The 127,070-nt window shown below is 41.4% G+C and overlaps 5 protein-coding genes and 1 long non-coding RNA gene across 11 annotated transcripts; 3 read left to right on the top strand and 3 right to left on the bottom strand.

The window, feature by feature from the left end:
* The first annotated feature begins 36,713 nt into the window (after positions 1 to 36,713).
* On the top strand, positions 36,714 to 40,470 carry LOC115574454 (uncharacterized). The gene is made up of 2 exons (XR_003982491.1): positions 36,714 to 36,863; positions 40,307 to 40,470. It is a non-coding gene; the product is annotated as an uncharacterized LOC115574454 (long non-coding RNA).
* Positions 40,471 to 43,782: 3,312 nt separating this feature from the next.
* Positions 43,783 to 45,882, bottom strand: insm1a (insulinoma-associated 1a). Its single transcript, XM_030404929.1, is given in 3 exon segments — positions 43,783 to 44,959; positions 44,962 to 45,061; positions 45,063 to 45,882. Coding segments are annotated over 3 exon segments (1,347 nt in total). The 5' UTR covers positions 45,476 to 45,882; the 3' UTR covers positions 43,783 to 44,125.
* A 4,504-nt stretch (positions 45,883 to 50,386) lies between these two features.
* On the bottom strand, positions 50,387 to 86,146 carry cfap61 (cilia and flagella associated protein 61). Its single transcript, XM_030404922.1, has 25 exons — positions 85,960 to 86,146; positions 85,673 to 85,821; positions 84,889 to 85,039; positions 84,556 to 84,632; positions 84,226 to 84,293; positions 84,007 to 84,127; positions 83,662 to 83,803; positions 82,791 to 82,955; positions 82,457 to 82,551; positions 81,381 to 81,420; positions 80,907 to 81,043; positions 80,575 to 80,701; positions 79,096 to 79,173; positions 77,390 to 77,596; positions 75,682 to 75,810; positions 69,940 to 70,067; positions 64,799 to 64,891; positions 62,812 to 62,980; positions 62,524 to 62,701; positions 58,636 to 58,931; positions 56,733 to 57,060; positions 54,697 to 54,779; positions 54,238 to 54,449; positions 50,914 to 51,001; positions 50,387 to 50,660 (listed from the first exon to the last, which is right to left on the bottom strand). The coding sequence occupies exons 2-25, from the start codon at positions 85,813 to 85,815 to the stop codon at positions 50,508 to 50,510; spliced, it is 3,408 nt and encodes a 1,135-aa protein (XP_030260782.1). The 5' UTR covers positions 85,816 to 85,821; positions 85,960 to 86,146; the 3' UTR covers positions 50,387 to 50,507.
* Positions 86,081 to 94,075, top strand: crnkl1 (crooked neck pre-mRNA splicing factor 1). Of its 5 annotated transcripts, none has more exons than XM_030404926.1 (15): positions 86,081 to 86,345; positions 87,353 to 87,505; positions 87,795 to 87,886; positions 88,136 to 88,294; positions 88,486 to 88,652; positions 89,041 to 89,219; positions 89,366 to 89,536; positions 89,625 to 89,816; positions 90,035 to 90,094; positions 90,236 to 90,316; positions 90,581 to 90,820; positions 91,005 to 91,106; positions 91,195 to 91,443; positions 92,562 to 92,904; positions 93,091 to 94,075. In XM_030404926.1, the coding sequence occupies exons 1-15, from the start codon at positions 86,298 to 86,300 to the stop codon at positions 93,258 to 93,260; spliced, it is 2,406 nt and encodes an 801-aa protein (XP_030260786.1). In that variant the 5' UTR covers positions 86,081 to 86,297; the 3' UTR covers positions 93,261 to 94,075. The 5 variants fall into 5 exon arrangements, with proteins under 5 accessions (XP_030260786.1, XP_030260785.1, XP_030260784.1 ...); XM_030404925.1 differs by having other exon boundaries at positions 92,562 to 92,946; XM_030404924.1 differs by having other exon boundaries at positions 92,562 to 92,946; positions 92,983 to 94,075.
* Positions 93,368 to 98,200, bottom strand: naa20 (N-alpha-acetyltransferase 20, NatB catalytic subunit). The gene is made up of 6 exons (XM_030404930.1): positions 98,065 to 98,200; positions 97,520 to 97,544; positions 97,177 to 97,267; positions 96,280 to 96,415; positions 95,802 to 95,947; positions 93,368 to 93,705 (listed from the first exon to the last, which is right to left on the bottom strand). The coding sequence occupies exons 1-6, from the start codon at positions 98,115 to 98,117 to the stop codon at positions 93,620 to 93,622; spliced, it is 537 nt and encodes a 178-aa protein (XP_030260790.1). The 5' UTR covers positions 98,118 to 98,200; the 3' UTR covers positions 93,368 to 93,619.
* A 490-nt stretch (positions 98,201 to 98,690) lies between these two features.
* cd109 (CD109 molecule) lies at positions 98,691 to 124,483 on the top strand. 2 transcript variants are annotated; one of them, XM_030404480.1, is made up of 33 exons: positions 98,691 to 98,772; positions 98,919 to 99,085; positions 99,180 to 99,208; positions 100,629 to 100,865; positions 101,412 to 101,537; positions 102,099 to 102,138; positions 102,725 to 102,806; positions 102,897 to 102,990; positions 103,221 to 103,362; positions 103,477 to 103,586; positions 104,012 to 104,290; positions 106,052 to 106,153; positions 106,308 to 106,370; positions 106,746 to 106,919; positions 107,554 to 107,706; positions 108,395 to 108,484; positions 109,116 to 109,185; positions 109,288 to 109,402; positions 109,981 to 110,098; positions 110,275 to 110,388; positions 111,205 to 111,423; positions 111,699 to 111,834; positions 113,632 to 113,808; positions 115,249 to 115,330; positions 115,408 to 115,636; positions 116,058 to 116,229; positions 117,363 to 117,553; positions 118,349 to 118,504; positions 118,952 to 119,017; positions 120,374 to 120,510; positions 121,666 to 121,822; positions 121,916 to 122,018; positions 122,154 to 124,483. In XM_030404480.1, exons 1-33 carry the CDS (start codon positions 98,696 to 98,698, stop codon positions 122,342 to 122,344), a joined length of 4,398 nt encoding a protein of 1,465 aa, XP_030260340.1. In that variant the 5' UTR covers positions 98,691 to 98,695; the 3' UTR covers positions 122,345 to 124,483. The 2 variants fall into 2 exon arrangements, with proteins under 2 accessions (XP_030260340.1, XP_030260339.1); XM_030404479.1 differs by having other exon boundaries at positions 109,285 to 109,402.
* Positions 124,484 to 127,070: the final 2,587 nt, after the last annotated feature.

Here is a 127,070-nt window from a genome sequence, read left to right as displayed (position 1 = left end):
TCAGTCGTTAACTTTTTATCATGATGTGGATTAAATCTAAACTGATCTAATTAAAAGAAACTTCATTCACTTCAAGGTCAGCAACACATCGTCAAACGCTGCTCTGCTGTTGGAGAGGTCGCCGTCTCAGATGTGACGATACTAAATGTGTGAAGACATGAGATCATATCCGAGAATTTCTTATTTCATCTTCTGCTGAGGTCAAACATCAAGATGGAAACCTTACAACTTTAAAAACTGATTTCAGTGTGTCCTGTTGAAGGTCGTTGAGCTGAGATGTTTCCACATGCTTGAGTGTGTGTGTGCTTGTGTGTGTGTAAGCGCGTGTGTGTATGTGTATGTTTTGTCTGAGATGCCACTCGGCAGCATACTGGAATGACATGTATGAACATGTCAGAGCTACAGGCAGCTGCATGTGTCAGGTGCCTTATGGGAATTGTGTGTGTGTGTGTGTTACTGTGTGTAAACTAATTAGGAGCGTACAGCAGTGTGTGTATGAATGTTTGCAAGTTGGTGTTATATATCACCTTAAAAGGTCATTCAGGTTGGAAACATGTTTCATATTTTCATTAGCGGCAGGTTAGCTCCTCCAACTTATTCTACATTCCTGTTTTATGAACCATGTTTTTTTTTTTTTTTTATCGCTGCAACACATGCAGAAATACTGTCATCATCACTGGAGAAGAAAGTGGGTGTTTTGGATTCAGAGTGACGGACTTTGAGACCATCACGGCCCACAGTGTCGTTTGACCGTCCAACCTGACTGTTTGGACCGCCCCAGGGAGGAAGACAGTTGGAAAAAGAGCCATGCTAATCCATCTTGGTTTAAGGCTGCTCCTGGCTAATGTGCGGTCACGGGAAAAGGAAATGGAAGAAATGGGATCGTTGTGTCCACAGAGACCTGTCGCCACCATAACATCTCGGCCTGTGTTATGGAGCCGACAGAGCGCAGGACTACAGCTTTTGGAGACGAGGTGGACTCTGTGTTTACAGCATCGATGCTTGGTGCTTACTCACAGTCAAAGTTGATGGACAGTGATTCCAAGATGTCGAACTGTTGATGTGAAGATGGCGACAACATTATCACCGCCATCGTGTTCCTGCTGCTTACATTCACCCTGACGCAGAATCAAAAGTTGCACTCCATGTTTATGTATATTTGTATGTTAATAACTGTATTCATGTCCTGTAATTTGTGTAGCATGAAGGAATTTATGAACTTTCACTCTTATGAGGACTGACTCAATTTCAATTTCCATTTGAGGCTGTACAACACCGCCCCCCACTGGAATAAACTTATAAGCGACTGTACTTTTATTAGCCTCTATGAAACAATCACATCCACTTCCATCCTCTAATGCCTAGCTGTATATCTGCTGTTACTTTGGTGAAAGTAACGCAGATGTGAGCAAACAAAGTGCCAAGGGGCTGGTCTTTCTATCTTCCCAGTCTGACCTGTAAACCTCAGAATTAAGTTGTGAAAACATGCCCTTTTTTACTGAAAAAAAAAGGAAAAATGCACATACAAAAGAACAGGGGAAAAAATGCACCTTTTGCCATCTTAAAAGTAGCTTCCCTCTGCTTGAACAGCCTGGGTTTAAACTTTTAAATGAAGTATTTTTGTGACTAGCAACAGAAATAATGGATGAATGGGCCAATTAGCCCACTAACAATGATAAAAGGGCCGGAATGAGGTTGTTTAACGGGCTGTGAGTTGGACATGTCTGTCATAAAAGAAATTATTTTCAAATGGAAGTACCTGATGATGATTTAATTTTTTCGTGTCATGCACACAGAGCGCCTGGCCATCATGGGTTTACAAGACAAAAGAGAACAAGTCACAGCGGTCAAACAGTTCATCACATTTCATTTTATTACAAAATTACAAATGATTTTCCGCTGTTTCCCTTCTTGAAGCGCAGTTCAAGTGTTTTTCATAGTCCTCCAACCATAAGAATCAGCATTAATCAGAATCAGAATCAGAATTCCTTTATTTGTCCTGCAAACGGGGAAATTGGTTTGCTTCAGCAGCCAAAGGACAGTAATATTACAATAAACAAAAATAATAGTAAAAAAAATAAACAATAAAAAGGCGAGATATAGAAATAGACTCGTATATACATAATATAAACATAATATTGTACCATATGAACATGTAACATATGTATAATAAACAGTGTGGCAGTGTATTGTTATTTACAAATAATGAATATGGGTATTGAAGAATTATCCAGATAGTGCAAACCAAAAATGAGCAGTGCTGGTTGTGCAGTCTGACAGCAGCTGAAAGGAAGGACCTGCGATACCTCTCCTTCACACACTTTTGTCTATCAGTCTAGTGAAGGAGCCCAGTGCCGTGATAGTGAACGCAGGTGAATGGAGGACATTTTAGTAAAAAGACAGGACAACAAAACAAGAAATGTACCTCATTCTCAGCTTCACCTCGCTCACACAACTAACACATCTGTCCTCCTCTGGAGTGGCACCAAACCCGCCGGCCTCTGAGGCTGACGGTGATGTTTTTGAACGTAACTGTGCACGTAGGTACCTTTTGTTTCAATCATAATTCACACAAGGTTCTTCAGTAGAATGGCCCTTTATGAGACGGAAGGCTTGTGAGTTTTTCTCAGACTCTATATCAAGAGACATTTTTTCTTTATACATGAGAACATCTTGCTCCTAATTTCCTGAATGTCACAATCATGATCTGTTCTGAAAAAATGAATGACAAGCTGTTCAAATAGAATCAGGATTTTGAACTCCTTTGCCCAGTGATGACCGCATGAGATGTCCCAATTAAACATCATCTCGGTGAGTCTGTGATCAGACATCTTCACAAGTCTATTCCAGAGCTGAAGCATCTGCCATTTTGTCTGATGATATGAGGTCCCCTCCTTATATCTCCAATACTATTTAACACATTACATTTTGGAAGCATCTTGCCCAGCACTGTTTGCAGGTACATGTGTTGGTCTGTGTTTGCATGAGGACGATTTTTAGAAACTGGAAACTGACTTTTGAATATGATGACAGTCTGAGAAAGGATGGCGTGTTGTAAGCGGGGACATTTCTTGAAAGTGAAGACATCAAGGAGAGTGAGGACCATTTCAGGGAAATAGGGGATTTTTTTTTCTTAAATTGAAAGTAGAAGTGAGAAAAATTGCAGGTGAGGACATTAAAAGGGAGCATTGAAATGAAGGCTTACTGTAAAGAGAAGGGAGAGCTTTGATTGAAAAGAAACATTTTTTGGTACGCAGGGACGTTTTATTCTCCACCAAGAGGATGTGTTTGTTGCTTGGTTGGCTTACACCAAGCAACAAACACAAAAACTACTGACAGATTTTCACCAAACTTTCTTAAAAAATTGCGAGATTTTCATTAATTTCTCTGGAAATAATGCATTAGGCACATTTAGGTGACTGGTATCTATGACGGAGTTAAAGGAGGCTGGTTTTTGCTCTACTGAGTGCCATTTTGGAGACACTCTGATTGGTCACTTTATCGATTAGTTGATCAAAACATTATTGTCAATTGTCTGAGATTGTCACTGTTTTGTAAGAATAGAATGTTTCAGTTTTTTTTCAAGCAAGTGTGAGACATTTTCTGCCTCCAGCTTCTTAAATGACAATATGCTGACAAAAGAAGGCGTTACCGTTTCCGAAATATAAATGTGGCGCGTTATAAACTGAAGCTACTCATTGAAGCTGTTGTGATCCGACTCGGCTCTCAGCCACCGGAGCTGCTGTTTTTTTTTTCTTTGGTGAGGGAGGAGGGAGGGGCGAGACAACTGCATAAGTGATGATGTGTTCAGTTTACACACAAACCACACACGCACGCAGCAGCCTCTCACACACAAGCTAGCAGAGGCAGCAATGGCAAGTCTGGAGGGAAAGTTGACGTTTTCAAAGTGGAAGTACAGACACTACTTTAATCTCCTTAACATAAAAGGCAACAACGTACATGTCAAGTGTGTCCCAGAGAAGTGTTTGTCCACGTCCGTTGTAAGCAACTCTAATCTAATAAAGTGTCTCTCAGCGGCACACGCTTCTACAAAACTAGTGGCCAAAAACACCGTTGTTGACACTGTTGATGATGACAGCAGGCCAGGTGTGGCTAACGTGAGCTCCGCTAACAAAGAAGGACATGGAGCTGTCCGAGCAGCTACAGCTGGACTTTTCTGCTCCGGCTTCACAAAAACTTGACACAGACTGAACTGAATGCAATGATAGGCAGGTATGTTGTTGAGAACATGCTCCTGTTATCAACAGCTGACCCAGACTCCTTCAGAGCACTCATTGGTAAAATACAGAGGAGAGCAGGTGCCGGTCCCCCATGCAGAAAGACATTTTCTAAATCAATAGATGCCGAGTACGCTAAAATGAATGCCGAGCTCAAAAGGGGGAAGAAAAGAAAATAACGCAATAGTTACTTTCCCTGGTAACTAGTTACTTTTATAGTGGAGTAATTCAGTTACTCACACAGTTACTTTTTGGGAGAAGTAACTAGTAACTATAACTAATTACTTTTTAAAAGTAACGTGCCCAACACTGTTGAACACATTGGTGGTGAGTGAGTGGGGTTAGGGTAAGGAGTTTTTGGAGGGTCTGGACGTCAATTCAAGATGATGTGTTTTTGAGAGCGAGAACAATTTTGGAAAGCGATGGCATTTTGGAAGCACGACGAACAAAAAGCAGCTTTCAGACTTTTCTCAAGCTTTTAATCCACATTGAAAGCTTGAAAAAGTAAATTTTCACTTGTTGAGAAACAGTTTTCTGTCCTCTCTGCCACATTATATCAACACCTGTTTTTTTTAAGAGTGCAGCTATTTCTCCAACATCCCCTGTCAGATTTTTGTGAATTAATCGCTCCCACACCTCTGAAACTTCCCTTGTTTCGCCATTTCCGCTGTCTTCGGCTCCTTTCGAGGAGGACCGGAGGCCTGCAGGACGGATCTCTGCTCTGATTAAAGACCAGGATTAAGGAGCGCTGACCTTTTGTTATCATGGATTCATCCTCCACACCGTCTGAAATCAATAGGCAGCTCTGTAGGCTTTCACACATCCATCTACTCTCACAGATCAATCCCCCTACAATCCTCTCCAGCCCTCTGCGGGAGCGCCGGGGGCTTTTAGGGTGAAATTATGTGGTAGTGCTTCTGGAGCTCTGCCGCTGGTGGTTTAGAGGATGTAATATGTCGACTTCAGGGCTTTCTCATCACACCAAAATTGCTGTTCGTATTGATGCCACTATTAGCGCTCCCCTCGGCAAAGACTTCAGCCATTAAAGCCTGCGGTCTGCACAGCTCAAGATGAGGCTGCGAGCAAGTGAGATTGGCTGTCATAATAGGGCTGCTGTGAGCCTATTAGAGCTCAGTGTGGTTCAACCGCCTCCACTGCAGGTGAGCTGAGGGGCGGGGAGCCCGCACTGCAAAAAATATCTGAGAAAAGTTCATGTAGGCTTCAGCTGACAAGATTTATGTTTTTGGAACATTTTATGCATTTGTTAGACAGCTGAGAGATGACAGGAAACAGGAAGTGAGAGACGCAAGAGTTTGTGGTTCATGGTGAGTTCCTTAGAGGAGCAGTTCAAGCCTTAAATTACAATCCAGTCATTATCTACTCATCTCCATGTCGATAGTCCACAAAACATTCATGGAGCTTCACAGCAAAACAACGTTGTTGCACTGCCACCGATCCTTGAACCTTTATGGTCGCCTGAATTATACTTTGGGCAAGAACAGAATTGAAATTCTTTGGATTTTTTTTTTTTTAAACTGTGAGCCTCTGTGAAGTTCTCAGAAAAGAAATTCTCTGTATTATAGTTTAACCATGATCGTATCTCAAACGCTGCCATGCTGGGTCGATGTGTTACGTATAGTAAAAATGGGACGACCCAAGGTCAAGACACACAAAAAGTGAGCTTTAATAAAATAAAGCCGTGAAGTACAATAAATACAAAATACGAAATTCCAAGCACAAAAGCTGGCAACTAAAGGCAATAAACTGGAGGAGCAGTCGGGGGAAAACGAGAAAAAAGTGCAAACCAAGGAAGTGCTGGGATAACAGGCAGGAACACAAGGAACATGAGGAACACCAGCGTAACCTCAGCGGCTACGGTGAAGATTTCAGCTTTAAAACATTTTTTTAGGTTTAAATACAAGTCCCCAGCTACTTCAGTTGTTTATTGGAATGCTGCAATGCAGAAAGGAAAGAAAATTGCTCCCTAACATGTCAAAACTTTTTCTATGCCATGATGTTGGATGAATAGCTTGAAAAAACGTCTAAAAGCTGCTTTTTCTTCCGACATGTTTGTACAAAAACCTATCAATGAAAAAAGACTGACTTTCACCTTCCAAAAAATGTCCACCCTCTCCAAAAATGCTATTTTTTTTTTTTTAAGACGACCTCCTTCGTTGAATCTGATCGAAGCGTGACTGATTCCTTCACTCACCCACTAAACACGAAGAGAACCTGATGACATACCTGCAGTGTACAGTTATGGGTTTTGGGGTTGAGGGGAAGCGGGCGCTGTGTGTATTGTGGCGATGGCCCCCCCTCTTCCTCCTCCTCCCTCCTCCCCCTCCTCCTCCTCCCTCCCTCTGCCCACTCATCCTCTGCCTCCCTCCCCCTCCTCCCCGCTCTTGCTTTCCCTGCTGCCTGGCTTAAGCTAATCCCATTATCAGTGAGGCGGCCTGACGCTGATGTGGCCTGCTAACTGACCAGCTGCTCCGAGTCTGGCCACCACACACACACTGCAAAAAGAGTCGGTCCGGGGAAGAAAGCTAAAATCACGTCTTCAGGAACAGAAGAAGCGAAGCGCCGATCGAATCAGATCAGAACAGTTGATTTATCAGAGAAGCAAACAAATACAAATGTTTTGTGTGTCTTGTGATGAATGTTTCTTAAGTTTGATCGTGATGATGACACAACAGTTTGGCGGTTTATGCAATCTGTGAATCAGCAGGTAACTATGGCAACGGCTTTATTGCTTCAGGTGACATTATGAGCTCATTTTCACTGATTAAACTCACCTGACCTTGCTTTAACTCCGTTATGTGTTGCCGATGCACCCCGAGGTGTGCACACACACCCAATAATGGGTCTGGCGAATGATAAAAATAAAGCAAATCTGTTCTGTATTATTTGTGATTTGTCGTCATATTGAATCATTCAGTGCGAGAGAACAAGCTGTATAAACTGTCCTCATGTGATCAGGAAGTTCTCTCCTTCATAATCACACTGTCATTATAAAAAGACTCCTCGCAGCAGACATGTCGTCTTCTTCCAGCAGGAAAAGGTCAGACGATCCACAGATGGAAACATTTGAATGCAACACAAGAACGTAAAAACCTGATAAAGTCATCACAATAACATTTGAGAACGGCAGAGCTCTGAAGAATTCTCAGTTCAAAACGGGAGGACGCGATGCAGGTATGTCTCTCACTTGAACTCTTTTTCTGTTCAGTCCCCTCACATAGAAAAAAAAGCCCAAACACTGGTGGAAATCTAGAAGAGGCTATTCGGATACAAAATAATTGAATTGAATTCTGATTAAATGATGAGTGAAAAGTGACGAAACGTAAAAGGGGTCATCAGCAAAATCTACAATCTTCACATAACTGTTCAACCAAGACAGGAAGAGGCATTGTTTTCCCTGGCCACTATCCCCAGGTAAAGGTGGAACAACTGGAGAATGTGTGGAAACGCTACACCGCAAAACATAATGATGGAGCAGGCAAAGAAGGTGAAGAGGGACCCCTAAATTCCACCAAAGCCGTGTTTGGTCCAGCTCGGCTCTGTCACGGCAGCAGTTGGGGTTTGCTGGACGACGGAGTCCAGTGGAATTCCGGAGGGAGAGTGAAAGAGACCAAGTAAAACAAGATAAAAAAGATGGGCATTCACTGGATGGAGAGTGTTGGAGTGTTGTGTCAAAGTCTGTTCCCTCGTTGATGTGTGTCTTACCACCGGGACTTGAGACGCTTCAAAACCAGTATTCTTTCTACGAGATCAAGTGACAAAACCAGCCTACTTATTAAAACAGTCAGCTGTTTTACGCTGCCTTTTCACAACACTGAGCTCAGGGTTTCTGCATCAAACTGGGATTCCTACATTTTTCTTTTGTTTTGGACAGTAGCCAGGCTGCTAGTGGTAGCCATGTTGCTAACAACAGTTATGCCACAGGGTCACACTAGGAGGGAGGAAAATTGAAAAGGTCTCTATTTCTGCTTTTAATCTTTAAATCTTACAAGCTTGAACACACATCAAGGCTGTAATTAACATCTTTTCAAATCAATTTGAAACCTTACGAAGATGCAGCCCTTTTAGAATATGTTGATGAAGGTTCTCAGTCAATGAGGTCATGGTGATTCTAAGTGGTGTATCGTAGGCAGCTGGACTTGTTCCAGTTTCTTGAAGGCATTTCACCTCTCATCCAAGAGGCTTCTTCAGTCCTATCTTACTGGAGGGGAGTTTGCAGGCTTTTAAACTCTGTGTGGGAGTGTCCTTACAGAGTCGTTCAGGACACGTGCAAGCTCGAAGTTGTGAAGGCAGGTTGGGTCAACGACCCACAAGTGGCCTTAACCCTGCAATACAAGAACATGGCATCTGCATACATGTTCTGCAAAATGTGTTTGGTAAAACGATTTAGTTTTATGTTAACATAATTTTGAGTGGACCTGGACACCACAGGATGAGACTTTCCCCCTGAGATGACAGTGATGCATTATTAAAAACACAGACGTTCAGGCCCTCTGGATAAAAAATATTCATGTTGAAAATCCATTTACATTTCAATGTACATAGCCTCTGATCTGAGCTCTGTGTATCACAACTCCACATATTTGCTTCTTTCTCACTTCATCTAATAAAAAGCGGATCCTGAGACCTTCTCAGCAGGTCATTTTTTGCAGCGTGCCCTGGCTCGGAGGGCCAGCAGCCTGCCAGCCTATCAGCCACGACACTGGCTCTCCTGCTTGCTAGCTAGCGCGCTAGCCCGGACAGCATGTGGCGTGGATCCCCGAGGAAAGGCGGCGTTGGAGTTCCACTACGCAACACAATAATGCCGAGTCACTCTGAGCGTCGCTAATCCAGCTTCCCAAACAATGTGAGAGGCCCCGCCGAGTCCAAAGGCAGGTAGAAGAAGATTAGAGCGACCTGGAGACATTTGTGGCAAACGAGCTGAGAAGGCATTGCATCTTAATTGCACTCTGAGGAGTGTGAGGAGCTGACAGTTCCATGTGGAGAGTTTTCATTTGAAGATTTGCTTAAACGTTCTTCTCTCTTTTAATCTTCTGACATGCTACAAATGAACACTGTAATGAAAGTTATTTTTTCATTTTATAAATGCACACATTGTTTAACATAAAGTAGGCTGTATTTGTACAATTTACACATTCCAATGATTTTTTTGTTGCACTGTTTGTTCGTGCCAGAATTTGAGGGTTGGGAATCATTCAGGGTTGGGAGACGGCTTTTAAAAAATATTTTTGTTGATGTACTCAGAACAATCTCTCAAGACAGTGTCTGTCCATGTCTGCTGGAAAGATAAGAAAGCAAAGCTACACAAGCAACAGCTAATACTTTGGGGATGTCTGGCTACCCTGACCTGCCGTAAGTTTTGACAGGAAACTCATATTCAGTTGCTTATTTATACATCCAGCAGACAAGCCTTATGAGTGTAACCCTGCGTTCACATGTTCCTCGGTTGTTCCTGTTTCCCAAGCTGGGTAGTCATTCTTCCGTCTTTGGTCTGTTCATGAGCTTTTAAGTCACAGTGTGGAAACAACACTCGCACTCCAAGAAAGGCATCGGAAAGTCCAAAAAGCAAAGCAGTCAATACTCACAAATTCATCAAGTGAAAAACTGGTAAACCAGGGAGACATGAGGAGCGCAGGACCAGGGGACAGGTGAGACAAGCAGAATGTGATTCACTTATCAAACAAAGCTGAGGGGCAAAAAGATCAGGAAAACAGACAAACGGGGGAAAGAAAGAAATACCATTACCATAATTAAACAGGAAATCAACAAACCAAAAAACCCAAACCATGAGATATAGCTGTTTGTTTAAGGGCCCATATAAACCCACTACAATGTTACTTTACCTGACTTATTATGCAAATAAGTAACTTTTCTTACTAATCTCCACAAAACTATACAGGGACAGTTACAACTTACCCTCATATTACATTTATGTCAGCAAACATCGATATGCACTACATGAATTAATAAAAGGTTTCCAACCATCAACCAAAAATGTATTATTTATCTGCATACTATATGACCATAAGTCTAATATTTTATCTCTTTTTGCTCTGTTTTTGGTCACCACCACCTCCTGAAAAAGAAAATGACTATAGCTCCTTTAAGTTTTGATATAAAGATAAGGATGTGAAATAAAAGTATTCCTCTAAAAAGACAACAAACGAGATAATCAGTCATAGATGTAAGGATAGTTCTCTTGGAATTCTGGGGACTTTATCGTTTTTTTAAACCACTGATATGTTTAAATGTGTACATTTCATATGTACCATGTCATGGCCATCTCACCAAAAACTACTGTTCAAAGCTGCGTTTCAAGAAATTGTAGTGTGATAACACCAGATATTTTAAACGTTGGGAATTTTTACAGCTGGGTTTGTATTGACTGAACAAGGTGTTCTAGGCTTTCTAAAAAATACTATTTTCCTCACACTTACCAAATGGTTTTTGTGCCTACACCTTAAGCACAGTGTTGTCACAAAATTAAATTGATAGTTGAACTCCAAGAAATGTAAAGCAACATACAATAATTGAAAGTTTTAACAAATATGTGGTTTGAATTGTCAATGTTTATCCTCACAGTTATGGGTTGGTTTGATTTTATAACGAAATTAACATTTTCCTTTTAATGCAACTAAATGTCTTCAAACACAGAAAATGTCAGTTATAGTGTCTTTCTTTGGAAACTCCTCAATATGTGTTCCACCAACCTCTGACACAAAACCTAAAAAATGCCACTTAACTCCAGCGAAGAAATGGAAGTAGCACTGAATCATATTACTTTTGACAAAACCGTCATTTGACATATTTTACTATAAGTGGTATTTAAGATTCCAACCATTTACAGGAATAGTGAATGTTTCTGTTGCACAAAAACCATATGGGATGGTAATTCCTGTTCCAGCTATCATTTCACTAAATCCTGTTTTAAAGGATGCAATCCTTTTTCTCCTATTCTCAGTATGTGTTGCTCAGCTCCACATCAGGGGAAAATATTTTCATTTCTTTGACGGTTTTCTTGTGCAGTGGTGATGTCAGCCATCCTCTGGGTTCAGCTCTAAACCAACACTGATTAATAATTTATGGATCATCCCATTATGCCACTTTACACAGTTCAAAGGCTGCGCATTTGCATCCCAATTTGTTCACTCTGGTATAAAGACACGCTCAGCCTTTTTGCATCAGTATTTCTCTCATAAATGGAATTTGGGACGGTCTGTCCTCACATCAGCGGATAAAGAAGATTAAAGTGCGGGCATCCTGCATTCCCTCCCTCCTCCTCCCCTCTCCTCCTCCTCCTCCGCCTCCTCCTCCTCCTTCCATCTCCAGCTCGGCCTCGGGGCTTTGATGTGTCTCGTGATAATTCTGAGGAAGGCAGACATGAAATACAGTGGAGTTACATCCAGAGAAAGGATTCGACACGTAGAATCGGGGTTTTGTAAAGAGGGTTTTTTTACTCTGCTGATGAAAAAGAAACAAACAAAAGAGATGATGCAGAACCACGGGAGACGTTAACAGATGGTTTTACTCATCTTTTTTTAACCATAACCTGGGTGAATACTTGATTGCAATTGGCCACAGAGTTTCAATTAACTTCCGACAAACGACATCTCTATTGTCTGTTCACAGTTCTAAATGAATGCCCTGCGTCTAAAATGAGTGGCTCTGACTCATTGGCGAGGTCATCAGAAGCGAGTGTAAATAGCTGATGTCCCGAGTCCAAAATACAAAAAAAAAAAAATCTTATGTCTTATTAACAGTGGTGTCCTTCAGTGCATCATCCACTAAATACCACAGGATGACAGCTGTATCACACAAGCTTCAGGAAGTAGCCTGAACCAAGCGATCATCTGACATAACATTCATACACATGGACAGTAATTGGATCGTGAAAAAGTTCAGTTCAGGACAGTGCTACGGCTCGTAAGCTAGCTAGTCCTGCCTACCACACTGTACACAATGTTAACGACTTTGAATCTGGCTAGCGTGACGTTAGCTTCCTGGCTAATATACAAGCCAAAGGGTTGAATGAGCTGAGTGAATGTTGTTAAGTCTTATCTGAGGTTCGTCTTGTTTACTAGTATAGTAGTGAACAGTCTCTTCATTGTTAGAACCTCATCAGAAGTAAGTCGAACTCTTAGGTATTGCCGGAGAAACAAGAGTTTTTTGCTGATGAAAAACGTTGTACGTTGATTAATCGCAATTTGACTATGGACAATCATGCAATTAATCGCGGTTAAAACTTTTAATCTATTGATAGCATTCGTTCAAACTGAATGTTTCTTTATATTTGTTTAGGCTGAATTTTCTGTTTTTCTCTTGTCACAATGGCGTGCTTATGCTCTGGTTAGGTTTAGGCACAAAACCGCTTGGTTAGCGTTAGTAAAACACAGACACAAGCTGGAAAGGTCACCAGGGGTCATTAAAATATCCAGTGGTGTGATTTGAACTGCAGTCTGCCATTTGGCTGCCTTGTTGGCTGTGATAACAACATCTCTCTCCCCCCCACCTGCTGATGTGAAAGTCAGCTAATAATCATATGATGTTAACGTGATATGCCAAGTTTAGAACAACCGTCAACCTTGGACGTATTTGTGGTTTGCAGAAACATTATATCCTGGTGACTGGGCTGCCGAGTTATACGTGGGATAAATCCCTTTGAGGCATCTATTATCAGGAATTAATGGACTCTGCATCATCCATTGATTCCTGATAATGGACACCCTTTTAGGAATTGCTCGGCTAATGTAGGAATTTAAACAAGCATCAGGTTTTTGGCACTTGTGGACATGAGCAGACCATTTATGTCATGCAGAATGTGCGAGTCAAGAACACAACCTCAGTATTACCTCATGACTATCAGGGTCCTGATTGGTTGAAACCAGGGACCTTCTGTCTGTGAAGCTTCAGGGCTCAGCTTTGAGCTATCAAGCCTTCTCACTTGTTTATTTCTTAGCTCAGACGCCAGGATACACTGTTCCCAGTTATTGACATTTGTACAAAACATGTCATATAACGTTCACATTACATACATTTTTGAGATATAGGAGAATTTATGACTCTGAACCACAGATAATGTTATAGTTTAAACAAAAGGAGAACCAAATGCAAGACACAGAAAGACAGGAAGTCGGAAACAAAAAGTGAGCTTCAATAATATGCTAGCCCAAACTCAAACCATAAAAATCCAAAATGCAAGATATTTTTCTGATATCACAAAAATCTCCTCATTTTGGGTGTTGCTCAGAAAAACAGTGATTATTGTTCAGTGCAGAGCCAATAAATTTTTAAAAGATTTCCTCCTTTCTTCACTTGGAACTGCTGCATGCACTGGAATTATTTTATTTCCATGGGTATGCTAATGCAGATTTGGATCCAGATGTAGATTGAAACAGTTTCATCACAAACTCATTATGGATTTATTATTAATAAAACCATTCAGACGACTGTGCAGCGTTGGCAGAGAGTCACATCCCCTTTTTCTGGTTGAAGGGGTGCAGAGAATTACTTTTGCTCTCTCGTGGCTGAGACCTGGACCTGTGTTACTTCAGGGCTTCAGCAGTCGGATTGCCTGAAGGAAAATCTTCTGCTCTATCCAGCAGCTTTCAAGCCTTGTTGTCATCCAGGAGCAGATAGAGACGCATCCAAGGCCCCGGACACGGTGGCTGTACACCTCAGATAGCCTCCTCGAGCCAAAATAAAAACAGCACTCCTGGCCTCCTTTCATCCCCTCCTCCCAGAGTCCCTTCGCTTTTTCTTTCATTACGACTGAAGGAGTGTGTGTCTGTCGTTCTTTCTGTGTGTTGCAGTCAGGGGGGGGGTTAAGGGGGGGGGGGGGGGTGCATAGTGAAAGAAAATGGACTTCTGTGTGCTAGCTAGCAGCAACAGCTTTTTTTAATCCTAGCCCCAAGCCATACTGTGCACTGAAGCAAGCTATTACATGGCAACAATTAAGAGGCTGGAGCGCAGCACCTGGTCCTCCCCATTCGCTGGCCTTCAGTGGCAGCTGACTATACAGTTCCCCACGCCAGGTGGTTCCACTTCAATCACATTAGCTAGTCACTGTAGGGTTAATAAAGAGCCCACTCACCCTCCCTCCGCCCTCGCTGCTTCTTTTCTGCAGTGAATCTGAAGACAGAGCATTTTAAAACTCGTTAAAATTAAGATCCCTCCGCCGGCGCTGGATAATTAAAGCAGTGCAGGACGAGCTCCTTGGAATCTAATGTTTCGGGGAGGGGGTGTCGGCGAGGAGGGGGGTGGTGCGGGGGTCCCTATCCGCTTAGTAGTCCATTTGTACAAAGAGCAGAGGATCATAATAGACCTTTTCATGGATAGACAAAACAGATGGAGGCCAATTGAAATGAGACAGGCAGGGAGACTGTACATATCTGCCTGGATACTGGCGATGTGGAGGGATTCACAAAAACAAGTGGCGAGCCAGCAGCCGCAGCGAGCGGCGGCGGCCCCGCTCGGCTTTTGTTCGCCGGAGCGTTATCGCACTAAAAACAGCTTGAAAACCAAAACCTGTAAATAAAGGAGTTGGGGCCGAGTGTGTCAGGCTCACAATCAATAGTCATTTGTAAGCACAGAAAGCAGATGTATGCAGTGACATTTAATGCAGCGGCCTCCTTTCAGTGGGATGTTAATGGTGCGTTTCTCAATTCTTACCTCCTGTTGCTTTGTGTTTGTTGTCGATTTTCTTACTTTTGGGGGAAAGTTTTATCCTTTTAACCTTTAGTCTTCACTTACTCGAGGAAGATGCTTTTGTTTGTTCACAAATAATGGATTAATGACGGTATAAGAAAAAGAAAACATTTTTGTTTTAGTTGCTTTATTTGTTTGATTTGAAAACCAGAAAAATAAGGTTTGTGTAGAAGTTTGTTAAAGGGAAATCAATGGTGAAGACTCAAAAAGAAACTTGAGTTTTGGGTTTTTTTGACCTTTCAACATTCCATTTTTTTTCTTTTTAATGCCCTTTAAGAACCACAGTCAGGGTTGGGTAGGAATGGATCAGTAATGGAGTAAAGCAATTAGATTACAAAAATTAAGTGACTACAATCAACCCATTTGAAAATGTGTGTGATTAGATTCTAATCACATTGTCAATGATTATGTTATAATACTTTTGATCATGTCTTTACAAGACGGCTCTTTTAAAATGATGAAACAGGTTGTCCTTGGTGACTAATGCTGCAAGTTCATCTGAATTTTTATTTCTTTTGATTTACGCTGAAAACTTAAAGTGAACATGTTGATTCAGTCCTCCGTGTGGCTTTTGAGTAAAAAGAACCGCAGCAACATAAACAAAGAAACAAAGGTTGCATCCAACATGTTGTAGAATAAACAAAACATGGACCCAAATGCAGAGACAGGTGGAACGAGAACAAGCGAACTTTAATACCGAGCTGAGTCAAAAACAAAAAGGAGGCAACAGAAAGGCTATAAACACAAAAAGAAAGTAATCAAAATTCAAAATCATGAGTGAAAAAAAATCAACCAATCACGGAGACACAAGGAACGGGTGTGACACACCGGACAAATCCACCAAGAGTGAGGGTAAAACACATGTTAATTACACAGGGAGTGATCAAGTATTAGACCAGAAGACACAGATGAGCAGAAAAAAGGGCGGGAAAACAGAAAAAGAGACGAAGTTGAAAGTAAAGCAGGACACATGAGGATGTAATCTAAAAAATAAAAAAGGTTTTTACCAACCAAAGACCCAAACTGCTTCCATATTTAACAATGGCCAATGAACAATTAGAGCCAAGACCAAAAATTTGGTCTAATCTTGCAGATCTTCTTCATTTTTTAGTCTTAGTCCGGTTTACATCTTAGTCTTAGTCCGGTTTACATCTTAGTCTTAGTATTTTTCAGCAGCAGTAGATTTCTTTTGCTTCAGTATAAAGTGCTTTGTGTTCAGACAGACTGTAGCTGTAACATAATCTCCCTGAGTGTGACTGAGGCCACAGATGGAGCTGATGCAGTGAGGAGGATCAGTGGGTGGAGGAGGCTGAGTGCTGCTGCGTTCGGGGACCTTCGGCCTCTCCGCTGCACCGGCTGCCAGGTAACCCGTCCACAGGGCCAGGGCCGCCTGATCTCCTGCGGGACCCGGTGCCGGGAGGAGCCGGGGTGGGACCGAGGGAGCAGCGGCGGGATTATTCTACTTATAGACAAGAGAACACAGTGGAGGATCAGGAGGGAGGATTACCTTTATACTGTAAGAGAACAGAGTAATGATGCCTGAATCAGAGTCGTATTTACAAGTTACAGGGAAAATAAGGAAAGTAAGTCTTTTGAAATGTTTTTATTATAAATGAGCAGGCTTTTTAAAATTGCTTTCACTCAGTTGAGTCCAGAGTGGAGCTAGTAGTTCAGTAGTCCAACCCACTTGAAATCATCAAATGAAATCTTCATTTTTATTTTGACAATAAGAGTTTTAAGGGACTTTAATTCTATTTCAAAATGCCCTTTTCCCCTGTAACACTTTTACTATTTTATTATTTCATGCCACATTTTATTTCACATGCCAGGTATGATTTTCAAATTCTTTTTACAAATCTGTTTTTTTCTTTTAATATATTGTTTTTGTGAGTGAGAACTTGGCTGAAACATTTAGTATCATATGAGTAAAATGTGTCAATTTCGGTACTCGTGTGGAAGGAAAATCCTCATTGCGCCATTCAAATTTATAAAAACTTGTTGTATGGTTTTTCTTCTGTTACCCATAAACAGTGACCTGCTCAGTTCTGAAGCTGTGAAAAGTTTTCTCATGTCAATTTAAATGATCAACTTCTGGTTGGATACATCCATTCCAAGAAGGGATATGGAGAGCCGAAGTCACGCCGCAAATGTTTTTTGATCCTGTATCAGTTGTGCCATGAATCACAATCACATGATGTTTTTCAACTTAAAAGATATTTTTTCAAGTCCATAAAGTCACAGTTTGTCATAAATCAAGGTCAAATATCATCTAGTTTTGTGTCTTGCTCAACAAACGTATCCAACACCAACCTGGATGCTAACTTGGCACAGAAAAGGTACTAAATCTGCTCATATTGACAACTGCAGTCATGTGAAAGGAGAGAGTTGGTCAGTCCTGTAGCACCAAATACAAACTTGATGGAAATGTCGTTATGTGTCAGTAAAAAAATACAATTTTCGAATTTGATTATGGAGAGAAAAGTAGAGGAAAATACACCAAAGTGCTAAAATTCATCCTTAGGGGAACTTGGATCTGTGAATCAAATTTAAAACAATCCACTCAGAACCCCAAATGTCATTGCCGTGGGTGGCAAAAGAGGAGAACTCAGAGAATCATCAAAGTCATTCAGATTCATCATCTTGGGACCATGAATGTAGGTACGAAATATCACAGCGGTCCACCTGATACCTGTTGACATCTTCAGTGTGGACTAGGGCTGGGTATCACCAGGTACCTCGCGATACGATACTATCACGATATTTTGCCCACGATAACGATAATATCACGATACAGCGATTCTGCGATAATCGATATATTGCAAGGAATTTCATCCACGATACATCACGATATCTGTGTCACTGAAGAAATTCAGAATTTATTGACTGCACTGAATCCATTTCACAGGAATTACAAAACATTGTCAATCAATTTCACATGAATGACAGCCAAGTAAACAAAGAGTATATTGCACAGTGTCTCTTCTTAACACACACTGACTACAACTATCATTAAATATCTATATGTGTGGGTTTCAGAGCTACTTAAGCCATTTTTTTTTATTTTATTTGGTTGTATACCTATTTTTGAATAAAGATAAAGCTGTCCTCCGAAGAGGGGTGGTGGTGGTGGGCCAAAAAAAAATAAAAAATAAAATTTTTTACATTTTTAATATCGATATTTGGCACCAGTGTATCGATAACGTACCTCAAGGCGAAATATCGCGATATATCGTAGTATCGATATTTTGGCACACCCCTAGTGTGGACCCAGTGGTGGAAAGAGCAGCCAGTTGAGCCGGAGTACGAGTTTGTACGAGCCATTTGGAATTTATACAATACAAGTCATATCATATTCATATCACATGTCTGTGAGCTGACTTTCATGTCAGGAGGAGATGATGGAGGAGGTGGCGTCATTGTCAGGATTGTCTGTCAAGTTTTGTAAGCTTGAAAGTTACTTAACATGACCTCAGGACAATTTCCAGCCACGCTTGTGGTGACAGAACCATGTATTTCGAGCTAAAGCATGATCATTTCCTGATCCTAAACAAATGCTTTTGCGCCAAAACCTAACCGGATTATAAACGAAGCGTCGAATATTGAAGAATGAACTTGAAGAAATCTAAAGTTTCACGTACATTGCCAACATTTATTCTGCCGATCGGGTTGCTGATTTCATCTCCCACTTATGTAAACATCTAAATATGAAGGGATATATTGTTAAATAACACATTTAAGCATAAAACATGTCTGGTAAAGTTTGATGGAGCATCAAAGTCTCGACCTGAAGGCATCTCTTGGAGCTACATTTCTCAGAAACGCTGTTTGAAATTTACTAATATACAAATATTTCAGAGTTTCTCTTTTTATATGAAGCACTTGCAGAGGGATATTTTAAGTGCTCTCCAAAAGCACTCCGCTCATGTTTTGCAATATGTAATAAGAGATTCATCTCCTCGCCTGGTATGCAACACATGAAAGAATTTAATCAGAGAGTGCAGGGAAATAAAGAAATAACAAACAAAGGAACGATGAGCAAGAATGAAATTGAACTTCAGATCCTCTCACACAACCTCGGAGCTGTCTGTCAGTCCCATCCGTCCATGTTTACAAATGGATGAATGGAATACTTGCAGCTTTAATACTCTGAGCCCGCTTCATCCTGCCGGTGCTCAGCTGCCTTTGAGGGGAATGTATCTATAAAATGTCTCAGGGAGCCGTCTCTCCATTTGACAGCCCTTCGGGAGAACAAAGGCTCAGCACTAATGCAGCACGGATCAACCGCCTGCTTTTCTCCTGAGCAAGGTGCCAAGATGCACTCGCTTTTAAAGCTGGAGCGCCCCCGACGCCGGCCACCGGGGACCGGCTTCAAAGCCTAATGCAAAGTGAGTCATCCGCCGCCCGTCTCATATTAAGTCCCCCTTTAATTCAGCCCCCTTTGGTTAATTATTTGCTATTGTGTTTGACCCATCTGAGCCCGTGTCGACATTAAAAAAATTAGTTGGAAAAGGGGCGGTTTAGTGAGCGAGGACGACCTAAAAGCACAGCAGCCCGGAAAAATGTGGGCCGGCGCGGGGGTTGTGCAGCCATCTGTGACCCCGCTGCTCCTCGCCAAACGCTGACAACCAGCAGGTCCCATGTGGCCGACCGGGTTCTGCCGGGTGTCACCCTCTTGTTGCTATTTTGTTGTTGTTATTTATTTACAGAAGCAGTCAGATGAGACGATGAGGGCGAGCTTTGCCTCGGGTGCCAGGAGCAGTCGGGAGTCGTTGGGGAGAGGAGGTTTTTTTTTGTGGCGATCTGGCAGCGGCGTGGCGTCCAGCGGAGAGCCGGTCCAGCCAGAGGACAGAGGGAGAGCGGGGCCGGGCCATCTGTGGGACAGACATGGTAGACGAGTGTCAAATGGTGCCAGGAGCTGATGGCACCGAGGCTGATCTGATCTCCAGCAGTTCCGCGTTTAGTCACAGCGTTCTGATCAGAGGTGGAGGGATCAACTCTTGTTACTGTACGAAAACATTTTGTTTACTTTTTGGAGTGCTTTTAGAAATCAGTCATCCTTGAGTATTTCTTTACCCTAAGTGTTCTACCTCTAGCCCAACTGACGCATAGGTCGTCCGTGCAGGCAGTTTATTACGACCTGTTTTTACGTTTAACGTTGAGCAGCACCCCCTCGTGGTCATAGGAATCATGATGGGGGCAAAAGAGGAAGAAAGGTGAAGTAGGAGAGTGAGAAAGTCCACATGGGGAGGAGGACTGGGAGGAAGACTTTCACCTAGGAGACTAAAAGGAAACTTTTATAGCTAAACCTAACTTAGAAGTTTTGTCCTCTAAACCCACCTGTTAGTAAATGCTGTATTATTTTCGTTGAATACTGGGTTTTATGATTCTAATTTTGGTCGGGCACTCTTTTGGACAGCCAAGGGTCCTAAGGTCAGCAGGTAACGGAGTCAGGCTGCATCCGAATGTTTGCAAGTCTTGAGGTCTGTCCAAATTCCCATTTCATCCAGTCCACAGGGGCTCTCAAGTGGACTTTCTGCAGACATCTAGAGAGAGTGGACATCATCGGACTTGGTACCGGGTGGGTGGTGTGCAGTGCGAGTAGTGGAACCAAAGCTGAAACAAAAGCAAAGAGCTGAAAAACAACAAAGCGCACTGTAGAGCTGAGAGGAACTGCACCGTCGGGAAATACTACTCTGTGGGTTCATCAGGATGAGCGATTGTTGGGATCAATACTTCTGTAGAGTGAAATTACAATCTGGGATGTGGAGCAAATGTCATTTAGTTGCTGCTTTCTCTTGTTTTTCTTAAGCGTAGTGCAGAGTGTGAACGTGTTAGTGGATTGGATCTTCTGAGTTTCGTTTTTGTGCTGCACTTGGAACATTGTACATTAAAACTTATCACAAAAGCATGATTGCAGACTTCTCTGCTGTTTTCACCTGTGTTTGTTTTCTTGATCATCTTCTCTGTGTGGATTTATTTTATTATGCTTCTTAGCCACCTTTCACCTCAGGAGGTGGATGGTGGGGGTGTTATTACAGCCACCAAGGCTGCCAAATCAGAGGATATTTTTAAAGACACCTGGAGACATTTCAAGCGCTTTTGTGGTGACCATAACCAAATATTTTTTACAGGGAGTTAGACCTAGATCTCCATCAGTGATCGTGGTGACCAAAACAGTTATTTTAAGCCAACCCATGATGTTTTCCTGACCCTCACCACGTGTTTTTTGTGCTTAAACTTAACCAGAGCATAAAAAACACAACAAATATAAACTTCCAACGTAATGTAACAAAGAAATTCAGTCTTATCTGGGGTTTTGTAGAAATGTACTTCGCTAACATTTATTCTTATGATTGGGCTGAGACTCATGTCACCTGGCCTGAAAACACGTCAACAAAATGGAGACGATCCCCTCCCAAAACAACACAGGCCTTTGTCCCCGCACATGAAACACGCCCTGAGCAGCAGCGGTAACTTCAGGAGAGCAGAATGCTGATGTAGAGTGAGAGAATGTCCCCGAGGTTCAATTACCGAGCCGCCACAGGTCCTCTCAGCCTTCATTAGCTGCCTGCTGGAGCAGACACTCCTTCCACACACCCGGTGTGGTTGTTGTATTGTGCCGAACCTTCGGGGAGATGCCTTTCCCTCCTCTCCTCTCGCTAATGATCACACAGAAAGCTTTCTCAGAACTCGGAGGAGCTGCTGTGTGCTGTTATGTGGTTTGTTAATACAGCGGGGAGGGGCCAGTCAGCCACCTCTGCGTCTTCCTGCCGCCTCGGCACGAACCGTTCCTGCTGCTCCCACCAGATCGGTTAACTAGACGCACGGGTGTTGGCATGCCCAGACAGGGTGGAGGCTGATCAGCGCTCGGCAGGAGGGAGCCGGTCACACTGACTCCAGCTCCGAGCCTCACGTAGGTAAAAGTCTTAGCTCTACAAGTGAATACACCAAGATTCATATGACTGGAGGTCATCTTGAAACTAACACCATTACTACATCGAGATGACGCACAAATCAGTCGACTTTTACATCATTTCCAGTCCGTTCGGCCCCTGTGGACGTCCTTTTTAATTGTCCTTTAAATCGACAACAAAGTGAAGAATGCGCAACAGTCAACTTCAGAATAACATGAGCAAAAGGACAGATATCACCAGGGAAAATCATCATTACGCGTGATGATCTTACTTAAATGTAATAAAATAACACTTCTGCCACCTGAAAATTGAATCTTATTATCTCATCTACATCTCTCATTGATTATTTTCAACCCATCTCAGTTTTCCCCCAGTATATTTTATAACGAAGCACTCTGCAGGAAAAAAAAATCCTTATTTTCACCGTCACTGAATATCGCCGATGACAAACGCAGCGCTGACAATCACATTTAGCAGCAATCAAGCCTCATCTCTGTTACAGCAGCGTCTTAATTTCCTAAACCCTAGATGCAGATGAAAATTTAATCTGCTCACTTATTTGGCTAATGGAGATGGAAATTAGATTATGGCGCGGCTCAGTTCCGAGCCATCTGGGACGAGACTGATGCTCGTAACTTTCAGCGGCGTACAGTCTTCGGGAGAAAGTGCGAATGAAAGAGCTGGTGTGAAACAGGTTTTCATTGGAATTCTTTTTGCCTTGATGTTGTCTGTGAGGGGGGATTTAATTTCACCCGACCATATGACCTACTGGCTTTTACTGGCCTTGGCGGTACAGAACTTCAACTTGAACTGATAGTTGAACCACTTTTCCACGCTGATTGTATGCTTCACACAACACTGTCTTTTCCAGTTAAATCTAGTTTTCGGGTGCAAAAGGGTGGATGGAGTTCGGCTTGATCGAGGCTATGCTTTGCTGATACATACTAACATGACTTACCAGGTAGTCTGACTTCCTCGCTCACTTTCCTCCACGTCAGCTCCTCTTTTCTGTCCTGTCTCGGTGCAAGTAAATGTATTATCGTACAGCTCTGGGTGCCCGCAAACAGCCATGATTACCCTTTGATTCCACTGGGCACGTCTGTGTTACCTGGTGTGTGCAACGCTGGTCATATCCCACAGAGAGCGCTTCAGAAGCAGAGCATCATGCCCGCCTGATGTTGTTGACTTGCTCAGACTGTGTTTATTTCATCATTTCTCCTTTATTTTTGTCGCTTCTACTGTGGCAGAGTAGGCTAGAAGCGGTTATTTGTCTGTTTTAATTGGGTTTGTTGTTAATATTTCTGACTTTGGCAAGCAGTGTTTTTTATTTAGAAAGCTGATCGGATTCACAATGGCTGCGGTCCACTTGCGTCGAAAATAGACGTGGTGCATATTCTCCCTGGAGAAGAGTGGAGGGCTGCATGGCGTGGCTCAGCCGGCGGAAACACTGTCTAGAATGGACTCTATAGACGGCTGCTGGAGCAGATCCGTCGACCATATTGCGGTCGGAACGCGGTGGAATCTGGGAGTTAGTGTTTTATATCCTCTTCTCCATTGCTGCTCATGAATGCCTTGACACCAGCTACACTAACATGAAATGACATCAGTGTGAATGCCAACGCTAATGGATTTGTGAGACTCAGCGTCATGCAAAATCGTCGCTCGAGCTCAATATTTTCACCTCCTGAGAATTTGGTGTATTTGCATCATTCACTCGGCCCGTCTTTTCATTGAAGTTGTATGTAATCTAGAGGCTTTTGTGTTTGGTCTGAGTGCCCAATTAGCCAGTGCTGCCTGATAACCTTAATGAGCATATTGAAGTTGATCATGACAAAAAACTTCGATTGTTTCCTTATTCCCTTATGATACAACATGTTTAAAAAATCAGTTCTGGAGATGTTGGTCATCATATTTTTTTTAACTGGATAGATCCAAACGAGAGGTTTTCCCCTGAATACAATCTTGAAGCTAAGCTATAGGCTAACGTTTCCTGATTCTAGCTCCGTACCTAATGAGACTAATATCGATCTTCTCTCCTCACTAATAGTAGGACAGCATAAAGGCATTTTTAACATATGTGACTATATTACATGAGTGTTTTTCGGTGATCATTGACATCAGGGTGTATTGACTGCGGCAGGATGTGACATGTGCTGTTCCTGTGTGAGGCCGCGTGCCTCCATAGTTGCACCACACTGAGCCCCCTGTGAACGGCTTCATATTTACAGCCAATTATCTCTCTGAGGGAGGGTCGGCGTGACCGCGGGCCTCTCCAGCATGTTACATGAAGGTCAGCATCATCGATGGGGGCTAATTAAGCAACTGTCGCTCAAGAGGCAGTGGAGTGTGAGTCACCCAGTACTTTACCCATCAGAGGAATTTCTTCAATTCAAGGACAGATCTGCCTCTCAAAGCGGAGACGGTGTCCTCGAGCGTGCTTGACCGGTTAAGCAAACACTTAAACATGCCCTTGGTGGAATCTTCTCTGTTGGGATCCCTTTTTTTTTTTAAACTCACGTTTACAGTTAAAAGTAGAAAAAGTTAATTCAAGGTTAAAGGAGACAGAAGCATCGCCCCTCCATCCAGTAATTGTCTCAACAGCTGAAGGATAATGACCTGTCAGAGGCCAGAAGACTCTGTGTCCTTACATCATCTTTGAGGTGAGAGACTTCTCGTCATGGTCTGCCATTGCAATAATCCCCTTGCCTGCAGCTCCATTAGGCAATGAAACAAGTTGTCCAACTGTGTGGATGGAGGGGGTTAATCCTCCAGCAGCTCCTCAGTAAAAGGCCTCAGCTGCCACCGTCCTCAAACCTTTTGAAACCTCTGTCAGTTTATGGGGACTTCAGACGAACCTTCCTCCCTGACCCTTATTGATTCAGGTCTGCACCGCACCCTTTTCAACGCTACACACACACACACACACACACACACACGCTGTCTCCAAAGAGCTCAGGCCCTCGAGCTACAGCACTGGGGTGCCGTAATGTTTCAATTACTGATGCCTGTCATTGTTCGGGCGTGACAGGAAAAATCCATTCGAACAGTCGGGCTTCACAAGTCTACATTTTAGAAATATATTTGAACAAAGAGCGTTCAAAAATGTTTTGTCATCAATATACCGTATTTCTGTTGATAACATTGAATCATTTTACATCACATTTTATGCTGCTATGTGCTTTCATCAACTTTCTTTCCAACATCAGGTAACTTTTTTAAGCCAACAAGCTCTGAAAAACCTGTTTTTAACTATCGGCTTGACAGATTCAATACTGACACTGACCGACTGACTGCAAACCTCGGATATGTTGAAACAGTGCTGTGCTAAGGCTCAGGCATAAAAAAAAAAACCACTTGGTTAGAGTCAGGAAACCATCATATTTTAGCTTAAAATACCTGATTCTGTCACCACAAACAAAAGTCAGCTCATGTACATGTAATCTGAATGTGAGGCTAACTGGTGAAAAAAAGTGGAACATTTAGCAGCTGAAGGGACGGATATCTTTCTCCGGAACTGGTGGAGACCAAAACAAAGCTGAAATGAGAGTGAATTGTGATGACTGTGTTTCTTCACATCTGCTGGATGTCTAAACCGGCAGATGTTTGCTAACATGTGAGTCCTACAGCTTATTATAAGAGGTTCATGTTTCCAGCTCTTTTTTGACCAAAAGATTATTAATGGAGCTTCAACATCTCTAAGAAAGACGATTTGGTCTGTTATCAAAGTGTGAACCAAAGATGTTAAGGTACAGTGTGTAATATGTAGTGGCACCTAGCAGAACAGACTTGACAGAAACTGTTTTAATTAGTGTATAATCACCTGAAAATAAAAATAGTTTGTTTTCATTACCTTAGAATGAGTCGATTATATCCACATAGGGAATGTTGCACCGCCATGTTTCAACAGTAGCCCAGAACAGACAAACCTAGCACAAGTGAAGGCCGTTTTTTTTTTATTTAGTGGGTGCTTTAGTGGGCTGCTTGAAATGCACTGGTTAGAAGGTGAAAAAGACGAAAAGCCAGTGGCAGCTTTGTATTGTTAGGAGTTTGAAACCACAAACTTATAGAGGATGAGGCGAAATCATGCTTATTTTGTCCAAGAAAAATCACAGGAGGGTGAAGAAATGAAAACTCTAAGATGCTGCTAAAAAAACAACTGCATAAAAGGACAGGAAGGATAATTATTTCAGCTGCCTTTCACAGATGGAAATGTCTGATGACAGAAATTTCTATTTCAGACGACATAATATATATATATATATATATATATATATATATATATATATATATATATATATATATATATATGTATATGTATATATATATGTATATATATATATGTATATATGTATACATATGTATATATATGTAATATATACTTCCCCCTGATGCTGATGGTCCAAAACCTACATAATGTACTATGTTTATTAGCAGTACATTAGTCTCACTGAAAAGAAATGCTGGCAAGCATAACGTTAAATATTAGCACACTGTAGCTACAGATGCTGCTAAATATATTACACACTGGACCTGAATCCAAATCCTGAATCCTGGATTTGAACTGTACTAACTCGGCCAAACAGGAAAGGATTCCTAAAGTCTAACATCTATAATTGCTGTAAGCTAATGTGATGTTGAGACAAAAACTATCTACATGATGATTAACTTCATTGTTTTCTCAATCGATCGTTTAGCATGTCAAGTGTAGGAAAACAGACAAAATCCGCCAACCAAACTTCCCTCAAGCCCAAAGAGACTCAGTTGGATTTCCTGTTTGCGTTTTAAACCAATAATGAATAAAAATAAAACACAGAAAAACTGCATTATAATTAACATTTAATTGACATTTTTGCATAAACTTTTAGGTCATTCGACTCTTTGATTTGTTGTATTAGAAACTTGTCCTTTTTAGATTTGTTCCACATGGGAAACTGAACTTCTCATGCACATACTTTATTCACTCATGACAGCTTGCCATGTTTGTATGTGAGAACCAACATGTTTCAAGAGAGCATGAGCTTAAAAAGTGGCATGAAAGTTCCCATGTGACTCTTACATGAATCTGCTGCACTGCCCGTCCATCTGAGACAAACACACGTCCCCTCATTTCTGCACAGGTCATGGACCACCATCTGAGCAGGAGGAGGCTCAGCAGCTTGCTCAAGGACACTACATCGTGGCCAAACAGAGTCTCAGATGTGTCCATTAATATATTAAGTTAGCTAGTTTGACCATTCCTTCAAGCTCTCTTCCAACAACAAGACTCCCAAGCAGATGTGCGTGACTCGAGCTCCTCTGTCTCGGATCAATACTGGCTCGAGGGAGCACGGCATGTCTCCCTGCTCCTCCTGAGTCCATGAAACTCACCTGCTGCTCGTCCATCGGTGACTCATCTCTGTGAAACCAAACCTGAACAGCTCCGTTCTTATGGAGATCAAGGACCCGGGTTCATACTAAATCAATCTGCAGTTCTATGAAGGCATGCAGGCAAATTATTTCTCTAAAGGGAGTTTATCTGTTGTTATTTATTTATTTTTTTAAATGGCTCCATACTGAATATGAGCATTTATTAACACAGCTCCGAGGATGACTCAGAACATAAAAGCAATCCCATAATGCATTTCAGTCTAATGCCAGTAATCATTTTGTTTGGAGTGGGTGTCAATTTTCTGAAAATGGCAGCTTGTGAAGTCTCATTTAGGCTTTTTATATAATTGTGATAAAATGTTCTGATACAGTGAGATGAAAAAATGTGTGATTTTGTGATGAGGTTTGGTTGCTATAGCAGCTGAACTGCTAAATGACCCGCAATTTATCCTGAAGCATCCAATACAATAAAACAGACAGCTGCTGAACAGACAGTGCTGAGTGTTCAACATCACATGAGATATTTATGATGCGGGCGCTGCTTGAACGCCAGGGAAAGTGTCTGTAAATGTAAAGACACGCAAAAGATTAATTTGTGGCAGGTGTAAATCTTTTAGGCGCAGTCAGGTGACATGTTGAAATGGAGCGCTTTTTGCGTTTCTGAGGAGTGTTTGGTTACATCGGTCCCTGCATATTTAGCAGAGGTGGAAGAAGAACTCAGATCTGGTATTTCTGTAGTGGAAAATAAGCATTTAAACTGGTTACTAAAGTTAAAAAATGTATAAATTGAAGGAAAAAAGTGCTATACTTGTTTATAGATTATTGTAAAGAATAATAATAAATCGCCAAACATTAGAAATACTTAAGTAAAGTACAAGTACCTCACAATTGTACTTAAGTACAATGCTTGCATGAATATACTTTACACCACTGGTACTGTCCACATCATGAATGCAGAGCTATGACTGTTCCGAACTCAAAAGAATAAGTTCACACTGCAGGATAGGCTTGGATTTATTGCATCAGATCAACATTTTAGTGTTGTTCTTCTTATTTCTTTTTTTCCCTTTTTTAAAAAAAAAAAAAAAATGTAGCCAATATCACGATTATGAGAACGAGGACACTACTGCACTTCCTAAATAATTAAATAACATTTTAGTTTCTTTGGACTCAAACTCTACCTCAGTGATTCTGTTACTGGACCTCAGTGCTGCATTGATACCATAGATCATGGCATACTGTCGGAAAGACTTGCAAGTCAATTTGCCATCTCTTGGCTATTGCTTGGCTAAAGTCTTACCCAAAGGAAAGAACCCAGTGTGTTCCTTAAAAAAATACTACCTCAATATTTACTGATGTGAAGTGTGGAGTTCTCCAGGGCTCTGTTATTGGCCCTTTCCTCTTCTGTATATATTTCACCTCATTTTATTAGCAAAATTATAGTGAGTAATGGAATGGAGTAATGGAATACATTTCCCCCGCTATGCAGTCGATATTCAGCTGTATGTGCCCATAAAGGCATAAAGCTGATGATGAATCTCAAATCACACAATTAGAGACCTGCTTGTATGCGGTGAAGAAATGGATGTCAGAAAACTTCCTGCTCCTGATTTTGGACACAACTGAGATGCTGGTCATTGGCACCGCTCAGCAGAGACAATACTTTGATCATGTGACGGTAACTCTTGACAACTGTGTTATTTCTTAAAGTTCAACCATCATCTTGGTGTTAGATTTGAATCTCCCCTCTTTTTCAATCAGCACGTCAGGGAAATTACCAAGATCGCTTTTTACCACCTGCACAAGCTAAAATTAGGTCCTTCTTGTCTACGGCAGATGCAGAGATCCTGACTCAGTTGGATCATTGCTCTACTTTGTTTTACTATCTCCTCACATCTGTATTCTTTTAAAATTTTATGCCTCTTTTCTCTGATGTTTTCTGTTTTACTGCTAATTATCTTGTGTGGCCTCCCTTCTTGCAGGTCACCACGGTGGAGAGGAGGTCGTATGGCTCGGGCACCACTTGGCGATGCCTCGGCCAAGCGTTCCAGTCTTTTTCCTGGATCCACACACTTTACATATATTATAATTTGTATCAGACATTCTGTCAGTGCAACTTTTAAACTGTGATTTTGTCGTTCTGTTCTGTGCATGCGACATCTATTGCCCGTCTGTCCATCCGGAGTGGCTGCTCCCTTTAGTTGAGAGAAAAATGTGATTCTGATTCAGATGCCTTCTGGACACATCTCACTGCGGAGGTATTCAAGGCACATATAACTGGTAGGAGACCCCAGAACACGCTGGAGGGATTACAGATCCCATCTGGCCTGGGAACGTATCGGGATTCCCTGAAAGTGCTGGAGGACGTAACTGTATGAGGTCAGGAGGAGAGACATCTGGACTACCTGCTTAGCCTGCTGTCACTGTGTTCTGCACCAGAATGAGTGGTGGGAAATAGATGGATGTAATCACCAAAGTAGATGGCAACAAGTCCAATGCGGACAAGAGGCACGGTGAGTCAGCAACATACAGATGAGTCATATGTGATTGGAAAAGAAAAATAGGGCAAACAGAAACTTCTCGTTGAAAATAAGCGCGAGTTAACAGATAATAAGTGCTTTATGATGCTGATTTACATCCATCAGACTATATAAGTGTTACTTATAACATAATAAACATGTATTCTTCAATTAAAGACATTTATAAGCACTTAAAGGAAACTTGTTCACAGTCAACAGACCACTTAAGAATGTTTGTTATCACCACAACTACAAGGATCTTAACATACAGTGATGCTGTTGACGTGTCTCCAGATCTCAGCTGCCCAAAACCAGAAAAACAAAATCCTGAAAAACCTAATTAATCTTTTAAAGGGATCATTTAAGGCCCTCCTTTCTGCCTTTTGTCCATCTTGCTGTCATCAGTATGTCCCGGCGTCTGTGCCACCAGACCGTTGGACCCCTCCTTCCAGCCCTGACCCCTCCCTCAGCTCGGTGGCTCAGGTGTTCGTCTGCGCGGCCTCGCAGAGCTTCCTTTCAGTGATTCGTCATGCCTCGGCCGGGCTGCTGCGCCGGCACGTGCCAGCTCGCCGAGGAGGGCCCGGCCTGCTCGCCAGACGGACGCTAGGCCCGACAGCCTGCCGCTGTCAGCCAGGGGCCCGGGAGTCACCATCGGGCCTGGCAACCGGTCCCCCCGGCCCCGCCCCCATCCAGGGACAAGAATAGGCAGCGAACCCCTTCCCCACCACCACCGCCACCACCGCCGCCGCCTCCTTCCTCTCTGCAGGCTTTTCATTAGCTACAGTCATCAGGAGGTTAGGACTGAATGAGACAAGTGGACACACACACCATACACACACACACACACACACACCCACACACACACACACACACACACACACTCAGCCGTGTCACAGCGTGTGTTTGACTGCATTGACCAGTGATTAAAGTGAAGATGTGTTGTGAAGGTCATCGACAGGGACACAGATCCACAAATACTCGCTGTTTGACTTCAGACTGGATTCTTATGTCATAATTTCGTCTCTGTTATGTTTTTAATTACGCCATTATTGCATATGGTCTTTATAGTTAATCAACATGTATCTCTACTGTTTGCAGTTGCAAGATTTGACTGAGCTGCATCCGTAAAGACTAATTCGACTTATTCTAAATGTACCTTTACTATATAAGATGTTAGGAAAGTGGTTAAAAATGACAGAATGACGCTTGAAATGCCTTCCAAACAAACCAAATCATTCCTCGAGCATGTATGACATTCCACATTTAATCAGTTTTATGACCAGAGACATTTTTGTAGACCGGCCGGCGCATACCCAAGAGAAAAAGGCGCCCACACACAAAACTGATGCTCAAAAAAAGACATCATAATCGTTCTTGATGTTTTGTTTGGGAGCATTAACTCAGTATGTACTCACCTCATTTTTTCCCTAATTGCCGATGAACTAAATATTTTGTTGGGCTGCAAATACACAATTTTATGAAACACTCTTCTCTCCTTTTAAATCTTCTTACATTTTAGTTTAATTTAAAGCTTCAAAACGTACAAAACCGGGATCATAAAATAGCTGGAGACAAAACATATTATAACATTACTTGTATTATTCTTAACTGTAAGAGAAAGTGTGTGTGTGTGTGTGTGTGTGTGTGTGTGCAGCAGCATCAGGCTCATTAACATAGTGATGCTCCTGCTTCCTGCAGTGATGAGGGGAGGAGCTGCTGTGACCTCTGATGACCTTTTTCTTCAGCTGCTCCGGGACTCAAACACCTTCACAGCCAAAATCAACCGGAGCGCCAACACTGTCCCCAGACACACAGAACACAAGAACACCTGCTGCTTCGTTTCCTGTGAATCTCATGCGTATATCCCCCAACACCGACTACGAAAACTGCTATAGAGAGAAGAAATTATAGAAAGCATTCTGTCAGATCAATTGGACTTGATTTAAGGAATACAGTCCCAGAGCGTCTGTTTTTGTCTAGATGGGAATGAGACTCAAAAATCTGCTTTTCTTACAAATAGCACCTTTGAGTTGAGCTCAGTGACTGTACACATAATACCATGGGCGTTCGTGAAATTATCACTTATTATAATCTACATTTGTGTACATGGGCACACATTTGAAATTGATACGGTTGTGCCGAAAGTCACAAAAACAATCAGTGTCATGTGTCACAGCTCATCAAAAATGCTTGAGCCACGGTGAGCTGTTAGATTACGCAGGCCTCACCTTAAAGTTCCCAGCAAGCTAAAGACACTTAGAGCTCTCCTACTGTTGTGGGAGAACTGTGCCGCATGAAACCAGAATGCTGTTGCTCGCGTCGCGATGAAAAAGGCCAGTCAAAAAAGGCAGTCATCGACCGACTTCTTTATTAGAACAAAGATCATTTGTTTGGCTGCACTGGAAACAGATACACCGCCTGTTCCCGATGCTAAACAATGATGGAATGTTACTCAAGTACATTGTTTGGAGTACTTGTACTTGCACAAGTGTTTCCATCTTCTGCCGGTTACTTTGCAGATTGCATGTTGCATCATAGCCATTGTTTTTTCATTAAAGTGATTTATTTCATCGGCAATTGGATAAAAGAAAAACCATACATATTCTGATGATCTGAAAAATGCTGAATATTTGATTTAATCGGTCAACCAATAGTATACAGTATAGTATGGTATACAGTATATATATATATATATATATATATATATATATATATATATATATATATATATATATATATATACATATGTAAATAAGTAGATTTATTTACATTACATTACTTGACATTTGATTTTACTCAAGGGTGACTTTTGGGTACAACACTGACACTACCATGGTAGCCATAGCTGCTGCCAAATCAACCGAGACTATGATTCAATAAACAATTCTAAATTTGAAGATTTAAAATAAATGATTTAACAACATTTTGCACTCCTACAGAAATTCTCTTTGTTCGGAGGATCAACCAAACGCTTAAAGCTGTTCATGTTTGTCGCTGGGATTCCTTCGTAGGCAGGTAGTCCTCCCGTGTGCGTCCTGCTGCTCTGTTGTTTATCCAGCGCTATTGAAGAACTCATCTCTGCATCAATGCTAAACAGGCCGATTGTTATATGATGGCGTTCTGTGAAGCGGGGTTTCTGCCGAAGCAGAATCAGGTTTCCAGTGGAGAGACAGGCTTCAGTTTGCTCATTAGAAATTCATTCTGAACAGCTTGTTATTATCTTTGGCCTCTGGATGTGTGAATAGATTTACAAGCATTAGGGCCGGGGCATTGTGTGGGGCATGTGTGGAGGAGGTCCTGGCCCCTTTGTGTTCGTCAGGGTCCTCAAATCAGCTGCACCCCCCCTTCTCTCCTAACACACACACACACACTCAGATTTCCCCCACCCCAACTTGCCTGCCCCACCCATTACCTCAGCCCTCTGAACAAAAGCTTACAGAACACTGATGTTTTGCAGGATTTTAGGAATTACAGAACAGACGTGTGCTTTGGACCCCGGCAGATGCAAAAAGCCGTTCCCCAATTTACGCCACAAGCTTGTCTACACAGTGCACACATCTCCAGTATTTGAAACATGTCAATACAGATCCAGTATTGACCCAATAATAAAAGATACAGTCAACTAAATCTGAGCCAAAGGTTTGCAGAGACGACCATGCTTCAGACAATTCAATAAGGAGCTGAGTTAGTTCGGCCTGTACTCTGCCATGCAGCCTGCAGCGTACACAGCACTCAGTGTTCTTCTCTCTTGGCATCAAGCTCTTAAAATACAGTCGTCATTTCCGTCTGATTCTTGCCTCAGTCATTTAGTCCTCGACCCAGCCCAATGTCCTGGATATGTTGGCATTTAACGTCTCTGCAAACCACAGATACGTCCAATGCTGACAGGTTCAGGAAATTGTGTTCACAATAAATGCTTATTGGTTGACTGGCTCAACAGAAGTTGAAGGGAACGGAGGTAGTATTATTACAGCCAACAGGACTGACTGACCGCAGCTTGAGTCACACCACTGGATACAGGAAACATGCATACGCAGTCTTTTCATCAGATTTATAAAACCCCACATACGTCTGTTCCCACATGTATTCATCCTTAGATTTTACGTTCGAGCACGAGACGTTTGACCATTCCCACAATTTATTATAACTGGCTCTAAACACACCCCCAATGACCTGGTTTGAATAAAAAGGGCCAGAATTCAGTTTGGTGTTGAGGAGAAATGTCAGATGCAAAGAAGCGGTCGAGGAACAGGAAGCGTAATTTTTACGTACCGGGAACTTGAAGTAATGAATGATCAAACTGACAGATAAAAAATGGGTATTATTTGGAGGCTTCAGTTCTGGCTCCAGCAACAAAAATGACACAAGTGAAATGGCAAAAAAAAAGTGACAAAAGCGTAGAACGCCGCGAGCTCAGAACCTAGGACTTTGGAGGAAAAAATAAAAAGGTCTGTGTGAGTGCGAGCCACTGTAGGAGGAGAGGGGATCCCCGCGCTCTCTCCGCCTGATGAGTGGTCATCATCACGGGCCAGAACATCAGTGTGGTCCTTGAAAACTCGCTCTAGCCTAAGCAATGTGCATTGGCGATGTCCTCTAGCAACGTCAAAGCAGCTATTGTGTCATGTGGCACAGCCATTACACACGCCTACAGCCCTTATATAGTGCCGGTTAAACCTGGAGGTATTCTTACCCCCAATAATACAGGAAAGTTATCTGCATTTATTTATTTATTTGTTTTTATTTATCATAAGGATCATTATCATCACAATTATCATAATGCATACCAGTACGCACAATCTCACTGCCCACAGATTTTTATCCATTTGGAAATCTGTGTGGACATTTCTGGGGAGCTTTCCCTCCATTTTTGTGGCATCAAACAGAGAACCTTTAACTGAAAGCAAAGAAGGAAATGTTATCAGCACGATATAAGTCAGAGAAGGAATCAATTTGTCCTCAACTTTCGTGCCTCCAGTAATATTTTACACAAAGTCTTGCATTTTAATCCAGTACATTTATACAGCTCTACCACTGAAACTCGTCTGTGTCTCTGAGCTGCTGGGGAGAGTTAATTAGCTTTCCCACTTTGAGAGCCTTTCAAGTCAACAAGGCGATTAAGGTTTTACTTGAGCCCTGCTAATCAGAGGGGAGATGGGTATCACAGCCAGCTGTATCCTGCTCTGTAAAGCTGATCATCTGCAGATCCTGACCTTGGAAATGATGTAACAGATCCTAAGAGGCTGGATTTACATGACACAGTCCACCGTCTTTATTGATAAATGTTCTTGAGCTTTGGTTTGGAAAAAACAGGTGATGGTAGGAGGAGAGAAAGAAGTCTGTCCTGCTTGATTACTGAGCTGCGGAGAAAACCAAACCACCCGTGTTTCCATAAGGAGCACAAAGAATCATTCTACAGTCTCTGCCAATGAAATTAACATACACACATCTTGTAGCAGCTGTTTGAGAAGGCCAACGTGAAGGTGATGTCTAACTTTAAACTCATGTTCAACACACTCTGTTAAAGCTGAATTAGCTAGTATACATAATGGAAATGAGATACATGTCACATCTGTGCATGCAGGGAAACAGGCATACAAGAGATTGGAAATAAATACAGTTATTGGCGTGTGCAAGAGGCTTACGAAGCAGGCAAGAGTCAAAAGACCAAAAGACCAAAAAAGCAAGATTCAGAAAAAACAAAACACCGATCTAAAATCACAGTGGGGAGAAGCTGGGATGCTAGACACAAATTTCAAAGACAAGCTGTTGAAGTCAGAGGGGAACACACGCTACATTCATGGAGGGGGCTAACGAGGGACGGGTGAAACTAATCAGGGCGGGGCAGACAATCAGAGAGGCGGGAAAATCAAAGGCAGGAAGTAATCTGCAATCAAAAGAGAGGTAAGTGACTGAACAAAGCTGTCAACACTGAGTGAATGAGTGAAACGAGAAAACACAACAAGTGAGGGAGCAGAGCAGAACACGGCGATTAGGAAAAGCAGACCGTAAAATGCGACAACGGTAAACCAGCCACTTAGATGAACAGAGACCTCCTTGTAATAACCCTGCTGACAGACTGGATTCATGTTGGCTAATCAGAGGGGACAGAGTTTCAAGATTTGCTTAAAAAAAAACAAAAAACTGTCAGACGCTTTAATGGATCTGACTGCAGCTCGCTCAAAAAGCACAGGCTCAAAAACATTGACCGTACCCACTTTGCATAAAATGATGTATTATGCATCCAAAAGCTGATACTTTCAGCTTGTTTTTTGAGCATGCAGTACCTTTTAGGTTGTTCTGGAGAATATTCTGGACTGTATTTGTCACTGTCTTGGATTGTTGCAATAATAATAAACATACATTTGCATAAAGCAAGCGTATTTGTCCACTCCCATGAGTATTAAAAACCTGAAAAATATACCTTTAATGCACATTAGGAACAGAAAAGAAAAGTGCAATTATTTCAGTTTGCAACCTGAAAATGAGCGTAACATGGGATTCTTAAGTGACTGAAACTTCGTCAATGATGGCTGAACTTGATCAACATCGTAGTCACAGGCTGGAGGAAGTATAATAACCAGAATGCATCCAAGTGCGCTAAATGAAATTCGTCAAAGTCCTACCTACTCTGTTGTGACTGAGAGGAGGCCTGTTGGCTATGCAGTGCAGAAACACTGCAGAGGGTTTAACAAAAGACGAACACGAGTATTTACCACTTTAGCTTTAGCACCCACATGTCGAGTGAGCAGAAGTCCGTGCAGGCAGCAAACACTCCACAAGTAGCAACAACTAAAGCTCAACATGCACTTAAAACACAGTGTTCCTGTGTTTGTGTCCGCCCCTCACTGCTTGTTCTTCCCCACTTGTTGACTCGATGCCACGCTTGCCTGCCCCTGACACCAACACCTGCCGGCCTGGAAAATGCCCCCGAGGTTTGTTTGACTTACTCCGGCCTACGCAGAGAGGCGGCGAGGGCCGTGTTTACTCTGTCTGCTCCTGCCTTTTTTCTTTCTGGTTTTTTGTCCCTTTGTTTGAGTGTGTTGGAGATAAGAGGAGGCGCGTGCAGGGCGGCAGCAGCTGAGAGAGGGAAGCCATGATGGAGGGTAGGGACGGGGACGGGGGGGGGGGAAGAGGTGAAAAGATGCAAGCTGACGTGAAAGAAGACTGGAAAATCTGAGCGAGCCGATTTGATGTAACTCAGCACCTGCTCGTCAGGAATTTATAGCCTACAAACAAAAACTGGCAATAGAAAAGAAGTGTTTAGTACAACCAGCAGAAGAAAAAACAATGTCAATGTCTTTCTGTGGCCCTCCAGTTCTATTTACCTAAATGTTTGGATAATCAGCCTGTAAGACAATTTTATCATCACAACTGGACAGATTTCAGCTTGAATCATTTGTCTAACTTTTAGGTGTTTTTGTAATTTGGATGGTGCTCCATGAAATGGAATAAAAATAAAAAGGGGAGGATTAAGGAATGGATTGACAGATGGTTAGTTTGTCTTGTTGGATGTGTAGATTATACCATAGATGGATAGATTATCAAATTGTTTGGTTGGTTGGTTGGTTATTTGATTTGTTAGTTGGTTGGAAGGACTAATGAATGGTTGGTTAGTTGGTTGGAAGAGTGGATTAATGGATGGCTGGTTGGTTGGATGAGTGGACTAATAGTATATTGGTTGGTTGGAGTAAAGAAGGGCTGGTTGGTTGATTGGTTGGTTGGAGTAATGAATGATTGGTTTGTTGGTTGGAAGAGTGGATTAATGGATGGCTGGTTGGTTGGATTAGTGGACTAATAGTATATTGGTTGGTTGGAGTAAAGAAGGGCTGGTTGGTTGATTGGTTGGTTGGAGTAATGAATGATTGGTTTGTTGGTTGGAAGAGTGGATTAATGGATGGCTGGTTGGTTGGATTAGTGGACTAATAGTATATTGGTTGGTTGGAGCAAAGAAGTGCTGGTTGGTTGTTTGGTTGGTTGGTTGGTTGGAGTAATGAATGGTTGGTATCTTGGAGTAAAGAATGATCGGTTGGTTGAAGTAATGAATGGTTGGTTTGTTGGTTGGAAGAGTGGATTAATGGATGGCTGGTTGGTTGGATGAGTGGACTAATAGTATATTGGTTGGTTGGAGTAAAGAAGGGCTGGTTGGTTGGTTGATTGGTTGGTTGGTTGGTTGGAGTAATGAATGGTTGGTTTGTTGGTTGGAAGAGTGAATTATTGGATGGCTGGTTGGTTAGATGTAGGACTCGGTATGTGTTTTGGTTGGATTGGTTGGGTGGATGTATAAACAAATGGAAAGGTGGTTGGTTGGTTGGTTAGTTGGTTGATGGAGGATTGGATGGCTGAATGGAAGAAATGGTGGACAGATGGATGGATGGATGGATGGATGGATGGATGGATGGATGGATGCGTTAATGGATTGGTGGACATATTGTGGTGATGGATTGATAGGCTGATGATTGGTTGGACGTTGACTGTATGGATGGATTTGTAACATGTGGAACCAAAGTGGGTTATTGGGAAATGTAGTCTTAATGCTGAGAAACATGAACACTTAAACTGCATGTGTAATGGCTCCTTTTCACCGCAATATCAATACAATACAAAAATAGAAGCTTTAATGGCTACAAATGATGTTGTTTATCATTTATATGTTCATCCACACAGCTGAGGTAACAAAAACACATTCATACACACACAGACACACACGGTGTGTTGTAACATTACTCCCTGTCCTGGGTTAACATCATTAGAGAGCAGTAGATGTCTGATTAAACCAGACAAATTGAATCACATCGTGTCACTTTCATGTCTGATAACAAGTCGTCTGACGTGAAGAAAACACACAGCAGCAGCAGAAAGAAACAAAACCGCCAACAGCAGATCTGACGATGGCACATTAACACTGACTGACCACAAAGCAGCTGTGATGTGAGGAGACACTGACACAAACAGTTAGAGGAGCAATCTGTAACAGTTTTGCATAAAATAAATGTGTCTCTCTTCTCTCTATCCCAGCATTGAACCAACCTATTATATCATTTTTGGAGTCCTATCACAAGCTTTACGGCCTGTTTTGACAGGCTACGAAGGGTTTTCCATAAGAGAAGCTGAGGCTGAACCTGCACCTATTCCACAAATGAGAAACCGGTCCCCTAAAGCTGCTGTGAAAGAACTTAACTGGCTGTCACAGAAACCTGACATCAACCCCATCAACACCTTTGGGGATGAACTGGATCCCTGACTGTGTGTCAGACCTGATCACGCAATATCCTAGTTGGACCTGCTGAAAAAGAAGCAAGTCCCTGCAGCAGGTTCAACATAGGATGAAAAGACTGGGGAGTTGATTGAGTTTGTGTATGTTTTCACTGAGGAAGTGTTGCAAAAATGTTTGATTTCGTTGGTTAATTGGTTAATTGGTTGATTGGTTGGATTAATGGATAGTTGCTTGGATTAATGGTCACTTGGATTAATGGATGGATGGATGGATGGATGGATGGACCCAGTGTGGAAAAAACTTTAAAGATTGAGTCAAAATGAGAGTCCACAGCCATGCCAGCTGCTCCATCTGAGTTTAGCGTGTTAGGATGCTAACATTTGCTAATGCACAAAACATGGTTTTCATTACAAATGTAAATATTGGACAAAAAAAAAAAAAAAAACTGAGCGAATGATAGAGCTACATGAAAAGTTAAGGAATCTTTGGAGTTGTTGAAGTTCCTCACTGAAAAACAGAAATATAAACCTTATTAAGATGCAAGAGGAAAAGTCAGAAGATCCCAAGTCATTAGGATTCACCCTCTGTGGACTGTAAATGGTGATAAAGACAAAAGAAACCTGTATTCTTGTATTCTTGAATGAAAAAACAACACTTTGAAGCTTTGGGTTAGCTGTGAAACACGGTCAGATGTACAGTTTGAGTCCTGCAGCTCTGACAGCTGCTGTTTCAGACTCTCTTTATTTCTGTGGAAATGCTACTCTGGTCCATTATAGAGTGTATGTGTGTGTGTGTGTGTGTGTGTGTGTGTGTGTGCGCGTGTGTGTGTGTGTGTGTGTGTGTTGTGCATGCATGTGTGTGTGTGTGTGTGTGTGTGTGTGTGCGTGTGTTAATATGTGTGTGTGTTATCTGTAGCTCTTATCTGCAGTCTGCTCCCCAGCTGGCTTACACCTGTCAGAGCCACACAAGGAGGGAGACACAGACTGATGGCCTGCCTCTGGGTGTGTGTGGACTGAAAGTGTGTGTATTTGTTGTGAAAGTGTGTGTGTGTGTGTGTGTGTGTGTGTGTGTGTGTGTGTGTTCGCTTGTGGTAAAAGCTGTAGACAGGGAGAAAGTGCCAGGGTGTGATGGAGGGGTTAATGCTGAGGTCGGACAAAAGGTTTCCATCCAGATGCAGTGAAAATGTGTTTGTCTTTGTCACCGTTTTTTCTGTCCGTACCTCCCTCAGTACGTCCTGGAAAATTCCTGAATTCAATAACTTTGACTGGTCTTTTCTTTAACTGGTAAAAGAGACACTGAAGAGATACAGTAATGTTGACTTCTTCTCCGCAGAAGAACAAGATGGCAGCCACGTGTCAGTGTTTTAGAGAGGCTGAAAGAGAGGATGGAGAATCAGAGAAGAACTGCAGGAATGTCTTTCAGATGCGGAAATGTTTTGTATAGTCGACCTGCAGCTGACCCCTGACCTCTGACCTCTGACCTCCGCTGAACACATGGTACACAAAGCTCTCTGTTACAGTGTGCCGTAACTGTTCTCTCTGCATTTTCATCCTGTTACACACACACACACACATAAATAGAAGAGGAAAAAAAAGGAACCAGTTCAATGAGACTTAATTGAAATAAAAAATTTCAAGTCAGTTATTTACACTATATATATTTTAAGTATTAAACTGTAAAGATGTGATGTTACTGTCTTTACTTCAGTAATAGATATAAATACGACCATCACTTTGTACAGCACATGTTCTTAACTCAGTGTAATCTCCAAATTCAGTAATCACTGATAAGTGACGGCCCAGATTTGGAAAAATGCGATTAACAGATATGAAATTTAAAGAAATCAAACGACAGCTGGTTGCATTTTCTGGTTTTCCTTGTCATTGTAACATAATGTTCTTTGTCTTTTCCTGTAATTAAATATGCCATCGTATACAAACAGGTTTTATCATGTCTTCATCATTGTTTACAAAAAAACACATTTGCTGCAGACGGCAAAATATGTAAGACATTCTAGTTGTTATTTTGTAAAATGTGACATTTTGTTTCTTGTGTTTCCTCTTGTTTTTTTACACTGATTCCTCAGAAAAAAAATAGAACTTGCTGGTGTCATCACCATAAACACCTTCACGTGGGGCTGCGTTCAGGGTTGCCGTGCTGTTCAGGGAACCAAGGACGCGTCTTCAGTGATGCTTCTGGGAATCTGGTGGTTTAATAACACTGAGCTCTCACGCAGCACACAGTGGTGGAGGAGGTATTGAGAACACACTCCACTACATGTTGAAGTCCTGCATTGAAAATTTACATGAGCATTACATCAGCCAAAACTGATTACTTTTGCACCATGGGAGAGCTAATCTAATTATTTTTTACATACTTCCAGGCAGTTTGATTAAATAATTCAAATTCATCAAATGTTTTATATGTACTATGTATAACTATCTATATCAACTATTATTTGCTTAAAACGTTGACTTTAAAGGTGCAAAAACCTCTGAATTTGGTTAGAAAATAAAAAACATTAAAAATGAACCAAAATTATAAACCAGCCCTGTGCCGGCAGTGTAAATACCAACACTCCTGCACAGCTAAATGAGCTAACTAGCTAATGTCAGCTATAGTTAGCAGCTGTTACTCTGGTCATCTGCTTACCCCTACTTTTTTTAAAGTATTTTTTTCTGGCCTTTTGGCTTTATTGATAGACCAGCTGAAGACTTGGACAGGAAACAGGGTGAGAGAGAGAGAGGGGTGGTGAGACGCAGCAAAAGGCCTCAGGCTGGGACTCTAACCCAGGTCCGCTGCAGCGAGGACAAAGCCTCTGTACATGGGACGCCTGCTCTACCAGCTGAGCTAAACGACGCCCGACCCCTACTAATTTTTGAAGATTGAATTCAACAAGTGGGAAAACCCTACACATTGCACCTTTAAGTTCTTTAATTACATGTAATTAATTATTCGAATGAGTGTTGAAAGTACAATATTTGCCTCTTACTGAAGTAGATAAAGAGGTATAAAATGGAGAATACTCTGATACCTTGAATTTGTACTGAAGTGCAGTACTTGAGTAAATCTACTTAGTTGCATTTAGGGTTGGGAGGGTTACTTTAACAAGGTATTCCGATACATTTACAAACGACCTGTTAAAAGAATGTTGTCAGTAAAGTATCACAATATTATGGTAATGTTACTTGATTACTTTCCGTGACATTTGGATTACCTCAAAACCAAACGTGTGCAAATAAAGCTGAGAGAAAAGACTGTGCGTGGTTACAGACTCGTATGCCACTCTTTGTTTTAAAATTATAATCCTGCTAGTAATCCCCTTCTTGCTGAATGTGTCTGTAATCAGATTACATCTTCTCTTCTGTCATTTTTACCAGAATAGTTACCCTTTTTTTGTATCCTAATTGTGTAATCCCATTACATGTATTCCATTACTCCCCAAGCCTGGTTACATTCCACCACTTGCTACACGTACTGCACATGTTGGTATTTTAAGGCTCATTCTGATATTTTTAGACAAATTATCTCCAAATTGTGACTGTTTTTAGCTGATAAATACGTTAATAAAGATACAATTAAAGAATGTGTTATTGTGATTTATGTATAGAGATGAAATATGTATGATTTTAAACAGTTTTTATGGTGATTCTGGGTTTAAATCCAGATGATAAACCACATCTGGAAATATATTTTCATGTCAAAACCTTCCAGAAGACACAGGAGACAGAACAGAAACTGTTTCTCAGTTTGGTTTTTATTATTTTTGGACATTTAGCAAAATACTGCAGAAACATCCAAAAGCAGTATAAGAGCTAACGGTTACAAAGAAACCTGAACAAAAAAAAATCAAAATAAAATACAAATAAAGAAATAAAATCATGATTGCATTATTCAGTTTTTATTCAAGAGCGCGAGGCCGATGAAAACCCATCGATTGCTATAATGTCACTCGAACACACCGTGCTCACTTTCTGATATAAGTTAAAGAAAGATAAATTTGGCTACGTCATGATAAAAACACAGCAACAGATCACATCAGAGAGCACACAGAGCAATAATTTACACAAATAATTTAATAAATACATAAATAAATAGAAGAGAAAGAAAAGAGTCAGATATACTGTATAGTGGTAATACAGAAGGCTTTGTAAAAAACAATAATCATATTTCACCCAGCCAGTGATAAATAAGTGATCAGAAAAAAAAACAAAAAAACAAAAACAAAACAATCAGATCAGTTCAGTTTAAGGCAGTTTTACAGCAGGAGTTTCTAATCCAAAGGCAGTACCGGCTACACTAGTTTTTTACTCTTTTTGTTTTCAGGCGACAGCTACTGATCCACGGATCCACAAGCTATGTTAAAGCTAATCAGAGTGATGAGATAAGGTTCCTTATAGGCCTGTGATTTCGGCTTTTTTATTGGCTACAGGTCGTCCCCTCTCTTAGGTCTAGAAGCTAATAGCACTTGTGCAGAGATGCTAGAAAAATAAATTAACAGTCTAACGCTTTAAGTGTTTGGAGTATGACGTCAGAGATCCTTTAAGAAGGGGGGAGAGGAGGAGGAGGGGAGGAGGAGGGGGAGGAGGGGGGAGTGGGCTGTAGGCCGGGGGTTCAAACACACACCCAGAACCTGCTGAAGTGTCCTTGAGCAAGGCACTGAATCCCTGCCAGCTGCAGGTGAGCGGCTGACCTCTGACCTCTACAAACTAGTTAAGGTGTGAGTCAGATTCTGTTACGCTGCAAAAACATCCTTAAATTACATTTTCCCTCCGGATTTGTCTAGAACAGACGATGATTCCTCTTCATTCTTTAATGATTTGTGCATTTATCATAAATTAACATGTAAAATTAAGACACATTTCAGTAGTTCAGGGTCTCGAAATTCTTAAGATGAGAGAAAATTTCAATATTTGGCGATTTCTTATCCAAATAACTGAAACAAGAGCAAAACTAAATCACTCTTATCAACCCAGAGTTACAGCTTGTCACCAAAGTGCCGTATATTTTTCACTTGATTTGAAGAAGTAAGATTTTAGGAAGCCAAACTTTAAAAAAAATCTAAATATGTTGGATATTTTTGCAGTCCCTAAATTCCTCCCAGAAACAAAGCTGGACTGTGTGATCAGTGTGAAAGCCTGAAGTCCCGGATCAGCAGGCGGGGCGCAGGGGCATCTGTAGCAGGATCACCTGCCGGTTCTCGGACGGGTGGCATTTGTTGATGTGTCTGGTGAGTCCCGGGGAGCTGTAAAAGATGGCGGGGCAGTACTTGCACGGGTACACCTGTGAGGAGTGCAGCAGGCGGATGTGCCGCTCCTGGCTGCCTCTGTTGGAAAAGTTCTCCCCGCAGACTGGACACGGGTTGCAGGTGGAGGAGCTCAGGTTCAGCGGCGCCGCGCTCTGCTCGCACGCCGGCGCGTCCTCGTCCTCCGCCGGTTTCGGGGAGCCGTGCTGGGACGCCAGGTGCTTCCGCAGGTACGCCTGGCGTTTAAACTTTTTCCCACAGTGATTACAATCATACAGCCCCTCCTCTGAGCCGGACTCGGACGGCCCTGGGCTGGGTGTGTCCCTGTCACTAGAGTCCTTCGCTTCTTCCGGAGCAGTCTTCCCGGACGCGGTCGCCTTGTCGCTCTCCAAGTTTTGCGCACCGGCAGCTGCGCTCTGAGGCTTCGGCTTGTGCCACCGCCGGTGAGAGGCGAGGTTAGCCGGGCAGCTGAACACCTTGTCACACTCGGGACACCTGTACTCGACCCGGACTATCCTGGAGCACTTGTGCTGCGCCAGAGCGAACGGGTCTGCGTACGCCTCCCGGCACAGCTGGCACACGAACTCGCCCAGCGGGTTGTTGTCCCCTCCGGACGAATGCGGTCTTGGAGGCTTCTGGTCCACCGGCGCCTCTTTAATCTTGAGCCCGAGGACCGGAGATGTGGTGACATCATCCTCAAAGTGCAGTTTCCGGATAGCTTTGGTTTTCTTGGAGGGCGGTTTGCTCTTGCGCTCCGTGTCGCTGGAGGGTCGCTTGGTCCCGGCGGCGGTGGGGAGCGTCGCGGTGGATGGGGCGCTGGTCTCGTTGCGGTTGCTCTTGCTGGAGCCGATTTTCAGGTCCACCGGGGCGAATAGATGGTCCAAAGCTGTGAGTGCTGCTGGTGTGGGGAAGGACTCCGCGGACACCGGGGAGCCGAGGTTGAAGCGTCTCTCGAAGTAGGAGCGGTCGTGATCCTGGCTGACAGGGCGGGTGGGGCTGTAGAGCGCCTGGTACACCGCCTCCGGGTTTCCAAATTGCACCGGTTTGGCTTCATGCTCCGGGGCCGTGGCCGCCGCCCCGCAGGTGGGCGTCGGCGTCTGTGCGCGCACCGGGATGGAGGCGAGAGGCGCAGAGGAGCACGGCGGCAGCGGCGGCGCATCAGCCGCTGCTTGCTCCGCTTCCTCCTCGTCGGAGCGGACCCGGTAGGAGACCGGGTTGGGTTTCTTGTTCCTTTTCACCAAAAATCCTCTCGGCATGTTCGCGCTGGACGGAGAGCTGAAGGCACTTTGGGCGCTGCTGAAGAAAGAAGAAGAAATCCACTTTCAGCCGCTCGCTGACAGAAACATCTGATGCGTCTTTTTGTTGTTGTTTCCTCCTGCTACTGATCCTCTGTTCTCCTCCCGAGGTGCTTTCACCACAACATAGCTGCACTCTTTTTAAGGCGACATGATGACATTGTTCCCGTCCCCCCTTGTTGCCTCATCCCCGACCAATCAGAAGGAGCCGAGGTCCCCCGTGGATTTGGAGAGTGGGTGTGGGAGGATGGAGAGGCTGGTGGAGGGGAGGAGGGGGGTGATGGAGGGAGGATTTGCAGATTGCAAAGCAGATGTACCTGAGGGTTTTATTGTATTTGGCCCCTCCGCCAACCCCCCCTCTACACACACACTCCACACACACACACTCTCTCTCCTCCGCCTCCTCCTCCTCGTCTCGACCCGGGCACACGCCAGGAGCCTCCTGCTTTTACGGTCTGATGAGTTTGTATAGAAATCTACACGTGCCTCGGCTTTATGTGTCTCTTTTGGGTGGTGGGGGCTCTGATTTGTCCAAAAGGGAGACATCCGTCCACATAACAGTGTCAAGAAGAAGTGAGTGGACAAAATAACAACAAAGAAAAAAAATTGAAAATGCACAAGTACAAGCTGGAGAATTAAAATCCAGAGAGGAGAAGCGGAGCAGAACTTGGGAGGAAATTTACGCCCAATTTCGGAAATTGAATAAAAGTGAGAGACAGACAGACAGCGCTAAAACAGCCCCAAGCCTGAGTTCTGATACCCGACTGAACTGTTTTCAGGAACTTGGTTTCATATTTTTTTAATCTAAGACACTGAAAAACTTTCCAAGACAACTACAGACCCTAGAAACGCGTTTAAAACGCGCTTTTACGCACCGAACGATTGAGCTAAATTCAGCTTCCCACATGAGACAAATAACCAAACAGCAAACAAAAAAACAAACATTTCAAACCCCAGTGGCCCTGCAGCATGTGCGCTGGCGTGACAGTTAACTCCGGCCATATGAATCCGTCATTTTACGCATACATAATTAATAGCGAGAGGAGGGTTTCCTGCTTTGCATCACAATGGCTGCGCTTGTGCAAGCTGTAGACCCGTCGTGATTGAAAAGGAAATTGCACAGTTGAAAAAAAAAAAAAGAAAAAAAAAAGGAGAAGAAGAAGTGGGGGCCCCCAAAAAAGCAATCTGGCCCCCAGATACTGTCGGCGCGTGCTGTGCGTAATCAGTGCGCTTTTTTCTGTGCCTCCAAATGGGGCAAACCGAGATTATCAGCGAGTTAAAAACACAGCAAACCCAATTCCTGCAGGTCAGATCTGACCCGGTCAGCCGGATATGAGTCTGTCCTGCACCGTGAGGGATGACGGGATGTCACAGAGATCTCTGCCATTATTGTGTGGATGTTAAAGGTGTTTGGAGAGCAGCAGGTTTCAGTTTGTATCTCAGGATCAGGCAGATGATTGATTCGGTCTGTTGGTGTTTGCAAACAGTTACCATTCAAATACTAATTCAAGTCATTTCCTCGTTATAACTGCTTAGAATTAAAATTGTCCTTAACTTTATAAATATAATGGTTGTTTAAAAAATACAGTTTAATCTGAAGTAATGTCAGTTTGTACATTTTTTTTTATAATCCGAAAAAAATCACAGAAATACGTGTAATTCTTTCTTGATTTACAGCAGCAGCCTGAACCTTCTGTCTTGTTTTTCAAGACCAAAACACAAGTACACAGAATACTCCTGAAAAAGTTTAATTTGAACAGAAACTGACTGAAATGATCTCACCACGCTGGCAAAACCAAACTTTTAGGACTCAAAATCGACCAAATGTTTTCAAAAAGTGTGAGTTCTTTTTTTCCTGAACTGGATGAGTTTTGCTTTTACATTTCGTGTAGTTTGTGATAACGGATTCCAACAAAACATACAACTATATATATAATCCTAAATCTTTAACTTATTTTAGAAAACAACAAATCCACCTGCAGAAAAATCACACATTTCACAGCTATAAATGCAAACACACAAAAGAAAACTATAACCTAAAAGGAAACTAAATCAAAGTAATAACTTTTTTTTCTTGATTTATCTCAGCAGCCTGCCTCATTCTGCCTTATTCCTTGAAACACGGACCCATATTTATACAAAATCCCTGAAACAAGTTGATCAACCTGTTTGGAGAAATTCTGTCACCCAGCTGGCTTTTATTTTGACTTTTAAGACTTAAAACGGACCAAAATTACTTTAAAAGCAAAGTCTTTTTTTCTTGAAGGTGATGAGTTTGTTTAATATGAAATACATGTAATGATATGCAGCATATTATGTTTCGTATTCTATAGTTGTTATTGAAATGCAAGAACTCCACATATATATTAAAGAAAACCATCTGGTGACGAATTATACTATTCTAAAAACATAGTTAATTAGCATAAAAAAACACTATAATGGTCTTTTTGACTCACCAGAAGAAAATATGGACATTATAGCAAAGTTATCGAAGACAAGAACATCAGTTAGTGAAGTAAAGTAACCGTTAAAGTTACTTTATATATTACTGAGTACAACAAGAACCCTGCACACCCTTGGTAAGTATCATAGAAATATCAAACTTCATCAAGACAATCAAGAAATGTGTGTCTTAAATATCTTAACATTGTATTAAAAAGTCTCTCTGTCACCAGAACTCAGGATAATCTCATGATTTGTGTCATTGTATCGTAACATTTTAACCCTTGCTGATCATATATAAGTCCTGTAATATCTGACCTGATACACCAGCAGTGTTTGGGGCTTGCGGGTTTGTTTGTAGGTGTGGACATATGTTGTGGTGTGTGCGGTTATTTTCCCGACAGGCTTCAGCTCAGCCTCATTATCATACAGCTGTAGAGTGACACCCTCCTCCTCCTCCTCCTCCTCCACCTCCTCCTCCCCCCCAAAGGCTTTCATCTCCAGCCGCTATACGGGCCGTGTGATTGGTCACGCTGGCTGCAGAGTCACTGAGGGCAGAGTTCATACTCACAGTTACAGTTGGCACATTGTGGAGGAGATAGGCAGAAACCTCTTCAATCCTAAATCTTACAATTTACTAATTGTTGAACTGTCTACTGACCGTCGTGTTCACGTTGGAGTGAGTCAGGAGTTTCTACGCTCAGATAAACATCAGATCACAGACATAAAGTGACAATTAATAAGATGTTTACATGAGATAAAAGTGTTGTTGGAAAGAAAGAGGGGCTCAAATTTTGGAACAAAATCAAAATGATGTAAAATTTAAAAGAACCTTTCAGTGACTTTATTCATTAAAAAGTACCTTCATTTGAAGTTACTATAACATAAAGGAATAGAAAATCCCTCATTTCTAATGTGAAGAACTGACATTCATTTGTAATGTTTACTGACCTAATGTTGCTCATATTTACATCTCTACAGTTAGTGAAAATTCCCTTAAATGTATTACTTATTGGATCAAGTTAAGGGACTTTTCTGCAGACAAATTAAAGCGACTTTCTTTTTTCAAGAAATAACTCAACACTCTTGGAAAGTTTGCTTGTTTGCTTTCACTTGAGTTTGACAAAAAAAAAACGGTTATCAGATGTCTGCACTGAAAAAGTAGTCCACTGTTTTAACCTTGCAGTTCTATAACGATACAGCAGACTCATGATGGACAGTTTTTCATAAACACCATCTTCTCATCTCAGACAACTTGCCAAAATTAAATGTTGACATTTTACATTTCTGCAAACCACAGATAAATTAAATGCGTAGGTTCCATATGTACCAAACCAGCATTTCTATAACACTTGTCATGTTCTGTTCACCATTACATGTATATGAGCTGACTCTCATGTCATGGTAGTGGAGTCAGAGCTAGGCGAGAGGTAAAAAAGTTAATTAATTTGATGTTTACATGAGAAAAATGTAGATAAGACAGATAAACCAGAGACTGTTGGAGACGAATTTTCAACGTTTGTAAGCGCAAATAAACTGGATATTTTTAAAGAGACATCGGAACATTTTCCAGCTGTGTTTGTGGTGACAAAAGCAGGTATTGTAAGCCATAACCTACAGTCTCCCAACCTCAATTAAGTGGTGAGCCATTCGAGTTATCTGGTGAAAGTTCCTTTAGTTTTTTATTCACAGAAGTCCCAAAATATATCAGTGTGAGTTTGTTACAAGTGCTGTGCAGCCCAGGTGAGAGCACATTTGGAAAAAATTGGAATCAATGTAGCCAAATAATTCTTAAACTAATTAAAAAAGACTCTGCTCACTACATTACCCACAATGCAACTCGACTACAGACAGTTCAGTCGGAGGTTCAAGCGTTTTATGCCTGTCGCAGCTAATGTGTCCAGCAGCAGGGATAAGGAGCAACTACAGACGACTGGTCAACTCACTTCTTTCTACCTCCACAACAACAGATTTGTTTCAGTTTCAAACTTGTCGTCTCTAACCGACGCTGACTCAAGTGACATCACTCAAGGACATTTATCAGACTTCAGACACTAAGGGCTTGGTACTAATTTCTCTCCCCATTCCCCGCCATCTGGAAACACACTCTGCTGTTTCTTTTTAATTGTTTGTCTTTCTCTTTAAAAGTGCCCTCCAAATGATATGACCACTAGCTGTGCGACTGAGCAATGTTTTTAAGCGTCATTTTTGGCTTTTATTACGCAGTCACGAGCATGCTGGTGAGAAGCCACTGGTTTCTTGACATTCAGATGGACAGGAGTTGTTGCTAATATGCAAAGAAAAGAAGCAATGTGCCAACAAAGGCAAGAGAGAAGAAGACGAGACAAGCAAGTCCATATGGGTGTCATCAATGCAAGATTGAAACCATCCAAAGAAGTGGCCGTCAGACGTACATCATTTAAACAGAAACAGTGAACGTCATAACTTTATGAATAAAGTGCATTTGTTCAGTTTAACAGTTTATTCTGTAGCTTAAAGGCATTTGTCAGGCTTAAAAGACATCGACAACATGGTGATGTCACTGATGATGTCACAGCTGTCCTGGGTATGCGAACATGGGCAGCAGGTTACGGTTGTAGCTCAGATATTTCACAGCGCTGCTCCTCAGAGCCGCTCGACTCTCCGGAGTGAGGACGCTTGAGTTGTCAGCGTCCTCCGTCAGCTGCTGCCACGACTCGTCGTCCTGCAGATACAAAAAGATAGTCTGCTGCAATCCACTGTTTCAGTGTTACTGGTGCATATTTCTGTGGGTTAAACATAGTCAACTTGCAGACCTGTTTCTACCTTCTAAGACTGCGAAGTTGGCCGTGGCACTTTACATTTGTTACTTGTTATATTACACAATAATTATTTTTCTGTTCTTTTTCAGCCATTCACCGTTGCAAACAAAAAAACAAACAAAAGGTAAGTTTTAAGATAAAATTAAAGGCACTAACTGTCGTTGAGGTGATCTGTTGAAGCTCCTGCTCAAAGTCGGCGAATCTGTCGTGACAAACGGCCAAACACCAGCTTTGTCTGAAGAAACTGCAGGAGATACACACAATTATTATTGTTTGAATCCCAACAATCCCTGCTGTTGACAACCTGTATGCCTTCAGTGGTTCAGGACATCACATCCGTATAACAAGCTCCTTCCCAGAAAATGACTGCCGACAGCAATTTAGTTTTTACCCTGTTGGGTTTCCATCCAATGATTAAAAAAAGAATCAAAAAACACACTCTACACACCGACCTGTTTAGCTGATGAACACTTAAAGTAAGGCATTGTCTCTGCCCCACGTCACAGCTGTGGACTGTGAACCTAAGAATGAACTTCGCCTCCCAGATTGTTTAATCTTAATGGTTTGTTGAGGCCTGAAGAGGTAAAAACGACTATTATGTAATGAACAAAATGGAGCATCCAGATATGTCTTTCAGGAGTTGGTGGAGACGAAAAACAGAGCTTAAAGAGAGTGAATACTGAACTATCATTCATCAGGTGTCACAACTGAGATTCCAAAGCACTTTTGGAAAGAACCTAAACTGGCACTGGACACGTTTTCTGCTTCAACATGTCATTGTAGTATAGACGTAGCACGTTTGGCCAAACAGTCTTCTCAGTACGGGCCGCAAATTACTGGAACTGCCTTCCTATTGAACTTAGAGAAAGCACCAGCTATCTATCATGTAAAACAAAACTTAAGAGATGGATTAAAAACAACCAAAACTGCAATCATCAATAGCTGACCTACTTCATCTTAAGTGCTGCACTTCTTTGTACTGCACTTGTCTCTTTTCTCTCTCTCTCTCTCTCTCTTTTTCTTTTTTGCTTTCTATCCTTCTTAAACATTTTTTTTTTCTTTTCTTTCCCACTAATGTAATGTGATGATGTGTTGACCTGCCAAGGGACTACAGACGAAAATGAGCTTTTTTGCTAACTCTGGCATATTTACATTTTGAGTGTTAACTGAAAATGTCAATTGATGTGCATTGTCCCTTTTAAATAAACAAACAAATAAATAAAATGAAGTAAATGTTGACTGCACAATGTAATAAAACCATTAGCGTTTTACATTGGCTCCCTCTAAACCTCGCCATCACTACACAATTATGTCTGCCAGAGCGCCGACGGCCACCCAGACAAAAGTGAAGGCATCTTGTGATCCATTTGTATAATAGACTAAATGACTGCATAAAAAGATGTTTTGTCCTCAGTTTTTGTTATTTGCAACTTGGAGTAAAACAGAAACAATCCAGTTGTCTTTGCAACAGCGGCGCCAACAATACCACTCGGAAACACTTCGGGGGAAAAGCTGCTGTTGCAAAATATTGAGCTTTTTACGTCAATACATTTGTTTTTACAGCTCCAATTACTAGTTACTTTTCAGGTTAGGATTACAATTTTGCTTAATATGCATTGTTAAAGGTAATATACAAACGTTTTAGCACATGACTCCCTTACAGAACAACATTCCCCTCTAAACTTCTTAAATAACTGTTTTTAGGCCCTTTGTCTCCTTTCCTCTCCCATTTATCACATCACGACCCTGCAGATTTATCTGGTGAACCTTCGGATGGATCTGACTCCTTCGTTGGGAATCTCTGGACTAAACTCGATAACTGTATGTAAAGAAATTCAAATCTATGAAATAGTATTTGCAGTCGACGCCCACTCGTCTTTTAGTACGTCTGCTGACTTTCAGGAAGATTTTAAGTGCATTACTTTTCCTTGTAGAGTATTTTTGTGGTATTGGCACTTTTGCTTGAGTAAAAGGGCTGAGCACTTCTTCCACGGCTGGCTGTCTGCATAGCTAGACACGAGACATAAGTGTGTGACTGTCTTTCTTCGGAATTTGGGTGAACTGACCCTCAGCGAACCCTTGAAGAATCAAAACACACACACACACACACACACACGAGCGGCTACACTGAGTGTGTTGACTGAATAACCTCCAGCCGCCACACGGTCAATCAATTATTTTAACGGCTCCCGATGCTCCGTCAGCCTCCACAATGACTTTACGAGTCAGCTGAGTGAGCGGCGTGACGGCGACTGAGCCCTTGCAGCGGGGAGGCTCCGGCTTTGTCTCGTCCTGAACGGGCCACAAAGACAGATTGGGGGGCTGCATAAACAGATTAGGAGGCGGGGGACAATAGACGTCCATATCTGAGGGTCATTTGTGTTGAAACCTCAGAAGCAGGTCACCCGCTGTTTGACAAACACATACACACACGCGCGCACACACACACACACACACTGCAAAGTCATAGCAGCAAACACACAGACAGCGCAAGGACAAAAGACAGTGAAGGCCCAAATCTCTCTCTCGCCTGTTCACACCACTTATGTGTTATTCTGACGTGTGAGGTCATCAGTCAGCAGATGAATGATGGGAAATCTGACAAACTGCAACTTTTCTGAAAAAAAAAAAAATCCTCTGTCAGTCTCACAGACAGTCAGAGCGTCTTGTTTTGATACAGAACTTGGCTATGAAAACAGCTATTTTTAACACCGCATGCCATCCGCTATATTTAGTACCAAGATCCACAACTGAAAATAGCAACATGTACTGTATTCTGGTACGATGACTGGAAGTGTTTAAATCGAATCAAACACGGCTTGAAAATGTCCTGAGGTGTTCTGAAGGACATTCCTAGCGGCCATTTATGTGCAAAACTAACTGAAGCTCACGTCGTATTAATATAATTCAAAGGCTATTAAACCCAGCTGTTCCACTAACACGCCTTCTCTCCCCATTCCAGTCTCCCTCTCTGTCTGTTTCCGTCTTCTTGCGTCTTTCTTCTCACTACGCCTGCCGTGTGTGATGTGCACTGATAGGTTGAAATCAGTGTTGTGATGTCGGGAAGGCGGCGTGCAATGACGCAAAACTAAAAATAATCCATAATTGCCCTCAAATGCATCACGCTAAAGTAACGAGCCTGTTTTGAAAATGTGAGGGGGAGAAAGTTCAGGTATTTGTCTTCACGTGTCGGGAAGTCAAAAGTTGACATAGAAATAAATACTCAAGTACAGATACCTGAAAAATGTACCATAGTACAGTATTTGCACTTAACAAATCTAAGACTGGTCTACAACCACAGGTCAGTCTGCCATATCAATCTTTAATAAACCAGAACGATCTTTTTTAAGTCTTACTAGCTGGATATTTGTTGACTGAATCTGAAACCCTGGCTGGATCCTTTTCATTCTACAAATACTAAAATATACATGTAGGTATTCTTCCCTCAAAACGAACACTAACAGCCCTTCTGTCTCCTACCTGTACAGGTCGTGGATCAGGCCCTGGTTGTAGCGTGTTAGCAGCTGGCCCAGCAGCTGCTGGTGTTTCCCGTACAGACTCAGGTAATTGTAGACGGGGAGGGGCTTCAGGGACAGACAGGTGAGCGTCTCCACCAGCTCGTAACAGTCGAGGTGTAAACAGAAGTAGTTTCCTGTCTCCACTCGTCCGGTGACAATGCGTCTGTCCTGTAACTGTACATGGATGAACACACCAGTTGGCGAGAGAACTTGTTCTGACTTGTACACCTGATCGCAGATGGATTAAAGTTGCTCTGAGCCCAAAGCCCACTGGTTCTCACTGAAGACATAAATCTTTAAAAATGTGTCACAATTGAGGAAATAGTAACATTTGTCGGGGACTATGTTAATCAATCCTCACTCAAGGATGAGTAACCAAGTGAAGAACTACCACTGACACATTCGAGGAAAAAAACCTTACATGTCTGGCAGGAGGTTCTGTCAGGTTGGCCGCACGCGGTTTGGAAACATGTAGGTAGTTGAAACCTCCGGGCAGCTTCCCCCCTGAGGAGAGGAAACACATGATGAAGGTGAAGGAGTAATGTGGTCCATATCATTCATGTTGTAACAGAATACAAAAATCAATCAATGAATGAATGAGAAGGATGGGACGAAAGGCAGTTCCTCCAAGAAACTGCTCACCGCAAAGTCTGTGGATTCTCGTGAGTAACCGGGTCATGATTTCTGGAAAGTGACATTGCTGATGAGTTTAGAAACTTATGTTTATGTAGCTCTTTGAGCACCACAAGCCAAATGCCACCTAGTTCCATTACACTGGAGAGAAGGCAGACCGCTCTAAAGCCAATTCTTCCCAAACTTGGCAAATCTCACTAAAACAATCTAGATGGGTACATTGCAACACAGGTAAGAGGAAAAGCAAAGGATTTTGATTGTGGGGTGAACTGTGTCTTAATAATGTTAAAAATACAGGGAAAGCAGCATCTATTTTGCTGTTTTGTGTTAGACAACTGAAAACAACTGGTTGAAAAATGTGAAAAACGATTTAATGAATTATGTAAGGAATGTCAAAGATTCTCTGGTTCCAGCTTCTGAAATGTAAGAGTTTGCTGCTTTTCATGGAGGCGAATATCTTAGGATAGGAAGTGTTTGACAAGAATCTGAAGATGCCAATTGTTATACTATATATACTGAGACTTGATTGTGATCGATATCTTTAACCATCGAAGACCCAGGCAGATGGTGGGGCTTAAAAATAGCTATGGTTCTAAAATGGTAAACTCATGTAAAGTCCAGTTTCTCTGCTTTTTAGTGGTATCATCTTCGGTGGTATGTCTTGTTGGGCGCTCAGGTACTCCGTCATGAACGCATTACATCATCACGCTCTGCAGCATTGATTTGTCAAGGAAACCCAGGTAGTGTGTTTCTCTGGGTTAACAAGGAATGTTTGTAGCCGAGCTACCTTATTTGTTCCAGTTCAATGGATTTTATATTTCTTAAGAAAAACAACTCATTTTTGCTTCAGTGTCCTTAATAACCTCTTTATTTTCTCTCTGAACTTTTTTGGACACAACTATAGTAAATAAAATAAACAATTACACCTGTTTCTCACTGAAAAATGTCCGGAGTACATCCATTAAAATAATAACACTAAACTTCCTCACGTCCTGACGTTTGTAAAAATATCATGATGTTGATGTTGAGAGAAAGGAGCTTTTATCAGAAGAAGAATATTCAAATATTTTTCCTGTTCCAGAGCTGAACCAAGAATTGTGGCAACAACAGATCATAATTTGCATTTCACTGTTAGCGTCCACCCACAGAGGAGTAGAGATGTGAAGCAATGAACTCAGATTGCAGGCGGTGATGTGGCATCCGCGCTCTCCCTGAACACTGAAAAGTTCATGTGTGTTTCATCCCCGCGAGATGGGCGAAGCAGAGTGGCTGTTGTGTTTATGTAACCTGTGGAGTGGCCTTGGTTACTGCGCGAATGCGCAGCAGCACAAAGCGCCATTGTTACGCTCCGCTATGGTTTGAGTGTCCGCCACAATAACATCGGCTGTGGGTGGGTGGGTGAAAGATTGGAAAATGTTCCACAAAAACATAATGAGAAAATATTGGCAGTGCAAATTCTCTCAGATAAAAGCAGGGGAGAACCACGGAGGGAAGGGAAGAGGAGAGCGTCGAGGCAAGCTGACAGACTCCGGGAGCATGGAAACCTCTGCTGACACCTGCTGATGAACGTGGAGGAATTCTGTAATTGTGATAAGACTTCTCAACATTTAAAGTTAAATAATGAAGTAGGATGAGCTGGTTTGGGTCCAGGGCTCGAGAGGTAGCATTTTTCCTCATAAATATTCTGGATGAATCATCCTAACAAACAAACAAACAACAAAGTGTGTTCACTTCCTTCGGTCTAACGCACATTGAAATAGGGACGAACTGAAGATATCTGCTCAAACTCTCTGATGAATTTCTACTGATGATAACAGTTCAGACCTTGAATCTTGGCTTGTTTGTACAGTGGCACGAGACGATCCGCTCCAGGTGGAGGCTCGTCCGCAGGCTCCTGCGTCGGGTCGAAGAGGGGCAGCAACATGGCCGCCAGCTCCTGACCCACTTCCTTTGAGTTGAAGTTGGCCTGCGACCACTCGTCTGTGTAGTAGCTGCGGGAGTATTTGGTGAGCGGGCCGGCACCGCAAATGGCTTCATCGCTGGTGTGGAAAGATGCGTTTATGACGAGTCTGCTGTCGAAGACAAGGAAGGAGTTGTTGATGCTCTTGAAGGCGTCGTAGTCGACTCCTTTATTGGAGAGGTTAAAGAACACCTGAGAGGAGGGAATGAAAGAAAGGGAATGCTTTCTCGTGATTACAGGATCAAAGTCTTAACATCGCTGTTTTTCATCACACCAAAGGGTGTGTTTATGTTAAAGCAATTGTTAAATAGCACTTATTAATGCACTGAATCGTCAATTAATCTTATATGAGAAAATTGATACAGACTAATTTTCTGTCTGTTGAATATTCATCAATTAGTGACTTCTTGACATCTCACTTCATCACCATGTCAAACATTTGCATAATTTATGTCTATTTTCGCAGTAGAAGTGAAGCTAACTGGAAGCTGAAAACACAACAGAGCAGACCAGTGACATGTTGAGCAGTGCTGGCTCAGGCATGTGTGAGCTGACCAATCAGTATTCTGGAGGGGCGCCTTAAAGAGACAGGAGCTAGTCAGAGCGTTTCGGACACAGGGGCACTGGACAGTATAAGAAAACTGATGTGTAGTAACCTACATATTCTAGCAGTAACCCAAAATAAAATTATGAACCTGAAAATGAGCGTAATACATCTCCCTTAAATCCTTGATTATCTAATCTGTACAAAAACGAAAACATAAAAATCATAATCATTAAGAAATGGCTGATAATGGATTTTTTTGTGTAAAAAAAATCTGTTACCGATATATATGTTTTTTATATATCCAGTACATAATATATATACATAAACACACGTTTTTTTTGTTGCAATTAACCCTCATATATAGTTATCAGACACTTTTGACAGTGATGTAGATGATATGGAAAAAATATATTTAACAATTACGGACTAGACTCGTTATTGTCCATAATGAGTGCACTCAAACAATATACTTTCCTGCAAATTTTTCACATCAGGACATATTAGACAACATACACACCAATAAAAATATATCTGTAATTACAGCCAATGATAGTGGCTCAGAGATATGTTGGTTGGGCTCTTGGTTTTGTTATGTGAAATGAGTTATGTGCTCTACAATTGCTTGTCAGACTTCCTGAGTTTCTGCTGGTTGTCCGCGAGCCTTATCGTGACGATGACTATTCCTGGCCAAGAAAAATATTTCAGCCATGGATGCATTAAAAAATCTGGATACAACGCCACCACTCAGCCTTGCTCCCCACACGCAGGAATTCTCAGCAGAACACATTGTGTGAAACCTTGGACTTATTTCTCCTCTTCAGAAGATATTTGCTCAGCCAACATTTTGAATGTTTTGCAACCTGCATGGTATGATAGTACATACATGCAGATTATACAGAGCTTCTGTTCTAATCTAAAATACAGAATAAAAAAAAATCTGTAGGATCCTGACTTACCATCTGAAACAATGAAAACGGGAAGCACACCAAAATCATTTTGTGTTTGACAAACAGTCTGCTTCCAGGAGGGAAATTAACATCAAACCAACAGCCTCAAGCTGCTGAATTCAGCCGGTTGTTTGTGAGCTTTTCAGCTCCACCAGACCCGCTGGCCACTCACCCACCATTGTTTGGAGCATATTTCCTTTTGTTGAAACTAATAACTGACTTGGTAAGCAGTGAAATCATCCAGTGGATTTTAAAAAAGGAACTTTGACTCACTCCACACTGCAGATGAAGAGGCTCTGCGTCGTTGCTGAATGACACAGATGTGAGAGGATCGGGGTGTTTCTCTCCGTGGTTCATCTGGGCCAGCGTGCAGTTACGGTGAACCTGGACCTCGGCCTTCGACATGGCTGTCACCACAGCCTTCTCGACATCGGGGTCGCTAAGGCAGGAGGCAGCGGGCTCAGGAGGTGTTAGGACCAGGTGGATACGATGTCCCTGGACACCGAGGCTGAGCAACGTCTCCACGGTGGTGAAGACATCGATGCTGTTTCCGTAGACAACGGCGTTATCTGGAGAGACACAAGGAAGAGACATTTAGGGGAGTGTTTTAATCGTATTTCTAAACTAAGTGAGTGCAGGCAAAGACACTAATGTCAAGCAAATATGTATATAGTGAAATTTATTTTTCCATAGAATAAAACAATCAATCTACTACTGTTCACTCTTCCAGAACTTTTCTGGACCAAAGTGGTAGATATCGTTCTCAAATTAGAACTGCAACAATTCAATTATTATTATTTTGCTAATCAATTAATTGGTTTGAGTAATTTTTTCGGGGATAAAAAGTCTCTGATTCCAGCAAGTTTCTGGTTTATTTCCTCCTCCATGACAGTGAACTGAATATCTTTTGGTTGTGGACCATACAAGACATTTCAGGACGTCATCTTGGGCTTTGATCAACATTTTTTCTGACATTTATTAGACCAAATAATTGAGAAAATGATCAACTGGTTAATCAACGATGAAAACAGTCGTTAGTGGCAGCCGACCCTGAATCAAACAACCCTGAGTGATACATCATGCTTTTAACAGGACTTCCTTATGCACTAAAAGATACATTGTATATATATTTATTTACAGTGCTCTTGTGGTTTTTTCAATCGCTAGAATGGATGTTGCCAATGTACATTTCTGCATGTTCTGGCTAGATTTAGGCACAAAAACCACTTGGTTAGGAAAAACATCCCGTCTTTTGTCTGAGAGTACGTGCCCCTCATCTCTCACTGATTATATTTCAGCTAAAACACAATGCCTGGAGCTGCAGGGTCATCATGCCAGTCATGTCAACATGAACTGAGATTTCATACATGCATCCATTTTTTGCACGAGTACTTCTACATGTTTTTGTTCATGCTTGAGGTCATATACTGGTTGTAAAGCAGATCATTTAACCAATAGAAACACATAACATCAAGATGTTATCATTGTTTAATATAGATGTTTTCCATTTAGCTCAGAATGTGGGTGGTATTTTTTCAGCTTTTCAGATGGGCTGACTTAAGAAACCTTCTCCAGTATATGAAAACATTGTGGAATGGGTGGAACTCAAACAGCAGAGATTTATTGGCGATTAGGTTGTCAGTCCTGTGCAGAGGTTGACAGCGAAGCAAAGGGTGAGGAGATTGCGTTCATTTCCTTTCGTTCCCCTGTACATTGTTATCTAAAGATAGAATATATCAGATTTCTGCGTGAAAATGTCTGGAAACAACCCTGAACTTTGTTGAGTGGTGTACTTTCATTATTCCAAAAGGTTTACAACAATGTTCACAATCATATAAACACAAGCAAAATGGCAATCACAAACGTTTGTGCTAACTGTGTTATCTTGGCTCGGGGGGTTGTGGGTTTTTTTTTTTTTCTGACATCTCACAACTCCAACTTGAAATTTCTTCAATCCAAGACGGAGTGATAACAGCAGCCTTGAACTCGTTTGGCAGTGGTGCTCCATGTCATGTTTCTGAGTTTCTAGCAGTTCCACCTGACTGAGACATTTCCCCTTCAAGTCCCACATATATTACCAAATATATCAATAAAAGAGGGAGAGATGAGAGAGAAGTCTAAAAAATAAATAGAAACTGTGCAGCTACCATCACTCCTGGTGCTATTTAGCTGAACACTCTTCTGTGCTTTAAATGAAGAATGTTGAATGCAGGATTTGTATCTTTATGTTACTGTATGTTTAGGAGTGGATGTAACAGAGTAGACCAGAATTGGTGTTAGCTTGAACTGGCTGCTGTTGGGAGTCTCTGTCCATGGTGCTGAAGGAGAGGAGCGCTGCTGCTCCTGAGCATCAAGGCCAGCAGAAAACAACTTCTCATCTAAAGATCTATATTTCGCTGCTCACTTCATCTGCTTCCTCCTTCTACCACTGCTAGAATGATCCAAGGAGACATTGTTTTTATGATTACAAAAACAACGATCAATGAATTCCCCAGAAAGTGAAGGCACATCGCTATGTTAAGGCACAAGGGTTAAAACGCCTCAGGTTTCTGAGATGCAGTAAATATGAGCTAGTCTTCTTTCTAATCAAGTAGCGGCTGTAATAAAAGCCTTGTAATGAAGGAGTGAGCCTTGATAATTTCTGGAATTTGCTCCCTGTTTCTGGGGACATTGACTGCCTACTTGTGCTTGTACTTGATATCGCCGTCAGGTCCAAGAAGCTTCCTTCCTCCTGTTTCTGTTTTTCGATGCATGTTCAGATTGCACTAAATCTAAAAAAAACACAATCTAAAATGTGTCTACAAAGTGTGTATCACAGCCTTATTTATCTTCTTCTTCTGATCCATACAGCTCCATTGTTGTCCAAAAACTATTAAAGGGTAACTCTACCAATTTTGCACATTAACGTGTGTTTACAGGTCTGGGGGAGTATTAGCATTAGAAAGTAGCATAAAAGCTTTTGTGGCTCCAGAGTAAGCTGCATGTCATTTGATAAATTGACTCAAGTGATCACTCAGTTGCATAGTGGGTAATGTAGGCTTTCCTATAACACCTTCAGACTCATTTTGGACAGTTAAAAAACATATGATCAATATGGATCCAGCATACCCAGAGATTCCACACAGTTTCTTCAAAACTTCCCACCTACCCACAATGCAATTTAGCCACTGAGTGACATCACTTTAGTTAATTTTCAGATTACATGCAGCTCCCTCTGGAGCCATAAACGGCTTAAACAACTTAAACAAAAGCAAAAGCGAAGACGGAATACACAACAGAATAATAGAAATATAGAAATTAAATACCACTTTAAATAAAAACAAAAATTAAGACTTATACATATTATACATATTCACTTTTCACACACGAATGTGACCAAGGTGGACAATCGCACTTGATCCCATATGCATCATCCTGCTGCCACAGACCAAATATGGACTAATCCACCGCTAAAAATAGGCCCCAACAAATGTGCTATTTCTTTCTGTTTGTACGATAAAGGCTACTGTGAGTAGCTGTTTTAGGAAATTACTGAACCCTTTTAGAAGAAAAAGAAACTAAACAGAACACTGAAGATTTGTTTATAAAGATTAACATATTCAGTAGGAGTCAGTGTGCATGGATCCACAGACAGGAAGTTGGTAGGATCAAGAGATGACACATTGCTAGGTTTTATATTTTTAAGGGTTTTGTTGTCAAAAAGAAAAATGTCCTCAAAAGAGCGTGTTGAGACAGAACAGAAGTGACTGCACTCAAAATATGGTAATAAACAAGGTATCAGCGGGAGTCAATTTGCATTTATTAATGGTTTTCCTTTATGACTGGGATCAACTAATTAGTATGTATAAAAGCCTCATTCTAGATCACTGCACAATTCCTTCAGAGAGCAGATTAATTTTGCTTAATGGCACTGTGTATTTTCTCCAGCTTTGAGCAGCCCGGCTCTCAGAAAGTGATATGATAATGGAAAATGGATGGAAGAGGCCGACCTGATTCACAGAGATGAAAGATTTCTCTGCAGCTAATTAGCTGCTAATTATACCAGGACACTTCAGCGCTGACTGGCTGAGTAATGACACACTACTACAGATTAATTTCAGGCTCTCTGTGTGTGTGTGTGTGTGTGTGTGCGTGTGCGTGTGTGTGTATGTGATCACTTACCCTCCTGCTCCACAAAGTTGGCACACAGCCAGCGGTGAGCAGCCATGCAGTCGTGGAGGTCGTTGAGGGTGAAGAGGTTGGACGGGACGGGCCCAGTGTATCTGCGATGGGTGGACTGAGCCGGCAGCTGGCTGTTTGTGACGGGCTGGCTCACATCAACACCAGTAGGACACGGAACCTACAGCATCACGAGACACAGATATAATTCAGAATGAACATTTCAGACTACAATGTCACCAAAAGTGCTTTATGAACAGTTCAAAAACTCTGATGGTCTCATGCGCTCACTTGGTACTGCAGGCCAGTACAGAGGATGAGGTGATCGTAGGGCACCTTCTCACCACCAGACACACGGACATATTTGGACATCCTGTTGATGCCCACCATCTTCCCAGTCATCACACTGACGTAGGAATGCAGAGGTAGCTGGGCCAAGTCTCTGCTGCTGTATGCATGACTGCAGGAAGTGAAGAAGACCGAATAGACTGAGACAGTTCTGATGACAATGTTCATCATAAAGCTATTGTTGAGTAAAACTACTGTTGTAATGCTTTTATCACTGCTGACCATGGACATTTTTTTGCTAGCTGTGCTTGGATGTAGCTAGCTACCATTTATTTACTTATTAGCTCACAGCTCAGCTAGCCATGGAGCCAGTGGCCCTAGAGTGTGGCTGGACTGATATTGTAGATCGCGGGGGGAGTCATCATGGGCAACAGGGCTCAGGTCCACCAGGTTTAGCAGTGTAGGAGACAGAACTGGGGCTGAACATGGCTTCTGAGACAGTGTCAGTTTGAAGACAAGGAATACAGTACGGAGGGGATTATCTGAGGAGTTAATGATGCATCTAACCTTGTTTTAGTTCACTAAAAGGGCATAACTTGAATTTAGATGGTGTGGGGTTGTATTTTTGTGTTTGATGAAGACAAACTTTGACATTTTGTGAGTTTATTTTTTACTTTTATCGAATTAAAGGCTAATAGAGCTTCTGAAATGAAGCAAAATTGCTGCTGGTATTTATCTCCCAGCTGAAATTATGGGGGTTATCAGACTATCGCCTCTTGAGGTACAGAGTGGTAATACAGGAAAGGGCAGACCGGGGCTAGCTGGTTAGCATGCTAACTTCAGTCGATATCTCTGCAACATAGTGCACAGACATCTTTGTCAACCTTGTTGTTTCTTCACCTTCTGTACAAAATGTGAGTTCACTTTTTGAATATTATAAATGCTCACATGCTGCTTGTATGGCTAAAGGTTTCCGGAAAATGACTCCTACTTTGTTAATTCCCTTGACTTTTCCTTTAGTGCCACCAACAGGCTGCCATTTTTAGTTGTCCAGTGACATATCTCAGCAACATGTCAACAATATCTACAATAAAACAATATCTGCTACATTGACTGACACAATTTCTTTCACAGACATTTGCGGTTTCCAGATGACGAATACTGCTACGACTTTGGAGATCTTTGGACAAGATTCGAATTAGGTTCAGATTGAACTGTAAACATTCTTCATGTATGACAGTCATTTTTCCTGCTGTTATGGCTTATGATTAATTTCCTTTAGATCTCAGCTGTACTTTTTGTTTCTTATTAAGAAATGTTAGCAAACTTACATGCTTAAAAGTCCTATATGTAAGAAAAGTTGATTCCTGACTCCTCAAATAATAATGACGCTTTTGGATTGAAGGTCGGGTCAGTCGTTGCCCTAAAGCATCAGTATTTGACAAGTAAGGAATGAGACTCAAAAATCAACTTTTCTTACAAAAAAGACCTTTAACTGAAATGGAGAACATGGTAAACATTACACCTGCCAAACATCAAGTTAGCGTTGCCATTGGGAGCATGTTACCATACTGGTGTTAGCATTTAGCTCACAAATGAGGCGCTAGCATGGTTGCAGACTTACTGTACTGTACTATAATACAAACAATTCTATGAATTTGTGTTTTCCTTTCATTTTCACATTTTTCAGTAAATGCAGGAGAAACACTGACATTGTCCTGTAGTGTTTCTTTCATCACAATCTGGAAACCATTCCGGCTAAACAGATATCAAATTGTATATCATACTTTTGCACTTGGGGATTCAAAACAATTACCAGACAACTTGTTAAACCCTGAAGTAAATTAATGTAGGTGTGATTAACGACTGGATTCTAAGAACACATGAAATAGTCACACAGGTTTAACATTCTCATATCTGAATTATTTAACGTGAGATGGCAGAATATAATTTTCAATTCCCCCGTCTGCTGTTACCCTCGCTCGCTCACCTTGTGGACAGAAACCCGACGTCCTCGTGGTTACAGTCGCTGGGGAAACCGTGTGTTGAGATGAGGGTCAGGTTGTTGAACCTCAGGTGAGGGCTGCGAGGGAACAAACAAGCATGAGTGCTTTTCTGCAGATCCACTGAATGCATGCTGGAAACGGTGTGAGAGGAATGTTCTCTGCGGAAGGACAAGTATAATTTGTGCAACAACTACAGCCCCTTCGTCATCCAGTGCAACAGCATTCAGAAAGTCTGAGTAATGTCAGCCATGTCAAGAGGAAAATAAAGACTATGAAATAAAACTCCCAGCGTCGCTTTATGCAACAGGAAGGTCTGAACGAGACAGGGGCGCAGTGATGCGTCTGCAGGGATGCTCGGCCCTTAGCTGCCGCTGCTTATATTATAAGTGCTTGTATAAACATTTTAAATGATGAGTTATAAGATCAAGGATGGGGTCACAAGAAAGTTTGTCTCTCCATAGAATCAGAGAAAGGATTAGCTCAAATAGTGTTAGTAGTCTGGGTGAGGTGAATGACAAAACTTTCCCTGCACACCTACAAGTGATTTCACTTCTCCTAGCTGCCTAGAGCTCTTCTCAGTTCTGTGTCGGTGTGAATAGACTGTCTGATCAACATCCTCCCCAGTGTCCTTGTTGCACCTGTTATGATGGAACAAATCACATCTAATTCTTTCAAGGAGCTTGTTTAAGGAATCTAGTATAGCATACTTTTTCTTATCTTCAGGACTCCGTCAAACATGCATGAATGCAGACGAGTGACCGTCTACTGGTGGTGAACTGAGTTTACTGGTTTGTAGTCAGGTATGGGAATCAACCACACACGTCTGTGCTATTGGTTGTGGCTGCAACATCGTCCGGCAAAGTTCACTAATGTTGAACTGCATTCAAAGGCAAGATGTAAATTTGCTTCACCGCTGGACGCAAAAGTTTTACTTGATGTGGCAGAAATGTTCACAGACGAGGTAATGTTTCAAATGTTTATTCTGGTCGTGTTTAGTCACGTTCCCTGACTTCCCTCCTCGTTCTCTGACATTTTATCTGGCTTTTACCTGGAAGTTACAGTGACAGGCGACCAATTGAAATGCACTGTTGCCTCGAATAAAATACCGGATTTTTCTGATCATTAACCTGCAACAGCTTTTGATAATACATCTAACCTGGTCATTTTTAGCCTTTTTTTAGCTGAAATATGACATGTGTGTCAGTTCATTTCCTGACCTAGCGACCAGTAATTGGACAGAAATTCTTTTGAGTTCCATCAGTGGATGGAGGACTGTGAGGTTCAACTGAAAGAAAATCTGCTTCAGTAGATATCGAAAACAGGTGATCTGTTTGAGAGTGTCCCTGCTAACAGAACATTTAAAAATCGTGAGCAACATGAGAAATAGCTGGTTGAAATCTTCCAGCCCAGTGTTTCATTTGTGCTTCCTGTGCATGAAGAATCCTGAACTGTCCTCCCTCCTGTTGTGTGTTTACTGCCCACAATATACAACATCCCTTGTGATGCTAATCACCTCCTTTGTGATGGCCCACAGGACATTACACAGCTGATAACAGCAGCTCCAGCTCCTCCGTCCAGTGAATAGCAGACTGTGTACCTCGCAGTGTTCGGCCTTATCACCTTGACGCCTCTGATCGCCTCCTGTGCTGTTCTTATCTCTGCTTCCTGCTAAATTAACGCCCACCGGCAACAGATCTACAGCACCAGACACTGCAACGCTGGTAAACTGACTGGTTATTATAGGCTGACTGTTATGTTGTATCACTAGCAGTATGACTGGACAATATGGGGATAAACACTGATAAACACTGTAAGTTTCTCAACATTTAAACCATTGTGGACAATTTCACGAATTGAGGATGGAAGGAGATAGACCGTGTCCTGAGAAGTCGTTGCAGATCCTGACCTTCTGGAGGAATAAACACGCCGAGTCACATCAGATTCTGCTCTGATCTGGAGCCGTGATGCAGCAGTGATCGACGGATGTTGCCAAAGTTTGGCATAGCTGCTCCTGTGCTAATTTCTGGATGCCCTCTCACCATCCATTCCCACCTAATCAGCCAACTCAACCCAGCAAATCTCCTGTCTGATTCTGCCTGCCACATCTGCGGATCCATCGGAGACTTTGTTGGAAGACATTCCTGGAATTTTGTTCACCTTGCCAGTCATGTCATTAAATCCCCAATCAACTATTCCAGGTTTCCTGTGCACTGCATTTGGGTCTTAACTCTGCACTTTGCAGAGGTGACCTTCATTGTCATGTGTTTGTGCTCTGTAATGTTGACTGCTGACTGGAGCTGGAGGTGGAAATATATTTTACTTCATTTAAGTACCGTTACAGAGAGGAGAGGGGAAAAAGAATATAGAACCAGAGTCTCTGCTGAGTGCTGAGTTCAGTCAGAGGTTGACCTGAATTCAAACAAACAGACGCAAACACCCATGGTCTCTGCCATCACTTGATATTTTATATTGTCAAGTGATGGCATATTTATAATTAAAATCATTTGACGTGACTCAGGTACTAATATTCACGGATGAGGTGAAGTTTTTAAGTTTTATTCAGGTTGCGTTTAGTTCTGTTTGCCGACCTTTCTCACTCTCTGACTCTCTCAAGGAAGTTAAAGCAAAAACATACATTTAATGAAGCCAAGTTGTTTTCAGACATTTTAGTGCAGAAATGTTGCATTATATGTTAATCATATATATAATGTGTTATTTTTGTATTCGTTCTTTTACTGATTCAGTAACCTTTTAGTCATTAAAATGTCGGAAATAGTGAAAAATGCCTATCTGCCAAAGCCAGATACTAAAGTGTCGTTCTCAAAATCGTCGAGCATCAAAGTCTTATATTTGAAATCTGTTAAATAACTTCATCAGAATTGTTTATCTGTAGATTGACTAATGGATTATTTGGCTAATTGTTTCCTTATAAATTATATCACATTGCTAAAGAGAGCAAAAATACAAATGTTGAGGATCTGTATCCAGCAAAATTCCCAGATTTAATGATTGAACAAGAATTTGCAGAAGGATCAAGTAAAGAATCCTCAACTGCCATTATAAAGCTTTGTGTAGTCAGGGGTTTGATCTCTGATTTTGACGTCAACATGCAAATAACAATGATCAGCGATCAGACAAAGACTGCCGTCAAACTTTCCTTGTTAATCTGTGCCAGAAGGTGGATTTATGCCGCAGCACTGAGGCATTAAGGCCCATTATTGGTGTCTGGAAGTGACTGAATCAGAAGCTGTGGATTTGCTCTGTTATCAGCCAGTGACAGACGGCCGTGGTGACCCTGCAGCCTGACCGCGGCGAGCGGAGGGCCTCGCCGCCGCAGAGCTCTTTATCTGTCTGACCCCGTCCCAGCCAGTAATGGAGTTGGGGGGGTGGTGCTGGTGCTGCTGGGCTTGATTCAATGAGCGCATAGAAAGCTGTGTCGGGGGGGGGGGGGGCGATAGACGTTTGGGCAGGGCTGATAAGGGGGGGCCCCAGCAGGCCGAAACTGACCCATCATTCACCCTCTCAATGCATCGCCGCCTCACCATTAGTTCAGCGGACACTAACTGCCTCATTAGTCAACTCATTAGTGACAGCAAACACAGATCGCTGCAGCAGATCCCTGACGGGGGGAAACAGTGGAGTGGCTAATTAAGGGGGCCAGCGCTGGCCCTGCTGAATGCCAGGCCTCAGACAGCTGCGTGCGCCCGCCCCGGCAGCCACGTCGTGCCAGCCTCACCAGCTCTGAGAGCTGCGAGATCTCATTCGCACAAAACAGTGAGCCCAGTTGCCTGGCAGCTATCGCCTGGTTCTGAATCAGCAGCCCTGCGCTCCTTATTATCTGCCGGAGCAGTTAATCTCACAAAGGCAGGACGAAGGCAAACATGTAAGACGTCCGACCCGGAGTCAAGTGACATTTCCAGAGATTGGATTCCTGGAATAAAAGACGATAAAGAAATAAAGAAGCTTTATTGTCGAGGCTCTCTTGGGTTTGGGTTCACAGTATTTCTCTCAGACGCATCAGAATCTCTTACAAACAGGATCATGAGAATAGTTTTCATTTTAACAGCTGTCTGTTATACCTACACTGTCTCTGTGTACTCCACTACTCATCTGGGTTTACCGGCACGTAGAGATAAAATTGATTGTCTTCCTGTGTGTCTGCTTAAGACATACAGACACTAACTGAAAGACTCAAACTCAGACTCTTTCATCTGCTTGCTGAAGTCCTGCCTGAGCACGGTATGTAGTCTGTTTCCACAATGGGTCAAAATGGTGACAACAAAAGGCGTAGTTTGATGAAGATGTGTAGTAGTGTGGGATCATGGGAGTTGTTTCTTCATTGTTAAATGGACAACACCGCTGATAAGATCACTGTTTACCTTCAGTGATCTTACAGATTTCTCTGGGCCTGACATTTCTCTGACAACAGCTTGTTTATTCACTTGTGAAAATGAGAAATATTTGTTTGTATTATTACTTCACCAATATTGTAAATATCAAAATTCTGAGTTTGAATTTCGTGTCCAAAACATAGTGCATAATGTACTGTTATTGTCCACGGTTCTCATGGAAAGACCTGGACCAACAATGTGTCTTACAATGCTTCCCAACGGTTCCTACTAAAGATGTACAGTAAATCTTCAAATAAAGATCACAGGTTTACAGTTTAATTTCAAATGACAGCTCAGTAATTCCCCCAAACAGTTGCTCACTGTAGTTTTTGACCAAATGCTCCTCAAACAGAAAGAAACAGCACATTTGATGGGGACTATTTTCAGTGGCGGATTAAGATTTGGTGGTATGTCTAGCAGCAGACTGTTATTCACTGTTCTTGATGGCAACTCTGTGTTGACCGGGTGCAAAAACAATACACAGATGGTGAGAGGTGTGTGTGTGTGTGGGGGGGGGGGGGGCGGGTTTAATCAGGCCTGACAATAAATGTTTGCCCCAGGGCCCCTTAAGTTGTGAATCCGGTGATGGTGGTGGTTACGGTGGAAGAACTATGAACTACGAAGAACTTATTTGTCACAGCTGCTACTAAACCAGAAAAGACCAGTACAGACACACTTTCCTGCACATCTCTGAAAACAATCAAAACACAGAGTTTGTTCTGAGGTTGACTCACCAGAAACAAAGCACCTCAAGGAAAGATAAACCTGTGTCCGATGCGCCCACCACCACAATCCTGGCATTAACGCTGACCTTGGGCTCCATGGTTAACTTCCTGCTGATGAGGCTGACAGCAAACGGTGCCTGAGAGAAACACAGAGAGAAGATAGTCGGACAGATTCACTGGCTTTACTCGAGTGAAGAAATCCGGAGGGGATTCGTCACTCTCTAAATGACTGGTGCCATTTCCTGAAAATTAAATAATCCATCAAATGCGTGTGGCCTTAATTATTAATACGCTAAAAGCATTAAAAAATGATGTGCCCAATTTTCTTCCATTTGAGCATCACAGGATGAAACAGGAACGAGCCTTCATTAAAGCACTTAATCTGCCTGCTGAAGAGACAGTCCAGCTTTCAGGAAAAAAGACCTTTAAAGTCTCTAAAGTTAGAGCAACGTTTGTGTGTTTGAAATCTTTGCCGAGTGATGCACCTTCTTTTTACAGGTGGTTGGCTAATTCAGATTTTCTAAAGACCAATGGACATTAGAGAAGCTAAAGCAGGTAGACGTAGAGGCTGAGATATTCCACAACAGACTCCGGGTATATTTTATAAGCTGAAGCACTCAGATGGCTCAAGAGAAATGTTCTGTATCTTCAAACCCAAACCTAAAAAATTTTCTTTTTCTTGAAAATGCCATTTGGCACCTTATCCACCAAGACAAATTCCTTGTTGGTGTAGAATCCTTCTTGGTTATAAATCTGTTTCTTGTTCTGGTTCTGGTTATTTGTATACCCGGAAAAATTGTGTCCTTTTTTTCTTTTCTTTTTCTATATTGTGGGAAATTTAGAGAGATGTAGAGTGATGACAGGAAATGAAGTGAAAGAAAAGGGATTGACATCCCACAAAGGTCCCCAGACAGACATAAAACCGGGATGTTGTGGTTCACAGTCAACACATAAACACAGGCCATAAGGAAGAGCCAGAAGATGGTTTTCTGCCCAAATCGAACTGTATATTTTTAATGCAACAGGAATGAACTTCAGGTTGAGCTGATCATTTTCTTCTGTGCACAGCTCTGCTTCCAATTCAGCAACAAACTTATTTGGTAAAACCAATAAAACTCTGTGTTGGTGACAATTATTCCATAAAATGTGTGACTTGTAAACGCGTCCTCATAGAGTTGATAGAGTATCTCAACAACAAACTGAAGAACTGTGCTTTACTTCCCTAAGTGGACAATTCCAAGTCTATTTTACCTGCTGCAAGTGGTCAGAAATGTGCTTTCTTTCTTACACTGAAGAGACTCTTACACTTGTGACCACACCCAACTGTGATGTCACGGGGCCAGGAGTACACTTGCACATCATAGCAACAGCTGGTCGGGTTTTACCACTGGAGGTCAGCAAGAACAAGATTTTCAGGAGTGTTAGTTACTATCTAAATATCTTAACTTAATAACTGTATAACTCTCCAAGGTCCAGTGTGTAGAATTTAAGAGGACCTATTGGAAGAAATTAAATATAATATTCATAATTTTCATTTCATTATTGTATACTCACCAGGGGTTCCCAAACCTTTTTCCACACCACCCTAAACCCCTCAGTGGTGTTCAGTTGTGTGCAATCTATAACCTCACCGCTGGATGAAACTAAACTTTTATGAACAACTTTTAAGATACAGTATGTCATAATGTTAATTCCACCCAGTAACACTGTGTTAAAATATTCAACTGCCAATCAAAACCTCCAACTTTCGGACAGCCATTCAGATCCAAGACCATATATATTTGTTTTTTCAACAGAAAATAGCCATATACATGAGAAGAACTGTCTTCTAGAAATTATGCTTTCATTCATCTAATTAGCAACACTAAATTAGTTTTAAATAACCCTTACACCACCTGAATTAGTTTTTTTAATTAGCATTATGAGGAGGGGAATGTGTAGCAAAACCCTGTTTGTCTGTTCTCCAGTGTCCTTGGCGCTTTGTTTTGGGAAGCAACAAAAACTTCATTCACCGGGAATCATTTTGCTGACCTGGAATAACCTCCTAGTCCTACTCGGAGGTCGAGGCAGGTGATGCAGAGCCTTAGACTAAAGAGGCTCAGGTGAACGCTAATTGTCACTGTCATCACTGTCATCTGTAGACCCTTCACACTGGGATAATCCTTTTGAAATGCTCCTTTTGTCATCTTTCATTTTTTGTATTGTTTTTTTCCCCATTTTATGCTCGGTGTACCGTCATCCCGCTTTCTTCCCCTATTTGTGTGTTAATCGAGTGTTTTTGCTTTTTATTTGTACATTCAAAACTCAATAAACACAGTCAGGAAAATGAGGATTTCATTCAGTGCAGCCTTGGATTCTAATGAGATGGAAACACAGGGATCAAATGTGCGACCTTACAGTTAAGGAACACTTTTCCAGAATAATTACAAAAGAGTCCCGCAGGAATTAGCTGAATGCTGCGCTCTTATTTTCCAATTCCTCCACCGCCAAGCGTCTCTGGTCCTCGCCCTGCGATCTGAGGCAGCTAATGGCTCCTTCATCATCTATAATTAGGCAGATTGGCCCCACAATGCACCTTGTTGGATGAAAACAGCATTGAGTGAAAAGAGGGAAACCCGAGGGTGAAATTAACCTTTGTGTAATATTCAAATAATTTCCGTGAGGGCCTGTGTGCCCGACATCTGTCACATACTGAAAGACGGTGTGGCTCTGGGTTTGATTAGCAGGGAGATAAAAGAGCATGTGGTTGATAAACGTATGTGTGCATCAGCAAAGCAAAAATGATCTGATAAATGTTTTCAATTGTAGCAACGAAACAAAAGCAGCCTATTCCTGAGCAACTCAACTGACAGGATATACCATATGTTGGTGCCATATGTTTCTAAAAAACCACAGATATGTTGAAACATTGGTGTTCAATTTCATGTTGTGACAACGCTGTGTTTACTTGGTTAGGGCTTCGGAAAAGATCATGTTTTGGATATAAATTCCTGATTTTGTCAGATCATATTCATGTAATTTGAACATGATATTAAAAACATTGTGGGAATGTTGAAATGCTAAGGATCGATGTGCTGACTCGCTTAAAACAGTGGGGAGACAAAAAATGTAGCTGATGCTTGATGACATCCTCTCGTTAGGGAACTGTGCGGGGTCATTTTGGGTAGTTATCGCTAAAACAACCTGAGGCTGCAGGGAAGGGTTCAGTATTTCTGCTGGTACCAAAAGCAAAAAATGTCACAAAAGAAAACAAAACATGTCGCCAATGCAACCCTAATATGTGGCCAACACATTACCACCTTCTATCATAATATTTAAAGTGGGAGGACAAAAAGTCACATTGTCCCTCAATTCAGGTGCCAGAGATTCATATAAAACTTACAGATATAGTGTAACCGTGGTTTGCAGAAATGAAACAGCCCAGCAACGCAACTGGGTTGTCCACTTTAAATTGAAAAGTGCAAAAACAACAAATGTCTTTTAAAAACTTTTGAACAAATCTTTTTTAAATCGTTATCAGGAAGAGTGCCTTACAAGTCAATAGGAGAGTTTCAGATGATGCATATTTCAGCTTGATTAGCTTGATTAGAGTTGCAACATTGGAGATGTTTGGGAGCAGGGTGACTGATGTATTTGTCTCACTCACATTGTGACCAGTGAACTCTTCTGGTTGATTAATGAGTATTAAAAAAATACAAATGCAAAATTCAGTATTTTTGATAAAAGGTTGAATAAAAAAAACAAAAAGAAAAAAAGTGAACTGAAAAGCATTTTGGCACAAAACATCAAGACCTTTCACAGACCATTCTGTTTTCTATGCAACATGTGAAGTTAAAAGATTAAACCTCACAGTAAGCTTAAAAAAGTCAGCAGTGGTGCGCAGGTGGTCGAGTGGTTAGAGCGCATGCCATAAAACGCAGCCGACCCCGGATCGATTCCGGCCGGAGGTCCTTTGCTGCATGTCACCTCTTTCTCCCATGTTTCCTCTCTGTCTACTGCTAATAAAGGTGCCTATGCCACAAAAAATCTTTAAAAAAAAAAAGTCAGCAGTTAAGATTTTCAATCAGTCAATTTTTCGATGAACTGAACAACTGGGGCTTGTTTTTCACTCCAAAATGCAACAATGAAGCAATCTGAATTTGCTTGTGGAGTAAAAAGGATGGACTGGAGATTTACTTTAACATGTTAATAAAACGTTGCTGTTGTTATCATTTTCCATAAAAGTCATCCATTAAAGACACAATATTTAAAAACTGTACCAGATAAACAATGATTTCTAAGTGTGTCTCATGCAGACGCTGTAGTGACATTTATTGAAACTGAGTATTACTTTATATGTAAAAACTCAGCATTTGTTACTACGTGTAGTCAAATTAAATGCCTACATGCATCCATCTGAATACTGCAGGAATTAACCAGATGAGGTATTCATATGAACAAAGCTCGTGTCTCATCTGCATGTGCGGTGGAGCAGGTGCAGCAGCTCTTATCACGCTGGAGACGCCTCACCTTCCCTGAACACAATGGCCGCGCCTCTGTGTAATACGATCCAGTATTGACAGAGAGGGAACAGGTGCTTTAAATTTGATTAATCATCCCGAGGCCGACATCAGGAGGCAGGGGCGAAGCTCGGAGACGAAGCTCTTATCTGCACGGAAGCCTAGAAATCATGACTGCTGTGTTATAGAGGTGAAGGGGGGGGGGGGGGGGGGCGCGGGTTTGATGGAGTGAAATGAGCTTGTGTGTGTACACAGAGCGCTGCTGCACATGTGGTAAATATTTGAAGTGCGGGGTGTTTAAAGAAATCACAGCCACGTTAAAATCAGCCAGGCTCGAAGGATTTACGACCAGAAAACAAGACTCAGGGTAGAATTTAAACAAAAGAGAGCGGAGATCATCATTATTCACTACTCATCAGTCACGGATATTCTTTTACCGGTTTAAAAAAGAATGAGGTAATCAAGTTGCTCTTAAAGGGAAAGTTCACCCAAAAAAATCAAAAATCTTCTTTCATCCTTTCTTCTTAGGCTTTAGCATATTTGAATGTTTATATTTTCACCTTTTTTACATTCCACTTCTCTCTGTGCTTGAATTTTATTTCTCACTTCAACCTCTTTCACTGTTTTAACTTCATATTCTACCCCCATATGAAGAGGATTTCTATGGCTCAGAAGATTTAGCTTTAAGTTGAGTAAGTTCAAAATGTTTCCACTGCAGTTTCCCCCAAAATTAGTTCTAATTTCCTTTTCAACTCACAAATCCTTGCAAAGATGAGGTTTGTTAAAAACACCACAACATTATTTCAAATTCTAGCTGAAAGTTTCACAGATATGAAATATAAATGAGGTTGAACTCTCAGGTGTTTCTGAATTCTGATCTGTTGTATAAAAAGATATGTCACATTAAAGGAAATATAGATGTATTTTAAGATTAAATGAGCCAACTAAATAATTTCTACGATTTTATGTCTGTTTGTTTGCAATCGTTTAGTTCATATGTTTCAAATGTCTGTTTTTAAATGCTGTATTAGAAAATAAAATGTCAGCGCTCATTCCATCATACTGTGGTGTCTGTACTGGAGTTTGCCCTCCATACCTGTGTGTGAATCACATTCTGTATCACTTTTCCCTTTTGAAACAGCGCCGTCTAGTGGCCACATGACCTCCCTGCCGTTCCCTCTGTCTGCAGCCTTCAGCTAATCTACATTCCCTGGCAGACTGCTTGCTGTCAGCCAGCTGCTGCTGTGCCCACCTGGTCCTCGGTGATCCGCCTGGAAGGGGCGTTGATGCCAAGCTCCTCCAGCGGGTAGATGATCTGGCGTCGCGGGCGGACGGGGACTGCACAGTTGAGGACAAAATCCAGATGGTGGACGCAGGAATTCTGGGTGCAGAAGAAGAGGGCACGATGTCAGTGAGCTCAGAAAAAAAATCCCCTCAGAGGTTAAACAGCATCAGTGTGAGGGCTCAGGAGGCAACTGGGAGGCGACAGAGAGATAATGAGCCCCACTGAAGGGGTTAGATGATGCAAGGTTTGCGCTACAGATATGAGCTGCCTGGAAAACATCACCCCATGCTTCATCCACGGCCTGATCAGAGCTAATTCTCTGGTTATCTTCTGTCATTATTCTATTTGCACATCATCAACTCCCAATCTGCTGCTTGTTTGTGGAAGGTAATTAGCAGAGGAAGTGGAGGCCTCTACACGTTGAGGAAATGTCTTATTATGGTGTGGAGAGGTGAAGCTGGCAGCACTGTCAGCACCTGCTGCCCCGACCCCGGGGACGGCAGCCTGCTGAGGGCCACACGCTGCACAAAATGACCTGTTTGAAGCTACAACATTTTTACATGAACGAACGCATCCAACAGCCACAGGAGACAGCTTTCATCATTTATTACTATTATCTGACATGCTGCAGGTTTTTTTTCTCTTAAATAAATAGGAAAAGGAAAGGGGAGCAAATTCAACAGGAACAGTTAACCCAAAAATTCTGACTTCACTCCTCCCCCAATGCCGATGAAAAAAATCAGGTGAAGTTTCGTAGTCCACAAAACATTTCTGGAGCTTCACAGCTAAACAGCACTGCAGCATTCTCCTAAACAATTAGAGCAGATGGAAACATAACTCCATACCGCTCATCCAGCGTTAAACTAGTCTCTGGAAGCCTTGAGATCCCAAACTGATCTAAAACTAACATTACTTACATGCTTTTTAAGCCGAAAGTTTGGCTTTCAAACATTTGATTTAAATCAAACAGGCTGTATGGAGCCAATTCATGTTTGTTTTTTGTGCGTTTTTATATTTTAATACAAGTCCCCAGCTACTTCAGTTGTTTAAGAGAACGCTGCAACACTGTTTTGCTGTGAAGGGGGGGGGGTAATGACTAAATTTACATTTTTGGGCGAACTGTTCCTTTCAACATCAAGGCTTAATGCCGTGGTTTGGCAGAACTAAACTTTTTTTTTCCAATATGTCTTTACAATTTCACCAAGAGTAGAAGTATGGTTTCAGTCAGGTTTATTGACTATGTTGTACAACTTCTTGTTTTCTGTATTTTTAGCTAAGAGAGAAAAACGGTGTGGTTTGCGATTTTCAAACGTATACGATAGGCACACTAATTGTCAGACTGTGCTTCTCCTGCAGCACAGAAAATGCAGTTTATAATTAATGTAGACTGTAACAGGCCGACAAAAACAACAACCCCTGAATGAGTTTCTGTTATGTAGGACTCGCCTGCCTGTTTTTTTTTAATCAACTGCAATCTGTGTTAAGAAATTCGCCGACTAGAAAATTGCCACCACTTCGTTTGAATGACTTGTCCTGAAGGATATTTTTTGCAGTGTATGAACTGAGGATCATTACACTAATGACAATGTGTATCTGAGCAGACATGCACAGAGGCTGGAAGGGGCCCAGTGATGATGAGGGGCCAGTGAGGGCCTGAAGGTCCCTGTGCACCCACCTCCTGGCTGCAGTCGGGGGGGTACATTCGGTGGTACAGGCAGGATTTGTGAGCCAGACGGAGCACTTCCTTAAACAAGTGTTTGCTGAAGTGCTGGAAGGACGGGTTGAGGACAAAGTGGCGTATCTGAGCGTGCTCCTCGTAGCGGTGATGGCTGAAGTAGATGAAGTTCTCGATGTTGTAGTGGGCTCGAATGTACTCGACGTCCTGACAAAGACAGATTAGATATTCAAGTCTGTAGATAAACTCCGAGACAGAGAAACATTTCCTTTGGTTTAACAAAGCGAATCAATTTCTGTTCCATGAAAATAATAACAAAGAAAAGCTGCTGCTTCTTGTTGCATTGAAACATTTTAATTATATGAACCTGTTCAAGTTTTTTGCAACATCATTTCTTTATTGAAAAATCATTAAAAGAAGAAAGTAGAAGGAATTTACTTCCCTTGTCAGCAGACTTCTCTTCAGTCTTGTGTTGAGCAGACAAACATGTCAAAACATTTATTTCATTTCATTTCATTCTCCTTATTTCCAGCTCTAGTCAAGATCGTTTTCAAATGTCCTAAATATTCCAGGCTGAATTACAGGAAAGGGGTTTTCTAATTGACGTCTTTTATTCTTGTTGTGAAAATAGGGTTTGAACTAATAAATAGTTTATTATTTATATAGATTTTTCGTAAAATCTATATTCTATCTATAAAATGTCAAAAATCTTAATCTTAAAATTGCTTATTTTGCCTAAAAAAATCAAAACTCAAATATATATGACTTATCATGTAAAACAGAGAAAATCTGAAATGATCATATTGTTTGGTATGTCAAGTTGATAACAGACTTAACAAATTATGAACATTTGTTGTTGAAGATTTCAATACATTTCAACAACCATACAACTATTCTGGATGGAATGTAAGAATGTGGAGCTGCACAAGTAATCAGAATGTTATTAAAATTGCGAGGATAATAATGTCATGATAATGAGGATACAAAAAATAAATCACTACTATTTTTTTTGCTTTACCATATTGTGCGGCCCTTTTAATTATTTTTGATTGGCTTGAGTGAAAAATCACAATCCTTATGTTGCCTGTTTTATCTGTTCAACAGTCCAAAATATACAAAATTTACAAATCGTATAAGAGAAAATCTAGGAAACTACATGATGTTTGGCATTAATGATAAATTATGATTGATGATTGATAATTTCAATATATTCAAACAACCAGAAGGATGTTCTGAATGGAATTCATTGTTGCAGTGTTTCATAAAAAGAATTTTCATAAAAATCTTTTCATCACTATCTGTATATATATTTTAAATTGTCAGACATTTCAGTCCTCAAGTAAGGACTCATCATATGTGATATACTATGTCATGTCAAACAATGTTTATTATATATCTTTTAAACTACTTCAAGGACTTTTTAATTACCCCTGTTATTTAGTGCTGCACCTCCATAAAGATTGGGGGAATGGGGAGGCAGATAGTTTTTAATCAATTCAGCAGAATCAGGGGGATACTTGAAAAAGCTGTGGATCCTGCAATTCCCCTAATTCAACCCATATTCATGATAATGTCTGTAATTGTGCTGTGAAGAAATGTTTTGAAAGTAAAACATTTTCAATGAAGCACTTATTGATACAGGACCGAAAGCATCCACCAACCCCGTCAGGTTCATCGGAGGAAGACGAGGTGTAAACTGCCCCTACCTGCTCGTCTCTCATGATCAGAATCCCCACAACCTGACCGTCCACCTGGGCCACGAAGGCCTGCAGCGGCACCCCGTCCTGAGAAACAACACAACAGCACAAAATCCATGTGAATTAACATGTGTGTACTGAACTGAATATTGAACCTCCTCATATCAGTCCGGTGCCATGAATACTCATGAAGTGGCTGCATTCTCATTTGAGAAGTAATTATCAGTTTTGGAGCTGCAGCAGTGACAGCTGGGGTGTCAGTCAGAGAGGAAAATCCGTTCAGCTGAATTCTCACCAATCTGTTCCCTGGCATACGTGCGATATTCCTCGTTATTCCAAGACAATCATCGTCACCGGCCCTAGTTATACTTGACTGTCCAAAACAATCATTGTTTCGTTTTACAAGTTAACGGGGGCACAGTTAGAATTTCAAACTTGATATTTTGTCTACTTACTGTTTATACTAATTAAAATGACTTCCAGTTGTGTATTTGTGAGGACCCCCCTTTAATTGTGCCCTCAGGCAGCTCGTCTTCCTGGGGTCCACAAACATGGACCGTATTACAGGCTGGAGAAAATTGGTAGTAGTTTGGTTGTAGTGGCACAGTGCAATGCCATAAATAAAGAATAAAGATGGGCAAAAAAGTAAACAACATGAGAAGGTGAATACATGGTGTAGTCAAAGACGGGACGGGAGGGAATAATGTTGGAACACGGTGTAGGTTTGGTTTCAGAGGTGGAGGGCCCAGGGAAGTCTCAGGTGCTTCAACCAAAGAGAAAATTAAGGAAGATGGGAAAGAAACTATGTGAACGTTACTTCCTGCATTAAGATACATTTATATGAATCTAACATATTACACATTATGGTGAAATTGGTTACTGAGTTTAATATTTAAATATTACTGTATTATAAAGGCAGTAATCCTACTTTAAATAAAATTATTCTTTATAATAACATTGTATTTACATCTTTACTACAAAGAGCTCTGTCCTCTTTATCTTAGTGTTCTACTTTAGTGTCTATTTAGAAGATTATGTAATTCAAAATATAAGCATGTGGAATAAATATTTGTTACTTCGGGAGTATTTTAGCCCTGAGCAGAGTCTACAGTGTTCAATAGGACAGCCTGTAGCCTGAGAGGCACAACCTAAGGGAAAATTAACAAACAGCACTGGCTGCTATTTATTAACCGAATTGCTGTGAGCTCAGACTGTTGATTGTAACAACATTTTAATCAACTCAGTGTTTCTCTCTTCTGAGTTTTGGTATCTATCTAACAGTGGCACGGACAAATATAGGATTAAGAAAGTTACAAAGCCGGAGGGAAAGTGTCTTTGTGTTGGATACATGGTTACAATTGATCACTGTGGAAAAGCAGGCTTGCATCAGCATCGTTACTGCAGCCTGCAGTCTGAGGGAAACACAAGAATGAAATCAACAGTGCTTGAGTAACTGAAGGTGGTGTGTTGGTGTCTGTGCTGACTGACCAGGTCGCTGCATGTCTCATAGAAGCAGTCCAGGTCCTGCAGCAGGGACTCCTCCAGACTCAGACCCAACACCAGATCATAGACAGCCAGCCGGTCTGCAGCCACAGCCGGCCTCACCTTCACACTCCTGCTGGGACAACCACACCGTTATCATGAGCAGAGGGTCACTCGTCTGTACACGTCATTTACATTTAAAGGTGGAGCAGATGTGCAGAGGCCTCCTCCATGAACAATGAAAAATATTAAAGTGGCAAACTTGCTAACCTGGCAGGCACAGTGATGTTCCGATGCTGCCTATGAGAAGTAGACAAAAACTAACTAAGATGACCCACCTGAGCCCGGTGCGGGGGAATATGTAGAGTTCATACGGCAGCAAGCTGGTGATGCGGTGTGGCACCCTGAGGAAGTTCTGCAGCAACAGGAACTCAGGGGACAGCATCGGGACAGTGATGATGCAGAAGTCCAGGTTCTGGCAGGCAGACACGAGACACACACACTTCACTGAGCAAAATATTTCCTTAAAAAGTTAACTTTTTAAAGTGTTTGCTGTTATCTTATCCCTCTTTATGTGTAAAGGAATCCAGTGTTTACAATTACAGACTGAAACATATTTCTGTACCCAGCACAAATCCGGCACAGATTATCATTCCAGGGACAAAAGAGAGTTTATTCAATCTCTTGCGCAGTGACACTTATCTTTGTCTTATTTAATCCGTCTGTTTGTGCAGCTCATTAACATATGCAACTTTTCTAGTGGAGAACATGAGTCAACGGATTTAAATGTCATGTGTAAATATGATACTCACAGGAAAGAGTTTGAATACATATGGAATAAGATCCGCTGATCTGTAAGAGAAGGAGAGAAGACGAAAGATGAGGGAGGGGAAGTTAAGTGAAAAAATGTCTGTGCCAACTGCAGAATCAAATCTGGTGATCAGTGTGGCGGAACAACTGGCCGACCAATCTGCCCGCCGCTTCCAGCTCAACTTCTCGCTTTCAGCTCTGCCTCGCTGTCACTTTAGGTGCAGCTCTCATTAATAACATGCTCACTCTCGGCAGGAAGCGCCTCGACTTCATATTCAGTAACAGCTGGGAGGTAAGGCGGTGGTGAGAGGAGCTCAGCGGGAGCCAACTAACAGTCACTCTCCCTGCTTTAACACAGCATATGACTGATGCAACTCTGGACAGCTGCCATCAGCAACGCCTCAGAAATCCATTTCTAACTGAAAAAATATTTACATTTGAAATGTGGAATACTTTTTGAAATATATTTCCAGGTTTTCAAACCTTCTTCTGGTATCTAACTTTTATTTAATGGATTTTAGCTAGAAGTGAAGAAGGAAATTTGGCACTGAAAACAAAGAGTGGAAAAATCTGAATTGAAAATGGGAACACTGGCATTGAAATATTTGCATTAGTTCACACGGAACTCTCAGCGCAAAGAGACTGTAAGACTGTTTCTGTCTGGCGTTTTTTTCACATTTTACATGAAAACCACTGAGAAGGCTTTATTGAAAAAAGACAAATATAAGGAAAACAATCTGACAATCTGTCATTTGAAAAAACTCATTGAAATAGAAAAGAAATATCAAAATATGACAAAACAATTTTTTTTATGTCTGTGTTTAATTGCTTTATGTTCATTGGTTTTTCCAGTCCCAAAGATTTGTTTCAGTGCCAATATAATTTTTTCAAACACAAACATTTCAATGCCACTGTTTTCCTTTCCAGTTTAGACTTCAGTCTTAGCCTTCAATGCCTAATTTTATCTCATCTAATTTTATCGCACTGCCAATATTTACGATCACTTTTCTAGCCTCATATATGAGGCACTGAAAGCTCGCTCGTTAATACTGGCACCAAGACCTCGTCCTGACCTTACCTCGTTTCATAACTCTTGTCAATAGCAAAGAACTGAATACAGAAAGCGTTGGAGTTCTCTGAAAATTGTCCTGCTCCATTCGACAGTGTCTTCTCCTGCATAGAGGGGAGAGTGACAACATGCCAACAAGAAAGACATAACAACCAAAAAAGTGAGTTTAAATGTTTATATTTTAATGTTTATATCATAATCATGACTTTAATTGCATTAATTCAAAAAGTCCAGCAGGGAGACACCACTGAGATGCTTCCTACTTGTGAGTGTAAGCTTCATTGTGTCTCTATTTATCTGTAATGTGAGTTTGGTGCATTTTACAGCGGTACAGTTAAATTACCTGCTGTGAATCTTCTTCGACTTTACTTGAGGCAGGCTGAGCAGCGGCTTCATCGTGTTTTATTTGTTTGTACAAACCATCAAACTCGCTCAACTCGAAGCTGTGCAGCTGTTTTAAATCAACATCAGAGCTGACGCTGATGAAGCCAACTACCACACCGTCACTCTGTGGAAAACAGGAACACACAGACATCAATACATATACTCATACTTATATTTCACTCTGAATGTAATATACAGTATGTCTATAACACAGCAGCTTTTTACCCTATTCAGAATGTGAGACAGAAATTTCCACTTCCGCTTCGGCACAAAGCTTCCTAACAGGTATTGATTCTCATGCTTGGACTATAACAGTGATTAGGACACATAAAGCCAGATAGGAATATAACACCAAAAATACTAAAATGACATATTCTGTAGTTTGACAAAAAGTTGAAGTGAGCGGAGTGAACAGCCCAATCCTCAGGGGCAATGTTTGACTGTTTGTTCTGTGAGTGCCGAACATATTCAGACAAAAAGCCCAAAATGCTTCAGATGTCTGGACACAATATGTTCAGTGAGAGCATGTCTTGGCCAAGTATCAGCTCGTATCTGCCATATGCTGCAATGAACACATGTCAGCCCGACTGGCGGGGAGGGGAGAGAAGATCTGTCGTCTTCCAGGTCCCGAGGGAACAGACCCCAGCAGGGTCCCTGACAATCAGTCAAAGCATCATCACTGAGCTGCTCCAACATTATGTTTGGACCGGAGCAGAGGATCAGAAATGACCATGAACGAATCACGTCTCACACACGAGACCAGACGACCAGGAGGGATGTTTTTGTAAAATGGTTTGTCTACTTAAACTAAAATTGAAGTTGGAACAAACCTCACACACAGCGGTGCAATTCTTCTCATTCTGGGCCTCAATGAGCCCGGCCAGGAAGTACGACTGATCCGCTACGTCTGTAGTTTGTAGTAGTTTTGTCTGCTCTGCAAATAAGTGCATGATATCATCGTGATCTTCAACCCTTTAATGAACAAAAAGAGGAGTAGGCGAAGCGTTAAAGCTTGTCAAATAAATATTTTTAAAATTACAATGAATCAAATGACTCTCTTACTTGCTGATACTGCTCAATCTATTAACAATTCCACTTAATGCAGCAGATTTTAAAAAATGTCATTGTTTTCTAAGTGGATTCTATGTTTGTGGGACGGTAAGAGCTGGAATCACCTGGCTGGACGGATATGAAGCCTTGGACAGAGCTTTTGTCTTCGGCAGATGAATGCTGAACACTGAGGTCCAGGGTCAGTCAGGCGGTTCAACGGCTCAAACACCTCCTTTAGAGCTGGCTCTGGACAAACAACAATCATAAGACTCACAACTGTATTCAAGGTTACTTTTTGAATAACTGGTAAATGAATTTACATTTACATTTAAAATGATCATCACCTAAAACACCAATGTTTGGGCTGACCAGGCAGATGTATTCAAGCTCTCCGACTGCATTAAAGACAGCCCTGCAAAAAGAATAACAACAGCAAGGGGGTTGTAATTTGGCAGACATTGCATTACAACGTTACTGCTTCCACCAAAGTACCCTAGAGTAACCCACATTTAAAATAATCACGACATGTTGGAGTTGAACCCTTTATCATGTTGATTTTTTTTTTTTACAGTCCAGCTGTCTATAACTGCTATACCACACACACATCAAATTAATTGACATGTAAGGCTATATTCGTAAATTAAACTGAACCAAATTGCCCTTGTATTGCATACCTCATTATTTCCTTTACACTTGCTGTGACGAAATTCGGCTGTGCCACAAAAAGGTGGAGGTAGAGTGTGTTCAAAGGCTGCCGAGGGAAGAAAAATGAGCTTTAGTTTCCGCCAGTGTAGCTGTCAGTATACTTTTATCTCACCTGATCTGAAAATAACTTTACTTCAATTTGAAATGGTGAAAAAGTGTTAGTATGTGCATACAGCCAGATTAGTTCTGTAGGGGCCAAAGATTCAACTTTATAATCAAAAACTGTGAGCATGCAAAAACAGTATTAATCTTAAAAAACAACTCTACATCAGCAGCTGTCTGAATTTATGATTGATACAGACTGCGCATTTTTCAGCTCTGAAGTGTTTCTGCAGGAAAGGTTCCCAGTGAGCCGGATCCACCAAGTCTCCTAGAGGGTGATCGAAGAACGAAGCATGGGCCACAATGTCATCCTTTTCATTGGCCAGAGTCACGGCCAGATTGGCTTTCTCTCTGGAAGGTGACGGAGAGCAGAGAGGAAACAGGAAGCAGATAATCATATTGGGATGACATTACAACATTTTGTCAGTGACTTTTTTTTTTTTTTTACAAAAATATGCTGGAAATAGTTCTGTTTGTTTGTCATATGATCACTCACAAGGCAAGATTTCACAGCTATTACACAGACGACTAGTGAAAACAACCCTTCATATACCGTAAATATATAATATCAATGAATGATACTAGAAAACATAAACAGAATTAATAATAAGCCAATTCACCCCTGTGAATTGATATGTACAGAGTAGTGGTAACCCAGTACAACAGGTGTAACTGAATGTGACATTAGGTGAAGAGACTGCTGATGATAACTAGCCATTCAGCTTGCATTTACATTTGTGTGAAGGTTGATTAATGTACACAGTCCCTTTAAAAAAAGAAAGAGAATTAATAAGTTATGATGTATTCATGGTGCAAAAATTAGCCTTTTGTTCAATCAGGAGTAAAATATTCAAGTGAGTTGACATTGACGAAATAGATGAATACAGCTACTGTTGTAAGTTGTCTGGTTGTTAAATTCATGGACTGCAAAAAGGATAAATGCCCTGATGTTTGACAGGTAGGCTTTTGTCTGTTTTGTCTTACAGCAGATGAATCACGTTGACCCTTCCAAAAACCGCCTGAGCCGAAGGGGTGATGAGGCTGTCAATCCCCTGAGCATCCGCTGATTCACTCCTTCTGACGGTCACAGCTTCCTCTTGACCACTGGGTGAAGTTAGGGTCCTCATCTTCACCTGGGCAGGTTTTAACAGAGCGGGCGGTATCATTTCAGCCAGGACAATACCAACAACAATAACAACGACGAAACAGATAGATTATAATCTAGCTAAATGTGTAAATGTTAGCCAGAACCAAGGACAACAGTTACTTACCTGTAAAATATGTATCTCCTAGTAGTCTTATATTCGTTTAATGTCCTATAACTCTAGTCTGAAATGAAAAATTGTAAACTAATTCATAAGTAATGTAAGCGTTAACTACCGTAAAACTGAAACTTTTCATCGCAGGATAAGCTAGCTAGCTAACCCCAAACTCTGTAACCATGGTAACAGAACGCTACACCAGGGTTCATGGGAACTGACGCAAGGCATGCTGGGTACTGTCATGGTGGCTGGCGGTGGATGTGAACGAAACGTTTCTCTCACTGTTTTGTTGTTGTCGAAATATTTCAAGTAAGTTTAGTAAAATTTGGAGTTAACCTGCCGGCGAAATGGCGTCCACCGCGGCGGGCAAGCAGCGGATACCGAAGGTGGCGAAGGTAAGAAGGCAAAACTCAATTACCTGAGCCACGAGCTGACTTCGGCTAAGCTAATGCTAACAGTTAGCGCTCAAGTTGAATCGAGCAAACTTCTCGAGCTAGCGCCAGATACAGCTTGTGTTTGCTTTCAAACAAGGTTAGGTCTTACATATCTAAAAATCGGGTATTAATATACATTCAACTGTTATTTTAGGGTACTGATGTTAGCAAGGCGGAAACCACATGAGCTCGAAAAGCAGCAAAACTGACTTTAACACATAAGCTAACTGAGGACATTGTGTTTCCCCACCAGGCTGCGCTTTTTTTTAGGTTAACTAAACGTGTTTTCTAAATCCTGTATTGCTTTAGTTATTCCCGGTTTTGTGTAAGCGCCAAACTGGTAGGCTTAGATTTAGCATTTAAGCATGATAAGCTGAGTTGGCTCCCATATTAAACATTTCATAGCAGCGATAATAATTGTAGTAATAACTGTTAGCTTTCATGCACAAACAAGTGCCAAGCCCACATGGACGCATAAGGCACCTTATACATACTCGTTGTGGAAATAAGATCGAATAACACAAGTTTAGATTACATTTAAAGCTCCCCACATGTCAAGTCTTGCAGTCAGAACAGGAAAATATTATTAATAGTTGGTAATATACTATAAACTGTTTGTATAGATCATGGTGTTGAACCTGAATATAGTTGTGTACTAAAAAATCAAGCATAATTTCATCCACTCCTACGTAAACATATATTCATATACATGGAACCAGTTGTACACTCCACTATGAAATAAATCTTTATTTCTCTGCTGTGATACTGAAACACACAGTCATCTAGTTTACCCAGTGAAGCATTTTCTGTTTTTCTCAGTTTTGTGTTGAAAACGTATTGCAAGAGATCATTATATAAAGGGATACAACATTTTTTTAATAATTCAGCAGTAAGACACGAAGAACATTAAAACATGATGCTCAGGACTGGAGCAACATCATGTTAAATGACTTTTTCTCGCATTTCAGGTGAAGAATAAGGCTCCTGCAGAGGTTCAGATCACTGCTGAGCAGCTGCTGAGGGAAGCCAAAGAGAGGGAGCTCGAACTTTTGCCGCCCCCACCGAAACAGAAGATCACTGATGAAGAGGAGCTGAATGATTATAAACTGAAGAAGAGAAAGGTATGCGCTCATGTGTCATCATCTCCACTGACTGCTTGTTTGGATGTAAATGTACAGTGTGAAATGAGTCCAAAACAACTGAAATTCTCTAATTATAATATACCATATTTTAAAGTCTGAGCTGTGTGATCAGGTGATACATATATTCCAAGATTCATATTCACTCTAATTCTCATGCTGTGACTTGAATGAAATGAGAGAAAACATTTAACGTAAACAAATGAACCTTCAGAAAGACAACTTTGTTGTTTTAAGACTTTTCGTTAAATTGTACTGTCTTTTCTTTCAGGGGTTTGAGGACAACATCAGAAAGAATCGAACAGTCATCAGTAACTGGATCAAATACGCACAATGGGAGGAAAGCCTGAAGGAGATCCAGAGGTACTGTTCCTGAAGCCAGTTTTATTGCAAAATGTCAGTAGTGTTACAACTGCCAGTGCTGTCGAACCACAGAATCACGCTGCATTTAGTCCTTGTCATGTTTAGGGTGTCAGTATTTTGGCAAAAAGGGAAAGGAGAAGAAATCTGGTCTTATATTGCTGCTAAATTTGGCCTGTTTTACACAGAGTTTCTGTTACAACAGAATCTTCTCTGATGATCTCCGCTCATTGATGCCTCTTCTTTTTTCAGGGCTCGTTCCATTTACGAGCGAGCGCTGGATGTCGATCACCGCAACATCACTCTATGGCTGAAATATGCCGAGATGGAGATGAAGAGCCGTCAGGTGAACCATGCCCGAAACATCTGGGACAGAGCCATCACCATCCTCCCACGAGTCAACCAGTTCTGGTATGAATGAAATTCATGTTTGCTGCTCACATCAGAAAATACAGGAAGCTGAACACTTGACTCTCTATGTGCTGAAAAGCGCAGTTGGGGAAACTTTAGTGTGTATCTGTAGCCTATTATTACTTAATGACATGGCTATCCAAATATCTACCACCTACTTTATTTACATTTGATTGCTTTTCCTGTTAAAGGTACAAGTACACGTACATGGAGGAGATGCTGGGAAACGTGGCTGGCTGTCGGCAGGTGTTTGAGCGCTGGATGGAGTGGGAGCCTGAGGAGCAGGCCTGGCACTCCTACATCAATTTTGAGCTTCGCTACAAGGAAGTGGACAAAGGCCGCACCATTTATGAGCGATATATCCTTTTATTTGTGTTTTAATGCATTTTGTTGGGACTGAACAGGAAAAGTGACTGTTTATGAATCCTTCAAATAACAAAGTTAATACATAAAGTTTGTCATTGCATTATATTGCTGCAGCTAATGGCTAAAACAACCAGGGTTGACCAAAGTGCTGTACAATAGAATATCATAAAGAAAATAGCACGACAAATTACGAAAAATGTATAATGCATTTACCAACACAATATGATATGACAATTTTCATAATGATAATTTTTTGCACCCCCAGTTCATACCAGTCATGTTTCATTTTGTCTGCTCTGATCAGATACATCAATAGATGACATCTAGTGACCTTCAGATGATATTTATTTTGTCATAAAAACTCCTTAACTCCTCTGCACTCGTCATGGTTCACCCCGAAGTGAAGAACTGGATCAAATACGCTCGTTTTGAAGAGAAGCACGGATACATCGCCCATGGCAGGAAGGTGTACGAAAGGGCAGTGGAGTTCTTCGGGGAGGACCATGTTGACGAAAACCTCTTTGTGGCCTTCGCAAAGTTTGAGGAAACACAGAAAGAGGTTTGTGCAGCTCACTACAAAAATCACCTGTAACAGACAGGTCCTCGGTTCTTTAGTATCTTGTTCTGCTGGAGAGTCGTTGGAAATCTGTATATTCTTTGTGCTTGCTGAATGACTTCGATTGTATGATTTCCCTTCCTTTACAGTTTGAACGTGTTCGGGTGATCTATAAGTACGCCTTGGACAGAATCCCTAAACACCAGGCACAGGAGCTCTTCAAGTACTACACCATGTTTGAGAAGAAGTTTGGAGACCGAAGAGGAATCGAGGATGTCATCGTCAGCAAGAGAAGGTTCCAGTATGAGGAGGAAGTCAAGGTATTTAATGGGAGCAAAACAGTCTGTGACCAGTGGGTGGTAAACATTACTTCCTGTCTTCCTCACTGTCATTATTTGTTCCTATCAGGCAAACCCACACAACTACGACGCCTGGTTTGATTACCTTCGTTTGGTGGAGAATGATGCCGACCCAGACACAGTAAGAGAGGTTTATGAGAGAGCCATCGCCAACATGCCCCCCATCCAGGAGAAGAGACACTGGAAACGATACATCTACCTGTGGATCAACTATGCTCTGTATGAAGAGCTGGAGGTCAAGGTCAGTTCGCTTACTTTTCTTCATCATCATCAACAACAACCCCTATTTTAAAGACCAGCTATTAGTATTCGATTCCTCACTTATCTGCTCAGTCATTCTCTCAACCAATCAGCTTAATTTCAAATTGATTAAGATGCCACCATAATGAAAAACAGATACTACATCAACAATAAGCTCTGTTAAATTTGTTGAATAAACTTTTATTATTGTTTGTTCAGGATCCTGAGAGAACCAGGCAGGTCTATCAGGCAAGTCTGGATCTCATCCCACATAAAAAGGTAATTAAGATGTTTGATTTTTCATTTTGTTAGAATGAGTCCTGACTCTCTGTTGTTTCTCTGATAATTATATATCATAAATCAGAAAAGATGATGGGAACTGGTACTCAGATTGTGATAAATGTGTGTCTTTCATTTCAGTTCACATTTGCAAAGATGTGGCTGCTTTACGCTCAGTTTGAGATCCGGCAGAAGAACCTGCAGGGAGCCAGAAGGGTCATGGTAAGATTCAACAGAACTGATGGGTTTTAAAAGAAAAGTACATTTATTGACATTGAAATTAATGGACAGCAGGTAAAATAAAGAAAGTAACTTTAAAGTTGGAATTTAAATGTGATGGACATTTTTCAGTTAGTGCTTGAATTTTACTTGCTAAGGTGCTTAAACAGGTATGAGTTTCCTCGATATCTAAGAAACTTGAACTTGACACTTACTCCAAACAACATCAGTTTGACCTGTGTTTCCACCCTTTTTTTCTCCTCTCAGGGTACAGCTATCGGTAAATGTCCGAAAAACAAGCTTCTGAAGGGCTACATCGAGCTGGAGCTGCAGCTACGTGAGTTCGACCGCTGCAGAAAGCTGTACGAGAAATACCTGGAGTTCAGTCCGGAGAACTGCACCACCTGGATCAAGTTTGCTGAGCTGGAGACGATCCTGGGAGACACAGAGAGAGCCCGCGGCATCTTCGAGCTCGCCATCGGACAACCGCGACTCGACATGCCAGAGGTATTGATTGCATGTTTGTTCATATAACCATCTATTATTGACTAAGGAAATACTACTGCATTGCCTCCATTCTTTCTTAGTCATTTCCATTCCTTTGTTAAAGGACATCAAAAAAAAAATCCTGCACTTCACCTTCACTTTATGATTAAAATGTATTAAGCTGGTGTGTCTGTTATCTTTTCAGGTGCTGTGGAAGTCCTACATTGACTTTGAGATTGAGCAGGAGGAGTATGGAAACACCAGAAACCTTTACAAAAGGCTGCTGCAGCGCACGCAGCACGTCAAGGTGAGAACAACATTTTAGCTTTCGGTGTTCCTTTACTATATGGGGGGGACAAAATGCTGCAAAATGCTAAAAACTTCCTCTCGTGCAGGTCTGGATCAGCTACGCCAAGTTCGAGCTGTCCATCGACAGCCCCGACAGACTGCAGAAATGCCGGCAGATCTTCGAGGAGGCCAACAAGAGCCTGAGGAACTGCGAGGAGAAGGAGGAGCGACTGATGCTGCTCGAGTCCTGGAGCGACTTCGAGAAGGAGTTCGGATCCGACAGCACGATGGAGAGAGTGAGGAAACTGCTACCGGAGAAGGTGAAGAAGAGGAGGAAGCTGACGGCCGAGGACGGGGTAAGAGCTCAACAGAAGAACTGGTTTATAACACAGCATTATGATGTGAAACTGAAGATAGCAGACAGCAGAAAGACATTTACAGTGAAGGTCCTGTTCTTTGCAAGTACTGTTGGCATTTTGTTTTTATCTTAGACCTTGAGCTGTTAAGCTTGTACAGCGTAGAAAAATAAGTTCCAGTCAGTCCTGACACGTATAAGCTGATTAACAGTAACTTATTTTGATAAATAAGACAGTCTTCAGGGCAAAATGTCCAGTTTTCACTTGTTCAACCCTCTCAAATTTAGACAGATTTTCTTTTTTTCCTGTGCATAAGTTAATGACAGATTAGATAAAATAATTGTATTTTTGATGAGTTTGAGTTCACAGCTCCAGTGGATACATTTACACCTCTTCTCCTCATGTATTAACCTCTTAATCACTTGTTTAAGAAAAAACAAAGGTCAAATAAATAAAATAGAAATGACTCTGATCTACTCATGACTTTACAGCACCAAATGTCTCTAAAGTGATCATGAATGTAGAAGGTAGAGGATTTAACATAACATTTTCTAATCCAAGAGACAAAGGTTTTTCCAAGACTGAATGTGTGAATATAAAATCTTGGATTGATCTGATGGGGGAATAATTAGATTTTAGAAGCTTCTTCTTTCCTCAGGCTGAGACTCGTTAACTCTTCCTCCACACTCCAATATTAAAAAAAAAATACTAATCATTTTTTATCGGAGCAGCAAAATTCATCTAGTTTCACAACCCTGTGAAGTGATAAAATAAATTAATCTTGCATCTAGAATATTTTGGCACTATTCTATAATGCCATGTCAATTAAACACATTTGATTTGAGAAAACTGCCCTAAATGTTTTTGAATTAACTTAATATTAAACTGAACTCAAGCTTGATCAGTCAGTTCAACATTAAGCTATTTAGCGAAGCAAAAAACTTTCTGCTTCTCAAATATGAGCATTTGTCACTTTTCTGTGTTTTATCTTTGTACACTAGCCTGTTCTTAACTAGTTCGACACATTGAGTAATTGAATAAAAAAAGAGAGGAACAAATTTGAGAATAATTCCTAGTTGCAACCAATCCCAGGTATTAAACTGTTCTTGTTTTCTCAGTCGGACGCAGGCTGGGAGGAGTACTACGACTACATCTTTCCAGAAGACGCAGCCAACCAGCCCAACCTCAAACTGCTGGCCATGGCGAAGATGTGGAAGAGGCAGCAGGTAGTGGAACCGACAGAGGAGGATGCAGAAAACGCTCCAATGGTTGAAGGGACGTCCTCGCCCTCTGACGAGCCTGTAGCTCCTCCTGAAAACGGCTCCGACAGAAACACTGCCACCGAAACAGAACGGGAGGCAACGTACGATGATCGAGACGATGACGTCAGCAGCACCAGCAGCGAGAGTGACAGTAGTGATGAAGATGGAGAGACGGAGGAGAAACGAAGCCGGAGCAGAGATGAAGATGCAGAGAAAGAGGAGAAACGAAGCCGGAGCAGAGATGAAGATGCAGAGGAGAAACGAAGCCGGAGCAGAGATGAAGATGCGGAGAAACGAAGCCGGAGCGGAGATGAAGATGCAGAGAAAGAGGAGAAACGAAGCCGGAGCAGAGATGAAGATGCGGAGAAACGAAGCCGGAGCAGAGATGAAGATGCAGAGAAAGAGGAGAAACGAAGCCGGAGCAGAGATGAAGATGCGGAGAAACGAAGCCGGAGCAGAGATGAAGATGCAGAGAAAGAGGAGAAACGAAGCCGGAGCAGAGATGAAGATGCGGAGAAACGAAGCCGGAGCGGAGATGAAGATGATGAAGATTAGACTCATGTTTGGAAGAGTTTCCCCGCTCAGAGAAACGAGAGGAGCGACGTTCATCCTGGACCGATTTTTCTACTGATCTGTTTTATACCACAAACAACAAAATGTGCTCATGAGCGAACAGTCTTTATTGTGTGACCATGTTTTGTGCCATTATACAAACATCAAGTCAGACTCGCCTGTTGTCTTCTTTCTCAATTAAATGTTGATTGAAAATTTACAGGAATGAAACTGAATCCGACTGTTCATGGATATAAACTTTGTACAATCAGTGGCTCTCCGACGAAAAAGCAGTGAGAAATGGTGTCAGTTTATGTACAATGTAACATGATTATGAGGATGCAGAGAGCCACCGTCTACTGTTATTCGATGTCTTCTGGTCTGACAGGATGAGGCAGCGGGATGATCGACTTCTTCTCTGTGTCTCTGGACAGAGCTTTCCTCATATCTGCAACAAGCACACAAGACAAACTGTCAGATTTTAAAACCTTGGCTTAAGTTTCTTTTGCTTGTCAAGGTTCTTAACTGAGTAGAATGGCCATAACAGCTGTTTGAATTCTCTATTCCTTGCAACCGTAGTGTTAATGCAGTTGAATTGTCTGAGCGCTGCGGTTGTTTTTATTAATTTTTCACATCATTCCTCGACCTTATGATTTACATCGAGTGGGAAGAGGCAAAGAATTTCATTTGACTGTTTGACTTGTGTGGAGTAACAGCGCCCTCTGCTGCTTTGTGTTACTAAGACAAATAAATGTTCAGCACAGTTTGCTTATGAAACATCTTCTCAACGCTTTTAAAATAAAAGATAAACCCCAAAAGCTGCTCGTCTTTGCAGAACACATCCCTGTTAAAACCGCTAAATGTTTTTACTGAGACCTTCAATACAAGTTCTTAACCCTATTTGACCATTTGTATCATATTTGATACGCAAGTTTCTGAGACCTCTATCTTGTCAACATAATCAATACTTTCCTTAAAAACCTGTTGTATATTACCTGATACATGTATTCTGCCCACTAGTGAATAATCATTCCACTGCAGGCAGTGGAAGGACTTTTTTTGGCTTATCCAAAATGGCCGCTGTCATTAAATCATTCTCACACTTTTTGGCAGGAAAATCTAGTAAATATGTTCTGTATTGAATCAATGCATAATTACTCCATGATTCATTCTTTATATTACAGTTAAACTGTGTTAAAAATGTGTGTATCAAATTTGATAGTGCAGGTATTTATCCCTGAATGGTCATGTCACATTTTTGTAATGTAATCAACATTAAGCCTACCACAATACAACCACACACTATTTTGCATGCACTGCACCAGTAATCACCTCTCACATGCCTACTGTGAAGGTGTAAGGTGCATCTTTGCCTGAACAAGGACCGAAACTGTTCTTGTGCCGACCACAAAGTGAAAGAAAAAGGTTGTGAAAAGTTTTATGTATAAAAAAACAATGAGAGAAACTGCCTAAGATGTTCTATATTTTCAAAATGTTATTTGCACAATTAGATTTGTATCTAAAATCAACATTGTTGTGAGCAAAAAGTTGCCAAAAACGCCCAATGTATCAAATGTGATACAAAAAATATCTCATAAACAAAATGATATAGAAAACATTTTTGAACTGATTTCGTTAAAAGGTTTTATAAACATCTCAGTTCCAAAAAATTAGAATTTTCTGACAATGTTTTGATGGGTCAGGCTTTATAGGGAAAGTGTTGGAAGTTTATGGTATCAACTCCATGAGCCTCTACTGTGTTAGCTCAGCAGAAAGCTCAGACTGACGTCTTGTATCCTCTGCAAGTAAAACCAAACTATCTGCAAGATTGATCCTACCAAAGGTAAATCAGAAAAATGTCTTGCAATTTGAGTGGACTGGCCCTTTAAATGCTGAATATTTAAACTCAACTTTTTTTTACTTGCTGTACTTTATGCAACAAACTAATATAGACTATATCCACACTACTTTTTTTTAATACATCTAGCTAAATGTGCTGGCTAAGAAAGACCACGAAATTGTATGCATATGATATATTATCCATTAACTTATACACATCACCCGTCTACAAGGCAGCATCCCTCTTCTGGGACAGTTTGTAGTTTTCATATTGTATAATATCTGCTGGTGAGACACAGCTACAATCAAGCTCTTCTCTGTCTTGGCTTACTGTGAAAACTACAGTCAATGACAGCCAAGTTTTGGATGTTTGGAAGAAAAGTCAAGTGTCAGAGCCTCACACCTGAACCTGAACACACCACAACAGCAGACCATCTGTCAAAATTATCTTTACATTTTGCTACATTAACACTCAGGTCATTTGAGAAAAATAAAACTCAGTAAAAGGTTTGAAAATAAGCTAAAATTTGACGTTTATTAACGACTGCAACACTTAAAAACACAGCTGAGTGGCCCCTTTAGGTTTTTCTTAAAGGAACAAATTTGATATGCTGAGTAATCCCCCCTTGACCCAAAACCTGAATATATTAAATATCCTGTATTGTTGTCACTTATATCTAGCTTTCTGTTTTGTACTGCTCTCACCGTAAGCGTCTTCATCAGGTTCTCCGTTGCTGGCTGAGTAATACTCGATCACCGTCCTGTAGACGCTGTAGCCGAGACGTTTGTACATGTTCACCGCCACCTGGTTGGAGACGCGCACGAAGAGATCGACGAAGAATCCGCCCTTCCTGCAGTATCGCAATAAAAGTCACAGTAAGACAACTTTATGAGGCGATAACTTAAGTCAGTAGCTGTTCACTGAGCCAGACAGCAATGACATCTAGTTCTCTGGTCTGGAGATGATTTTCAGAATAAAAACATCAAAACTAAGGAATTGTAAGCTACAAACAACCTATGAAAACCCATAATGTGTTCAGAAATAAAGGGAATCATGTGAATGAACATTGTGTAGATTATCAGCCAGGCTCCACTATCAATGTTCCATTTATCTCATTTCTACATCATGTTCATGCCTGTGCTGCAGATGATACAGTCCAGTTCCTGTTGTGATATCACACACCTCTCTGAGATTTCCTCCAGCATCTCCATGAGTTTTGCGGCGAGGCCGAGTCGTCTGAACTCGGGGGCAACAGAAAGGGCTGTGACGTGACCGTGCCACTCCTCCCGAGCCACAGATCCCTCCGCCTTCCCCATGACTGAAAAACAGAGTCAACGGTGAGATCAGGGGGCCACACGAGCCTCACAGAGAGCTACAGTTTCTACACTAAAACACAGAAAAGTGCTGATGAAGGAAAATATGTGGCTGTAATGTCGTGAATTTTAGTCGTTTTGCTTTTAGGGCCGGCAATATGCGTGAATTTGAATATAATCCTTAATTTACAACATAACCTGGTGTTGTAAAATCTGATCGACACATGCACACATTGCATACATAACAATTTAGATGAGAGGATAAAGGCTTTAAGAGTGTGTAAATCTCTATGTTAAGATTACCTAGACATTTTCTACTGTGTCAAACTGTCCTCCATGAAACAGCTTCACGCATGACAAACGTTTTACACTTGAATGAAATAGTAATTGTTATGAAGATGCAGCAGTATGTGTTTACACTCTGACTTTCTTTATGATTAATGTGTCATCATATCAACTGACCAGCAGGCGGTAACAGAGAGACAGAAATATTTACAAACTTTTGTCTTTTTTTTTCAGTCCTTTCAGTCATTTGTAAATTAGGTGCTTTTTCAACAATTCTCCAATTTAAATGACATCTTCTCCCTTTTGGGGAACTTATATTTTCACTGTGATGACAATGTTTGTTCAACTGTATTTTTGTATTGTAAAAGATCAAAACAAATTGCTGTTATGTAAATGTGCCAAAGGGAAATGTTCTTGTAACCATTTCTCAACCATATAAAAACAATGAAATATTTAAATTTGGCAAAGCAGAAGACCTTACTGTAGCCCATCAGTTCACCACCAGGAGCCTCAGCAACAATGAAGTACTCCGGCCAGTGAGCCAGGTACTGTAGGTAAAATGGGATCCCATACTGGAGGTCAGAGGTCAAAGAAAACTACAGTCTGCAGTTAGTAATGAAACACCCTAATATTAGAAACAGCAGTATCAAACACAGTTCAACAGTAAGCACCAATTACAGACCATCAGATGCACTGAGTTTTAAGTAAGTATTATTAAGCTGAAATATTCCAGACCAAGAGAAAGAGAGATGTGATATTTATAAAATTAACATATGACATGTAAATAAATGACAGATTAGCTGACATTGACAGCTGAAGGATACAGTTTCTGTCAATGGGTCCAGGTTGCTGTTGGACAAAACAGACATCCGTTAGTTTCATGCATTTTATGAAGACACAAACAAACCATACTAAATCGGAGAGTAACATGTTTCCCTCGTCAGCTTTATTTATGGACGCTAACATTAGCTACCTAGCTAAGAGAAAGACAGATGCTAAGTAAGCTAGCTACCTAGCTCGGGTTAAGTCGGCAAACAGATTTGAACTTTCACTGAAATGACAGACAGCTGGCTGATTACATGTGTGCCGATATTTCAAGGAGATACTAGGGATTCACAGGTTTTTCCAGTCAAAGATTAATAAGTATCCATATTGCCAATGGCCCTCGCACAACTTAATACTCTACTTTTTCAAAGGGAGTTTGGCACAGCATTCTCTCCAGCCAGCCTTCATCTGTGGCCACACTGGTTAGCCTGCTAACGCAGCTGCACCCCAAACACAGGCTGTACACATGTCTCTGCCACATAAACACTAGACGACTGGCTCGTGAATAGTATCTGTATGCTGACACTGACGATATTTCACTCACATATTGTTGAATTTGAATAAATCATCGCAGGTGAACGGTCTCAATGTTGTCATCTTGGCTTGCTGCTCTGTGTCCTTTAACCTCACAGAGGGAAAGAGACATCGCTTACTTTAAAACGCGAGAAGAAGAACAGCAGCGCCCCCTGCTGGGGCGGAGGTTCTACAGATTAAATCAATGTCGAGAACAAAACGCAATCTCAAGTGTAATGTGTATTTATACTTGGTGGCGTGTGTTATGCAAAGGCAGAATGTAACTTTACTGAAGGGCTGTACTTAAGTTTGAGTTGACTTGAGTATTTAAATGGTATGCCTCTTACCAGACTCCGTTTGCTCGTTACTGTGAACTGTTTTCACAGGAATAGAGACGTACAGATATTATAAATCTGTCTTGGTACAGACCACAGATAATGAAACAAGTACATTTTCCTCTGTGTAAACAGTTTAAACACCCTAAGAGTTGAAACACTAAGTCCCAAATAAAGCCTCCCTGGGGGGAGTCAGGTAAACTGACACTGGTTCAGTCCATCAGGTGATACTGTAGGAGGGGTCACAGGTATCTGCAGGTATGAAGACTGCTGCTGACATCACCTGCCTCCAGCTCTGAGCGAAGCCCCGTGGAGTGAGGGTCACTCATGCAGATGGAGCGACTCCAGGCGTGGAGATTCTTCGGCCTCATCGTTCTCACCACCGCCCAGACCACCACACTCAGGTAAACACACACACAGGCAAAGTCACAGGGTAAAGTCAGGGAAATATATCTAGTAACTATATGTAGTCTCTTTCCTGTGAATAATGTCTGTTCATCTACTACTGACAAGATATTGCTCACATGTTGATGCTGGTTTGGTGTCTCAGCCCCAACCCTCAGCCCTCCCACCTGCTGCTGGCTCCCAAAGCCATCCGTCCTGGAGTCCCAACATCAGTGTCAGTCACCATCCTGACCGCTTCACCGGTCACCGTATCTGCTCACATCCTTCACGACAACCAGACCGTGGCCTCAAACTCCACCACAGTTGAAGGAGGTGAAACTTGTTTGTGTATCATCAACAAAAGAATGTATTTCGATCACCTGCAGAGACATTAAAAAGTATTACTGTCAATTTCTTCTTTCTAAAGGTTCAACAAAGCTGCTGATTTTGCCACCTGTAAGTACGTCTTTTTTAAGCTTTTCGGTAGCTTTGCTCGTGATGTGGCTCCAACCTGAAGCATGTTTGACTTGATGTTTTAGATATATTAGTGTTAGCAGGATGGCAAGGAAGCCAATAATTATGTTACATTGAACGAGGTCACACTGCAGACCACAATGAATTAATTACTAATTTACAGCGTGGGAAAGACGTTGGGCAGAGTTGGTGATTGTTGGAACAATTTATTAACTTACCGAGAGAGTTTTAATGAGTTTTATTATTGTTTCTTTGGTTGTTTTTGTCGAGGGGTAGATGAAGTGTTCTTTACGATGACCTGCGAGGTAAAATTACTGTTTTTTGTCAGTGGAGTTTGGTGTCTTTGAGGAGGTGCATCCTTTTGTGCGTCGACAACAAAATACTGTCTTCAATTACTTTGTACGTTTTTGCACTCCTTCGTATTCCCCTCAAGAAGAAATTGTAAATCATTTTGACTGACTTTTAATCTAGAGCCATCATCTGGTCAAAGTTTTACTTTGTCCAGAAAACTTTAGTTTAGAGCTAAATACCTCCAGACCTTCCTCTTTTTTGATTTTAAAAGAACTGCACTGTTAAATAAGTTCAAATTGGTCATGCTTATTGTCAGAGTCATGTGAACATTTCAGCAAATCTCTTCAGGAATGATTTTCTATTCGCCAAAATATGATTTTAATAGTGTATGTAATTTGAGCTGACTTTCCCTTTAATTACATCCAGAATTAAGTCAAATTTTGTTTTTCCAAACTGGACAACAGGGAAACTTTCAGCATACCTCTTAGAAATTCACCAGGACTTCAAACAATTCAAAATGACCTGAGAAACTGTTGCTGCAATGTGGATGTTTTATCCTTTTTGACTGCTCCAAGCACTCATACCATAACAGCAGGGGTAGACGGGCACTGACAATCCAAGTGGCGTCTGTTTGCAAAAGCTCGCTTGACCGCAGTCACGAAAGCAAAGTTGCACACAACTTTCTGAACACTGCTGGTTGAACTCTCCTCTATCAGCGGTTTTTCTAAATGAAACCAGAACAAACATGGATTTTCTGTTTTTAAAGCAGAGGAGACACTTTTTTTCCTTGAAGTGTAAGCTGATACTTCTGAACAGAACCAGATACGATCAAGTAAAATTGAGCAGATGTTGAGCAGATCCAAAGCTGAGGCGTCTCGATTGAACCACAGCCCAGCTCTCAGTCTGCCGTCCTTTAGTTTGTGGACACCTGAGAAGCTTTTAACTCAGGCTGGACCTGCTTCAAAAACTGATTCCTACAGAGGTCAATGAGGTTCCTGGATTTCCATTATCAACCACAGTTGTTTGGTCTATTATCTTCAGGAGGTTTTAGAATTACAAACATGTATTTGTTAAACCTCTAATGGACCTCTAAATGTTTGTTCCCCTGCAGATCCACGAGAGCGAGTCCAGCTACTGGCAACCTTACATCCTGGAGGTCAAAGGTCACGTGGGTGGCGTCCACATTTTCTCCAACTCAACACAGCTGCACTTCAACCCCAAATGCCTCTCCACCTTCATCCAGACAGACAAGCTGAACTATCTGCCGGGGCAGGTGGTGAAGATCAGGGTGCTGTCCATTCACCCCGACGGGAAACCCTTCGTGAGCCCGGCGGACATCATCATCAGAGTGAGTCTCAGATTAATGTGCAGTACACATATGCACAAATACACTATTTAGACATATCACTGATTATCTTCATAACCAATCAACCTAACCATCTGGTGTACCATCCTTTTTTCAACTTAAACCCGCCTGTCATTTCATTTAAAGCACAGTTCTCCCAAGAATGAAACTGCCTTCTCCTTACAAAACACACAATATTCTCTGTTAACAGCTGGTTTACACTACTTAAGAGAAACAATAAGAGCAATCAGCTTCAATAAACAAAACAAAGCAAAATACTGTATGTTCTGTCAATCAGTTAGCCGACAAATAGTTTTGTCTACTCATGTATTTTCATTGTTATTTTGTAGTAACTCTAGTAACCAAAGCTATCAGATAAATGAAGTGGCGTAAAAACTGATCTGCAGGAATATCAAGGACACTGATACAACGCCTTCCTACACAACATTACAATACAATTCAATACGATACAATACAATACAATACAATACAATACAATGCCCTCTACTCCATCATTCAGCATCATGTTGTTTGTTCTACCTCATCCAGGATCCGAGGGGGAACCTGCTCAGACAGTGGCTGGCTGCAGGCAGTGTCCTCGGGGTTGTGTCCAAAGAGTTCCAGCTGTCTGAAAACCCACCTCTGGGTGAATGGACCATCGTCACAACAGTCAATGTAAGTCTTTTTGGGGTACCTTACTGGGGCTAAGGACTGTAGGAACTCATTCAGATCTTTTTTTTAGATCAAAATGGAATTAAACTTGGATGGACTAGATATGTTGATCGGAAAATAGTTATTACTAATTTGTAAAAAAAAAAATGAAGTTGCTTATCAAGGTAATGATGTTTTCAGTGCCCTTGAAACCAATTTTTATAATAAAGATACAAAATGTATATGCTCAGCTAACAGATGGCTTACTATGTCAAGACTCAAGACCTGAAATATGACCTGATATGACCTATATATATATAGGTCATATCAGTTATATATGTTATTTTACTGCAGCGGAGTCCATATATATATATATATATAACTTTCCGCTGAAGTACTTTAACACATCCAGTTGAGACAGTGATGAAAGATTTACATCCTGACCTGCAGTTTCATGATGAAGACTTGAGATTTTGCTTGTGACTTTTCAAGTTTCAAGGAGCCAAAACTTGACAATTTATTTTATTTCCTCCATCATGTTATGTCATAGAAATCAAGAGGGTTTATATTCTGTCTGTTTCACAGAGTGTTTCATCTGAGAAGCATTTCAGTGTGGTCCATTATGGTAAGTTCTTTTTTTGCACAATGAAAACTTGGATGATTACATGAAGGCTTTTTTTCTTACATGTAAACATCCTCTGAATACAGAAATAGTTACCCGTAAAATACCAAAGTGTTTCCAGTTTATGCTACTCAGTACATCTCCTACACTACAGTTTAGATGGAAATACATTTAATTTTAATATACATATAATATAATATGTTATATAGCTCATATAATATAACACATTGTTAAAGATTACACCATCAACCTTTTGGATTGTGATCTCCTACATAAAAGCAGTGTTTAGTTGTGTTTCATTGTTGTGTTTTAGATGTCTGAGTCGCTGTCAGTTTCACCATAGAGTCATTTTTCCTCTAAACTTCGCACATGTTTTTTTGATAACTTTCTGACACACAAAAGTCCACCCAAAGTCAAAAAAAAGAAAAGAAAAACAGATTTGTTTATCAGACCTCTAAAGAATTTGAACACAGGGCTTTTATGTAAAGGAGTCTTACTTCATTGTTATATTGGTACTGAATAAGCTGAAAACTTGTTATTCCACCGCTACTGTCATCCAGCTCTGAAATCCATGCATTGTGTGTTGCAGTTCTGCCAAAGTTTGAAGTTGTGATAAACGTTCCGAATGTAATTCATTATGAGGACACTCTGTGGGGCTCCGTCACAGCAAAGTGAGAACCTGAATTTCAATCCAGTTTCATTACTTTCATTGCCATGCTTTTGTGCATTTTTTTAAAAAGAAATTGTGTTTTCATCCTCAGGTACACGTATGGCAAGCCTGTTCAGGGACAAATGAATATAACATACCTGCATCACTTTCATGGTATTGAAGACGCATATGATGAATACAGTGAGGTGTGTATTTTCATTTTATTGGAAGCAGACTGGTGATCTGTTTACACCATGAATATATATTAGCTTTTGAGGATTTACTATTTTGCCTATTTTACATCAGTATAAATAAAAAACTTTTTTCGAAGATCACCTGAAATAAAAAATTTCAAAGACTTCAGTAATATACTGCCCAATTACAGTTATTATTTTTACAGTGTATCCTCAATGACACCATTGCTTCTTTGATTCAGATTGACGGCACCACAGACTTCATGTTTGACGTTCCCGAATACCACCCCATGAGCAAAAGAGCTGTAGAAAGTGCCTTCTATGAAGGATCCATGGATGATGAGTTTTTGACCATCGTGGTTCATGTGACTGAACAGCTTACAGGTAAACAGCATGAATGAAGCCTGTAGTTATCCACACTACAGTAGAGTTTTATGTAACAAATATAAATAGAGTTTTGTGTTCTTGACTTCACTCTGGATGCTTCTCATCTCTCAGGTCTCACATATAACAGTACAGCAAAGGTGTCTTTGGCAAAGTTCAGATTTAAAGTTACCTTTGATTGCTATCCCCAAATATTAAGGCCCTTTCTGAACTTCACTGCCAGGGTAAGAAAACTACATCTTTTGTTGTTTCTATATAATTTGTTTCCAAGGTTTTAACTGTTTACTTTTTACTTTTATACTTTTTCCATTTCCTTTTTGTGTTAAAGATATTAACTTGTTCTGAGTAAAATGTCAAGCAAAATATTTGTAGACAGTGATGAAATGTAACTCAGAACATTTACTTAAGTGCTGTACCATTTTCAGAAACTTGTACTGGAGTATTTCTATTTTCTGCTACTTTATACTTCAAACCCCACATTTTGTACTTTTTTCTTGCTATATTTTTTGGTAACTTACTTTGCATATTAAATGCTGCATCAGAGCTACTGTATTTTTTTAAATGACTTTACTAAACTACTGACGTCTGGTCTGTTAATCAGTCTGGTCAATTCTGAAAAGCATAGTCAATAGTTTCCATGATCTTGCAGCTGAAAGTGTCTACATACAATGATGAGCCGCTGTCACCGGAAGATCTGCTAAAGAACATCCAGGTGTCAGTGATGCAGGGAATTCAAAGTCCATGGAGCTGGAATATGGACGAGATGGATATAATAAAGCCTCGTCAAGGAAAAAAGTTGGACGCTCCATTCATGCAAGTCCGTCCGGAGGAGATGTCGCCTGTAGACATGGAGTTTCCTGTCCCAGCAGATGGAGTGATGCCGCTCTACATCCAGATAATGAATGGAACTGAAACACTCACAATTGATGTAAGATGATATTTATGTCACCTTAAAAATGTGATATTTATCCTGACTGCAGTCTGTTGAGGGTATGGTACATTTGCTATAGAATAAAAAAGACTTTGAAATGCCAGAATGAAGGATACAATACTTTGTCTTTTGTATTGTATTGTAGGGCCCTATGAAATCCGTTTTATTTTTTCCCAAATTCCGTTTTATTTTTTCCCAAATTCCGTTTTTTCCGTTTTAATTTTTGGGAATTCCGTTTTTTCAGTTTAAACTTTTGGGAATCCTGATTTACTCTTATATACTACTAAAAACAGTGTGTTTTCAATGTAAATAACTCAAATGTACACAAATTAAATAGAAATTACCTTAAATTAATTGAGGGGACAAACATATTTCCTCAATACTGTACCGTAGAGTACACTGAAAGTGCATCAAAAATATTTTGACTTCATCATGTCTTCATACAGTAGTATCTTTTGTGTTTTTAGGGGTTTCATTGAATAAAAACATGGTCAGCTCTCAGGCAGATCCAGAAAAGCCTCCCAGCCCAGGCAGAGTCAGCTAAGAAGGCTGTGGCTAACGGGGCTAGCTAGCTAACAGCAGCTACTGTTAGCAGCAGTTAACAGTCACTCTGGTATTATATGCAAATAATATGAATCGGACAGTGGCTAACTCTGAAGCATTACACCTTTAATTTCTCAGGTCTGCTTCTTTGCAAAACAACAGTTCACCTGACACATACAAGTCGTTCGGGAACTGCTCGGCTCTGTACTGAGGGGTAAATGTCAAGTTTCTCAGCATTTTCGCCGACGAAGACGGAGCCGTGGGCAGCCACTTCGCCATGCTTGCAATGTTTTGACGGGAGAGCTCAGTCTGTGGGGAGGGGGGCGGCGGCGACTTGTTGTGCCACCCAGATTTGGCTCCCCCCGTGCAGTTTTCCCCAGACAAAAGTTCTTCTTCCACACGAGATCATCATTTCAGTGAAATTATGTCAAATTCCGCGATATTCCGTGTTAAAAAGTAGATTCCGTTTTAATCGGCCAATTCCGCGATTCCGTCCGCAATTCCGTGATCGCGGAAATCATAGGGCCCTAGTATTGTCTGTATTGTTTCCTACAGGTAAAATGTATTCTACCATAATTTACTATGAACATTACAACCTAGGAATCACTGATCTATGGACATTTTGTGTGAAATCTGAACACAGAGACAGGATTAAGTAAAATGTAAAGCAGTGTATCATCTGCATAGAGGAGAACAAAAAGCCCTGCTGTCAGTTTTTTTTGTGCCAATTTGGGCCAGTTAAATCTTTTTTTTGTTACAGTTGATTGTGATAAGCTATAAAGTCCAATCAAATTCTAGTTCTTTGTTGTTTACAAACCATTTTTTTTTTAACGTCAAGGATGCACATAGTGTGTTTGGGTGAATAACAATAAATATGAACAGAACTTTTTTTGGTTCACAAAAAAACTCAACAGCGAACATTCAAGTTAGAAACTATGAATGCAGCACCAGGTATTCACGATCAAGAAACTCAAATGGATATTGTTATTGTGTCAGAGCATTATGGTGAAGTGGAAACATTAGAAGAATTTGACCCGGACCTAGGTGGGATGTGAAAAACATGTTTTGAATATAAATGTCACGTCCACAGACAAACTGGGACTTTTTAGTCAGCTGCAGATGCCAAAAATATTTTCAGCTTGATTATTCAGCACCAGAGCAGGAAACTTAAGACTCTTTCGCATATAAATGTGTTTATTTGTTGTTTGTTGTCAGGCTTCTTTTGGAGACAGCTACAGCACTCTACAGCTCTATAGAAGCTACACATCCCCCAGTGACTCCTACCTGCAGATTCAGAAACCCTCCAGACCTGTAGAGGTACGTAGGAAACACATGAGGAACTCATTGTGTGAATACTGTTGGTCAAACAGGAAGTACAGTGATGTATTTACTCTGACTCTTGGCATTCACAAAACATCTTGGGATTCTAAAATTATCATATTTGTTTTATCACAATCTCTCCTGCATTCAGGTTGGTGAACCTCTCCCGCTGCACATTGAAAGGAATTTTCCAATGACTGAGATTCACTACATAGTGAGTTCCATAATGTCACTCAACAAAAATGTATTTAATATCTAACTGATTTGTTTTGTATTAATCTTTGAATGCTTTATTTTAAACTTAACTACAACTGTAGGATTAACTTGAGTTTCTCACATTATCTAGATTTGATTTGTATATCTCTTTTGTTTTATATTTAATTGCCTGTTACAATATTAGCAAATGTTTTATCTTATTTTATCTTTAAGTTTGGATGTTTGTTTGTAATATGTCTATTATATATCTTGTGCAGCACTTATAAACTTACATTTTTAGCAGTATAGAACTTCAATGCTGTATTCGCTTTAAGTATAACTATTATAGAATAATTTTTTAAAAAAAGGCCTCACAACTGTTTTCCATGTGAAGGTGAAGTCCAGAGGTCAGGTGGTTTCTGCTGGGAAAGCCTCTGGAGTCCTAACTCTGGTCCCAGACATCACTTGGGCTCCTTTGGCCTGCATCATCGTCTACTGTGTGCATCCAAACGGAGAGATTGTCAATGATGTTATAGAGTTGCCCATCAAACAAATGTTACAGAACCAGGTAATACATTGTTTCAGTTATTTAACATTTTTGCTAAATTCTAATATTGTATGTATGATGATACAATGGTAGAGAGTCAAGTGCATAGAAAAGTAGAGTCAAAATTTACAGTAACAACTGAGCTGATCACTGCAGCCTGCTTGGAGGTGGGGTAGAGGAAGTTTGGCACCGCTTCTGAAAAGATCTATTAGCTCGGCTCAGCATGGTAAAACTGGTTATGGAAAAGCAAATCAGAGCAGCATGGTTTGACTCAAAAGTGCCAAAAGTGGCCGTTGGAAACCCTAAATAATTACTGACATGAACATAAACAAAAACTCATATTATGAAGCTTATCATACTTATTTGCTTGGGGCTACCATGTAGACCTCTATTTCATTACCTCAAATGCCACCTTCTGACAATACTTTTCTATTGATTTTTTTTATGTTTTACACTTATACTTCTTCACATTGCACTTTCAAGGCCAAAAAACCAAATACTCGCCTGTGCAAACAAGTTTTTTGGGGAAAAAAAACTAATTACTAATTTGCCTGATGTAATGTTGTCTGGTAGTTTAAAGGGGTTTAAAGTGTGTGCCAAAAAAGTGTGTCTGATGTGAGTGTATGTAATGATAGTTTATGCCTGTGATTTGCAGGTTTCTCTGAGCTGGAGCAGCACTATGATGAGACCAGGTAACAATGTGACGCTAGAGGTCGCTGTGGCGGAACCTGCCTCTCTGGTAGGGATCCTGGTGGTTGACAAGGCGACAAAGTGGGCTGGATCACACAATGACATCTCCAAGGAGTCGGTGAGAACAGTTATTTCTTTGATCCAAAAATCCACCCTAGTCTCCTCCTAATGCAGACTTTATACTACGTCACCTGACTTCCTCCTTTGCTGCTGTAATCATTACTACGACCACTAGAGGTCACAGCCTAACACTGAAATAAATATAAATGTGGCTTGCAAAGCTGCTTGCAAATTCGACCTATGTGGTACATTTTTTATCCTGAGCTAGCAATTTTTTATTATTATTGCTAGCTAAAATAACTTTAACAAGTGTATTATGTAATTCTTGATGTTGCTAATAATTTCTCCTCAGTGAAAGAACTTGAGTCACATGTTTTGTACAGATAGTTGATTGGCATGTAACTTGCTTTGTCATTTATTACAGTCCATCCCGTGATCCGTGAACACCACACGCTTCCATATCTCACCAGGGTCATCTCCGGTTTAATATTTTCCAACAGTAGCAGTTTCCCTGCGACATGTCCACCCATATTTTTCCCAGTATATTAACATCCCCCGCAGGCACTTCTATGAAACCCAATCTGCCGCCTCTGACCCAAGTATCTGCTCATTGTTAACTGAGGCGCCATGAACTGTTTAGTCCCCCCCCTTTCAGTCAAGCAGGTTTTAAACAATAAGTGCTTTTTGTGTTCTGACCTGTTTGTTGGTCATTGTGGGTTCTGAGGATGTCGGTGTTGCTTTCACAGGTGCTGAGGGAGATGGGGGAGTACGGGGTTTCCACAGCCAACGCCTACTCTGACATGCTGAGAATGGGAGATCCATACTCCATCTTTAAGGTTACCTCCCCCAGAGACACACTGCATCTGTTCTATCACTAGAGTATTGTGTTAACTTCCTGTTTAATCAGAAGGAACAATCTCTAATGGTAACTCCACTGATTTGACACATTAATGTGTGTATACAGGTCTTGGGGAGTACTACTGCATACTTGAAAAATGATCAAGCCTTTTTTGTGGCTCCAGAGGAAGCTGTGTGTAATCTGATGAACTGCGTCCAGGGATGTCAATTCCAAAGTTTATATGGGTGCTAAATCAGCAATGTATTAAACCAAGAATTGGTATTTTATGAGTGCAGTTCATATTTACTCCATGATTCTAACAAGGTGATGACTGTCCTGCTCGTTTTTTGCCTCAACAGATTTTTTTCTACAGAGTTTCCTGATTGCCAGAAAGCATTAGTTAGCTCAGTTAGCTGTGGAGCTATCAGGCCGATTATTTGATTCTCCTAGCTGCCCTTTTCCCCACCAGCACTACCCACTGGGCCAACTTTTTTTGCTGGAATAACTTCAGAATGCTCTTTGCATTGAAATTTAACTGGTGTATGCCATGTATTGACCCTAATTCTTAGCCCTCCTGCCACATCTGGAGTAAATTACATATTTTTCATGCACTCTGTGTCTCTTTGCAGACATGTGGTCTTGTAGCGTTGACTGATGCCACGTTATACATGATGGACCATCATCTGAATCCTGAATTCCGTAAGTTTTAAAAAGCAACATTAATCAAAAGCTTACTGTATATTTGTTGTGTATTGTGACTATGTGATGCTAATATAATTGACACCCATCTCTAAACAGCAGGGGAGGGAATACATTTCCTGGCCGATACAGAAATGCCACATATGGAGCAAAAACAAGAGCCACACGAGCGCTGGAACTTTCCAGAGACCTGGATATGGATGGATACTAACACTGGGTGAAGCTTTATAAACACTGAATTATTCAATAAATGTCCTGTTGCTGTGTTTATGTATGCCCCTAAAGAGAATGGAGCTATGACTGATCGAGACAAACAATCATGTATTTTTATCATGCTTCTCTGTGCAGATGGTTCCTATTTTTTTTCTAACACTCACCAAACAAGAAAGACACAATAGGTTTTATTTTGCTTAAAATAGTGTCAGCAGTAATTATTATTTCCTCCAAGCGTATTGAAACAAAAACATCCACAGTGATTTCTAAAACGAGCATTATACACTATAGTGAGGGAAACGCATGCGAGAGTAAACTGCTCAAAAGAAATGAAAGCTAATTACTATGAATGAGTTGTGTAAACTATACACAACACAAGATAACAAAACAAAACCGTTGCTGTTGTGAAGATTACAAAAAATGCACATCTTTTTCCTGGTCGCCATTTTGAAGTTATGAATAGGACAAATTTGATTTCATCTGGAGTAAAAAGCAGACCTGATATTTCGGTAATTTTTTGAAATCATGTTTTGATCGTCGTTTTACATTAAAAAAACATGTCTGTGCATCTTTCTTCCACAGTAATTCAGACTCAGCAGAGATACACCTGACCGTACCCGACAGCATCACGACCTGGACAGCCACCGCCTTCGTCATATCTGAGAACCTGGGCCTGGGCATCGTAGAGAGGCCTGCAGAGGTATTTACACCACTTGAATGACTTCCTGTATGACACATTTTTCTCCTCATTGCGCTATTTTTTCTCTTCTTTTGTCCACTTAAATGAATTCTAAGCTGATGTCTATATAACTGTAAGTGTTGTCTTCTACCGGATGAGACGGTACATAATGAGGTTTCCATGAAATCCTCCCGCAGCTCACGGTGTTCCAGGATTTCTTCCTTTCCTTGAATCTTCCGGCCTACATTATCCGAGGAGAGGAGCTGCTGCTGGAGGTCATTCTGTTCAACTACCTGCCACAGGACCTGGAGGTCAGTGTGACCCTCCTCACACAGATGGACTCAATTGGAGTGAAAACTTGGTTTTACACTCGTATGCAAAATATTAAAGGCATCATGATTAATTAAAAAAAAAAAAAAAAAGTAAACTTTTCTTAAATGATGCAAGTCGCTTTTGTTATTCAGTTCGGGTCAGTTAGGTTGTTTTTTTTTCGTCCATTTGGTATGATGGAAGTTGTAGTTGAAGGAACAACTTTTCAAGCAACTAAAAATGTCCTTATACCCGTTGTTGTCCTTCTATCCACTGTGCCATCATGGTCTAAAGACCTGCAAAGATTTGGCAAATTAGTCCAGAGATTTATGGACAGGCAACGGCTGTTTGTTAGCATCAAAACCGAAAAACAAACCACAATGATTTTATCGGTTCATCTGTCATAGACTGTCTTCTGTAGCTCCATGTTGATGTATTGAAGCACAGCCAAAAAAAAAAAAAAACTGGTGTGGTTGCAGATGATGTTAATCTGGAGCCTTAATAAATCGCAATGTAGGTCACATGATGTTGTTGATGGCCTCAGACTAAATGATATATCTGCTTTAAATCAGTCTGTTGAGTCTGACAGTGTAATATGTCACTGTTTCCTAACAGCAGACTACAGCAGGTGTTGGATTACATGACCCAGGTTCTCTTTAAAGCCTACACAAAGCGCTCGGTGAACCCTCAGAGAGCTGTCGTTCTCAGAATTTCTGTTCTACTTTAATATTCGGTTTCAACAGAATGCCTTTTTGTTTCTTCCTGCACTGTTGGTATTGTCAGACTTCTGTGTGAATCCTTTCTGTTTTTGTCACTAGGTCATGGTGATTGTTGCGCACAGTGACACCTTCGAGTTCGTCTTCCCAGACAATGAGGAGCTCTCCACGCCCAACGTTCGTCATGTGTCAGTGGGGAGCCAGAACGGAGCGTCCGTCCTCATTCCCATCAGGCCGCTGGTCCTCGGAGAGATCCCCATCTCTGTGAAAGCCATGTCGTCTGAGGGATCCGACTTCGTCCGCATGGGTGTGCTCGTCAAGGTGCCTATGTGTCCTTTTCTGTTATTGATCATATCGTCAAGGTGGTCTTGATATGAGGTCGACAAAGGTCATTGACAGTAAGAGTCAAAGCTGTCGGACTGTTTTAATCAGAGCATCTGTTGACTGGCTGCAGCTCCAAAACAAACACAAGTGTTTCAGACAGGAAACCCAAGAAATCTTGATCTTGTTTTACTGCTCTGCTTTTCCCCCGAATATTAGTCACTCGGTTTGTTTGCCTGTTGTGTTTCCACATTTCCTGGCTGTTGATTCTTCAGGCCGAAGGACTCGAGCAGTCGTTCTCCACCTCGCTGCTGTTTGAGGTTTCTGACTCGCAGCTTTCCAGAGAAGTGATTTTCACCTTCCCGGCAGATGTTGTGGAGGGCAGCGAGAGAGTTTCAGTGACGGCCGTCGGTATGTAAACACACTGAAAACACAGATTCAAAACAGATACAAGCAGATCACAACAACAATGAAAATAAAATGAAAGCACTTGTATTCATACCCGATGGCAGGGGGTCATTTGGGGGGCCGGGGGCCCGCCCAGTGAGTCACCTTTACCCACTCCCCGCCTTGTACCTGTCTGGACCAAACTGAACCCTTGAGTCGGACTAATGTAATAATGATGGATAATAGAAGTGTCTTTAAAAAAAAAAAAAAGTTGTTGAGAGGAAAAAAGCAGTGGTGATCGCTCATGTATCAGTTCATTGTGCCCACCCGTGAAAATGTAATGCCCACCCGCAAATACGTTTCTGCGCCGGGTCTGCCTGTAGTTAGTAGTTGCAGATTTAGTTTACCGTCCTGATGTGTGTGCTGTGAATTTTAATGGCACGTTGTCACGCGTACGGACTCCAGCATGTTTCAAGCGTTGTACACACGTGTTCTCGACAACATGGATTAAAAATAACCAGAGGTAGTTCCTTCAGGGTTTAGGGATGTTGGAACACACATGTTCACAGCGAGCCGTGGCAGGAAGTTCAAGTGTTTCCATGAAACAGGGTGCAGACGTTCAACATGAAACACACGTGCAACGCAAGATGCAGCGTGCTGGGATCATAATTTCCTGTGGCCAGGTGTTGAACATGCATAAAGATATTTATAACAACAGCGAGAATCAGCACTGTACTCGTATTAAAGGTGAAATGTCGTGTCAGCAGTGCGGAAGCAGCTGGATGTTTTGTGAACGGCGGAAAGTTGACTTCACATTTCTCACTGAGAGTCAACTTGGAGCTGAACTTGGCCTTTTGCTACAAAGCTTGCAGGTGATACCGGGGTGAAAAGATGTGTTGCCCCCTCTGACCGAACCCATTCTCAGTTGTTCTTAGACCCCGTACACATGTATTTCTTAAAACTAAGCCCTTTCTATGAATTTTGGCCTTCTGTACACACGTTCACAGTGTTTCAGTCAAAAAAAAATGCCAGCTCTGCGTACTCACGTGTACATGTAAAACAGAGCCTTTTTGGGAAATGATGACGTGTCACCTCAATTCATGCGTGCTGCATATTGCTTTCTATAAGGCGGTGTGATGGTGTTGAATCAAAGGTAAAGAATTAAGTGTCAAATAACTGTAAGTAAATGAATAATTAGCTGCTACTGTTTCTGTTTTTAAGTCACTGCTGCCAAAGGGGAAAAAGTTCAGAACGTTCTCTGTTTTTTTACGTATTGGCGATATAGACTATCACCACCTATTGGCTTGGCATATGAGTTTCTAAGTTTGTAACTGTTTTCGCAATCTCGCGTGTCTCGTTGTTGTGTAAAATAAAGTTTGTGTGGACAGGATTTCTTTTTTTTTCAAACGGAGGGGGAAAATATTTACTTTGAAAAATATCCATGTTAGTGTGTACTTGGCCGCAATTTGTTCCTGAAAGTAGATACAAAAATAGTGACACACATTGTTAAAATTGAATTATGAACATCTTTGTTTGTGAATCTTCAAAATTGCCCTGCTTGGCTTTTGGAGACAGACGTGCTCTTATTACTCACCAACCATCACTGCCTCAGCGACTCCGCCCACTGAGGTTTAAAGTCAACCAGTGAGATTAACTCTGCGTCCAGGGCAGCTCATCCAAATCAAAATATTTGTATCAGTAATCTGCCGCAACAGTGAAACATTTCCTCCATGTTTAGCTTGGCTAACAATCAGTAAACATGACTCTTCTCCCCGGTGTTACTCATCGTGTCTGATTTGTCTGGTTTCCATGGCGATGAAGGTGACATCCTCGGCCCCTCCATCAGCGGCCTGGACTCCCTGATCCAGATGCCGTACGGCTGCGGGGAACAGAACATGATCCACTTTGCACCAAACATCTACGTTCTGCAGTATCTGAGCGCAACAGGACAGGCTGACCAGGGCACCACAGACACAGCAACAACGTACATGATGAAAGGTAGAACAGCGACAAGGATCAGGTCTCATTAAGCCTGGAAACTGCACATAAGGGAGTTTACAGAGAGAGATCAACCATCTGATATGGTGCATTTTTGAGATTGATTTAATGAAGCATCTTGTTGCCACTTGTCAATCATTCTGGCTGTAATTACAAGCCTTAGCCGCTGATTTAATCAGTTAGCTTGCTAGCATAAACTCCATGAAATAGTTACTGCAGAATCCAGCTACTTTACACAAGCAGAAGAAGCATCCCACTGTGTTAATACTTTGTTATAGGGAACTGTTCTGCATTCAAAACTCTACTTGAGTGAAAGTATGTCAGTTAAATTGACTCAATGAATCACAAGGAAATGTACTCATTATACAAAATGGCCCCTTTCAGACTGTCAAAAGGTACTGTTCACCCCAAATCCAATTTTGTTTTTTTCCTATGGTGTGTCCAGACCAAACGTAATGAAAAATTTCCGTGCAGCTAAATTACATACAGAGTCAATGATAAGACCTGGATGACGACACGTGATTGACAAGCAAAATATTGAACTCAATTGAAAATTTGTCAACATGACGTTACTGATGTCTGGACATTCATGAACAACAGTGGAGGAGAGGATAATAATCACTAATTGTGGCCATTTGCGGACACCAAGAATTGAACAGTAACACATCTACTCCTGTCAAGACAGGACAGATAAGGGGCAGGTGAGAAGGTCAGGCCACCTGGTAAGTTTTGGACATACGTCTCAGCACTGCACAGCATAGCTCTTATCGATCCCAACTTCCATTCAGGGAACAAGCATTGTAAAAGATGTTTTCTTGTCATCTGGCCGACAGACCTGACGAGGCATCAATTCAGATTTTTTACAAGACAGCATTATGATGTTGTTATTCCGGCGTCCTTCTGATCCGTTTATTGCGGTCAGATCACAGAGAAATGATTTGTTTGGGGATCGCACTGACGTGGTTCGCAGTGATTTTTATTTGCGCAACTCGCACAAGTAGATGCAATTAAAATTGTGTAAACCTGTGATAAAACTTGCGCAACATGAATATTTTTTTCACATTTGGTCTAAACACGCGCCATTATGTGTAGTGTTATTTATCCATCTAGATTTAATGTGAGCTGCAGAGTTTTGCCTTCTCTCTAATATAATAGAACTCTATTGGAGTCAGCTTGTGAAATCCACAGACCTTGTTGTGGGAAGTTTTTAATATGGGAACTATTTTCTTTCTAACAAACCACACCTGAGGATTTTTGCTTATACTGAGTAAAATAATCTGATTTATGGAGATGAAGTGACATATTTTTTAAGACTATTTTTCTCCATGTTTATTATTCTGATTTGACTTCTGTATCAGTGTAAAAATATTCATGCACAGTCCCAGAAGAAACCTGACAAAGACCTGACTGCTGCGTAATCCCTGCCGTCTTGCCCACCAGGTTATGAGCGAGAGCTGTCCTATCAGAGAGTGGACGGCTCCTTCAGTGCCTTCGGAGACAGCGACTCATCTGGAAGCACCTGGTACGTCACAAACTAGTAGCTCAATACATGGAGAGATGTCCTCAGAATCACTGATGAAAGAAACTCAATCTCCGCAGGCTCACTGCCTTTGTGCTGAGGTGTTTCCTGCAGGCACGGCCATTCATCAGCATCGACACCCAAGTGTTGCACAGAGCAGCGGCCTGGTTAGGGGCCCAGCAGGGGGCTGATGGGAGATTCGAAGAACCCGGTCGGGTCATCCACACAGAGCTCCAAGGAGGCCTGGACGGCCCTGTGTCGCTCACAGCCTACGTCCTCATTGCCCTGCTTGAAGATAACGACATCAAGGTGAGAGCCAATAAAAGAATCAAACTTCACCCAGAATGCACTGCAGCCACAGGACAGGACATGTTTTTTGGAGCAAGAATTGACCACAACTTTTCTCCACAGAGGACTTTTGCTCTCTCCAGCCACATGTAGGAAAACAACTTGACCTGATTTTGGCTCTTATTTTGAAGGATATCTGTTTCCCCCACAGGGATCCATTACGTTTAATTTTAACGAGCACTCTGTAAAAACATGAAGAGTGAAAGCTGGACAAACTCATGTGACCACAGATGGGATCAAACACTACACATCCTAACAAGACAAACACTCTCAGGTCCAAGGATGTTGCCTCATCAGGCTGCGTCTTTATGATCTGATCTCATAAATGCCTTTGAGCTGAAGTGACCGTTTACACACAAATGCCCTGTTCTCTGTCCGTCAGACTCAGTATTGGAGCCAGTTGTCTGCCGCCCTGATGTTCATGGAGACCCGTCTGGCCCTCGGGGTCTCCAGTAACTACAGCCACAGCCTGCTCACTTATGCTCTGGTTCTGGCTGGCAGTTCCAGCGCGCCGACAGCAATCAATGAGTTGATTGGACGAGCCGAGATGAGAGGTACAGTGTGTGTGTGTGTGTGTGTGTGTGTGTGTGTGTGTGTACAGTTGGAATACACCTGTATTTAATAATGATAATACTGATAATAATATGGCAGATTTACCATCAAAATTCATAATAATGGTCAAAACAACAGGTCCTTGACTTCCCGAAGAGGAATAAACAAAAGCAGGCTGCCTTTTTCGAGCCACTAACCTGTGATTTTGCACATCAGCTATAGCTAGCTAGCCACATGACGTTAGCTCATTGAGCTAGGTGAATGCACTCCATCACTCCGTCTCCATCTCACTTCAGTTGTTAAGGTAGATTGATAAACTGGTTCAAGAACTCAAACTAGCCAGATTGTTTTGTCTTTATTGTACAAAAGCCATAAGCTAGCAAGCAGGCAGTTCAGTTCTGCGTTGGGTTCAGCCTCTGACGGAACTCAGAACTCACCTGAAACTTTGCTTCTTTCTTTTGCTCCACTCTCTCTCTTTTTTCGCCTCTCCACCCCGTACATTCACGAAGTCAAGTACATTTACCCTCTATTCAGCAGGCGACAAGCACTACGAGGGACTAATTACAGTAATTTATAACATTTACATTTAGCAGATGCTTTTGTCCAAAGCGACTTACAGTAAGTCATACATACATTCAAACACTGATGGCTGCGGCTGCCATGCAAGGTGCCGACCAGCACATCAGGAGCAGTTTGGGGTTCAGTATGTTGCCCAAAGACACTTTGACATGCAGGGGAATCGAACCAGTGACCTGCCGACAACAATATGCTGGCTCTACCCCTGAGCTACAGCCTAACACCTAAGCTTGCTGACAGGTTGAGATGCCAGAGAGAAGACAGATCTACTACTTAATCCCAGAATCTTACAAAATAAACTGAGCTGTTCTTCTGCTTCTGTGTCTCTGGGTGTTTATTCTTCCAGAGACTCTGGCTCTGCACCAGCTCTTTTCTCGAGGGGTTCTCCAGCTCTCAGCAGCTTTTCTTTTAACATTTCATAAATTCATTGAAGACATGGCCGCTTCTTTTAAATATGTAAAAGCCTCAGTACAACGAGCCCATCGGTTTTATAATACACCAAATAATTCAGAATCTTCTAACCATGCCTATATCTCCTCCCACTCCGCTCTGTGAGAAGATGGCGTGCCGATGTGGTCTTCCCCAGACGGCAGCCTGTCGTCCTCGTGGCAGCCTCGCTCTGCGGACATCGAGATGGCGTCCTACCTGCTGCTCTCTCAACACAAACTGGGTCTCATCGCAGAGGGGCTCAGCCTCATGAAGTGGCTCAGCCAGCAGCGGAACCCCAGTGGAGGATTCGGGAGCACTCAGGTGCGATACCAAAATTAAAAAAAGAGAAATAAATGATCTGGATGCTGGATGTCAATGTTAGGAAAGGGTTTTGGTCTGTAATCAACCTGAGAGGCCACAGAGTTTATCTCAACTGATTCTAGTAAATTAATTAAAAAAATTTTAAAAGATAAAGCTATATATATGTAAGACATTTTTGTAAATATTCGTGCCCTCATTCAGAAGGAATGAGCTTGGAGCTGAAAGCCACAGTCAGAGAAGTCAGAAAGTATTTAAAGATGGGCTGGCTCATTGTGGGTTTTGGTCTTTTCATGGGATTTGTTTGCAATGCAATGCAAAAAAGGTCACAAACATGGTCACTTACCTTTAACAGATTTGGGCTTTTGTTTACTGGTTAAATTGGATTCATGTAAAAGGAGAAATTCCAGTCTGCGTCACTTTAAACTGGAAACTGTGGTTAGCGTCCCATCAGAAGGAGGCTGTGGCCGTCTGGGCATGTGGTGACTAAAGTGGGATTAACCCCTTAGCACGCTTGGACGCACTCATGCACAAACATGCATGACAGATGCTACAAGGGAACAACAAAGATCTAAATAATGAGTCATCAGATCTAAATACAGTAACGGCTTTCTCAGGGTTTGTCCGGCAGAAGTGACTCTATTTGTCTGCAGAAACAGATGCACAGACATGCACACATGAACACACTGAAAAACAACTATAGCGGTAAACAGGAAATCAGAAGGGGATATCAAAGCTGGAGTCCATCAGCTATGGTCAGATATGCAGTGTATATTTAAATCTTGTTTCCTCTCCCAGGACACAGTCGTGGCTCTGCAGGCCTTGTCCACGTTCACAGGTCTTGTTGGGTCTCACGACTTTGACCTCACAGTCAAAGTGGAAACTGACCCATCAACCACCGTCGCCACCTTCAGTATCCGCCAGGACAACTACATGCTTCACCAGAGCCAGCAGGTACTGACACCAAACACGTGTATAAGAAAGAAAAGCCTAAAGATTATCTGTGTGCAGATTAAGCATCTGTAGAAATAAGAGACTCATGTGTTAATGAGATTAAAACATTTTTACTTCAATCTAAAGAGTTCACCAGTCATGTCAATGTGACTTAAAAACTATGGCAATTTTTTTTCTAAACTTTTTTGGCTTGCTCTAAACTTTCTCAAAAGGTCAAATTGGAACACATTCAAAGCCGATGGAAGCCCATTTCCACCAATCTGATAGAAAGATCCTATCAGTCATTACAATGCAAAACCTGGAAATTATGACTGAGTATCTCAAAATTCAGAGAGTATGAAAATACTGACCTTTGTTGAAGGTGTCAAGTAACTGTCACTGGGATACCCTGATGTTCAGGTAGAACACAGTAATCTGGGGGCAAACATTTGTGTCCAATTGTTTCAGATTGAACCAGAGGAGAGGCTGAACCTGAAGGTTACCGCAGTGGGCAAAGGACTCGCTCTGTTTCAGGTACGGCAGCAATGTTCAAATTGTCACTGGAGCTGTTGTCAGCTGCAGTAAATGATATGTACTATGAGGAGTCAATAAGTGGGTAGAGCTGGTGGACCAGTGATCGGAAGGTCGCTGGTTTGAATCCTGGTTCCCCTGGGGCGGAACTGAGCTACATGTCGAAGTTTCCTTGAGCAAGATACTGAACCCCAAAATTGCTCCTGATGTGCAGTTGGCACCTTGTGTGGCAGACTCTGCCATCAGCAAGAGTTTTATTATGAGGCAAATCACCCTTTAGGGAACTAGTGAAAAATTACAAAAACTCATCGAGGACCACTGAATGGAATCCTGATAACATGGGAAGCATGATTTAATACTGTAATTTCAGTGGGATGAAAAAAAAAAGTTTAAATGTGTTTTAATGGTTCATAATATGTACAACAGTTTTATCTCTCTGAAATAACAAACACTTCTGCCCAAATGTATGCAATGTGCCAAAATTATCAAAAAATTACAATTAATAAAACGTAAATGTAAATGCAAATCGGTTGCATGCTCACAAAAACATTATTTTCCTTGTACTGCTGCAGCACTTCTATTCACCCTCTGTCTTAACACCCCTGCTCTGATTGGTCAGCTGTCACAGGCCTGAGCAGGCACTGCCCCCATTGTTTCTGTATCATCTCTTCTGTGTTTTTACAAACCATGGTCTATAAATATACTTAGACCAGTGCTCAGATGTAAACCTCATTAAACACTTTAGAACCTTATAAAGACAAATGTCTTGAGATTATATCGAATCCGATAATACAACAAAAAACGTGAAATCATAAATATGTGATACAAATTGCCACTTAAGCAAACATTGAGATTACAAGAATTTTAAAACCATTTCACCATTTCCTGAAATTTCTTTCATTTGAGACAAAAAACCCTTGAGTAAGAACAAGTCCTTTAGTTCAAATAGTCCAGAGATGCTTCACCACGAGCCGCCCTCGACACTACAGACGTTTTCAAACATGCTGGATTTTCTCACAGCCCATAAAAACGGATGCATTAAAAAAAGACTGAGGCAAGGGAAGAGGAACGTCCAATGAGGACACTAAGGAAACCAGAGGTGGGGAGGGAAGGAAATAAAGTGACATTATAAGCCACATAAGAAACGCAGAAAAGCAGACGGAGGAACATCCAAAGTAGTGGAGAGCAGATGGAGTTAGACAGGGGAGCCGGAGGTCCCTCTGATCTGAGGCCAGCAGGTGATTTCCTTGTAACATTGCAATAATTTAATCCGGTCCTGGGTTTCTTCAAGTGGAGTATTCTTGTAATCAGCAAGTGATAGTAGAATCTGATTTTCCCTCTCATCTTCTCCTGCCTCAGCTCAACGTGTTTTACAACATCAGGAACGAGGAGTCGATGAGGAGGAGGCGACACGCAGGCGAGCACGAGGCGTTTCATCTGTACGTCGACCTGTTCGACACAGAGTCAGACTCGGCACATCTGCACATCTGCAGCAGGTGAGCGGGTCGAGCTCTCCGACGTTCGTTTTTCTTCACATGACGTCGGCGTGATGTAACTGTGTCAGCAACGGAACATCAGCAGCTTGTGTTTGATATGTCAAACTACTGCAGCTGTTTGCAAACAGTAAAACATAATTAGTAAAGAGTGTAAGTCAAGAAGAAAACCAATGAGAACGCCAGATGGGAATTTGATAACAAGATTACATACATAAAAACAGCTTATGTTCATGCTGATGGTTCAGTGTCTTGTAAGAGTGTGAATGGTGTCCCTGTCACATGTAACTTCAGTGAGAGGGGAGGATCACAGCCTTACATACATGTTTACCTCAACATGCAACACATAACATTGGTATGATGTCATGAGTTTTTTTTGTAGTTAGCGCCTACATTACATCTGACAAACTGTTTCAGACCTGGGATTTGTTTTTTTAACAACAGTGGCGTTGCACTGTTGCCAAATCACACAAAATGCAAATTTCTACATAGTGATGCTTTAACTTCTGATGTTGTGTAATGCATTTACTGTTGACTAAAAAGTCTTTTGAAATTGTAGATTTAAAAAAATTAATCAAAGGTACGTACATTTGGTATTTATATTTTGAGAATTTGGCGCATTACCACCACCCACTGTGAGAAACCAAGAATGGAAAGAAATGGGAATTATTGTAGAGACTATTTAATTGATAGTATCATATGTGTATCAATAACATGATATCAATATTTCATTCAAAAAAAAATCTCCATTAGTGTCGATACTGGTTATTTGTGACAATTAAAATACAAAACCTATATAGATATGAAAATATTTTGGAAATATATTTGTAAAACAATAAAGAAATGTAAGTCACCGTATGAATAACGTTTTTTATAAAAGTAAAGTTTGTAAGTAGCAATATAATGTGCTACTCTTAACTTTATTAACTTAAATAATCATTAAAAGAAATTGCTAAACAAATATAGTTTTAATATAATAACATTTTTTTCATTTTATCACTTTATTTTCTGATGATTTACAATCTGTTCTTGCGCACAGGTGATAAAAATAAATACATTGAACTTTATAAGTAAAATGGTTTCATGTGCCAGTATACAGTATGATGAAACATACTGTAGCTTTCTAACATCTTCACATTGTCGTGTCACCCTCTGCAGTCTGTCAGAGGGTTCGGGTCTGAATGCGACGGGCATGGCCATCATGGAGGTGGGTCTGCTGAGCGGCTTCACTCTGCCGCCAGAAGGCTTACCGACCGGTGAGGCCTTAAAGAAGGTGGAGACACAGCCGGGGAAAGTCGTCCTGTACCTGGACTCTGTAAGCTTCACTGAAACACACTGAGTGATAGACACGATATATCTGAATGCTTTGTCTCTGAAGTGAAGGACTAAAGTTTGAATTGTGTTTCAGGTGACAACAAACGAGATGTGTCTACAGATTCCTCTGGTCATGGAGTACAAAGTCGCCAAAGTGCAGGAAGCGAGTGTTATCATCTATGATTATTATGAACCAAGTAAGGGTGAAATTTAACATTTTCATTTCTCATTTTATGCTTACATTTTATACTACTCTTTTTTTCTGAAGTCCTGAATTCAAAACATTTAAAGTGGGTGGACTCATGTTGAACCTTTGACCTCTGACCTTTCAGGACGGAGGACGGTGAGGATGTATAAATCAGACTGGAGGAGCGACATGTCCGCCAGCTACTTCTGCGGTGAAGACTACAGTCAGTGCTCAGACAACACAGTTTATCACATCAGCGCTGCGTCACCCTGCAGCCACAACTTCCTGCTGACCAGTTTACCTCCCGCTCTGCTCCTCGTCCTCCTCCTCATCTAAATTAGGGCAAGCTATTGCTAGTTCATCATTGTAGATGCATATATTTCTCAAGTTTTGTGGAAGATGCGAGTCATTTACATGAGTTGTATAACATGATGGATTTTTTTGAAAATGCATAACTTTTTATGTTGTTTTGATAAATGTGTCTGCTAATTTTACCGATTATTGTGCCTGTCACCTGCCTTGTGTTGATTCGAATGAAAAATTAAATTTTAATTGATCTTTGACCTGAACACATGCGTCTCTTCTCTATTTGCCCCCAAAAGAGGAATTAAAATGGTAAAATAAGAAAGAACCTTCTATAAAAAGGGCATTGTCTTTTTCAAATATTATTAATAGATAAATAGTATAGCTTTATATACAAGCGCTTTTATAGCCAGCGGGAAACTTACCTTACTTACCACTTGGCTTAGTTGGATTCAAACCCACATCTCTGCCTTGAGATCAGACTCGATATATGAAGCACTCACTTTACCAATTGAGCTATGGAGTGCACAATTGCATTTTAAGTCATGGTGCGATCCATTGTATTCAAAACTTGGGGGAAAAAAAAAAGATCTCTGGCACGGAAAAGTGCAATGGAACGCTCATCCAAGTCAGAATTGTAAGTTTGAAACTCGGGTCGCCTGAGTTCTCTGACATATACACAGATGACATCACAGCAGTATGGTGGTGCCCACAGTGAACAATTACTTTTTTAATTCCTCATTACATTTGACTTTACATAGTGTTTGTTTGTGCAGTAAAATACAAGGGCCAGTGTACGGAGGACGGTGAGGATGTATAAATCAGACTGGAGGAGCGACATGTCCGCCAGCTACTTCTGCGGTGAAGACTACAGTCAGTGCTCAGACAACACAGTTTATCACATCAGCGCTGCGTCACCCTGCAGCCACAACTTCCTGCTGACCAGTTTACCTCCCGCTCTGCTCCTCGTCCTCCTCCTCATCTAAATTAGGGCAAGCTATTGCTAGTTCATCATTGTAGATGCATATATTTCTCAAGTTTTGTGGAAGATGCGAGTCATTTACATGAGTTGTATAACATGATGGATTTTTTTGAAAATGCATAACTTTTTATGTTGTTTTGATAAATGTGTCTGCTAATTTTACCGATTATTGTGCCTGTCACCTGCCTTGTGTTGATTCGAATGAAAAATTAAATTTTAATTGATCTTTGACCTGAACACATGCGTCTCTTCTCTATTTGCCCCCAAAAGAGGAATTAAAATGGTAAAATAAGAAAGAACCTTCTATAAAAAGGGCATTGTCTTTTTCAAATATTATTAATAGATAAATAGTATAGCTTTATATACAAGCGCTTTTATAGCCAGCGGGAAACTTACCTTACTTACCACTTGGCTTAGTTGGATTCAAACCCACATCTCTGCCTTGAGATCAGACTCGATATATGAAGCACTCACTTTACCAATTGAGCTATGGAGTGCACAATTGCATTTTAAGTCATGGTGCGATCCATTGTATTCAAAACTTGGGGGAAAAAAAAAAGATCTCTGGCACGGAAAAGTGCAATGGAACGCTCATCCAAGTCAGAATTGTAAGTTTGAAACTCGGGTCGCCTGAGTTCTCTGACATATACACAGATGACATCACAGCAGTATGGTGGTGCCCACAGTGAACAATTACTTTTTTAATTCCTCATTACATTTGACTTTACATAGTGTTTGTTTGTGCAGTAAAATACAAGGGCCAGTGTACGGAGGACGGTGAGGATGTATAAATCAGACTGGAGGAGCGACATGTCCGCCAGCTACTTCTGCGGTGAAGACTACAGTCAGTGCTCAGACAACACAGTTTATCACATCAGCGCTGCGTCACCCTGCAGCCACAACTTCCTGCTGACCAGTTTACCTCCCGCTCTGCTCCTCGTCCTCCTCCTCATCTAAATGAGGTCAAGCTATTGCTAGTTCATCATTGTAGATGCATATATTTCTCAAGTTTTGTGGAAGATGCGGGTCGTTTACATGAGTTGTATAACATGATTGATTTTTTTGAAAATGCATAACTTTTTATGTTGTTTTGATAAATGTGTCTACTAATTTTACCGATTATTGTGCCTGTCACCTGCCTTGTGTTGATTCGAATTAAAAATTAAATTCTAAATGATCTTTGACCTGAACATATGCGTCTCTTCTCTATTTGCCCCCAAAAGAGGAATTAAAATGGTAAAATAAGAAAGAACCTTCTATAAAAAGGGCATTGATTTTTTTCAAATATTATTAATAGATAAATAGTATAGCTTTATATACAAGCGCTTTTATAGCCAGCGGGAAACTTACCTTACTTACCACTTGGCTTAGTTGGATTCAAACCCACATCTCTGCCTTGAGATCAGACTCGGTATATGAAGCACTCACTTTACCAATTGAGCTATGGAGTGCACAATTGCATTTTAAGTCATGGTGCGATCCATTGTATTCAAAACTTGGGGGAAAAAAAAAAGATCTCTGGCACGGAAAAGTGCAATGGAACGCTCATCCAAGTCAGAATTGTAAGTTTGAAACTCGGGTCGCCTGAGTTCTCCGACATATACACAGATGACATCACAGCAGTATGGTGGTGCCCACAGTGAACAATTACTTTTTTAATTCCTTATTACATTTGACTTTAATAGTGTTTGTTTATGCAGTAAAATACAACTTTGTACTTAATTTTCACTCACTCAGTTGATTTGTGCTCAGTAGAAGTCTTGTATGTCTCTTTTTAAAGTGCCCTCAGCTATTTAATCGGCTGCTGTTGCTGTGAAGTTCGCAAACGTTCCACTCTAACACCTGTTTGCAGCGAACCTCCATGTTTCTCTGAGCAGATGCACTAGAACGCTTTTAGATCGGAATTTCGGGAATACCTACTCAGAAATTCCACCTTGCAATTAATCCCCACTTAAACATAAATCGCTCAGCCTATCTAGACTCTTGGCAGCTATATTGTCTTTTTTGAGATCACATGAATACATTCTTCTTATAGGGTTCAAAAAGTAAGCGCTGCTCCGTGGCTCTGAGCAGTCGCTGTGTTCATGTTGAAATAGTCTGGCTGTGCGAGCTTGGGTTGAGCTTTACGGAACCACTTTAGCCCTGACTGATTTGTTGGGTTCATTCAAGTCAGTTGTTCCACTTTAATTCCCTCTTTTTTTAAAGCTCACTTTACGGAGGGGCCCCAGCTCAGCGACACTGAGCCGAAACCTGAGTTCTGCTCGTAAACAAACAAACAAGGAAACACATGGAAACCCAACGTAAAACATGACCTCTCTCTCCATTGTTGTACGTGAGACGTATTTCATGTGGATTCATCCTGTAAACCCACTGTAAGTCTGTCTGTGAACCCCGGAGGGGTCTTGACCTCCGGGAGGAGAACCAGCTGTGACGGAGGACAGTAGCAGTCAGACAGCTTTCCTGACCTCTTCAGAATAACGACAAGCATAAAACATCACCGGACAATGACTGTGATGGATTTACCCCATGCACATCAACCAGCGCAGTCGCTTTAATCAGACTGAGACCGCGACGAAGTGAAACGCAAGCAGCAGCATGAGCGGCACTCGAACACCTCCCATAAATCTGCATAATAAAGCAGGTATGCAGCCTAATGGTCCGGCAGCTCAATAAATCCCCGCAACAATCAAAGTGACACAGGTATTAACGTTAACGACGCGACGCCACGACTTCAAAGATCCTGCCATGATGGACAGCTTGAACTTTCAAGTTAGGAGAACCAGCGATCCGAGCCGAGATTATCTGACCCGCATGTGGACGCGAGAAGCAGGTGGAGTCGATACCTCCGACATTAACCTGTCCCCTGGCTTTTTACTGCCTGAGATGTTTTGCCTCATTTACAGATGACCTCCGCTCGTGTTGCACGGCGCCCTGCAGGTCGCCTTCTTCTCAGAGCCAGCACGGGTCCTGTGAGTCGGCCAAATGCCTACCATGCTCACCATTCCAGTGGAGTGTGTTAGCCAGACATGTGACCCAAGTCATTTTTTTCTTGGGCAAGTCAAGTCACTATTCATGTCAAGCCGCGAAATAAAAAGGCTGCAGACAGACACCAAGCTGGATTACTGAATAGTCAATAGTATTAGCTCCTGGCTAAGTTTTATGTCTTGTGATGCACTTGCTTGATGTTTAGCAAAGTTTTCAACTCGCGCGCCCCATTTCAACAGACGTTTAACAAGACGTAACATTGTTGCAGCGAGCTTAGTTGCGTTTGTAGTTAGCATGTAACGTTACATTACGTCTGACGAATTGTTACAGAAACCTGGGATTTGAAAAGTTGAAGGTGCAAAATTGCACAAAATAGGAATTCTGGCACAGTGTTGCTTTAAGGCTAGTCGAGTCACTTCGTTTCCACCAAGACCCTTCAGTCTTGCCTGCAGCGTCCAGTTGGTAAAGAAAGAAAAGACAAGTCATCAACACAGTGGCTGGAGTCGACTTGGGTCCAAGTTACAGTACAATGGCGCTGGCATACTTGCATTTGCTTACTGGCACTTGACAAACATTTGAGGCTGATGGGAGAGTCATTGGTTTTGGCAGAAATGTAGTCACGATGCAAAGAATCCGAAAAATTAAGATTTTTACTTGATGACGGAGACGAGTACGATACATCAAATTTTGTTGTCCAGGTAGAGGTAGAGCAGCTGGGCCAGTAGTCCAGTAAATGGAGGACCGCTGGTTTGATTCCCCCAGCTGCTCCTGATTGCTCCTGGTGAGCAGGTC

Source organism: Sparus aurata, chromosome 22 (genome assembly GCF_900880675.1).
Source record: "Sparus aurata chromosome 22, fSpaAur1.1, whole genome shotgun sequence".
Lineage (NCBI taxonomy): Eukaryota > Metazoa > Chordata > Actinopteri > Spariformes > Sparidae > Sparus > Sparus aurata.
Note: the sequence above shows the minus strand (reverse complement) of the source record. Positions and strands in the feature narration are given on the sequence as shown.

Bases quoted from the DNA above. Each gene is read 5' to 3' on its own strand.
- cfap61 (XM_030404922.1), bottom strand. From the start codon at position 85,815: ATGAGGACCCTAACTTCACCCAGTGGTCAAGAGGAAGCTGTGACCGTC. The intron at 84,633-84,888 runs GTCTGTATCAAT...TTCCCTCGGCAG, and splicing joins TCAGAGCTGAAAAATGCGCA to CCTTTGAACACACTCTACCT. The intron at 64,892-69,939 runs GTGAGTCAACCT...GTTCCCTCGCAG, and splicing joins CTTGAGGTGCTTTGTTTCTG to CCCTCACCTGAGGTTCAACA.
- cd109 (XM_030404479.1), top strand. From the start codon at position 98,696: ATGCAGATGGAGCGACTCCAGGCGTGGAGATTCTTCGGCCTCATCGTT. The intron at 106,371-106,745 runs GTGAGTTCCATA...TTCCATGTGAAG, and splicing joins TGACTGAGATTCACTACATA to GTGAAGTCCAGAGGTCAGGT. The intron at 120,511-121,665 runs GTGAGCGGGTCG...CACCCTCTGCAG, and splicing joins CATCTGCACATCTGCAGCAG to TCTGTCAGAGGGTTCGGGTC.
- crnkl1 (XM_030404923.1), top strand. From the start codon at position 86,298: ATGGCGTCCACCGCGGCGGGCAAGCAGCGGATACCGAAGGTGGCGAAG. The intron at 90,095-90,235 runs GTAATTAAGATG...CTTTCATTTCAG, and splicing joins ATCTCATCCCACATAAAAAG to TTCACATTTGCAAAGATGTG. The intron at 90,317-90,580 runs GTAAGATTCAAC...TTCTCCTCTCAG, and splicing joins AGGGAGCCAGAAGGGTCATG to GGTACAGCTATCGGTAAATG.
- naa20 (XM_030404930.1), bottom strand. From the start codon at position 98,117: ATGACAACATTGAGACCGTTCACCTGCGATGATTTATTCAAATTCAAC. The intron at 96,416-97,176 runs GTAAGGTCTTCT...TCTGTTTTTCAG, and splicing joins TGGTGAACTGATGGGCTACA to TCATGGGGAAGGCGGAGGGA. The intron at 95,948-96,279 runs GTGTGTGATATC...GCGATACTGCAG, and splicing joins CTGGAGGAAATCTCAGAGAG to GAAGGGCGGATTCTTCGTCG.